The 121,896-nt window shown below is 28.6% G+C and overlaps 15 protein-coding genes and 1 long non-coding RNA gene across 24 annotated transcripts in view; 8 read left to right on the forward strand and 8 right to left on the reverse strand.

Moving 5' to 3' along the window:
- The window catches only part of LOC109797602 (myb family transcription factor MOF1), a 4,162-nt gene extending 1,602 nt beyond the window's left edge, over positions 1 to 2,560 (reverse strand). Inside the window, exons 1-5 of the mRNA XM_020357696.3 lie at positions 1,909 to 2,560; positions 1,738 to 1,814; positions 1,613 to 1,649; positions 1,018 to 1,174; positions 594 to 834 (exon numbers count right to left, since the gene is read on the reverse strand). Of these exons, the coding sequence (XP_020213285.1) occupies positions 594 to 834; positions 1,018 to 1,174; positions 1,613 to 1,649; positions 1,738 to 1,814; positions 1,909 to 2,035 (639 nt within the window). The 5' untranslated portion in view covers positions 2,036 to 2,560. The remainder of the gene's footprint in view (positions 1 to 593; positions 835 to 1,017; positions 1,175 to 1,612; positions 1,650 to 1,737; positions 1,815 to 1,908) is intronic.
- Positions 2,561 to 30,377: 27,817 nt separating this feature from the next.
- On the reverse strand, positions 30,378 to 31,579 carry LOC109797374 (NADH-ubiquinone oxidoreductase B18 subunit). The gene is made up of 2 exons (XM_020357396.3): positions 31,179 to 31,579; positions 30,378 to 30,583 (listed from the first exon to the last, which is right to left on the reverse strand). The coding sequence occupies exon 1, from the start codon at positions 31,515 to 31,517 to the stop codon at positions 31,221 to 31,223; it is 297 nt and encodes a 98-aa protein (XP_020212985.1). The 5' UTR covers positions 31,518 to 31,579; the 3' UTR covers positions 30,378 to 30,583; positions 31,179 to 31,220.
- A 144-nt stretch (positions 31,580 to 31,723) lies between these two features.
- LOC109797639 (B3 domain-containing transcription factor VRN1) lies at positions 31,724 to 34,556 on the forward strand. Of its 2 annotated transcripts, XM_083060317.1 has the most exons (5): positions 31,724 to 32,248; positions 33,233 to 33,381; positions 33,562 to 33,868; positions 34,072 to 34,211; positions 34,308 to 34,556. In XM_083060317.1, the coding sequence occupies exons 2-5, from the start codon at positions 33,298 to 33,300 to the stop codon at positions 34,554 to 34,556; spliced, it is 780 nt and encodes a 259-aa protein (XP_082916443.1). In that variant the 5' UTR covers positions 31,724 to 32,248; positions 33,233 to 33,297. The 2 variants fall into 2 exon arrangements, with proteins under 2 accessions (XP_082916443.1, XP_020213331.3); XM_020357742.3 differs by lacking the exon at positions 33,233 to 33,381.
- LOC145949661 (uncharacterized) lies at positions 33,865 to 34,451 on the reverse strand. The gene is made up of 2 exons (XR_014428034.1): positions 34,315 to 34,451; positions 33,865 to 34,208 (listed from the first exon to the last, which is right to left on the reverse strand). It is a non-coding gene; the product is annotated as an uncharacterized LOC145949661 (long non-coding RNA).
- A 5,592-nt stretch (positions 34,557 to 40,148) lies between the features above and the next one.
- On the forward strand, positions 40,149 to 42,870 carry LOC109795660 (B3 domain-containing transcription factor VRN1). Its single transcript, XM_020355146.3, has 4 exons — positions 40,149 to 40,877; positions 41,187 to 41,571; positions 41,818 to 41,960; positions 42,051 to 42,870. The coding sequence occupies exons 1-4, from the start codon at positions 40,803 to 40,805 to the stop codon at positions 42,276 to 42,278; spliced, it is 831 nt and encodes a 276-aa protein (XP_020210735.1). The 5' UTR covers positions 40,149 to 40,802; the 3' UTR covers positions 42,279 to 42,870.
- Positions 42,871 to 43,446: 576 nt separating this feature from the next.
- LOC109795728 (B3 domain-containing transcription factor VRN1) lies at positions 43,447 to 47,924 on the forward strand. The gene is made up of 6 exons (XM_020355249.3): positions 43,447 to 43,633; positions 43,917 to 44,397; positions 44,462 to 44,616; positions 44,843 to 45,122; positions 47,550 to 47,611; positions 47,724 to 47,924. The coding sequence occupies exons 1-6, from the start codon at positions 43,562 to 43,564 to the stop codon at positions 47,772 to 47,774; spliced, it is 1,101 nt and encodes a 366-aa protein (XP_020210838.2). The 5' UTR covers positions 43,447 to 43,561; the 3' UTR covers positions 47,775 to 47,924.
- Positions 47,925 to 52,966: 5,042 nt separating this feature from the next.
- On the forward strand, positions 52,967 to 54,023 carry LOC109795879 (B3 domain-containing protein REM14). Its single transcript, XM_083059432.1, has 3 exons — positions 52,967 to 53,257; positions 53,547 to 53,623; positions 53,717 to 54,023. Exons 1-3 carry the CDS (start codon positions 52,981 to 52,983, stop codon positions 53,948 to 53,950), a joined length of 588 nt encoding a protein of 195 aa, XP_082915558.1. The 5' UTR covers positions 52,967 to 52,980; the 3' UTR covers positions 53,951 to 54,023.
- Positions 54,024 to 56,813: 2,790 nt separating this feature from the next.
- On the forward strand, positions 56,814 to 60,519 carry HPR (hydroxypyruvate reductase). The gene is made up of 13 exons (XM_020356451.3): positions 56,814 to 57,095; positions 57,216 to 57,299; positions 57,463 to 57,603; positions 58,238 to 58,359; positions 58,511 to 58,592; positions 58,936 to 59,008; positions 59,089 to 59,180; positions 59,266 to 59,340; positions 59,435 to 59,542; positions 59,641 to 59,718; positions 59,800 to 59,844; positions 59,943 to 60,057; positions 60,250 to 60,519. The coding sequence occupies exons 1-13, from the start codon at positions 56,973 to 56,975 to the stop codon at positions 60,270 to 60,272; spliced, it is 1,161 nt and encodes a 386-aa protein (XP_020212040.1). The 5' UTR covers positions 56,814 to 56,972; the 3' UTR covers positions 60,273 to 60,519.
- Positions 60,520 to 61,937: 1,418 nt separating this feature from the next.
- Positions 61,938 to 63,547, forward strand: LOC109795669 (SKP1-like protein 1A). The gene is made up of 2 exons (XM_020355158.3): positions 61,938 to 62,433; positions 63,203 to 63,547. Exons 1-2 carry the CDS (start codon positions 62,089 to 62,091, stop codon positions 63,380 to 63,382), a joined length of 525 nt encoding a protein of 174 aa, XP_020210747.1. The 5' UTR covers positions 61,938 to 62,088; the 3' UTR covers positions 63,383 to 63,547.
- Positions 63,548 to 64,857: 1,310 nt separating this feature from the next.
- Positions 64,858 to 67,440, reverse strand: LOC109796781 (GCIP-interacting family protein). Of its 2 annotated transcripts, none has more exons than XM_020356573.3 (6): positions 67,219 to 67,440; positions 66,883 to 67,027; positions 66,205 to 66,419; positions 65,881 to 66,121; positions 65,331 to 65,467; positions 64,858 to 65,243 (listed from the first exon to the last, which is right to left on the reverse strand). In XM_020356573.3, the coding sequence occupies exons 2-6, from the start codon at positions 67,004 to 67,006 to the stop codon at positions 65,016 to 65,018; spliced, it is 945 nt and encodes a 314-aa protein (XP_020212162.1). In that variant the 5' UTR covers positions 67,007 to 67,027; positions 67,219 to 67,440; the 3' UTR covers positions 64,858 to 65,015. The 2 variants fall into 2 exon arrangements, with proteins under 2 accessions (XP_020212162.1, XP_029126593.1); XM_029270760.2 differs by lacking the exon at positions 67,219 to 67,440 and adding an exon at positions 67,148 to 67,198.
- A 2,093-nt stretch (positions 67,441 to 69,533) lies between these two features.
- On the reverse strand, positions 69,534 to 73,395 carry LOC109797620 (uncharacterized). 3 transcript variants are annotated; one of them, XM_020357720.3, is made up of 5 exons: positions 73,145 to 73,395; positions 72,513 to 72,701; positions 71,646 to 71,789; positions 70,817 to 71,028; positions 69,534 to 70,540 (listed from the first exon to the last, which is right to left on the reverse strand). In XM_020357720.3, the coding sequence occupies exons 2-5, from the start codon at positions 72,643 to 72,645 to the stop codon at positions 69,740 to 69,742; spliced, it is 1,290 nt and encodes a 429-aa protein (XP_020213309.2). In that variant the 5' UTR covers positions 72,646 to 72,701; positions 73,145 to 73,395; the 3' UTR covers positions 69,534 to 69,739. The 3 variants fall into 3 exon arrangements, with proteins under 3 accessions (XP_020213309.2, XP_020213308.2, XP_020213310.2); XM_020357719.3 differs by having other exon boundaries at positions 73,043 to 73,145; XM_020357721.3 differs by lacking the exon at positions 71,646 to 71,789 and having other exon boundaries at positions 73,043 to 73,145.
- Positions 73,396 to 87,658: 14,263 nt separating this feature from the next.
- Positions 87,659 to 91,273, forward strand: AMS (basic helix-loop-helix (bHLH) DNA-binding superfamily protein). Of its 5 annotated transcripts, none has more exons than XM_083060319.1 (9): positions 87,659 to 88,013; positions 88,102 to 88,126; positions 88,457 to 88,562; positions 88,647 to 88,829; positions 88,929 to 89,007; positions 89,112 to 89,180; positions 89,412 to 90,296; positions 90,653 to 90,829; positions 90,965 to 91,273. In XM_083060319.1, the coding sequence occupies exons 3-9, from the start codon at positions 88,462 to 88,464 to the stop codon at positions 91,145 to 91,147; spliced, it is 1,677 nt and encodes a 558-aa protein (XP_082916445.1). In that variant the 5' UTR covers positions 87,659 to 88,013; positions 88,102 to 88,126; positions 88,457 to 88,461; the 3' UTR covers positions 91,148 to 91,273. The 5 variants fall into 5 exon arrangements, with proteins under 5 accessions (XP_082916445.1, XP_082916446.1, XP_029126670.1 ...); XM_083060320.1 differs by having other exon boundaries at positions 87,659 to 87,979; XM_029270837.2 differs by having other exon boundaries at positions 87,659 to 88,126.
- A 3,431-nt stretch (positions 91,274 to 94,704) lies between these two features.
- On the forward strand, positions 94,705 to 96,954 carry LOC109795796 (SKP1-like protein 1B). The gene is made up of 2 exons (XM_020355336.3): positions 94,705 to 95,330; positions 96,088 to 96,954. Exons 1-2 carry the CDS (start codon positions 94,983 to 94,985, stop codon positions 96,172 to 96,174), a joined length of 435 nt encoding a protein of 144 aa, XP_020210925.1. The 5' UTR covers positions 94,705 to 94,982; the 3' UTR covers positions 96,175 to 96,954.
- Positions 96,955 to 97,011: 57 nt separating this feature from the next.
- On the reverse strand, positions 97,012 to 99,068 carry LOC109795882 (mavicyanin). Its single transcript, XM_020355442.3, has 2 exons — positions 97,487 to 99,068; positions 97,012 to 97,403 (listed from the first exon to the last, which is right to left on the reverse strand). The coding sequence occupies exons 1-2, from the start codon at positions 97,695 to 97,697 to the stop codon at positions 97,051 to 97,053; spliced, it is 564 nt and encodes a 187-aa protein (XP_020211031.2). The 5' UTR covers positions 97,698 to 99,068; the 3' UTR covers positions 97,012 to 97,050.
- Positions 99,069 to 101,336: 2,268 nt separating this feature from the next.
- UBC23 (ubiquitin-conjugating enzyme 23) lies at positions 101,337 to 110,077 on the reverse strand. Its single transcript, XM_020355657.3, has 9 exons — positions 109,928 to 110,077; positions 107,103 to 109,151; positions 105,041 to 105,178; positions 104,141 to 104,593; positions 103,136 to 103,202; positions 102,902 to 103,041; positions 102,419 to 102,730; positions 101,833 to 102,155; positions 101,337 to 101,739 (listed from the first exon to the last, which is right to left on the reverse strand). Exons 2-8 carry the CDS (start codon positions 109,149 to 109,151, stop codon positions 101,904 to 101,906), a joined length of 3,411 nt encoding a protein of 1,136 aa, XP_020211246.1. The 5' UTR covers positions 109,928 to 110,077; the 3' UTR covers positions 101,337 to 101,739; positions 101,833 to 101,903.
- A 4,459-nt stretch (positions 110,078 to 114,536) lies between these two features.
- LOC109797699 (monooxygenase 2) lies at positions 114,537 to 120,571 on the reverse strand. The gene is made up of 6 exons (XM_020357814.3): positions 120,409 to 120,571; positions 120,182 to 120,328; positions 116,659 to 116,727; positions 115,928 to 116,093; positions 115,591 to 115,819; positions 114,537 to 115,296 (listed from the first exon to the last, which is right to left on the reverse strand). The coding sequence occupies exons 1-6, from the start codon at positions 120,483 to 120,485 to the stop codon at positions 114,716 to 114,718; spliced, it is 1,269 nt and encodes a 422-aa protein (XP_020213403.2). The 5' UTR covers positions 120,486 to 120,571; the 3' UTR covers positions 114,537 to 114,715.
- Positions 120,572 to 121,896: the final 1,325 nt, after the last annotated feature.

Genomic DNA, 121,896 nt, shown 5'->3' on the forward strand with positions numbered 1-121,896 from the left:
TTAACCAACGGTTTCCCATTCAACACACAACGTGATCCCAAAAGCTGTGCATAATTGACAGGCAAACGTAAGATCTTCCTGAACAAAAGTGGAGCGTTTCCAACTCATGGATTGGTTATCTTGGCATATGTATGACATAATTAAATAAAATTAAAATCCACAACCAACATCACACTCCACCCCAGCCAAAAAATAACTAGCACTAAAATAAATAGATATGCCTTCTCAATACCTTGAAAATAACAAAGTAAAATAAATCATTTTTAATGCCATCGTTACAAAATAAATACACCAACAAGTCTCTCACAATGTGAATATTTCACAACGAATACCTAAATTTGAGTCTTGACCAACTTCATCAAAAGACACGAATGGCTACTACTTAACGACGGCAATAATTCTATAAATTAAATTTTGGTTTACAAGTTAAAAATACCTTATCCACGATATATAAGAAACTATAAGGACATGAGCTTCTACAGTATAACATACATGAATATCTTATTTTATTTAACCTTTTATCTTAACTTGTCCATATACAAATTAATAAAGTGGAACAAAAGAAAAGAGAGAAGGGAGGTTAGTTTTAGTACCTGGAGGAAATCAGATTGTGGGTTAGGAAATTTGAATGAGGTGAGGTTTGGAAAATTAGGTAGCAGAGAGGAATGGGGTTGTGTCTGGCATGCTGAAGCTTCACATAACTCTTTTATTCCCTTGTGCTCAGCCATGGGCTGCAGATAATCATAAAGACAGTACGGATTTGGAACTGCATCACATAATCTTTGGCTGCATTGCAGGCTCTCTGAGATCGAACTCCTCGTCTCGAATCTTGCTCTGAGGAGAGAATCCAAACCAAAAGGAATTTCAAAAGAAGCAAAAAAGTTAAAGTTGGCTCAGTAAAGCGAAAAAATCAAACCAAATAACACTTCTCTCCCACACACACCACCACTTTTTTTGACGTTTGAAAAGTCTGAAATTATTTCAAGGGGAGGAAAAATAAAGCTATATTATGCTGACCTTTTTGGAGGGAGATTACTGTGCCCGAAGAAGGAATCAGATTCTCTTCCCATGGATTTCGAACATGAGTACTCAACACCAACATCATTCACTTCATCAACACACCCATCATCATGCTCCTCAAAAGATTGGTTTCTATGTTGGGAGGGCGTCCTACCTGACAAACACATTATAAAAAAAATGAGATTTCTTTTTTTCTTAATGCAACAATTAATGATATTTTGTATTTTGAAGCCACTAACGAACTTAGTTGTGTATGGAGAGAAAACATATAAGAAAAAAAATTGTGGATTTCATCAAAATGCCATTAGAGGAAGATTTAAAAGGACATTGCTTTTTCTTTCTTGCTACACTATTTTGGCATAGAAAAGGCTAATAAATGTGCTACTCAGTGGCGGATTTCCCAAACTTGTGTATAAGTGTGAGTTCATAGGCTTTGTTTTTGAAGTTCAAATAAGTACCAAGAGAAGAAACAACAATCAGCATTGAATGCACAAAGCATGGTCTAAAGCTCCCACGTATGACATGAATATATGACAGACATATAGGATTACTATAAGCGTTGAGAAGCCATGATCTCTAGAACGTTCAGTACCTTGTCTGCCCAAGTCACCCCTCATGCTTCTGTACATCTGTTTGGATAAAGAGAGAAACCCCATAAGCATGCATCACCAAAATCTTGACTCAAAAAATAAAAAAACATTATTCTACGTTCCTAACCTGAAGATGGCTCTTCACGTGTGAAATTGTGAGCCCCTTAACATCCATCAGCTGAAGAACAAGCTTCGGCGTAGCCTCTATAAAGTTAACAAAAAAAAAAATGATGACAAAATTCATCATAGTAAAAACGGATCTAAATATAATAAAATAAAATAAAAAGACAAAACTTACTATGATGACCTCCAAGGCTATCAATAGCATGAACAAAGCAACGGTGCAGCTCAGGAGTCCACCTTAAACGAGGAACCTTCGATCTTATATATTGTCTCACTGCTCCTTCTCTTCCACAACTACCCATTTAGTCTAATATATCCAAACCCTTGGTAGAGCCAAAAAGTCCCTCGCTTTTCTTAAGCTTCTTCCAGAAACACCAAAAGGGTCTTTGGCTTGGCTTGTTACCACCACCTCTGGTATATCAGAGAAAGAGAAAAGAAAAGAAAGAAAGCAAAGGCTTTTTTTTTTTTTTGCTCCCCACGAAAGAAAAACGAGAGAGAAGAAGAAAAGAAGGGAGAGGAATATCACGAAGAAGATATGGGTAGTAGGGGCTGTGAAAATTCCTTAGGAGTCACACAGAAACACACTGATAATACCTGATATATGGTGGTTGCTGTACTTTGAGTTGGCAAGATAAATAAAAAAAGAAAAAAGGGAACATGGGGAGGGTTCTGATCTCGTATGCACTGAGGTTCTACGAAATGATTACACCTATGCAAATGCAATGCAATTGGCAATATAATTATAATGGGTGTTAGAATTACTCAACTGCCTCGGTTTGACCTTTGTTTCTCTCACTCAACTTTTTCACTCTCTCTCTCTACAAAGACTTATGACCACTGCAACATACGCCAACGTCGTCATGATCACTGTGTAAGACCCCATGAAAATACTTTTCTTAGTGTGAATGCGGGCAGTGACAGATCTGCCCTTGTTCCAATGCCGGAAAGACCTTTCTACCCTTTTTTTTCCTGTGTGGGGCCCACATTGTGTTTCCCTCTAAGGTTACCCGTGTGCCAAGTTATACGCTCTCTGTGGTGCCGTGCCATTTGGACGTGCATGGGAAGTTGTACAACACCTTCTTTCTTACATACTGTATTTTCCACCCAAATATTTTCTCATGCTTTCATTCTTTTTTTACTCAAATAGTCCACTTCACTTTTTACATCTGGAATGGAATAATAATATCATATATCAACAAATTCGATTCTAATTAAATTTTATAATTATTATAAGACTTAAATATATTTTTAGTCTCTTAAATTTAAGATAAATTTATTTTTTTTTTTAAATTTAAAATTATTGTTTTTAATTTTTATGATTTTTAAAAAATTTATTTTAGTTTCTTAGATCACTAATAACATATTTAAAAGTGACTAATTAAAACAGTTATCCAATATTAACTGGATTTAATGTGATATTTTCACTAATAGAAATATCAATAGATAGATTTTAAGCAATAATGTTTGATAAATTTTTTAACAAAATTTAAATATAAAGATTAAAATAAGATTTTTTAAAATTACAGAGACTAAAAATAATAATTTTAAATTTGAGAGATAAAGATATATTTACCGTAAATTTGAGAGAGCAACAACATATTTAAACCTTGTTATAATTATCCTTTTATTTTATTGATAAAGAAAAACTCAAAAGTAACGTTTGAGTAAATAAAATAATAAGAATAAATTGTAAGTACGACTACCGTAATAAAAGAAATTTTATTTTTAATTATTTTTTTTAATAACAGAGAGTACTATGATGCATCATAAATTTGGAGACTAGCATATAAATTTACTTAAAATTATTTTGTAAGATATTATTAATAATTTTTATTGATAGTTAAAATTTATTAAAAAATTTAAATGATAAATGACATATTTCAAAATTTATAATTTTAACCTATAATAAAAATATTAACAAATACATTACTAATCTTTATCATCTTATTTCGAAGTTCAAACAATACTACTAATACAAAATATTTACCAGTTTCAGCAATAATTGATTTTAATAAAAAAAAATTGATTAATCAGTCGAATGGACTATAATATATACACTGATCATATTTGTCATATGTTTCTCGAACGTATTTGTTTGCATATACCTGATGGGCTCTAACTTATTTAATTTTGACTTTATTTTCTCGATTCAGTAACGTGCTGAAAATATAAAATAAAATAACCCAAATTATATTGATAAGCAGATGCATGACTTATATTAATAGAAAAAGAATTGGATAATAAATTTGTGTACTTATTATATAAAAAAAATCTAGTTTGACCGATAGTGAAAAAAGACTACTCTTGGTTACAAATGGCTGAAAAAAAAAAAGATATTAATTTTCTAATGAGATAAGAGTTAAATAAATATTGTACGTGAACAAGGACTAATATTAAGTATCAATTGAATTCATCAATTAATTAGATATTGTAATAATAATTATAAACTATTTTTAGTATATTAATTATTAAATGATATTTTTAATAAATAAATAATGTTAACCTACAAAGTAGATAAATAAAATAATCGATCTAACGTTAACATGTTAATGTTGTATCATCTTTTAACATTATAACATGATTCGCATCCAATCCATTTGGTTGGCAAGGAGAAAAATGAGGGAATAGAAAGGGAAAAAAAGGTAACACTTTAATTAAATAATATATATTAATTTTAAATTTTTTATTTTTATTTTATTTTCAATGAGATAAAAAAATACATTGTTAATAAAAAAATTTGATTGGAAAGGAAAAAAAATTGAATTTAAGATTAAAAAAATACATTATTTTCTTCTCTCTTTAACTAAACAAAAATTTATTTTCATGTGTATTTACTTTTTTCTCATCCAATCACATCGTTAGTAAAAAGTTATAGTATTATTTGTAGCCAATTTATTAAACTTCTTACTGTATTAAATACATCGTTAGTAAGAACTTGTAATTTCACACATTTAAAACAATCAAATATTAAAACTTATTACATATCTATGTTGTCTTGATTAACATATGATAATAGAAGGGAAAGAAATTTACTTTAAATATACTTTTTTTCTTGTTTTACCGTAACATCTATAGTTTTTCTTTTCTTTATACAGTCATATAATGTTAATACATAATATCACTTAATAATCAAAATACATATTATTATTCAATTATATAGTTATTCCCATCGCATATCTTTAAACTATCATACTTATAATTCTATTTTTTTTCTTTTGGTGTCATATAATGTTAAATCTATTTTTTTCTAATTTCTTTATCTTTATTCACCTCAATCTATCTCATTTTTAAGATACAAATTTGGTATTTATTTTGTAATTTTTTTATAGTTCTTTGTATTTCTTCCCTCTTTTCTTTCATTCCCCTTTACCAAATACAGTATTAAATATATATATATATATATATATATATATATATATATATATATACTTTTACATATAAAAAAATGTAACACTATACTTTTTTATAATTATTGTGATTTCTTTCGATAATTATATATATGTTGTGGTACTTTTGGGTGTTTTGTCGATAAATAATTGAGAATTAAAGAATTTTCATGAGATTATGTGGTTTAGAGAGTTTTTTTAGGCAAAGGTTCAATTTGATTCAAAGGATATAACATACAAGGTTCCCTTTAAAATTTGAGTCTCAAATTCATTTTTCAAATAACTTAGAGAGATAAGTTAAAGAGAATGACTCTGGAACTATAACTCTTCATTTTTTTTCTTTTTAGACTCCTCAATGGTGTAAAAGATATTTGTTTAGTAGCTAGTTGGTAATTCAAGGTTGTTAAAGTTGCAAATCAATGTTGGTGCAATGTCTCAAAGCTCGCTCTTCTTCGTCTTCATCGATTCTCTTCTAATTCAAGGTAAGGGAAACTATATTTTATGTATGTTGATTTTTTATGCACGTGTTGTTTGAAAAAAAAAAACATTTGATTCATGGTTGTGTGAATGATTGAGGTGAGATGAGATTGCATGTTGTGGGTTTTGGTGGTTTTTGGTCATGTTGGGAGTTGATTGCATGTTGATTCTGGGGTGGAATTTGAGTTCTTGATGAAGTTTATGCATGGATGATTTCCCATTATGTTGCTTAACTTGCATGTTGTGGATTGTTTGAATGTTGAGATTGGTGTTCTTGGGTTCAAGGAGTAAATTTTGGTTAAGTTGGATGATTTTGGTTACATTTTGATATTTTGCGAAAAATTGAATTGAATATGATGTCTAAATGTATATTATTATATTGCAAGCGTGGATTGTCTGTTGGTCAGGTTAAAGGATAGAAAATTCATGATATACTAAATGTAAATCTCATCATTATATTGGATGTGCTTTCAAGATATTAAGTATGACTCAAATAAATAGTTATTTATCTTATGTCGAGTACAGGATTGGTGAAGTCAACGTGAAAAAAAAGAATAGTCCCTAATTTGATAACTTGAGTGGAAAGAAATTATGATGAGTAATAAAATTACAATATTACTCTTCTATCTAATTTTTATACATTTCATTTAAATAAACATACATTTTATTTGAATGAAACGTATATTATGTTTTATTTGAATAAAACATATTATAAATACATGTTTTGTTTGAATTATAAACATAATATATGTTTTATTCGAATAAAAATATATTTATTTAAATAAATAAATTTGGGACATTATTTTATTTGAATAAATATAAGTTGAATAAAGATATTTTTGATATTTAATAAAAAAAATTATAATATCATTTTTCTGTTATTTACTATAAAACTATTGTTTATTTGATTAAATAACATTTATTTGAATAAAATTATTTTAAATAATTATTTTATTCAAATAAACAACACACTTTGAATTGAAGAATAAAAATATTTAGAAATAGGTGTAGAGAAAATGAAAAGAAGAGAGAAATAAATAAATAAAGTAAAAAATATAAAATAATTTTAAAAAAAATTAATTTTTATTGATTATTTTTTATTTTAATAAATTAAATAAAAATTATATAACTAAATAAATAATATTTTTGAAATAAGATAAACAATTAATTAAAATAAAAGTAATTATATAATTATAAAAAGTTTCATTCGAATATGATTTTTTTTATTCAAAAAAAGTTTTCATATTGGAATAAAGGTTTTACTATGTGAATAAAAAATTTTGCTATTTAAATAAAAAAAAATTTGATTGTTCGAATAAATTATAGGATGACACACGTTTCTCTTAGGTATTTTTTCTCACTTTTGCGAAAATATTTTACAAATGTGGGACCCATGTCTGTTAATTTCTCATATGACAAAATTCTTACTTACCACCCAAGCAAATTTATTTCATATTAATTTATTTTTTTTTACTATTTCTTCACTATTTTATCGGTACTAAACACAATTGTTAGAAGAATTATGAGGAATTAGAAGTAAGTTTTGTAATATTTCTTTATTAAAGAGATTTTTGTGAAATTTGAAAAATATATAAAATTATATAATTTAAAATATTAATTGAAACAATATTATAAAATAAGAGTAAAATAATAATTATGAATATAAATTTTATTCTTTTTTTTATAATTAATTTCATTATATTAAATAATTATAAATTTTATTATATTTCACCTTATTTCTTATCTATTTTTTTGTATATAATAAATTTCATATATTATCTTTTATTCTCTTCTATTTTTTCTTCCTCTCCAAACAAAACATGTATTTTGGAAGAGGATTGTTATATTTTCTAAATACGAAATGAAATATTATTTGAAATTTTAAAATATTAATATTTTTAAATAAATTTATTATTAATAATTATTTAATTTAATATTTTATAATTTAAATTATTTTTTTAAACATTTGAAATAAGTTTAATATTTTATAATTTAACATGGTTTTTCACTTCAACTTGAAACAATGAATAGCTACTTTTACGTAAATTCGTATGTAAATATGAAAAGACGAAAAAATTGCGTTTCAAAATGAAAAGCAAACACCCACGATGTAAAAGTTTTCATTTGGGAATATCTCGGAGATATAGAAGTTCCCTTCCACATTTTCGGTCAATGAGAAAGCAAAATTAATCATGTGACATATATTAAGGTTTTCAAGGTAGTGTGTATGATTACTACTACTAACTAGTTCTCTCACAAAACAACTTAGTGAACCAAGACACTTTGGTCAATAAAAAAAATAATAAAAAAAATAAAATAGATATAGATAAATATGAGGAATATTGTATCACATCTACCATCTACGTGTCCCAAAAGAGGTGAAAAACTAAAAATGCCTTAGGAATTGATGACTAGACATTTCGGTTACGGTCCTAGGGTAAGGATACACCTTTATTGTCGAGGAAAAAAAGATAGAAAAACCAAGTCAACAACAGAGATACAAAAAGGATTAGGATTTAAAGAAAGTGAATAATAAAAACATGAGCCAAAAAAGAAAATGAAAAAAAAAAAAAATAGAAGAAGAAAAGGGAAAGCAGCACACTAGTGTGTACGAAATTTGGCGTCCCATCTCCCAAGTTGACACCAAAATAAAATCAGATCCATGGCACCTCGAAATTAGCCCCTCAGAGATCAACGGCTGGGATCGTTGGAAGGATCTTTACGTCAACGTGTATGTGGAATTTCAACTCTGAACTATTGTCAATCAACACAGCTGGGATGTGCCATCAAAATCAATCAATCAACTCTATATTCCTCATTTCTTTTATATATTATCATTTCCAATAATATTTTAATAATCAATTCTAACTATTGTTCAATATTATTTTTTATATAACGGTTATAACGAAATTTAAAAATAAAATAATTTAAAATGTATATGATTATTATAAAATATTAAATATATATAATGAAATATATATTTTTAATATTTTGACCTTTAAAATTTAACTTGTTTATTAAAAAGTCATGCTAATATTTAAAAAATAAAACTTAATAGATATAATAAGTTAATCTATTTAATATATAATATTATATGTTATATTATATATTTATACTATATGTATATTTATTGTATATTTAATATTTATATTTAATATATATACAACTATTAGTAACAAAGTTTTTAATAGTTAGGCCCGTTAGATTCCTTAAGATTATAGGTCTATTGACTTGTCTAAAGACGTAATATATAAAAATACCTATCAATAGTTTTTCTAGTCAAACAAAACTTTTTAATAGGACAACTTAGACTTTAAAAAAAATGCAAGATAAATAAATCAGACTCATGCTTAATTTCATTGTATGTTAAGTTTAACTCCCCTAAATCATGGTTTGACTTAACTTTGATTCCACCTACGTTTGATTAAGAAAAAAGAATTGTAAGAAATAAAGTAAGAATAAAAATTATTTAATTAAAAATGTAATATATATTTTTTTAAACTTTTCATTTAATTAAAAAAATTATTATTATTATTATTATTATTATTATTATTATTATTATTATTATTATATATAACCGATGCAACAAGATAACTACATTTCCGTGCACCTCTCCTTATTTAAGAGGGAAGACTTTTTTGTCCTAATGGAGTAATGGTGTATTTTTATTTTTATTTTTTTTGAAAATTCTCAGAATGTGTAAGTTAAAAAAAAATTCAAAAAGTTGTGATCGGAAGAGACGTCATGTAAAAGACAGATGGTGTTTAAAAAACGACTTTGTAATTAATATATTTTGTAGTCGAAATATTATAAGTTCCAATTGATAGGATCTTTGAATTTTTTTATTTCTTTTAAAAAAACAAATATGAAGTTGTGTTTAAATTCACAACATTTTGATACCAAAAAAAAAAAATTCACAACATTTAATTTATCTTTTTATACAAAATTAGAAGTCATGAATTGGATTACCATATTATTATTCTTTTAATTTCAAATTTTTAATTCATGAATGCACTCCTGACTTTTGTTTTATATGTTGCCTCTCCTAAACCTGACTTGCCCCATTTTTGAAATTTTTTGAAAACTTATACATTTTGAGAATTTTAAAAAAATACACCATTTTAGAAAGCTAAGAAGTGAAGTTTTACAGCATGGGTTCCACAAAAAAATGCTTCCACTTTCTCTTACTTTCCTCTTACATAACATTGTGCCACACTTCCACTCTCTTATCTTCACTTCTCCTTTAGTGTGTTTGGTGTAATAAAAGTTAGAAGGAGGGAGAGAGAAGAGTATAGAAGATGGTACAAGTTGATTTATTTATTTTTAGTGTGTTTGATGTAATAGATTTAAGGGGAATTGAAGTGAGAGAAAGAAGTGATGATATCCACAATTTTTTTAATATATATATCTCCCAGAAGTTTTGCTTGGTAGAAAAAAAAAACATAAAACAGAAAGTAAAAGAAGAAAAGATAAAAGTGAAAATTGAAGTTATTTGATAAAAGAAAAATATAAAAGAAATGGGACGAAAATAATTTTTTTAATTGATTTATATTTGATTAAATAAAAAATCTTAATTTATATCATAAATTAAATTACATAATTATCCTTTACTTTTACAAACAATTTTAATTGATGGTAGGAGTAATTTTGTAATTTTAAACAACTTGCACACAAATTCTTCTAAATTCTCCAATTTTATAGGAGATTAAAATTCATGCGAGGCTCCAAAATTTACCACACTTTCTACAGGGGAAGTTGAATTTTTAATTATTTAATTATTAAAATTAGTTGCATAGTATATAAAGAATAATTGTGTAATTTAATCTATAATAATACCAATATTATTTTTTATTTAATCTAATACAAACCAAGTAAAAAAATTATTTTCACTCATTTTCCATTTCTATCTTATCAAAAAACTTTAATCTTAATTTTATTTTTTATATCTTTTCTCTTTCTATTTCTTCCTTCTTTATTATCAAATATAACATTAGTATTTTACCAAGTAAAATAGTGACTATTAAGCCAACCTTAATGTTTCAAAATTCCTTTTTATATTAATATAAAAAAATATTTATCTTGATTTTTATACATAACATACTAGTGTTGTGTATGCTTAGTTATGTCTTTAATTTTCTTTGCATATAAAGATATTCGAATTTTTGTTATCCGGTGCTTTATATAGGAACAAAAATTCAGGAGTTGAAAGAATAAAGAAAATAAATGAATTTTTATCCTATTTAAACTAAAAAGATAAAAATGAAATCAAATATTTGAGTTCTGTTTGGTTACCGATCGAAGAGCTATGTTTTCTTTGATTAAAAAAAAATAGAAAGAAAAAATAAAGTAAAACAGAAATCTCTTATTATTTAATAAAAATGAAAAAAAAATGATGAACATTCATTAATTTTTTTTCTCGAAGAAAGAAAAATAATTTTTTATCTTTTAAAGTATTTTTTCTTTTATTTTGAACGTATTATTGTTGATAAGAATATAGTTAAATATTTAATTAATAATTTTTCTCACACTTTCGTACCTATTTAAAATTTTCCTTCTGTTTCTTATTGACGAGTCAAATTAAGATTAAAATTTTAGCGACAAAGTCTACGCATACATCTAGCTTAGTTAACTTAAAAAAAATTGAACTACAAGCAAATCTAAACTAGCCAATTAAGATACGTGAGTGCATACAATAAAATCTTAGAAGTTAGAACAGTCTCATCTGAACTTTTTGTAAAAAAAATATATATATATATATAAAAAAGAATGACCAGTTAGAGCTTAATTAAAAATTAAAATCCATCAACAACATTGAATATGTTGTCTGAAGAAAAAACCTAAAAGACACATTACATAGAGCTGAGATCACCTAGCTAGTATAATAAGATTTGTTAATATAAATGATAAACAAGTCATAAAGAGACCAATTAATCATTTTGAGCAGTGGAAATAACTTCTCACAAGTCATGATTGTTGGTTCACTCGATTAAAGTTAAATATACAAGTATGTATTTGAAAAGGTTTTCTCTCTTCCAGAAAAACAAAAGGGAATAGACAAATATTCCGTGCATCAAGGTAAAGTGAGTGTCCCTTGAGAATCATAGATTCTAAGGTTGTTTAGGAATACTTGGTGTGATTTATAGGCCCATATACAAGAGATAATCCAAAAAGAATTAGGGTGTTAATGGATTAGTTTTCTGAAAAAATGATCTAAACTGAACTGAACCATTTTATAAAAATAGATCAATTAATTAATTTATTTTTTATAAAATGAATTGGTTTAGTTTTTTTTAAATATGGATCAGTTTTTTTGAAATTGGATCAGTTCGGTGCGGTGCAGTTATCTACTTTTTACTCGTATATAAATTATTTTTTTAAAAAATCAAACCAAATTGAACCGATCCACTTTATAAAAATGGATCGGATAACTGAACCGATTTTATAAAGTGGTTTGGTTCAGATTTTTTTTAAAATAGATCAGATTTTTCAATACGGATCGGATCGGTTATGGATCGGCTTGGATGAATTTAGATTTTTTGCACACCTCTAAAAAATACTAATAATTTACTGATATTTCAAATAATTAATGTTATTGAACATAACTAGCTTTTAAATATTAATTGTATCGTTACTTAATAAGGTTATTAATCCATCCGATCATATTAAATAAAGATAATAATATTGTATATGATCATTTGTAGGAGTTTTTTTTTTCTTTAATAAAAGTGTTTATATATATTTTTATCAATACGTTATTATTATTTTTAATTTAAAATAAAAATATTTAATTTTTTAATCTTAAAAACATGAAATTTTGATTCTTCCATCAAAATAATATTTATTAATCATTAAATTTTAACGTTTATTTATACTCAATGATATAACATTTAGAGATAAAAAAAATTAAATAATTGTACAAATAAATATCAATAACTCGTTGTAATATATAAAAACCAAATTTCTAATATTATTTTTTAATTTATATTTACATATATCACATCATTTAAGTGATGATAGATTATTAAATAATATTAAAATTTAATAATGAATAAATATTAAATTAATAGTAAGATTATATTTTCTTATTTTTAAAATAGGAGAAATAAATATTTTTATTTATTATAAATTGAAAAAAAAATTATAAAGTAATAAGTGATAATTCACTATGGTGGAGAAAGAAAATAGTGGTCATTGAGTAAATTACACCAATCAATCTGACTATGCCTTCTTCAAACCTAAAAGTAAATAATCTAACTTAATTCGGCCTAATCCATTAAGTTATCTAAAGAGAGAAATTTTAAAATTTTTAATTTTTTTAAAAGATCATGGTTTTTTTAAATGTGTAATTATTTATGAAAATATTATTTTTTCATTTCAGAATAAAATAACATTTTCATTTTTTTTGTTTTAAATTAAGTTTTTAATTTTTTCTAATTTTTGTAATTAGAGTTATTAGACATAAGTTAACAACTAATTTGTAAATACTTTTAATCCAAAGACCTTATTAAAAAACTTTAAAAAAACCAAATTATAATTACAAAGTTTTATAGTTGATATGCTTATTTAAATAAAAAAATTAACCAGCAGATACGATAAAAAAAATATTTCTTTTAATCAACTTTTGATTTTGATTTAATGGTTATATTTCTTAGAACTTAATACTCTTAAGTAATAGGAGTAACTACACCTCACTAGTGCAAAATTAGTTATTGAAAAAAGAAAGAGAAGTACTTGTCCAACCTGTGTAGCGACTATATTTGGACTCTTGAGAAACGCAACGAATACTCCATTGTCCAAACATAGAATATACAATGAGTTGGATTAAAGAGAAAAAATAAAGAATGTTGTGTAATGGGATGGTAAAATTATAGCATATTATAAAAAGGGTGTAGAAGTATAATAGGGATTGGATTGGACACGTATCCCTATGTATATAGTACTGTATATATGTATTTGATGTGTACGGATTAGAATAATAAATGGGTATTTATGAGGCAGCTGAGGAGAGGAAGGAAACAAAATGGCATTCTCAGCTAATCAGAAGGAATTGTTCTAAAAGATGGCAGAAAGGTGCAGAGAGAGTATTATAAGGCAAAAGGAATGGAGGGAATTAAGAAATAAGAAGGCAGTGGTAAGTAGTAACACTCATCTCTCTCTCTCTCTCTGAACATGTCAGTGTGATAATGATGGAAATGGCAGGCAGGGGGAAGAGAATGCTGGAAATTCCTGCCCAAATGGAATGATGGGTTATGAAACAGTCCAAACAACATTAAATTTAATGCGACCACGACCACTGTTGACTGTTCTCATCTGCATGCAATTGCAACTTTGTATTTTGCAGATACATTATTGTTATTTCTTTTATTTCTTGGAACAACTTAGAAGGTTAATAATAATATAATACTGTTGTGTTGAGTGAAAATGAAAAACAACAGAGCCCAGACTGGGGTCGCTTCGAGGCCGCCGGTGCCCTTCGCGTGACCACCCAAACGGTAATGTGTATCGGTATATGTGCCATCGCTTTCTCTCTTTCAAAACACCATGCCATAATCTAACACATTTTGCTCGTCCAATCAAATCAAAATAAATTTATTACCGTACAAATCAAGAAACTGTGTTCAAGATTTAATCTTCAATACAAAATTAACTTAAAAAAAATCAATCAATTGATAAACATAAATCTTTATTTATTTAAAATCAACCACATTATACAATGAAAGTGTAATTTATTGTGATAAAAATTACTATCTTAATAAAATAGTATGATCGATGATAATAGTAAAAATTGTAATAACGTTAATATTGTTATTATTTTTATTATTATTATTGTCATTATTTATATAAGATAATGTCACAATTATTACAATAATAATGATAATTATAATAATAATTATAATGGTGAGGATGATGTTAATTAATTATCATCAAAGTCATTATAATGATAATAGTTAGAAATTTTCTTATTTAAATTTTTATTAGTTTTTAGTTATTTAAAAGTTTCTCTGTTTTAAAGATCAAGTTTGATTTACATGAAAATATATACAAGGTTTATTTTAAAATTTGAACTTCATAAGTTCATTTATCAAGGAATTTATAGAGATAGTCTAGAGAGAGAAACTCTAGAACTTGTGGGATATGTTTTTCTTTCAACTTCTCGAAATCTCTTCCTTCCTCCCCTTTAGATTAGACTGAGTGTTTGGATGGTGATTTGAAATTTCGTAACTAAAAATCAAAGTTGTGGTTGTGATGTATGGAGTTTTCGATGGTAGCTCGAAGTTGCTCTTCTTCCTTCCTCCCTTCTCATCAATTCAAAGGTAAGGGAAGTTAGACTTGATCTTTGTTAATTGTTGATCTGTGAGGTTTTGTGTTGCTAGTGTAATGTTGTACGTCTCATGTCTCATAAGATATGAGCTGTTGAGTTCTTGCATGTTTTATGCCTCTGTAGAATATGATGATCTTTGCTTATGATTGTGGTTGCATGTTGAAATTTTGGTTGGAATTGAAATACTTATGATGTATTTGTATGAATTGGTGCATTGCATGTTGGTTTTTACTTTTTACAAGTTTTAGATATGAATGAGTAAAAAATGTGAATCTTTCAAGTGTAGAATTCATCATTGCACTAGGGCTTAATTACTTCCAGGGATAGGACGTCACATAGGCTATAGGTTCTCTATCACACTAATGTTGAGTGCGAGATTGGTAGTGCAAAGTGTGGGTTCAAGGAGAACTCTATAACTTGGTTACGCTGCATGTGGATTGAATGATGTTGAACATGAATGCCTTTAGAGCTCTTTGACTTAGTGATGTCGGAACCCAGTTGAGTGACCCCAAACATGATCAAGACAAAAGCTTTTTTCCCAATTGACTTAGGCGACAATTTAGTGACGTCGAAGACAAGTTTAGTAGAAGCTCTATACTTAAAATGTGGTTAGGTGTGAGGAGAATGACGTTGAACGTAGATTGCCTTATGTTAATTGTTAAGGCAAAGATCAACAATTAACAAAGATCAAGTCTAACTTCCCTTACCTTTAAATGATGTTCAAAGGTAAGGGAAGTTAGACTTGATCTTTGTTAATTGTTGATCTGTGAGGTTTTGTGTTGCTAGTGTAATGTTGTACGTCTCATGTCTCATAAGATATGAGCTGTTGAGTTCTTGCATGTTTTATGCCTCTGTAGAATATGATGATCTTTGCTTATGATTGTGGTTGCATGTTGAAATTTTGGTTGGAATTGAAATACTTATGATGTATTTGTATGAATTGGTGCATTGCATGTTGGTTTTTACTTTTTACAAGTTTTAGATATGAATGAGTAAAAAATGTGAATCTTTCAAGTGTAGAATTCATCATTGCACTAGGGCTTAATTACTTCCAGGGATAGGACGTCACATAGGCTATAGGTTCTCTATCACACTAATGTTGAGTGCGAGATTGGTAGTGCAAAGTGTGGGTTCAAGGAGAACTCTATAACTTGGTTACGCTGCATGTGGATTGAATGATGTTGAACATGAATGCCTTTAGAGCTCTTTGACTTAGTGATGTCGGAACCCAGTTGAGTGACCCCAAACATGATCAAGACAAAAGCTTTTTTCCCAATTGACTTAGGCGACAATTTAGTGACGTCGAAGACAAGTTTAGTAGAAGCTCTATACTTAAAATGTGGTTAGGTGTGAGGAGAATGACGTTGAACGTGGATTGCCTTATGAACATAAGTTGCTTTTATGGTTAAGTATTGAACATGTATAAGTTAGTTAAATCTATTACATGTTGTGTAATGTTGTTTCTTTAAATATGGATATAGGATAATGAATATTAATGATTAAGTTATTGAAATGTTGAGACGATAGTGTTGAGAATCCTTAATGCTTTGAGTTGTGTTGTGTTGATTGACTTGGAATTAGGGAAGATGTTGTTTTAAAAAGTTGAATATATCATTGTGATAATATTGTTGTGGTGCTCAATGAATCCAATTTTTAAAAACCCTTATTAGAAAGTTGACCCTTGAAGCGCACAGTTGAGTCTCCTTTAAGACCTTAATTGATGTAGTATAGAGGCAAGATTGAGTCATACAGTCTATAAAATGACCAATATATAAAAGTCAAGTCGAGCTATATTGATTATAAAGTGACCAATGTTTGATTCGTATGAGAGTCAAGTTGAGCCACGTGTGTATAAAGCAGTCAAACCGAGTAAAGTACAAGGTTAGGGGTCAAAAATCCCTAACTAAGTACTGAAAGGGACATAGTATTTGAAAGGTAATCGACAGGTTAATTTCATATAAGACTTAATTATGCATGTTAATGTTGTAATCGGCGAGTTATTCCTGTAAGAGGTTTAGTTATGATTGTGTTGTATTGTGCATACGCTATGTTGAATTGTGACGAATTACATTTGTTGCGTTGCAAGTTGAGGTGTTGTTGTGTTGCGAAAGTTGAAAACTATAAGGAGTTATGTTATGTGGTTTATATGTAGTTTGTTAGTAGTATAGTTGCATGTCACTTTTATACTCAATATGTTGTTTAATTTTGAATACTAATTTCCTTGCATATTTTTATTGTGATTAGACAGTAATAGTTATAATTTGTATAAAAGTAAGACAAATATTAGTTAAAGGAGGTGTATGAGTTGAAAGTCAAATGAATGGTAACATTATTTTCTTGTATCATTATGTAGTAGTTCTTTTGTAATAATTATTTGATCAACTCAGTATGCGAATGCGTATAAGTAGTTCTTTTATGCACGTGTGCGTATGTGTTCAAAATATGTTATAATTTCATCGAGTAACATTTACACTTTTAATTGACTTTAAACTCATATACATATAATTATTACGTGTATATTTAAAAATTATTTTTATGTTAATTTTAGATAGTAGTATTTTATAATTTTTATTATGAGTAACTTAGTTGTAAAGTATAGTCATAACAGATTATTATAATTAATTTAAAATTACATTTATTTATTTAATTTATTAGAATATCACACTTTTTTTGTTTATTATAAAAATTATTTGGTTACAATATAGTGTATATTAATTTATTTCTCTGTCTTGAAGTGAATACTCTATGCTATTTAAAATTATTATGTATAATTGTTGAAATAATTTATATAAAACACATTAAATCGAAATTATAAGGTGAAGAATAAAATATGAAAGAGTAAAATGGGTTTTCAGGGTTGTTGAATTTGAAAAAAAAAACTAAATAATAAAAGATAATGTGTCATTTTTTTTTTATAAAAATTATTCAATTAAGAGATGTGTCACAGTTTTCACCTATTGTTTAATCAAACATTCTTAATGATTAATAAATAATATTTTATTACGAGAAAATATTAAATATATCAATTCTTGTGAATTATTTTATTGGAAATGTCCTAAATATTAATTCCATATGACACGAAAGAATCGATTACAAACTATTTTACAAATACTTGTTTTTGTAATAAGTTCAATCATAAATAGAAAATAAGTTAAAATATTTTATATTAATAATATAATTATTTAAAAAAATTATAACAAAAAAATAATGTTAGTAGTTGATGAATTTTTTTTTAAAATAATAATAATTACAAAAAAAAATAAAATTTGAAATTAAAATTCTGAACATTATATTTCAATCTCTCACTGTTAGAATAAAAATCAATATAAATTTTAATATTTAACTTTTTTTTAGTAACGATTAACAATTTGTTAAGATAGATATTTTTTTAAAAAAGTTCCTATTCAAATTTTTCTTCGTACACTAAAATTCACGACAAGGAAATTGACATATAGTGACACATATCTTATAGTAACACAATAAATAATGTCACTAAAAATTATTTTTACCTATACAATAAATATAATATATGTTGATATATTGTTAAAAAATGTGAATATAAGCTATAGTGACACACAAAATATATCGTTAAATCTCATTCAAAATCAACACTAAAATTATGTGTAGCTATATGCCAAATAGATATATACCTATATATATTATACTTATAGTGACACTTTTTGTATGCCACTGTATGTAACATTTATTGTAGTGATTTTTAAAATATGTTTAATTTTAATGAAATATATGTTTGTTTATTTATATTATTATGTTATTCTATTCATATTATTTATTTTCTATAATGATAATATTAAAATAAAAAAATAAAAAAGACAATCAATAATTTTTAAAAGTAATATTTAATATTAAATTGTCACAGCTAAAATAGTGAAAGATATAATAATTAGAAGAAAAAATGACCAATTTTATAAAATATTTTTGTGGGACACAGATTTGACTTAGTGCTCACAAGTTTAATTCTTATCTATATTAAAATAATATTTAATCAATTGAAGTCATACTTTTTAAATATATTTTATTTTTTGATTGTTAATTTTAAAACATTTTCAATAGTAATTTTTATAAGTAATTTATTAAAAATTTATTTTACTTTAAATGAGATTCACCATGTCATATCTTTCTTAAACAACTCACGTTACATTTTTTTTACAAATTTTATTATAATGGTGTGTGATCTTATAAACAACTCTCAATTGTATAATATTTTATTATTTTTACTTCACTTTTTGATAATTTAAAAAATTAATATAATTATTATAATTAAATATTAATTTATTTAAATATAATAAATAATATTTATTGATTTGTGAGAATGATTTGTATTCTACTAAATGTTTATTTAAGAGTTATTGTTTATTTTTAAGTAATTTTCACATTTTAATAAAAATTGCTAATAAACACAATTATTTATTAATTAAATACACCACAAATACTTCTTATTGGAGATGTTCTTAGAACATTATGTAGATCATATCTATTAATAATTTTTTTTACTTTATAAAATGATTATAATTAATTGATCAAAAGTGTGATAAAAGTTCAATTTAAAATAAAAATATTTTCTCTAATTAAGGATTGATGTTTGATTTTTGACTTGAATATAAAATTACAATTAGAGGTATCACTTTATCTTTATAAAAAATAACATTATGAGACTTATTAAAAAAATGTTATTCATATATTCTTGTGTTATTAAAGTAAGAGTTGTTATTGAGTATTCAAGTTAAGATAAAACATCTTTTCCTACCTTGCATAATGAAAAATGTAGAATACTTGACAATAGCTATTAAAGCGACAATTATATATTCCATTTGGATTTTGATGTCACTTTAATTTCTGTGAGTGTATATTTTTTCAAACTCTGACCTGTTGTGTCCCTCAAATTTTCTACCTAATAACCTTCTTTTTAACCCACTCACGCACCCTCTTATTTGATCTATGCATGCTATAAGTCAAACTTTTTTAGAATCCAAAAGGTAAGCCACGCACGTGTTCTTCTTGCAACCATTGTATAACCTGCTACGCCCAAAATCCGGTTTGACATTCTTTGGCATAAAAACAATTTTGTCAAAAAAGGATGGTGAATCCATGCATACAAAACAAACCCCATGTTCTTTCGTATTCTTTCCACACACATCTTCCTTGATTCAAGGACACCTAACTAGTAACAAAACATTCATTTTCCATCACTAAAATCCCTGAAAGGAGCACTTAAATCAAGGCATCATATGAATCCAAAACTTTGTTTAACAAATAATTATGGCTAATCAATCAAAGGGTGCGTTTGGTTTAGGAATTAGGCAAAGGACAAAATATTTTGACCCCATACTTTGCCCACTTGTTTTGACAAAGTGTGAGATAAGGAAAAAAGGGACCATTAGACACAATTACATGCGACAAAAGACTTGAAATTTTGAAGTGCATTATTGAGGAGTAAAAAAGACGTTTGTCTGCTTCTCCATATGCTGTGTACAGTTATATATTAATAGTTATCCTAGCTATAGATAGTAGAATGAATTTATCATAAAATAATATTTTCAAAATGATTGCATGGTATTTCATATATTTTAGGAGTTATATATCATGTTGTAAGTTGTATAGCAAAATCACAAATTAACAAGGTCTTCACTCTATCTTATACTGTTTTTTTTACTACACATTTTCTAGTTGCAGCCAGTAAAAAATTTTAAACTACAAACATTCAGAATTCACGTAGCTCCTATGATCATGCTTCCCTGGAAAGTACCAGTAAATGATGAAAATCGTTTTATCCCAGGAAAAATCTCATCATTGAACATTTGACCTAAATTGCAAGGTATATTTTTTCTAATGTAATCAAATGTCGACAATGTAAAAACAAACCGCATAAGAATGATGGAAATAATATTCAATGTCATAAAAATTATATATAAATCAACAAATGTGTCATGTTCAATTCATTATCGGAGAATACGAAGCACCATGATCAGTTTCACATGGAATCATGCTGTAAAAAAAAAAAAAAAACTAACATGGAATCAACCAATTCCACATATCATCATTAGCAGATCAACAATGTTTATTATTTGTGATAAAATATAATCAGTCAGCTATTTGAATATGAAATTAATTTTAATCAGTTTATATATAGAAAGATTGTCTAGCTATTTACAAGATAATTTTTTAAATGTTGGATTGAAAATATTATTAAAATCAATATTTTTTTATTCGATAAGTTCAAAATTATTTATGACTTAAGAATGGTGAATAATGTTTTTAAAATCCATCACATTATTTATTGAATATATAATAATAAAATATATTTACTAATATAGTGTGACATAGTTGTCAAACAACCTTGTCCCTTAGATAGTTAGGGGTTCAATCTCTATGTCTGAAAAAAAATCAATTGGAAGAGATATATAAACTCTTTAAACGAATCTAATATATTTATAGGGAGAGATTATAGTACGTTGTTTTTGGCTCTTGGTCGAGAAATATCACGAGTTTGCAAATAAAATAAAATAAAATAATATGTTTTTGAATGTGTTATCTTTTGATATTTTTTTTTGCAGTTAACTATAGTTTATAAAACGTTTGAGTCCTCAAATATATATTAAATATAACTGGTATATAAAATTAAAAATTAGTTTTTATGAAGTTCTAATTGTTGTGAAATTAAAAATTTGTATTATGGAATGACCCCACGATATATGAAAAGAAATGAAAATAAATAAAGGAAAAATTGAAAGAGACACAAAATCAAATCATAATACCTAATGAGGATCCTATGAGGAAAGGTGATTAAAGTTTTTTTCCCTTCTAGAAAGCTCTTACATGGAATGGAAGTACGAGTTTTTATTAAAAGTTTGAGAATTAAAAAAAAATGAAAAAAAGGGTATTCAATTCTTTACTTCATATATTGGTAAACATATAGGCAGTACATCAATGGTTTATTGGTCATTAAGACACAAAATACGCCTCACCATGAATTCAAAAGAAGGTTAAAAGGGGAGTCATATTCCTAAAATATAATTTAATTTCATAGATATTAATGGCATACAAAAGGAGAGGTTTATTTTTCTGATATGAAATTGATCATTTTTCTAATGATATTAGTTTGAATGAAAATAAAAAGAATAAAGGATTTGTGCAAGATTTGCCAGAAATTTACTAGAAAAATTGAAATTTCCCTTTTTAATTTCATATTTGAAGAAAGAACCAGAATTCTCATAAAAAATGTATATCACGAAGGGCTTATGATTAGGTGATGATGAATTGTATATTTGGGTTACGTGCATATGTATATAAGATGAAGGAGGAGGAACCTAGATAGAAACAAAAGAAAAGGTTTCCCTCACAATGTTTAATTAGTCCACCTAACTCCCTATCTTGAAGGATTAAATAAAACGAAAGATGAAGATAGGAACAAAGAAAATGGGGCCAATATCTCCATTAGTCATCATATATTCCCTAGATAGAATTGGACTTGGTAGCCATAAAAAGGAGAATGTGTTGTGTGTATTGTCCAATACTTTACTTTACCCGATAAAGAGCTTTCGATTGACTTCCTACTTCATGCATTATTTCTATACATACACTATAGCGTGTGTCATTCTCTCATTATCTTATTAATTAACAATTGCCATTATATTGGTCCTAAACTACATGCTAATGCTATAGCTATTATTTTTGACTTATGCTAATTATAATTATTGCATGCAATTAAGTCACCTGTCACTCTGATATATATATACGTGCATTCACATTATAAAGAATAAATTTAAAATGATATCTCATTATCTCTCCCTTGGCGTCAAATCACACTTAAAATGTACCCATCGCAGCATGATAAATAATAGTCAAGGAATGGTGTTACATATATAATTATATATGCCATGCATGCATCAGATCATGTTCATCATTCTCATTTCTCTTTCTTACCAAACTGCTCTCTCTAAGACAATAATTAATTAAGTTTCGTATTAATAAGTTACAAATAAATAAATAAAATAATATGTCTAAATAAGAGAATCACATGTTCAAATAAGTAAATAAGAGAATCGTATGGTAAAATTGGTTGTAATTAAATTTTATATTTTAACATCAAATAATATTTTTTAAAAGATAAAATGAAACTAGAAGTCATGAGAAATCAAGAAATAAAAAATGTAAAAAAAAAATAGTGAAATTTCTTGATGTGTAAGTTCTGATCCGTACACAAAAAACATAACAATTTGAACACTGCTTTAAAGAGAGAATCAGTAAAATAAATATGTACGAAAATGCGAACTATTTACACCTGACTAAAAAAACCATTATACATGCATATACACACATATATATATATAATAAAGTTTGGATATTGATAAAATTTAATTTAATTCTTATTTTTAAGTATAATATTCTGGTAAATTTCGCTTATTTTATAATATTTTTCCTTTAGTTTAGTTTTACTTTTGATTTATAATATTGAATTTTCCATTAAAAAAAGTTTAACTAAATTTTCTAATTTTTTAGAATATATAATAATGTAATAATTAGATTATACATTAAATTAAAATATGTATAATTTATAGATTTATACATTAGAATTATGAGATATTTGAATTCACTTAAATGATTAAATTATATATTTTTTAAAAATAAGTTAATAATAATTGGAAAAAAAATTACGCCTAAGAGTTATGTTCAAATAAGTATTTTTATTTATTTTAAAATATTTTAGAACAAATTAAATAAAATAATTCATTTACTAGTTTCTTTAGTTAATAGATAAATCTTTTTATTTTTATTTTTTCAGTTAAGTAGTTAACAGATGAGTTACGACCAATTCTCAAATAAATCAGGTAAATCGACCGATTCAGTATTTTTCTTAAAACAATGTAAAATATTAGTAATGTATTTAGTTTAAAATACTCTTCTTTAATGCAAGATATAGATGTGATTTATTGTTTGTTTTGAAGTGCTTTTCATATAGATCGCAAGCGCACTTTTTTCTTGTAAATATCAAATCTAATTATTTTAAATAGGAATATATGTGAAAAATAATTATAAATTTTCAAATTTGAAAAATATCAATTATTTCGTAATATATTTTTAAAACATCAATGATTTTAAAAAGGAAAGCAATATTTAGATAGTTCTTGGTTGAATTGGTCAGGTTCAATTTTAAAAATTATTTTATTCATCAATTAATCCAATAACTTTTATTTAAGTTTTTTTAAATAAAAAAATAAACATTTAACTATATTTTGAAATTCTAAAACATAATTGTGGTGATCATTATTACTGCAAGGTAATCAATAGCTCCAACCATAACTGGTTGAGTTGACACGTTTCTTGAGCTCAAATTAATGGATATTGGCCAAATCACAGTGTTTCTTTAATTGCAGAGATTTTCCCTCCACCTAAGTTTTTTATTGTTACCTGACTCTTCACTGTTATTTTTTTTTGAAAAAAAATATATTCTTAATAGGTATTTGATACAGAAATTTTCTTTTAGTTTTCGAAGAATCTGATTTGAGAACGGGGTTTTTCATGTTTAGTTTATTATTTAATAATAATATATTCTAAAATTATTTTTATTTATGATTTTTATGAAATTTTTTTTAATTATAGATTGATAAATATTTAACTTTTACGAGTTGACAATTTTTTTTATTGCAATATAAATATCATGTTACTTTTATTAAATAATTTAATATGGTAAATAATTAAACTTTTTAGGTGAAGATCTATTATAAATATTTGTTTCCTTAAAAAAACATATATAAATATTTTTAAAAATATTTATCACCAATCAAACCTATTTTAATTATTATCAGAAATTATACATTTAAAAATCAGTATTATATATGATTCTCAATATTAATGATTTTTATTCTTAAAAAATAAATAATTTCTTTTATCAAATACACTTTAAATACTAACATTGATTTATATAAGTGATAATATGGATTATTAGGACTGGTCTAATTGTGGGAGGTTGATCATATTACATTGGTAAGGAAGTTGCCACGGTCTGTACTAGGGACGAAGGTCTCGTCTCCATCTTTCATAGTACAGACCGTGGCACTAGTCATTAGCAAAGGAGCAGTCTGGGCAGATGATGCAGTGGCCTTGGTAGAAGAAAGGGTAGAGGCAGTTGTTGATGTTGATGCAGCAGAAGAGGCCATGATAGTATTAAGAGTCAAAGAAAGGCGTGAATCCAAGAAGAGAAAGAATGGCGAGCCAAGAATCAGAGAACACGAGAAGACGATGAGAGAAAACTTGTGCGTAAAGAAACTGATGAAAGTGGTTTTACCCTAGGGTGAAAAGAGGTCTTAAACGAGGTAAATGGGCCTTGGGTTAAACGGGTCAGTATTAATTCAAATACAAAATATTAAGTCAAATCAGTTCAAATCAACCGCCAAAAATGTTTTTTCAGACAAATGTATGGGGAAACGTACGCATGCGCCGTCAGAGCAATCAATATCAAATCATAACGGTAAAGTGCATTAAATAGGTGGTCAGAAATAGGTTTTCATCAAAGCAGTACCCGTTACCAAGGAATGAGCAAAATTCAAGGAAGAATCGAACATAATTCTCGATAGGATGGAAAGTCTTGATAGGAATTCAGTTCTCTTTCATCAGGATTCATCAAGACTGAATTCCTAGGGGGGCATTTGTTAGGGCTACTCGAAAACCATATGAGTCGAAAGCTACATTCACGAAGGTGCTCGAAAGAAAGATAAAAATCAACACCTATTGAGAACTTATAATGAGTCTTGATTGTTTGTACTTAGGATATAGTCGAATAGAGATTGGTCGAATAGAGCTCGAAAAAGTGGGAAAAGAAGTTATTGGAGATTCCTGACAGTTAAGGCGCACTAAGGTGGTTATTAAGGACCGAATCGAGAAAGATAAAACAAGGCATGAACGATTATGAGAAGTTACGATTTAAAGCCATGTAATAAGCATAGTGGATAGCGATTATCCTCTAATGGCATACATGCACGAAACTAACCGCTCTTGATTGGCTCTATAAATACAAGAGTTATGCATCTTCACAGGGGTCAGAAAATTCATACTTGAACTCTGAAGCACTCACCGCCTGCGCATATGGCTTTCGTGCAAAGAATTATTTTTGAGTATGATCACTTCTCGGCCACATTTCTTTTCTTTTTTTAGGATTAGGATTAGTGTAGTTTTGCTTTTGTTAATCACATAGTGTAGTTGTGTAATTGTAGTAACATGCTTCAACATTTTAATTGTAATTTGATCATTATACGAAGTGAACCATGATTTGTATTACTAGTATATCTATTGTTCATTCGGTTTATCTGAGTGCTTATGTGCATGAACATTATTGCCTGTTAATCATTGACGAATATTTGGAAACAAGTAATCATTGAAACTTTCTACTCCATCTCTCGTTTTGCATTTCATTTCATAAAAGGGTCAAATACCTAAATTGAAACACTTCTTGTGCTAGTTCGAATAAAAAGAATCTGTAAAATTACTTCCACCGTAAACATTAACATCATGATTTCGTGTGACGTTGGATGAATCTATTATTTGCCAAACATAGCTAACTGTTACATAATTATGTTTTTTTAACCATGAATTAAATATAAAACATCTATTGTTGAAAGTAATAACTAATTTTTGTATCATAAGCACACACAAAGGAAGTAAATATTATCCATAAAGGAAGTGAATATAATCCTTCAAATATTATTTTTTTCCACACTTTTGTTAACATAAAAGTTTAATAGTATCTGTTCCGATATGCCTAAAAGTCTCACATCGCTTAGGAGTCGAGGCTAAGTTTAGTTTATAAACACTTTCTCTCCTTAATCCATCGAGACGCCTTTTAAAGACAAAATCGTGACAGCCCAACGAGCGCCAAAACAGACAATACCTCAAATACGGTGACCCTAACGATAATAACGGAATGGTAGGAATATTTGGCGCTAGAGGAAGCAAACCGGACTTACGATAGGAACATTTGGCACCTGTCTAGGAGTCGAGGCTAACTTACAAGAATAATATCTAGCCTCTATATCTGTTTGTGAAAAGGAACATAACATTTAATCTTAGTTTTTTTTTTAATATAAATAATTTTGATATTAATTAATTTTTTTTCTTCTTTTTATAACAAAACAATCATATACAAACATTAAACATGTAAAAATAATATTTCAATAATAAAGTTAGACTCTCTTAGATTTACTACCTTGCAATCAGCTACGTAAGGTTTGTCTTGAACCCCACCACACAAAATATGTCAAAGTTGGATATTTGATAAAAATCTCTCGATCACACCAGAAGTTTTTGGTTAAAAGTCGCACTGGAAATCACTGCTTCATCGAAAGAGCACGGACATACCACAACAAATTCAAACTTTAGTTTTTAATTTAATTCAAATTCAATGCCTTGAGAATGTAAAGTCAAGGTGGTAGGTGCCTCTTCTTCAATCATTGTTCATTCCCTCGACACAATAAGAAACGTTTTAAAAGTCCTAATATTCTATTAACTTTTATTCACGCTTACGTTCCATATATATATTCCACTTATTCTGGCTACTTTTAAGGGACAAGTTAAATATATAATAAGGTTACTTTATTTTAATTCATCAAATCGTAAACACTTCTAAATTATTTTTCTTATAATTTAAATTGAATAAATGAATGACACCATCTTTTATACCTTCATACTTTTAAACCCCTTAAAGCACAAGTTAAAGTGAAAAACGTTATTATTACGGATTAAAATCATGCTTAAATCTAAAATCCTACCAAGTCAGGTAAAGGTCAAAGGGGATTAGTGGTAAGAAAAGAAATGGGAGTTGCTTGTCCCATAAAGCAACTCAAGCCCCCGGTTTTTTGTCATTGGAGAACTCTGACGTGACAACATGAGTTGCTTGAAGAAGAGAGAGTTGCATCCTTAAGTAATCGTTCATTACCAAATTTCAAGCAGATCTTATTGAACATATTTGGAAACGTTTCGAAAATAATAATGATGAAAATTAATTTCATATAATGTTTATGTATTTACTATTGTTTTATTTTATTTTTAATATCTACTTATTATGTATTTTTTCTTGTAATTTATTTTCTTTCATTGTAGTGCAATTATCCTTTTTAATAAAAATTTAAAGTTGGTTCATAAATGATTAGAAAAAAATTCTAAAAGTTAAATTTCTTAAAATTTCTTACCATTGGAGTAAATTTGTGTTTTAGTTACTTAATACTGACATGGCACACTAGAGACCATTTTTTTCATTTTTCAATACATGAAACAACTCAAATGAGTTGCTTCCATTGAAGATGCCTTAAATTTATAACATCTCAAGATTTTGTGTACTTCAACCACTAGATGATATTAAAGCAAACATCCAAAGTATTTAAATATTTTAGCTCTTTACTTCTACATAATTTATGAAATCCAATCATTGTTTGGAAATCGTTAGTGGGCCTAGAAATTTAACTTATAGTATTTCTTTTATCCCTAGTTTCAGTATGCCACAGTATAAAACTCTGAGACACGGAAATGTTATAGTATAATCACATGCCATAGCCAATAACAGAATGCTACTGATGCGAAATGCTTCCTAGAACTTAGGGAGTGACTATCTAATTGTTTAATTGGGCCTAGGCCTAATATCTAAATGGGAACATAAAGAAATATTGGGCTGAAACTGGAGTGGTTTCTAAGTTCGTTGATCACTTCCGTTAACGAACATTTCACTGATGGCTCGCATGATATATACACCTCCTTTATTTTTTAAGTACACCTCCTTTATTTTTTTTTAAATTATAAAATATTGTAATTTTTTTTTTCTAACTTTACACCTTTAATTTTCAATTTGCTACTTTCTTCTTCTTTTTCACACACTTTTTTTTTTTCTTTTAATTTTCATATGCTACCAAAATAGGTGAGATAAGAAAAGGCAAGGGGATACATGTAAAAATTGAAGAAAAAAAAAAGGAAGATGTGTGAAAAAAAAGTACTAAATTAAATGTTGTAGATGTAAAATTAAAAATTAAAAAATAAAAATATTTTAAAAATTTAATTATATTTTTTAAAAGGAGATATACTTATAGAAAAAAGGAAGTGTATATATCATGAACCTTCACTGATATGTATAACGCTTTTACTAAACACGATGGAATAAAACTATAGGCTACTAACTTGAACAATTACTTTGCAATATATCGTTGGAAGCTATTCGTGATTGCCCAGAAAATACTTTGCCAATGGGTTCAGCTCTCGCTGAAAATTTAGGAATTCTTATTTCTCATTGGAATCATAATCAGGACCACCGTCGACCCTTGTACAATTGTACCAGACAGGGAGTTGGGCCTATAACTATTTCCCATCTTGAAAATTGTGCTCCCATTATTCCAATTTGGAACTTCCATATCAATTTCCATTTGACCATTTCCAATCTACGTGTATATAAAAAAATGATCTTCTAAAATTAGAAGAAAAAAAGAACTTCGCATATCTAAAAGCATCCCCAATAGGTGTATCTTATACATGTATCTTAAATCACTTTATTAAATTCCATATTGCCTTGTCATATTTAAACAACTCATAAACAACTCACTACACTTTCACTTCAACACTAAAATTTTAAACAACTCATAAGATACTCTCATTTTTATGCATTATTTTTTTAATTTGTAACCAATTTTGTTTTATAGTTGGACCCAAAAAAAACAACTTTTTAAGTTAAGCAATTATAACTTTTATAAGGTAAAGGTGGTTAAAAATAAGCAATTCATATTGTCCCCTAAATTGTTTCCTATGGAGAAAAGATGTAAGATACAGTAACTTAAGTTTAAGATACACTTAAGATACCCTATTGTGAATACTCTAAAACCCTCTAAACATTTAATAAAGGTCTATTAAGGGTAAAATAAACCAAATTTACAAATGACAATAACATGCACAAAATTGAAATAATGTTGCCTGTGTAAGACATTAACTGCAAAACCATTGATACTCTGATGCCTGACCTAAACTAAAAATAACATTTTAGCTAAATTATGATTACAAAAGGGGAGAGAAGCACATTTCGGGCATCCAGAAACCATTTTTGATTTCTTTTTTTTTTTTTTTACAAAGATTCGGGACACTCAATCCAACTATTCAAGGAAGAAAAGTAACATCGAAATAGCATCCTCGTATATAAAACTAAACTCCAAGCCCAGAGGATGAAAAATCCAAAAATCATAAAACTCACGGCATCCCAGAATCCTCCCATTTTTAATATGATCAAACATATTTATCGAAATACAGCACAGAAATGAACTGGTTGCGGATATAGCATATATTCACAGGAAAAAAAGACCAACAAATGGCAGTGCCAGGAATGCAATTAAGAACATGGACAAGATGCAAATAAGCCCTTAAATATCTCAATTCGTCAGCTATTATAAGTGATCAAGAGCATGGACAAGATGCATATGAAACCAATCAGTTAATATTTTCCCTTTATGAAATGTTAACAAGAAAATTTATTTCATCCAAGGGGCAACATGGGTCCATGACAGCGGAAATAGCCATAAATAAAGCATAAAAGTCTGAAGAAGTCTTTGAACAAACATTCCAAGGTAACTTTGACCCCATACAATAGCAAAACATGAAATAGCATCTGTCCCAAGCAAAGGTTCCTGTCAAAAGAACGTGAACCAAATAACATTTAGGAAGTGCAACAACTCAATAGAAAATTAGGAGGAGTGGGAGCGGGTAAGAAGATCAACAGAGCATGTAAAAACTATCAAAGTGGAAACAAAACCTACAAATACAGACATCTCAAAGCTAACAACAATTCTAGCACTTCTAGGGTGAAATAGCTCCTTTGTTATCACTTACAATGCATAAAAACGATATATCACCCCAGCTTGGGAAAAACAAGAGACCAATGGAATCAGAGATTCTGCAGTATGCTAAATTCACCTATTCATAACCCTCACTTGTGACAAATTATTTAATCAGAAAAAAAGAGAGAGAGGAAATATTGTTTGTTTAATTGTCGACTACCATTCACAGCTTTTGCAATTAAAACTTAAAGGTTGATTTAAAGCCTCAGAAGCCTGAGACAAGTCACAAACCAATTGCACCACAAAGGTAATAGTCAAGATCCTAAGCAAAAGGCAGAAGAACATCCCAAGTTCAAGATCTACCATCTAACTGAAGAATTTGCGAGTATTAATTGGGGGAAACCCTTGGTATATATAACCCTAATCGGAGAGGAGAGGAGCTTACAGTGTTGGAAGGAATGAGGGATGAGGAATGAGGAATGAGGAATCAGGCATTGGCGGGTTTGGGAATGAGAATAAGGGGCTGTTTGGAGTTGGAATTGCGGTGCTGTTCGCGAATCTTCTGCATCTGAAGCATCCTCTCCATGACAAGCTCGTACTGGCACTTCTCGTAGGAGTGGCGCTCGTCCTCGCACTTCCAGGGAAGGTAGAGCTCAGCCTGGCGGCACTTGTTGAGAGGGATGAGGAGGTGTGCGCACTGGTCTCTGTAAGCCAGGGGAACCCTAGCCTCCACCATCTCCTCCTGCGTCGCTATCATCTTCTTCGATGATCCTTCAAATTCCATCTTCTCTGATCAGATCGCTTCTACCCTTTCTTCCACGCCTCAGCCTCAGGGTTACGGAATTACTTTTTATCTTATAATATATATATTTAAAAAATTAAAAGTTTTATTTAAATTTAACTTAGTCTTCTCAAAAATTATTATTTTCAATTATTTGTATTATTATTATTATTTATTTGAACTAATTTTATATTTCATTGTTTTTTTTTGACAGATTATATTTATATGTTAAAATAATAAAAATAGGTTATTGATATGATTTGATTTTGTTGATAAATAATTTCTGTTTAAAAATTTGATTGAATATTTTAAAAAAGTTTCTTTTAAGATAATAAATAAGAGCACTTTTTTATAATAAATATAATTAAAATATTTTAATAAATGTAATATATATTTTATATAAGATTATGAAAATTAAATTTATCTGACCATTTTTTTAATAAGGATAAAATTAGTTATTTTTACATGGAGAGAGAATACTAATTTATTTTTGTTTGGCGTACACATTTACTTTTTGCCTTATTGGAGACCATTTTATCCTTAACTACTACCTCCATCACTCGTAAACCATTCACTACTCTGTTGTGAATTGTGATACCACTTTCCAGCCATGTAATGGGCCTAACTCAATACACAGCATATTGACCCAAGTAAACGAACCGAACCCGAATTGGCCCAATTGAATACAGAACAGATTGACCCGAGTAAAATATTCGATGATGAAGATTGAAGAGGTATTCTTGTTACAGCTAACTTTTGTTTTTAATGCTATTGAAGAATTTTAGTATATCTTGAAAGTAGAAGAAGACTCATATTTGAAGGGAAATAACTGAAAAATTGACAAACGACGATTGATCATTTCAATTTACAATGTAAACTAAGAACGATAGATTAAATGCCAGAAAGACTCGAGGAAGAGTAACTCACAGTCAAACTGATCTCCCCGTAAATGAATCCCTGGTTCATTGTATGTAATTATTATTATTTCTAATATATATATATATATTAAAGCAGATAAAAAAAATAATATGAGAATTATATGTTGGATTATTTTTTTTTTGTCAACATGACTATTTTGCTTTATAAAAACTATAGCAAATAATTTATGTTGTGGACCTAACGGGTTCTGTGAATATTTTTCTAATGAAACATTAGAGAGTCAGAAGATACTATTATATTAATAAAAAAAATCTAGAGAGGGTTATTTATATTTATTTTTAATTTTTATTTCATCTCTCTATCTTGTACTACTTTGTTGTATTTTTTTTATTTGTAAAAAATAATAATTCTAATGACAAAAATAAAATTTCAACTTAGGATTCCGACCAACTCTAATGGTTCACTTTTGTTATATGCGGAAAACAAAAGTAAATTTATAGGTTATTTGAATTTAAGATGGAAAATCTTAATAAACATTTTTAGGTTATTGATTAGAGAATAAAAGCTAACATCTCCTATGAAAAAAAATTCATAATCTGACAGTGATTTTTAATATATTTTCATTACTGCTATATACTAATATTTATTTATTGATTTTTAAATAACACCCTTAATAAACTTTTAAAAATACTCCGAATAAAAAGTGTGATGTTTAATTGTTTAAACATAATCTGGCCCACAAAAAAAATAATCACGAATCAAGACAATTGAGTAAGATGGCTTATTTAGGATCATATATAAGTGAATAGCTTCACTTAAGTACTCACCAAATTTGACAGATGCAATTGTTAGCTTCAATGGTCTTGGTATAGGAGTGACATCATCTCCACTTCAAACTTCATCCATGGCTACTCATCATCACAAAGCGAATGCTATCCTACCTATCCGTTTCTTCAAGATTATTCTTAAAACTAATCTTAAAAGGATTGTAAGCATTCCTACTTAATTAGTCTTCTAGCACGTTGCCAACCATGTCTGTGATATTTGATATTGATAATATTAGATTGAAATTTCATATATATATAAGATATAGAGATTTGATTAGGAAACACATAGTTCAGGTAAGTGCACGAGCATTGTTACACGCTAACCAATTGGTTCTTTGTAGAAAATACCTAACAAGTTTACAAGGAAATATGGAGGTGCCTTGCCAAATCCTGTGTTTATTAAGCCCCCTGATGGCACTGAATGGGAAGTGTATTGGGTAACAAAAAATGGTGAGGTTTGGTTGGAAAAAGGTTGGAAACAATTTGTTGAACATTATTCCCTAGATCAAGGCCATCTCATTTTCTTTGAATATCAAGGAACTTCCCATATTGACGTTCTCATACATGACCAGAGTGCACTAGAAATACGATATCCTTCTTCTGATGAAAAGGACAACCTTGATCACACTGATGAAGAACAAATGAGAGGTAAACATCATCATATTTATAGATGAGAAGTAATAGCATTCGTTTTTACATGTTCAATATCATGTCAGATCAAATATTTTGTTTATGATATCTAATAAAAGCAAGCGTGCAATTCACCAATCATGGAATTTCTAAATTTTCAAAAGTTGCTACATAAGATGTGTCTTTAACTAGGTGAGGTTTCTTTCTTTTGCATTCCACAGATGAGAAGCCTAGTCAAAGAGCTTCATCATTGAATCGGCCAATTCAAACTAGAGCAAGGGAAGTAGCAAGCAGTTTCATCTCAATCAATCCTTTTTTCACGGTTTTCTTGAAGCCTGCTCATGTGTTAGAAAGCTACCTGGTAGGATTAAACATGAAACATGTACATTAATTTGGTCCTGTATCCTACCTAGGTTATGTTCTAATAACTAGTGATATACACTATTATATTATGCAGGCTGTACCAGATATGAAAGGCATTTTTGAGAAGAAGGAGAAGTATGTGCATGTGAAGTTGCAGCTTGGAGAAAGATCATGGAATGTAAAGTTGCTCCTTAGTCAAAGATTTTCATTTGGAAGACTCTCTGCTGGCTGGTCTTTGTTTGCAAGTGAAAATGAATTGCAACCAGGAGACGTTTGTGTATTTGAACTCATTAGCAGGGATGATCCAGTATTCAAAGTTCATGTTTTCAAAAGGCAAGATTAATGGAGCTGTTGCTTTGTAGAGAATGTGAAGAAATATCACATTCCATCAAGAGATCTTTGCTTATTGTTATTTTTGAAATATTCAGGAAATAATATGAGATTGCCCTTGCCAATTTGGAACTACAATATCACCTTGAGCTAGAAAAATTTATTCATGAAAAGTTTAAAACAAGCCACCTGTAACAAAAGATAAGCGTGATGTCATCCAAAATTTTAAACACAAAGTTGAAAAATACAATCTGAAACTATAGTACGCCGAAAAATATTCTTCAACTTCAAAAAAAAAAAAAAATGGTTGATGCGTATAGTATGCAAACTATAGTATGGAAAAATTGTCCATTATCCCACCAGATTTATTGTTGCAAATCCTGTTGAATAGAATATATATACGATGAGTTGTGGAACTGCACAAAAAGTCATTTACCATATATAAAACCAAAGGAAACAACTTACTGTGTAATTTAAACTTAGAGGTATAATTATCTATGTATCTTAGAGCACCTCCAGCGGGAGGTGCTTGTGCTGTATCTAAAAACTAAGCAACGGAGCTTAGAAGCATTTGTCATTGGAGTAATCTTACGTGGCATGAGAAGTTCTTATTTTTTTAGAACCGGAGCTTCAGCAAGCAACGGTGCTTAGCACTGTGAAATTTGAAATGGAGAGCTTTCATTGGTTCGTGCGGATCTTTGCTAGAAAGTGCACAATGGTTTTGCAAACAAAAGAAACCATCACCGCCACCTTCTCCACGGTCTCCGGATCCGAACCGTCGCCCGCACTGCACCGCCATGTTGTCCACCGTCTCCAGATCCGGACGCGCCCAGGCTCGCGCCGCTTCAGCCCCGTCCTAGCCAGCAACAGCCGCCGCCTGCTCCGAGAGGGTGGGATTCGAGTGGGAGTGAGAGTGGGTGTGAAGGAGAAGATGGAGGAAGCTGTGGAACGAGAGAGAGACCCCTGTATTTATTATTGTAATTTTTTGTATTTTTTTATTATGTAATTTCTTTTTATTATTAAAATTTTTGTTATATTTTTTATTATATAATTTTTATTATTATTGAAATATGAGTTGTAAAAAAATTGAGGTGTCAAAAAGTGTAATATGAGTTGTAAAAAAGTTGAGGTGCTTATAAGCAATTGCCATTGGAGCAAAAGTTGTAAAAATGTAGTATGAGTTGCTTATAAATGACGTGGCACAGTGGGACCCATTTAAAGTGGATGGGAGTTGCTTATAAGCAACTCCCACCGGAGATGCTCTTATAGTTTTAGAGATTTTACATTTTAATTTCTATAATTAAAACGCTTCATTTTAGTCTTTATATATGTATAATATTTTTTCACTACAACACAAGTGATATTTAGCAACATTTGAAAAATGTTACTAAATTATATATAAATGTTACTAAATTGTTTTACCAACATATTATCAAATGTTGTATATAGTCCATGTTGCTAAAGACTTTTAATAACACTTTTGCATAATTAGGTAATATTTTTTAAATGTTATCAAAATAGTATTTTTGTAACATTTTAATGATGTTGTCAAGATTTTGATAACTTTATAAAATAATAATTAATTTTAATTTAAATATTAAAATTAATTATTATATCTCCTAAACTTCTAGGAGTTCTTTAAGTTTTTAGGGAAAGACATTTTTAGTTAATCACCACTAATTATATATAGAATATCAAATTTCATTTATTTTAAATATAACTATATGAGTATATATACTCTTTATGAGTAATTAATTTATTCGATGTGAAACTTTAATTATGAGTTACAATTAGATATAAGAAAAATATACTTTTTTGACTTGACGTAGGACTTTGATTTTAGAAGCAATTATAGTAACACTTTTCAAAAAAATGTTACAAAATAACTTATGTAAAATTTTTTTACTCGATATGAGACTTTAATTTTAAAAATAATTAGAAAGAATAATATTGAAATAAAAAATGTTACTCTACTTATAATGACATTTTTCAAAAATGTTACAAAATAACATATTTATTTAATATATAGTAACATTTTAATAAATGTAAACAAAAAAAATGTTGCTAAAGGATTAAAATCTAGTAGTATTTCTTTAGTTTCTATGATCACCAAAAAAAATTTAGCCTCTATAATTTTATGAACTTTTCTTTTTAGTTTTTATAATCATATAAACCTTTTATTTTGGTTTCTAAAAATGGATGACATAGAATAAAATTGAACAAAAATAATATGTATAAAAATTAAAATAAAATATTTGTTATTGTAGAAATTAAACGATAAAGTTTGTGAAATTATAAAAATATGAAAAAATAAATTAAACCTTGAATTTATTACTAGCCAAGGAGGCTGAATAAGTCATAAACCTTGTCGCAAAATGCGGAAGAGATTTAAAAATACAAATGCCATATTCTCCAAAGTTTGTAATTGGGTTTCTACAACTTTGTGTAAGTGAGTTCTCAAATTAATTTATAGTAATTGTCACAAAAATAGTAATCTATGAAGATTTTACTAATTTCAGACATTTAATTCAAAATTATAGAAAATTATTAAGTTTCTATAATATTATTGTAAGTGAATCTTGAAGTTAATTTATGGTGATTTGAAATTGTCACAAAAATAATAATTTGTTAGTATTTTATCAACGTCAGATATTTTATTAAAAAAATAAAAAAAATAAAAGACTAAATTATATTTTTTTAATTTAAGATACTAATTAAAAATTCTAAAAGAAATTCAGAAAATTAAACTTCTCTTTTCTTTCCCCGTAGTTATGAAATATGGGATCTTTCTTTTTGGTTGGTTCATATTATGTTTCACCTGGGATAATTATGAATTTAGAAGTTGTAACACGCCAAGTCTGCAACATTATTGTATCATGAAAGAAAAATAGACACACAACTTATGATTTATGCTTGCGTGCTTGTAAAATGACTATGAGAGACTGCCATCATATTCTGAAGTTTGCAGGCCTATATTGTCATTACAGGGGTGCCATAATCACATTTTCTTATGGTCTTTTCACAGACATTGATAATTAATATTCATATCAAAGAAGCTTTTTCTTTCTCCCATATCGTCAGTGATATAGAAGGGTTATAATGACAATTGGGTAGGAGGAAGGTAACTTATTATTTATGATAACAATAATGGCTAGGAACACTCACTTTTTACTACAAACTTTTGTATTTTCTATAAATTTTTAATAGAAATGTTTTAACAGAGTCTGATTATATATAAATCTTGCTGTGTGAAGAAATTACTTAAGAGGGGTACGTGAGATCCAACAGAGAATGGTGTTGGTAAATATTCATGATCACAGAGGGAATGCTATGCTGCCTATCCGTTTCTTCAAGATCATTCTTAAAACTAATCTTCAAAGGATTGTAAGCATTTCTACTTCAGGTAAGTAGTGTTGCATGTATATCAGCATTGTTGCATGCTAACCAATAGATTCTTTGCAGAAAATACCCAACAAGTTTGCAATGAGATATGGTAGTGGCTTGCCAAATCCAGTGTTTATCAAGCCTCCAGATGGTACTGAATGGAAAGTGTATTGGACAACACAAAATGGTGAGGTTTGGTTGGAAAAAGGTTGGAAACAATTTGTTGAACATTATTCCCTAGATCAAGGACATCTCATTTTCTTTGAATATCAAGGAACTTCCCACATTGATGTACTCATACATGACCAAAGTTCTTTGGAAATAGAATATCCTTATTGTGATGAAAAGGACAACATTGATGATAATAATGATGATGTAATATTGGATGAATGGCCCGATCAGAAATCAAAACATATCACAGGTAATGGTTCATCGTTTATTTCATTCTTAATCTCATAATATTACGACTTATTTTTATTTTTTTTCTAAATAAAGTTGAGTATCTCATTATATAACACAGAAGTATCATGTTTGTAGATGGTAATAAACATGGAAGTAGTACCATTAATTTTTTAAGCATCATGTTGGATCAAAATTTCCAAGATGCACCACAACGTGTCTTTAACTAGGTGAAGGTTCGTTTCTTTTGCATCCCACAGATGAGAAGCCTGGTCAGAGAACTTCATCATTGAATTGGCCAAAACAGAAAAGAGCACAGGAAGTAGCAAGCAATTTCATCTCATGCAATCCTTTTTTCACGCTTTTCATAAAGCCAGTTCATGTGGTACAAGTCCAGATGGTAGGATATGATTAAACAAACATGAAAACATTTACATACATTTATTTGGTCCTATCGTAGGTTTTGTTCTAATAACTCTAGTGAATCGTGATGTATACTATACTGTTATATTATGCAGGCTATACCAGATTTGAAAGGCATTATTGAGAAGAAGGAGAAGTATGTGACGCTGCAGTTTGGGGAAAGATCATGGAATGTAAAGTTCTCCTCTAGTCACAATAACTCCACTTCACGTAGCAGACTCTGTGCTGGTTGGTCCTTGTTTGCAAGAGAAAGTGAATTGCTACCAGGAGATGTTTGTGTATTTGAACTCATTAGCAGGGAGGATTTAGTTTTCAAAGTTCATGTTTTCCAAAGCCACACTTAAATTTCTGCACATGGAGTTGGAGTTGCTTTTTTTTTTTTTTTTTTTTTTTTGTGAGAAATGGAAAGAAATGTCACATTTATTGTTAATTTTGAGATTTTGAAGAAAGAATCCTTTGGCCAATGAAATGGTTACCTTTACTAAATTTAGGAACTACGTATTATCTTGAGCTAAAGCAATTTATTCATGAAAAGCCGTTGTTCTTGATCAAAATTATAGTCGTAATAATAATTATAGTCATAATAATAGTGTGAAGTTTATCTATATAAATATTCAAATTTAATTTTGATAGTGTAAATTTGTAAAAAAAAATTTACGATCTATAATTATTTAATAACTTGATGCTTCATTAAGCACGAGGCACAAAGTTTGTTTGAGTTATCACGAAGATATTTATATGCATGCTTTATTAAAAATGAGAATGTGTTTTGTTGTTTATCGGTGTTCTTAAGAAAGTACCATCGTGCACATTGGTAAACACGAGTGTGTTTCATAATATGATTGCACCATTTCATTTTTTTTAATATTTCTCCTGTTTGTTCTACACTTAATAAAAAAAATGAAATATTATCAAAGATCTAAGATTAAAAGGCAAAACAACATTAAATATTTAACAAAATTCATTATAGTTTGTTTCATTATAGTTAAATATTTCTTTTGCATCCCACAGGTGAGTAGCCTGCTCAAAGAACTTGCCCATTAAATTGGCCAAGACAAAGTAGAACACAGGAAGAAGACAGGAAGTAGCAAAAAATTTTATATCATGCAATACTTTTCTCAGAGTTTTCATAAAATCTGTTAGCCTAAGAAAATGTCGGCTGGTAGGGTTTAACACGAAACAAATACAATAATGCAGACTGTCCCAAGTTTAAAAGGTTTTGTAGGGAACAAAAAGAAATATGTATGCAACGTATATCACCTTAAGCTAGAAAAATCTATTCATGAAAAGTTCAGTAGCTGGAATAGAACAATGAAGACAAACCACCTATATACGTACAAGTGATATCTTAGTAAATAAGTAAAAAATTCTAATGAGGTTAGCTGAGTATCATCTTAGTAGATAAATAAAAAAAAATTATTCTATCAGTGATATCTTATTAGTTGAGTATATTCTAAACTAACAATTTCGTATATTGCTTTTTAAAGAAAGAAGCAATAGTATGTGTCTCTTGAAAAAGTTTTATATTTTCATTCAATTATAAAGTCACTTATATAAAATAGATTTGTTAACTTAATTTTATAATAAATATTTTAAAAATTAATGCACATCATAATTTATATTCGACATTCTAATGTAATTAAATTATTTTTAATATTTCAAGATTAATAAAGTAATTTTTTATTTAAAATCTATAGCACTTTAGAAAAAATACTTTTGTGGAGGGCTTGAAAGCCCAAAATAAACACAACTACAAAGTACAAACCATTGAATCTGGGATGGGGGCCATTGCATCATGCAACCTTTTCATAAATTTATGTACTTGAACTTTTATTAAAATTCTCTAGAAAGGAAGTTTATACTAGAAAAGGCCCAGAAAAGACACAAGTGTATTAATGATGAGAATTGAGTAGCTAGGAAGCAGTTGCTTTAATTTACTACGATTATAAATGCATAGAGCTGTACATTCTCCTATCACACACTATTTACCTTCCTTGTTCAGTTGTTCTTGCCTTGCACTTGCTAGAAAGCAGAAGTTACTACAAAACACTTCATGGCTGCTCTCCAGAACGCAATCCTGCCTATACGTTTCTTCAAGATTATCCTTAAATCAAATCTTCACACCATCGTAAGCATTCTTTCTTCCTACTTCACCCTTTACCATATGTCAGATTTTCATTTCACATATTTCTTGAGTTTATATAATATATATATTTTTATGTTTATATTATATTTTAAACTTTTTTCCTTTCTCTTTTTCTCTCTTATTCTTAAAATATGTTGAATAACTATCATTTCTCTTTGACAAAGACATTAGATTCAAACCATATATACGTAAATATAAGCATCGGAGATTTGAATAGGCAAACACGTGAAGTTTTAGATGACTTTCTAATTATGAGCATTTTTTACATACTAACCATAGGGTTATTCACAGAAAATTCCCAACAAGTTTACTCAGAAATGTGGAAGGGGCTTGTCAAATCCAGTGTTTATCAAGCCTCCCGATGGAACTGAATGGAAAGTGCATTGGACAAATCAGAACGGTGAAGTTTGGTTCAAAAAGGGTTGGAAGGAATTTGTTGAAAATTATTCCCTAGATCATGGCCATTTGGTTTTGTTTAAATATGAAGGAACTTCTCACATGGATGTACTCATACTTGACCAGACTGAACTAGAAATACACTACCCTCTTTGTGACACTCCTCAAGAAAATGACAACCTTAACCAGAGTGACGATGATGAATCATCAGTTGTGGTTTTGGATGAATGGCCTCACCAAAATGCTGTTACACAATCGAGACCTCGAAAGAAAATGAGATGTATGGATCCCATTGTTTGTTTATTCTTTTAAGCAAAAGAGTTGGAATTTTTATAGTAGCTAGGCTTCGTTTGATTGTGTTTACATTTCGAATTTAATCATATTACTAGTGTGACATCTTCAATAAATAATGATTATTTTTGTTAATTTAATTTAGCAACACACCAAGATATTTCAAAATTCTCAGTTTGTGTTATCTTATGATCTGGATGACACTACTTTGTGTTTTGGATACATTAATTCACAGGTGAGGAGGCTACTCGTGAAAGCACTAAAGCATGCCTGAATTGTCCGAAGGAAGCTAGAGCTCGTGGATTGGCTGAAAGATTCATCTCATGCAATCCATTTTTCACGGTTTTCATAAAACATTGTTATCTACAATCCAAGCTGGTGGGGTTAGACGTTAGACATTTGCATATTCATGATGAAGTCCTCCTAAGTTCTAAATTCTAACCATAGTGATAATATTATATTGTGCAGCTAATACGAAATTTGGAAGGCTATATTGGTAACACGAAGGATCATGTGACGTTGCTGTTTGGGGAAAGATCATGGATTGTCAAGTTGCTCCATTGTAATTGCCTCGGTTCTGGTTGGCTCAAGTTTACAAGGGAGGTCGATATACAACACGAAGACGTTTGTATCTTTGAACTGATTTGCGCAAAAAATTCAGTTTTCAAAGTTCATCTTTTCAGAAGCAAAAGTTAAAATCCATCTGCTTCGACTATTTTTCTTCTTGGTTTGTTTTTTGGAAGGAAATGTTACTTTCCGTTTGAATGTGGAGTGTAACTTTTGGATGTTGTAGTTAATTTTTAGATTTAAAGAACATGTGCGCTCCATCGTTAAGTTGGTGAGGACAAAATTCAGATAATAGTGTTCTTATTTTGTGGTCAAAATCTATATTTTATCTCGGCAATTTACGTTTATAGATCATGAGTGATAAAAAAAAAGGATTTTGATCTTGAAGAAAAAATTAGGATTAAATATTTCTGTAATTTCTTTTTATTTTAATTTTTTTAAAATTGAAATTATATTTTTTAATCTTCGATAATTTGTGATCTTTGTTAACTATTATAAGAACTTTAATATATAGAGTTTAAATATTTTTTTTTATAAATTATATTTTATAATTGACTTTTCAGTAAAAATGAAGCAAATAATATTAATCAATGATTCTCTAATAACTATATTATAAGACCATAAAAATTAGTTAGAGAATTAGATGCATCATAATTACTAGTAGTGGAAAAACACTTCATGTTTCCGTTAAAAGAAGAAAAAATGACAAATAGTTTTAATAGATTCAACAGTTACTTGAAGAGTAGTTAAAAAAATAGTTTATAAAAATAAAAATGTCCCAAAAAAAAAATTGTGTAATCAAGAACTTTATATATTATTAAAGATAAACATTTTATATGTTATATTATGTAAAGTATTATACAATATTAATGAAGTAATAGGTTTATAGGATAATGGATAATGGCAATTTCATATATATATATATATATATATATATATATATATATATATATAATGGTCAAGCATAACAGTAAACATAAACTGTCTTCTAATTATAATTCATTATCAATAATAAATTTACTAATTTTTACTCTAATTATTTTGAAAATTATATACATGGTAATTTTTATTTTTCTATTGACAGTAAAATCTTTTATACTTACCGCATGAACGTTAAACATTAAATAATAAATATATAAATAAATAAGTGACGGCCAGATAATGATAACATGTATCTGGAAACCGCAGAAGATTGAATTATTACCACTAGTGACCCCTAGCTAGGTCCTTTACAAGTAACAGAGACACCAGCGACAGTAATTAACGTGGGGCCGCAGATTTGATAATTTCGTGCACAAGTAGCAGACATTTCCCATTTTCGTATGATTACCACGTTCGTTTAGGACTAGAAGTAGACTAGAAGTAGATCGCTCCTTTGAGGCATCAAACTTCTGGTTCAACGTTAAACAACAATGTCTTCTCATTACGGTGTTATTCACTTTTTCAAGAAGATTGAAGAAGACACCCTTCGAAATGGGAAGCTGGTAACCATGCATTCTTCTCTCCTCACTAGTATTCATTTACACTGCATGCATGTGTACCATCAATAAAATTAAATTTTCATATTTAGCACCAGCATGGCTGCTTTAATCTATATTCATCTTCATGATCATGCAAGTTATCCATACATTTTATTTTGTTCAAATCTTTCATTTTTCAATCACTTAGATTTTGGAAGCGTTGGCCCTTGAGGGCTATTTTCCTTTTCACTTTTTATTATGTTAACATCGATATATTTGAAGGCTATTGATAATATGTTTCTGACAGAGGATTCCTCGAAGTTTTGTGAACGAATGTTGGGAAGGAATAATATCTAATCCTGTACTCCTTCTACTTCCTAACGGTGCTAAATGGAATTTGAGATGCAAAAAACATGATGCTGATGTTTGGTTAACTAATAAATGGAAGAAATTTGCAGAATTCTATTCTTTGGATCAGGACCATCTTTTGGTGTTCAAATATGTGGGGAAGTCACAGTTTCATGTTATAATACTTGATCAAACTGGCTTGGAAATAAGGTACCCTTTGATGGAAGTAACTTCTGATGGAGAAGAGAATGGTAGTAATTCTTTACGCCAGAGTAAGAGGGCAAAACCCCCCTTACCATTTTCTCGTTCAACTAAGAAGTTGAAAACCAATCCAAGAAAGGAACCGAAATCTTTTCCAAGGCAAGATGTTGAAACCAGAGGTACTCAATCTCGAAGGACTCATGTACACCAATTTGATAATGGAATGCCTAAAATTAGAGGTGAGAGTGCACTTTATGGTATTGCATGTCACTTTATGTTTTTGTAACATTGATTCTTTAACAGGTGAAGAAGAAATCATGCATGCCGATAGGAGACCTTCAAAATCTAAGGTCATTCCAATTGATAAGGAGCAATCTGCTATAGAAAGAGCCAAGGCTTTCTGTTCTAACACTTCCATCATTATACAAATGAGAAAAACATACATTCAAAGTAATCTGGTATGGATCCCCCTTCTTCCAAAGCAGACCAATTATGTATGTGTAACGCATTTGAAACGATTACAAATTTTGCTTTTATATTAATTAATTTACATATCGTATTATTAATTAACAATACAATTTGTCAATGAAAATATTGATTCATGGCTAAGTTACCTCAAAACTTTGTCACTAACTTAATTTTGATCTAATTGGTATTTTGGTGTTAAATAAATGATTGAAACAGATCGTGCCAAGCAGATTTATAAGAAAGCACCAACGAAAGGAATGTGACAAAGTTATTCTTCGGACTTCTGATAATAGAACATGGGATGCCAAGTTATGTGTGAATCGATGCAATGGGCAACTTTATCTTTCTACTGGTTGGAAGGATTTTGTTAAGGATAATAACTTGGAAATAGGGGATGTATGTATTTTTGAGCAAATGAAGTCAGGAGGAACAATTTCATACACAGTTCTTCTTTTTCATGTTGAAGAAGAATCAAGTTCTCCAATCATAATTCCAGGTGATATGCAATTTGCAATTTTATGGATACATTATTTTATTTTTATTATTATTATTATTATTATTATTATTATTATTATTATTATTATTATTATTATTTTTATGTTGATAAGCTTATGAGGCTTTTTACCATAGTGGGACTCTTTTAAAAACATTTTACCCAAATGGGGCTGTTTTGTAATTAATTACATTTGGGACTGTTTACAACGGTGTCGCTATGACCTATAGTGACACCCGTGACACGTGACATTTTTTTTTTGGTTTAGGTTGGGCTGGAATGAGTCACATCAATATTGTTATAAGCTGGGTCAGCACACTTGATGGACTAACAAAGACAATGTAGCTCGTAATGACACTGTATAAGAAAAAAATAAAAAAAAAATAAAAATAATAGAAATGTAAAATAAAAATAATAAACTGAATTATTTATTATATATTTATAAAAATAAAATTAAGTTTTTTAAAAATATAATTTTAAATTAAATTATATGAATTTTTTAAAAGAGGTGCTATGGGCCATAGTGACTTAGTGTCGCTATGAGTCATGGTGTCACGCATTTTGTATAATTTTTTTTTACAAATAATCGTGTTTTATTTTTAAATTTTCATTTTTATATTTTTAATTAAAAATACACAAATTAAATAATTTAAATCAAATTTTTTATATTTATATGTTAATTTTAAAAAAATTGGGCAAAAAATAAGTAATTAAAAAAAAAAGAAATAAAAAACAAAAAAGGGTGTTGCTATGGGTAGCGACACCTTTTGCATATTTTTTTTTTTTTTTGCAAATATTTATGTTTTATTTTAAAATTTTTGTTTTTATATTTTTAATTAAAACTACACAAATTAAAAAATTAAATTAAATTTATATATTTATATATTAATTTTATAAAAACTAGGGAAAAATAAGTAATTAAAATAAAAAGAAAAAAAATGTCAAACCTGTTTTTAATAAACTAGTATAAAAAAAACATACAAAAAAATAAAATTGAGGAAAGAAATATAAATAAAAATCGCACACACAAAAAAGTGAAGAAAAAAAATATAGAAAAATACCAAAAAAAGAATTATAAAATAAATTTAAAAAAAAATTAGTAAAATAAATCTGGAAAAAAAATGATCCAATTACCAAAAAATAAAATTTTGAAAAAAAAAACTAAGTTAGAATTACCAAAAAAATAAAATTTTGAAAAAAATAACTAAGACAGAAAAACATAAAAAACTATAAAAAAAAAATAGGTTGGTGGCGCTATGGATCATAGCGACATTGTGTTATTACTTATTATAACCCATAGCGACTTTAGGTAAAAAAAAAAAAAAAAGCTGGTGTTGTTATGGGTTATAACGATATCAGTTTTTTTTCTTTCAAAATTTTTATTTTTTTTTGAATTATTGGGTTTTTTTTTCTCTAGATTTATTGTACTAATTTTTTTAAAGAAAATTATTTTATAATTCATTTCTGTGTTTTTTTTTTTTTTTTTTTATTTATATAAATAAATTCTATTTTTATTTTTTTCATTTTTTATTATACACTATACATAATTTTTAAATAAAATATATTTGTTAAAAATTATTATATACTTAACATTCTAGTAAATTATTTTACAAAAATTTATTTAATTCTAGTAAATTATTTTTTTTAAATTATTAACTTAATTTATTTTTTTCAAATTTTAATTTATATTATCAATTTCATATAAATTCATATTTATAAATTTATTATTTCTATAATTTTTTTTATTTTATACATTTTTTTCTTTTTTATCTATTTAAATATTTATAAAAGTAGCGTTATGACTTATAGTCACTATTTTTTTACGCTTTTTATTTATTTAAATTATTAACTTAATTTCTTTTTTTCAAATTTTAATTTCTATTATGAATTTCATTTAAATTTGTATTTATAAACTTCCTTTTTCATTTTTTTTAAAACTATTTACTTATATTTTTTAAAAAAATTTATTTTATATTAAAAATGTGACATTGTAGGCTATAACGACTTTCATTGAAGTCGTTTTGTGTCGTCATAAACTATAACGACATTGTAAATATGACTTTCATGACTTTTTTGGAGTTATAAAAATTCACATGTCACTGGTGTCGTTATGACCCATAGCGACACCGTTAAAAAATGCCCTAAAGTGTAAATAGTTTAAAAACAGCACCATTTACGTAAATTGTTTTGCGAAAGTAACCCAAATTAGTCAATCAGCCAGCTTATGAGGATGGAGCCAACAGAAGTAAAGAAAACGGGCTTCAAAATAGTTTTGCTAAGAGGAGCAGTGATGGAATTCTTAAAAAGTCTTTGATGTTCTGCTTACTAGTTACTGGTTACTACCAACGCTTACTTATAATGTTGTTGTTTGTGGGCATGTTTCTCCTATCTTATTTAAACTTTTTGCTCTCTCTCTTTATGTTCTCTTAGATGCTGAAATTCCTAGATTCAACAACCAAAAGTTAGAGAATGACCCGAAGCCTAATGATGAGGTAGGAATGAATTAATTAGTGTAATATTGTTTTTTCACATGCAAACACATATATCTTAACCCTTAATTATAACTAATGAAATTGACTTTATTTGATTTGATGCGGTGAGCAGAGCATACCAATGGACTTGATCTGCGCATTGGGGAGAGATCGTGGCCTGTGACTGGGACGATTAATTGGAAAAGAAATGAAGTTTGTGTTTAATTGAGTAATTATAGTGTTATATCTTCCCGTGTGTCCCTTAACGTAGCTTGGCATGTGGATATGAATTTTGGTATGGACGATCTTGGATCTTAAACGTTAACTTTGAATTCACATCTTTGAATTCACATCCAAACGTATTTATATTCAAATCCGTGGTTAAAACGTTTTTTTTTTCTTTCCTAATAAAAAATGCCATTATCTATTAACTGTATACATTTTTCTCTGAAAAGAATACAAATAATAGTGGTTGTACGCTGGTAATGCCAAATAAGTAATATCGACGACAACTGTAACAAAATGCACGATATAGACTACTTTAAACTCTTACGAAATTAAATGGAAACAAAATGGCCTAAGTATTTTTTTTTTGTTACAAAAAGGCTTTAGTATAACAAACAAGTATAAATTGTCGTGTCATAAAAAATATATAGCATATTTACGTAGATTCTAAACGATTAATTTATCTACGAAGTTAATAATTAAAGATATATATTGAGACTAAATTATTCTTTTAGTTGGGATTAGGAATTCTCTTCATTTTATTTGTTTAAAAATAAAACTCATTTTAATATTTAAAAGAAAGTGCATTACTGTTGTACAGATTTGTTTTATAAGAAACAAATTTTATATTTTAAAATAAAAATAATATAAAACATTACTGTTAAAATAACATTTCAAAGTATAAGATAAATGGTTAATGGTTCAAGAATATAAAATATTGAACAAAAATTAGTTTTTTTAAGATTCTGATATAAATGTAAGTTTTATTATATATATATATATATATAATATAGAAAAAGGATAATAGGAAAATAAAATACAAGAAATTAAAAAATAACGTTTAAAAAAATATAATTTGAAGCAGTGTATCACATAATGATATAAGTTACTAAAAAAGTAAACTTTATTGATACTTAAATTATTTGTACACCAAAAAGCTTAAATAAGCTCATACAAGCTTAAATAACTCGTTTAAAACGATGACTGCTTTCTAATGTCATTATCGTAGTAGGAGATTAGTTGTGACGAATGTAAAAAATTATTTTAACCTATGGAGTTAATTATATATATATATTTGTGATGTTAATAATTAATAATATAATTCGATAACATATTTAGTTAGATTTTAAATAATTATGTTCGCTATATAAATTATTAATAAAAATATATTATATTATAATAAATAAATTTATAGTTTGTCAATGTTTTTAATTTTCGCGACAAGATAACAATGACATGTATAATTGAAGGGTCTAGATTAATTATTTAAGTAGAGTATCCGAGTATTTTAATAAATTTTCTCACTTATAAATTAAAAAAATATAACATGCATAAAAAATCACGAATAATTCAATTATATCATTGTATCGTTCTTTTTTTAATAAGATTAAAATTAATGATTAATTTTAATCTTATATGAGTTTGCGTCTTTTCCTAATTTAATTTTTTTGTAACAAAAAAAATATAACTAAAAAATATTTCAATAAAAAAAATCTCATAACATGAAATTTTACCTTATTCTAATCTGCACTTTCTATATATATATATATATATATAAATATAACTCATGAAGTATTTCAATAAAAAAAATCTTATAATGTAAATTATTTTTTCCCCAAGATTATATTAATTTCATTTAATAAACTAATTCCTTTTAAATTTGAACATAAACAACTTCTTATATGTATTTAATTGGCAACGGAAATAAGTAAAAGTCAATAATAATCTTTTTGAATACGTTATAATTTATCTTTCTCTCACTCTTTTTTTATGATGCAGTTTTGGTTATTACTTCAAATTATTACAGGATTAAAAATATAGTAAGATTAAAATATTCATTTTCTAGGCACTCCTAGGTCTTACTTTGGTTACCAAGTAACAAGAGATATGGTAAGGTTTAGGTAGACAATTGGTTTTGGACTAATATAAGATCCCACGTTTGAGCTAAATCACTATACCTTTAGGCACCAAACTGTGGCTCATGGTTAAACAATGTCTTCTCATGGCAGTGACATTCACTTTTTCAAGAAGATTGAAGAAGACACCCTTCGAATTGGGAAGCTGGTAACCATTCTTCTTTCGCTCTCTTGTATTCATGTACTGCATGCATGTGTACCATGAATAAAGGTAATCTATTCACATTTAGATTTGCATGGCTGGTTTTAATCTTATTCTTCTTCATGCATGTTCATTCATATATCTTTCAAGGACTTAGATTCTAGAAGCCTTGAGGGCTATTTTCCTTTTCACTTACAGTTATGTTTAACATCAATATTTTTAAAGGCCATATACTAGCTATATTGACATCAAGATTCTGACAAAGGATTCCTCGAGGTTTTGTGAACAAATATGTTGGGAAGGAATATCTAACCCTGTATTCCTTCATCTTCCTAACGGTGCTAAATGGGATGTGAAATGGAAAAAATATGAAAGATTACGGCAACAAGAATTTCATTTAGATTACTCCTCTCTCCAATAAGTAATTAATTTGCCATTATATGAATATTATGTTGTAATACTTTAAGAGCCCACATTTGTTGAAAATCTTTCTTAAAGAATTGGTCTTTAAAGTGAATAGTTATATTGAATATTCTTTAAAATTTAATTAATACTTTGTGTGAACAAAATTGAGATATATGTGTATAAAACGATTACAATATTATTGTACTTATATTATATATATTTATATAATTTTATTTTTATATGTAGACGATATAATACATATTATCGTATATGTAGATATATAACTTTATGATATGTTAGTGGATATGTTATTTAATGTAAGGATTATAACGAATTATTATAGTTAATTAAGACTTGAAAGACATAGAAAATAAAAAATGTATATATGTATAATTTTATGGGACCACAATGTTTTTTTAGGGTTATTTTTTTTACATAATAGCAACAAATGTTTAATTTATGTGTTATAATAATAATATAATTCAATAATTATAGTTATATTAGTCAAACTATATACTATATAATTTTATTAAAAAAGCACCAATGTTTATAATAATCGACAGCAAGATAATGATAACATATTGGAATCACAAATGATTTAATTAACTTTGCATCGTTCAATAAAATGTAAGCTTTGAGAATTGAATATGTTTAGTTCTTTACTTTTTCTTACTGTGTGTTTGACCGAAAGAAAAAAAAAGGTGATTAAAAATAAGAATAACAAAAATAAAGAGTTAAAATAAATGAAAAATAAAATAGAAATTCAAATCTTTAGATGAGAATAAAGAAATAAAATTAATGCTTAACTGATTGTTTTTAACTTTTTATTAAATTTTAATCAACTATATAAAACCAACAACCTATTAAACATATAAAACTTAGTTACTTTCTCTATATGTGAATATAAGCAAAAAAATCATAAATAGTTTATCTAAATGAGGATAAAATTTAACTAATTTTAATACATTTTATATTATTATATCTTTATTTATTTAATAATGAGTTTTTTAGTATCAAATTTCAATGAAAGCAGGTATAAGAAAAATTATTTCAATTGAAATTAACAAAATTTTAAAATATTTTTAACTATTTTTTCTTAATTAGTGCGCAAGTTAATTAGTTTTATATATAACATTTTATTGATGAGTTCATAACACATACATTTTGTTTAACCAACTGAGCATACTCTGATTAATTTTATATATGTAATTGAGTTCGAAAGTAATTTTATACGGTAACCCATTTCTTTATTATTTATTCTTAATTTAGAGATAAAAGAAAAGGTGGCAAGTCATGATTCTTCTCTCTCTCTCTTTTTTTTTCTTATCAAACACACTTATTTTTCTATTTATCATATATTACAATAACTAATTTTACTTAAAAATTAATAAATGAAATATAAAATAAAATATAAAAATTTTCATATTAAAATTTGACAACACATATAACTAAAATAAAATATATAATCGAGAGATATGCATGTGCATGTTTATATGAATTCTAGATAATTTGATTAAAAAATTATTATTATTTGTATCAAATGATGTTTGAATTTACTTGAGAGGATACACCATACTTAATTTCTAATTCAGAAGTGTTATTTATAACAAAATTGAATCATTTTTTTTTTTGGCATATGGATGTTTGAAACATTTGAAAGGTTGAAATAAATAAATTATTAAAAAAATCACTGGTTCAGTTCAACTTAATAATAAGGATTAAGATAGATATATGAATATTTATATTCAATTTTTATTGTATATAAAAAAAGTATAGTTATAAAAAATTAAATAAATACGTGTATCTTGTACTATTAAAAACAATAAATATAAAACACTAATTCTAAGTGAATTACTGCTACTAAACTAAATAAAAACATCGTGATAAAAAGTAACTTAATTGTCTTCATTTCAAAGAGTAACAAGAGATCGATTTGGGAAGCTAGAAACCAGTGATTTAAAACCCGGATCGAACAAGCCGGTCTAAATCTTAAGTTAAATTAGTTATGCAGTCGATCCGTTTTAAATCGGATTGAACCGGTCAATTTTTTGGTTCAACCGGTGAACTAGTGGGTCAAACCAGTTCAACTACTTTTTTTCTTTTTTTTAATTTTTTTAAGGAACCATAAACCACAAAAAATAATAATGAAAATTGAATCTCTTAATGAAAGAGCAAAAAGTCTTATTAAATATAACAATGACTACTTGTTCTAATGTATTTGTTTGTAATATATACAACTTAAACAATTTTTATAGTATATTATTAATTTTAAATTATATATTTAATAATATAATATCTATGTAGATATTATATATATTATTTTGTGATATTAATTGCAAATATATTATATATGTACATATTATTTATATTTTTAATTTGTATTAATATACAGTTTAACATGTAATTTTTTATGTATTTTTTACAAAATAAAAATAATTTTAAATAAGATAGAAAAATTGAAATTTAAAATAAGATATGAATTTATTAAAATTTATAAGTATAAAATATATTTACTATGAATATTTTTTAATATAAATAAATAAAAATCGAGTTATGCAATTCAATTAGTGACCTACCGATTCAATCTTTGACTCACTGATCCGGTACCTTAACTGATTCGATGACCTGTCCGATTTTTAAAACTATGGTATTAACATTATATTTTGTCATCTTTGTTTAAATGGTACGTGCCTTATTAGGCCATGCCAAGGAATTTCATAACAGCAGAAGAACTAGAGGAGTATGACAGCATTATTCTGTGGAACTCTGAGGGGAAATCTTGGCATGTCAAGTTCAGTCTCAATCGTTCCTCTGGACAAATTTTTCTTAAAGGCCGATGGAAGAATTTTGTAGAGGATAATGGCCTGAAAGTTGGGAATGTTTGTGTTTTTGAGCAAATGCAGAAACTAGGAATTTCATTTAGAGTTTTTATTTTTCGAAATCCAGAAGAATCAAATCCGGGTCCTTCAATGTTGTCAGGTAAGTTATAAAAATTTATATTCACCTAGGTATTTCAATATGCAAATTGAATTTTTTTTTATCGTCAATTTTTTTTCTTAATAAGATCACTTTTATGGAGCAAACCAAAGTAAAAAAAAAAGGGCATCAAAATATTTTTGCTAAACAAGACAGTGATGGAATTCCAAAAAAGTATTCAGAGAATAATGCTTTTGAATTTGATGGTATGTTTGCTATTATTATACTCTTTTCTTTTATTGTGGACGTTATTCTTCATTTTCTTTAACTTTTTTCCAAATTTTTTTCTTAGATTCTGAATTTGTTGGAGGCCACAATAGCTCAGGGAATCAATTCACCATTCCTATCAAGTCGAATCAGCTTTATAAGGTAGGAATGATTATATTCACGTGTTTACACATTAGTTAGAGTGAGTTTGGTGATTTTTTTTGCCTTAACTAATTAGTTTTGTGTGTTGAGCAGAAAATACCAGCGAGTTTCCTCCGACATCATGATATTAATAATATGAATGATGTGACGCTGCGAGTTGGGAAGAGATCGTGGCATGTGAAGGTGGATGATTACTGTAGATTCACCACGGGTTGGTCTGATTTTATTAGTCAATGCAATTTGGAACCTGGAGATTTATGTCACTTCGAGTTGATTGATGAGGACGATTTTGTGTTTCAAGTTAGAGTTACCAAGTGCATCGATTGAGTTGGTGTAATTGTTATTAGTATCTTTTGCATTTCAATAATACTAATGCTAATGGTTTATCTATTTTCTTTTACTTTTACATCTCACTTTCATTTCATTTTTTTTCTTCCTTCCCCACCATCACATCAATTATATATCTATTATTTTTATTATTACTTTTTTCCTCAATCTCATTTTCATTCCAATTCGGTCTAAAATCTGGTGGATAAATATCATCACTCTTTGAATCTACTTTCAAACATATTTATTTTTTAATCTCTGGTGAAACATGGTAGTACGTACATCTTACATAAAATTATGTACTTAATTGTTTTAGTTTAGTTGCATTTTTATTTACTATTTTTTAATTTGAAATAGTATAAGAAAATATAACAAGAAAAAAGCTTGTTAATATGAAATATGAATGTGTGATATCATGCGTGCCCGTCAGTTTACGTAGCTTGCATGTATAACAGGATATCTATGGAGGAATGGGAGGGCTTTACTTCTGATTTTTTTTCACGATGTAAGGTTACATAGATTATTGATGGATTTTTTTTCTTACATATATGCATAGACTGAAGTAGAAAATTATAAACATGTATATGCAATGCCACCTATTTTATTTTTTTTAAAGAGCTTAATGGTAATAAACTATTATATATATAAAAAAAAGTTATATAAAATCATTTAACTAGAAATCATTATTTAGATTATTTCTTAAATAGCTATTGTAGTTAACATAATTATCATTTATGATGAATTATGACTTGAATCACTATATAAAACTATTTTACCTTATGAGTGTATTATTATTAAACTATTATTAGATTTATATCCGGATGATGTATGATTTATTTTAGTAAATTAGATGAGGTGATATTTAATTAATTTTTAAACAAAAATTAATAATAATAATAATAATAATAATAATAGATATAAAGTATAATAATATTAAGAATAAATAAAAAATAATATTAAAAAATAAATATATAGTAACTTGTTATAAATTATTGAATTTTTTTTATAAATAACATTATAATACATATTTGAATGAAATGTTAGCATATGAAAGGGTTAATGACAACTTAGGTATATACATATTTATTTTATATATATATATATATATATATATATATAAATTTTATATTTTATATGTAATTTTTTATTTAAATTTATTTTAAAACTGAAATAATTAATAATTAATGTAATTAATGTTTTAAGATGTTAAAGTTTACAATATTAATGTATTATTATTTTTAATTTATAAGAATATTATTTTATATGAAAATCTTGAGTTAGAAATTTTGAATATTTTACTTTAAATATATTTACATAAAAATATTAATATTTAATATAAAGTTATGTTTAATCACATTTCTTATATTAATATAATAATTAATAATTTTTATTATTACTATTTATGATATTTTAGAGAGAGAAAATTGTTGCAGAAGTTGTTCACTTTGATAATGTGCTATTTTTTCTCATTGAGTTAGAAATTTGAATATTTTACTTTAAAAATATTTACAAAAAAATATTAATATTTTTATGTAAAAGTATGTTTAATTACATTTCTTACATTAATATAATAAATAATAATTTTTATAATTATTATTTATGATATTTTAAGAGAGAAAAAATTGTTGCAAAGTTGTTTACTTTACTAATGTGCTATTTTTTCCGCTAATATTTATTAATTTTTAGCATATAATTATAATTATGTTTATGTAAATTTTATTTTAAAACTGCAATAATTTAAACTTAATGTGATTAATGTTTTATGATACTTTTTATATTAGTTTATTTTATTTTTATTATTAACATTCATATAAAAAAAAGTTTTTTAAGGGAAGAGGGTTGAGAATTTTGGAGGAAAGAAAGTTATTGCAAAACTTCTTTCTTTTATATTATTAATTTTTATAATTAATATTATATAATAAAAAAATTTTGAGATTTTTTTTGGGAATGAAGTTGAGAGTTTTGGAAGGAAAGAAGTTGTTGCAAGACTTTTTTCCTTTATATTATTAATAGATTTTATATATGAACTCACTAATTTCAATTTGTTGATATGTTATCAAATTATGTTTTTTCATTTACTAGCATTTTTTTTACTTTTAATTTCATTTTCAACTATATTGATACTTTTCACACTATTTAATTAGATTTTTTCATTTTACTTCATATTTTGTTTCTTTCTCCAACAATTTTTCTTATTATTTTTTTTTTCTAAAAATAATTTGGTGACTCAGAATTCTAGATTCGCTATTATTACATTATTGAGCTGTGTATTAGTCTCTATTTTTTTTTTTATTGGCTTTTATATGATTGCTAATTTGTTTTAGCCTAAAAATCTTATGAAACACTTAACTTGACTTAGCAGTGAGGTTGTAATAGATATGGGGAGATATAGTTATGATCACATTATTATCATCGTAATCTTTCGTACATTATGTAAACAAACATTGTTAGTATGGTAATATCTATAATCTTCTTTAATTAAAATGAATAATGAAAATATGAAAAATATATTGTTGGGAGTTTAAATTTTCAAATGTTTGTTATGATAGTTAAATTATTAATAGTAATTAAGTGGTACTTATAGAACATTAAAAAAATAAAAGTATTTCATGAACAAGGTGATAGGAAATTTATTCTCTATCAGCCACATGCTGAATGGCTATGTTTGTCTTTTGCAAAATAGAATGGACATTATCTAATGTAGTGGCCAACGAGAGGCCCAAAGACACTCATTTTTTGAACTCATCTCTTCCCCACATACCATATGCTTGCGTTATCTGAAAGGGTCCAAATCCTGTAGCCAACTTCAACAATTACACCACACTCCACTCATCAACATTATATGGTCAAGGAATGACAAAGCAAAGTCTTGCACATGCACCAATTTTATTGGTCGCAAATAAATTACTATGGTCTAGTATTTCACACCGGATAATCAATCTCTAATATTATAAGCATAGACCAACATAAATTATACCTCAACTTCAATTATCCTTAGCCACTTCACACTCTTGTTGCCTTCATGGCCAAGCCAGTGTCCATTGAGGTATGGAACCCAAATGGGAAATACAGGGTTGTCAGCACCAAATCAATGCCTGGAACTCGTTGGATCAATCTTCTCATTCAGAATGATTGTCGCCTTGAAGTAATCAAACTTTCTGTGTTTCATTTTTATACTATGCTAACACCTTTTCCTCCTAGCATGTGATACTTTAGTAAATGATGGAAATTTTGATTCATTATTTGTATCATACTTCCTACTCAGATATGTACCGAGAAGAAAACGATTCTGTCAATTGAAGACATTATTGCTTTGATTGGTGATAAGTGCGATGGAGTTATTGGACAGGTAATGATGACAAGAGTTGCCAGATAGTGATCAAGAAATTAGAGCATCATATTGGAAATTGACTTCAACTCAAACTCTTATTATTGGTTTATCAATTTAGTTTGAGTGTGGATTTTTTTTTTGGTTTTGGACTTTTGGGTATGTGATGGAGTTCTTTTTACAGCTTACTGAAGAGTGGGGGGAAGAGTTGTTCTCTGCCTTGAGCAGAGCAGGAGGCAAAGCTTTCAGTAACATGGCTGTTGGTTATAACAATGTGGATGTTGATGCTGCAAACAAGTATGGTGTTGCTGTTGGAAATACTCCTGTAAGCTCTCTTTTTTCATCTGTTTGATATTACTGTTATATTACATCTATTTTTTTTTGTAGAATTAACATTTATGAATTGTTGTAGATTTTGCACTAGTGATAATGTCATAATAGAGTACATAAGTAAGGAATAATTATCATCTTACAAGTCAATTTTATTGGATTGAATTAAATTCATAATCCACTTTTTAAAAATGATATCAAAGTTTATATCTTAGTAATTATTAATTGTTGTTAGACTTATTAGCTTACCAGCTATCGAACCACTCATTGATATTCAGTCCTGTAAATTTTACCTCAAGATTTCTAAACCTTAGTATGAGAGAGATGCGTCAGATTTCATATCAACTAGTGATAAAGGCCATAATCGAGTACATAGGTGGAGAATAATCCTCACTTTACAAAATGATTTTGTAAGATTGAGATAAACTCATAATTCACTTTTTTAGGATGAATGAAAGTTTTTTGTTTTTAATGGAATACAGACGGTGCTGCGGAGATTGATTACTAGTACATGGGTTTAAGTGTGATGCAAAAGTGATTTTTCATGCGTTGTGTGTTTTATGAGAGAAAGTAATATCCTTGAGGAGGTTGTTTTTATTTTAACATTAGTTTCATTCCTTATCTTGTAGGGAGTGCTGACTGAGACAACAGCAGAGCTGGCAGCTTCACTGTCATTGGCAGCTGCTAGAAGGATAGTTGAGGCTGATGAGTTCATGAGGGCAGGATTGTATGATGGATGGCTACCTCATCTGTATGAAATTTTTTTGTTACACATTCTTTTCTTGTTACTTGATGTGAAGTGTGATGTTAAATACCACGGAACAACTTCTTTGACACTGAATTACAAGTAACATACTCTTCAGAAGGCTGGAATAAACTCTCTTGCATTGTTTTTGTGGCAGATTTGTTGGAAATTTGCTCAAGGGACAAACTGTTGGTGTAATTGGAGCTGGTCGTATTGGATCTGCGTATGCAAGAATGATGGTAATTTTCCAAATGTTGCAATCTCACTTTGATTGTTATATGCTAAATTGTCACTCATAAAAATTGCTTGGTTTCTAACTACAGACGTATTGATTTCTTTACTTGATTTTTCTTTAATTTTGTGTCAAATTTTGGATGAGCATTTCTGCTGTCATGTATTAAGCTGGTGATAATTGATGATATTTCATTATTCACATGGTCATTATATATCAAAGCTGGCATGGGTAATGGACTTGCCTTGCAAAATCCTTTAACATGGAATCTTGCAAGAAAGTGCATTATATAGTTTGCTGATTTGAATGACTTCAAGTTGATTGTGATGCTCAATAATATTTATAATCAGGTTGAAGGGTTCAAGATGAACCTAATTTACTTCGATCTCTACCAGGCCACACGACTAGAAAAGTTTGTTACAGGCATGTTCTTACCAAGTCCTGTTAATAAACCAAATTACACTCTGCAGTGTGAACTAATGGTTATTTTTTCCCTGTTGCAGCTTATGGTGCATTCTTGAAAGCAAGTGGTGAAACCCCAGTGACATGGAAAAGGGCATCATCCATGGATGAGGTCCTCCAGGAGGCAGATATAGTAAGAATTTGATTCTCAAAATTTAATGTAACATATTACATTTGATTATTCCAAATAATATGGTTTATCTTGTGTGCTTCTATAGATTAGTCTTCACCCTGTCTTGGATAAAACCACTTATCATCTAGTCAACAAGGAAAGACTAGCTAAGATGAAGAAGGCAAGAGTTTAAGGAACATGTTTTTGCTCTAATTTATTTACAAAATTCAAGTGACGCAAATTGTTTTCTGTTAATGATAATGTCCCTATTACAGGAAGCAATTCTTATAAACTGTAGCAGAGGGCCTGTTATTGATGAAGCTGCACTTGTGGAGCATTTAAAACATAACCCAATGTTTCGAGTAGGCCTTGATGTGTTTGAGGTAACTGACCCTTTCTTGTCACTGAATAATTGGATTCAATATTACAAAATACAAGCCCACTATTCAAGTCCCTAAGTTAAGTTGAATTTTTTTATTAGGACGAGCCCTTCATGAAACCCGGGCTTGCAGAGCAGAAGAATGCCATTGTGGTACCCCACATTGCATCTGCCTCCAAGGTAATTAATTGTAAATCCTAACATATACATTATGCTAAAGAATTTTCAGTATTAATGTATATGTATGTACTGTACATGCAGTGGACCCGAGAGGGAATGGCTACACTAGCAGCTCTAAATGTTCTGGTATATATGTCTTTACATGTTGGACCTATTTCCATGGTATATGTAAATTCTAATTGTCTTGTAAAACTGATTATAGTCCTTAATCATAAAATATACAGGGGAAGATTAAAGGGTACCCAGTTTGGTTTGATGCCAATAGGGTGGAACCATTCCTCAATGAGAATGCTCGACCACCAGCTGCATGTCCAAGCATTGTTAATGCAAAAGCCTTGGGTAATACTAACATTTTATACATTTTTCTAATAAGAATGTACAACTTTTTTTTTTTATTGGACTAGCCTTGATTATATTATGAAATACAAATCTCGAACTAGTTATGCTATCGACGTTGATGACATTTTGAACACGGTTCAATATTATTGTAACCCTTTTAATTGGACTTACATGTTCTCTTTCTAATTGCAGGTTTGCCAAGTTCAAAGCTATAAACACACCTGGTTCAATCCTACACAAGGGCCTTCAATTGCAAAAATGACCAATTTCTGTGTGTTGAGTTGGTCTCTGTGGCAGGGAAATATGGCTATTCTGTTCTCTTTTCTTTTCTTTTTTTGTGCATGTAGAGTGCTGATGGCAGTGTGAATATAAAGACTGTCTCGTTAATAACAGCATCATGTATCTGTAGTATTTGAAACATTAATTAAACATAAATGAACTTATACCTGAGGATTCAGCTTATTTTCTTCATGAGAGAAGAGGAGAAATATATCACAAAACTTGTTATGAAAATTTGCTTGATTGATTTGTATATCAAGGTTTTGACATAACTCTAAAGTGAAACGTAACGTGGCATCTCCTCCTTCCATTTGTGTTAGAATTTCAGTCTCTTTGAAAACCATAATACGCCCAAGTCCTCCATTACGTGTAGCACCAATTAATTAGAGAAGAGTACCGGCACTACCATGCTTTCTTAAACACATTTTCTTTGAAAATTATATAATTAGGAAAGAAAATTATATGTATATTTTTTTTTTGCATGAAAGAGAATTATATACAAGACGTAAGACGTGATTATCAATAAAAAAAAATGTATTGTTGGTATTTTTTTTATTCAAAAGTATCATCATTTTTCTCGTACTTCTTCCCTTGTTATTTTCTTTATAATAATAAATTATAAGTGTTTAATTCAAATTTAATTTTTTAAAAGATATAAAGTTAAAAATAAATTAATAGATTAAAAAGCAAGATTAATATTAAAAATAAAATGAAAAATACCATTCATACTATGTTAAAAATTAAAAATAATGCATAAAATAAAATTATATGTAATTAACTTATTTACATAAAATAATAAATAGATTGCTTAATTAAATTATGCATGCAAAAATAATTTAATTACCTTAATTTAAAAGTACTATTTATTAATTTAATCAATATTTTATATTTTGTTGACCATTTTATAGTATTATACTAACTAGAGTTAGTGATAAAGACTAAAAGAAAATCCTTATAAAATTTCAAAGACAAAGTAATATTTTAGAGATTGAACTCATATTTAAGTCTATTTAAATATATTTCGGGATTAGATTTTGCACAATGGATTTGTATCTCTAAATACTCATTCAATGTTTTACTAAAATATCTTTGAAGGTAAATTAACTTAAGGTACTCTTTGTTCTCTTTCAAGATATGAAGGTGTATCTAATTGAATTAACCTTTATAATCGTGATAATTATATTCAATTAAATATGTTACATTTTTTTGTTAATCTAATTGACCTTTGAAGGATTAAATTTACTTTTATGATTTAAAACTGAAGTCTAATTCTTAGGATTCCAATATATATAAAATAATAAGAATTGATATAAAAAAAAACTATAATCAAACATTTCTTATATTTAAAATTGAAGTCTAAAGAGATTATATTTAACGTCTCTTAATCAATAGTCATGATATATATGATAGAAAAATATTTAATAGTGAGTCCTAAGATAATAAAGTCATTGATGACTTCTTTTTCAAGTAATTAAAAGTATTAAAGAGATTGTATTTAACGTCTCTTAATATGCGCTCCTGACATATACGACAAAAAAATACATTTATATTTTTAAGGTCTCTAATAAATATCTTAAAAACATTGTTTAATATACCTATTAAATACCTTGAATTACTTTATCTTTTTATTAAAAACTTTATACTTTTACCTTCTTAACCTTAAAAATACAAACCATTGAGTGAATATAAATAATTGTATTCAACAAAGACATTTACATTTTCAATTTAGTGGCCCATCTTCTATAATCAAGGATGGCTTCATCATCATCAAAGAAAATTAGTGTGAAGTGCTCTGAAGGCATGGTGTTGGAGGTGGATGAAACTTTGGTGAATGTTTCTCCTACCATGAAACGCTTGATAGAAGAAAAGTGTAATGAAAGTAGCATTGTCATCACCTTGCCAAACATCTCGAGCGAAACCTTGTCTAAGATCATTGAATTCATCAAGCTTGACTTGGAAAGTGATGTGACTCTCAATAATGTCGGAGTTGAATCTGCTGATGCTGATTGTAAGGCCTCTGAGAGTCTTACAAGTTTCAATAACTTAAAACTAGAGTTCACAAAAATTGATGTAGACACACTTCTCCACCTTATTACGGTTAGTTTCATGTCATTTTTGTTTTCTTCCTTTTTTGTATCTCATTTTTCATTTCTTATCTATAGGAGTTTAGATTTCTCTTGTTTTCACTATGTCTAGATCTAAATATGAATCCAATTTATTTTTTTAGTACTAATAGATAAAGGCCCTTTTCAAGTGGGAATATGGTTGGATTTCAAATGATTTATATTTTCCATCTTAGCAATTCTACCACCACCCTATCTTTTCATTCCCTTCCTCCTCTATCATCATTATTTTGCAATTTTTTTAAATTGTTATGACTTCCTTCTTTGATACTTAAGAAAACAGAATGATTGAATTGAAATTTGAAATGGGTGATGAATAATTGTTTGTCAACAATTTCAAATAAAAGAGAAGTAAAGAATGTCACAAGAGGCAATGGCAACATGAAGTTTTAATTTTTTGTTATCTAATTCTTATTTCCCATATTAATTTTAAATTTAATATACTCTTTACTATATTTGTATAAAATCTATCTTTATTTTTGAATAAAAAAATTCTATAGTTCATATGAAAATTATATAAATCGAGGGGAAACTTTGTGTGGAATTGTCAAAATTTTTAAATAAAATAGAGACAAAATCTATCTTAGTTTAAAATTTGTTAAAGTGTTTATGAAAATTTTAACAAAAGTTGTGTTAATGGTCACAATCATGGAGACCTCCAAAATCTCAATACTACACAAAAATCATTTTCACTTGACATTTTTGTCACCTTGCTTTGTTGTTTGTTTAATGTGGATTTTCAGGCAGCACACTATCTCAAAATTGAGAAAATTTATGATTTGGGATGTGAAGAAACTGCGAGAAGAATCCGAGGAAATACCCCAGAGCAAATTCGCCAGATTTTCAAGATCAAGAATGATTTCACTCCTGAGGAAGAAGAAGAGAACAAGAGACTGTTGTTGACACCATGGTTTTTAAAATAAACAACAAGTTATGTTTAACTATCCATCTTTCTATAGCAATGTGGATAGTTATGATGTATTTAGAGGACATCGTGCTATAGATCAAACTTTTTAGTTTGTAATAAGATCCTCTAAAACTTTTATTGATATCATAATAAAAGAATGCATCCTATGGCATTTGATTTATTCTGTTGGTTGAGCACCACCATTTGATTAATTTCTTATGTTTCCCACCTCCACATTCATCATGTATTTGCGCATCAAACCAGTGAGTTAATAACACCCAGAGCAAGTCATCAAATGCAACCCAGATACTTCGAGGAAGAGAGGACTCGAACCAAGTAAGTTTCAATACTTAGAACCCAAGTGACCACAACTTCACAAGTTGTAATGTGTCTAACCTCAATAATTTTTTATTTTTTAATTAAATATCATATATTTTTCTCAATTAAATATCATAAGTGATACAATATCTTTCCGAGATGATCACCCATCCAAATTTTAAAATCATCTAAAAACACAAGTTAAAGAAAAATAACTAAAAACACTCGTTGAAAAATAGTTCTTAAAATATTGAATATTTAACAATTTAGTTTATGGGTTAAGATATTTTATTAACATTAAAGAACTAATTTGAAAAAAAAATTCAATACTTAAAAGACCATAACTAATTCTTAAAAGAAAGTTTTAAAACTAATTCTTAAAGAAAAAAGAGCATTTTTAAAGTACTTTTTTAAAAACTAATTCTTGAAAAGTTGTTTCACAAAAAACCAGAAAACTACTTATTTAAAAAAAGTTTGAACAAACATTTAAAAAGCAAAAAAAAAAATGCTTACTTTATTAAAAAAATGCTTTTTTAGAAGAAAAAAAATGTTTAAACATACAGGCTCCATATAGCATGATTTGAGAGAAAAAGTGATATTTGAGGGATCAAATTAATTGATGGTTTATTCTATGATAAATATAATGAAAATTAATATCTCATTCCATCCTATACCAACCCCAAAATTAGACGGTAGGAAAGCTATGCGTTTTAGATGGAATTGAATGAAATCTGTTTCATCTCTTATCATCGCATTCCAATTTATAAATCAAGTAATCCAAACAATAGAACTTATTAAAATTTCATTTCATTCCTCTACTTCATCTCATACCTTTTCATCAATACAAACAGCCTAAATTCCATTCCGTTCTACTTATTTCCATCAATTCCAATTAGTTAACTACAATTTTTAAAGACCCTACGAAAAATGATAACAAATTAAAACCCAGATGCATAAGATCGCAACCATCCCAATAGAAAGGAAAGGGAAAAAAGGACTTAACCCTGACTAACTTAGGCTTAAATATGTGGGCTAAACTCAGGCTTAAACATATGTGGGGAAGTATAAATTACCATAAAAACTCCACCAGTTAAAAGTCCATATATATATAATGATAGGCAATAGCGCCACTACGAAGAACCCATATCCCAAGCAAGCATGAAGTATTTGAAGTTCAAAATAACTCCACAATGCTCCATATGTGCATTGCAAAATATTATAGACTATAATATTACATGATCAAAAAGCACTTATAAGTGCAATCCAACGTTGAAACTTATCAGTAACTGAACAATGTGAAATAATGACACACCATTACATAAGCAGATACCTTAGTCAGGCAATGCAGTTCCTCGCTCAAGATTATTTTTAATCTCCAGCGTGTACTTACCAAAGGCTCGTTCAATCTTTTTGTTGAAATGCTCATTACGGTCATTGATCGAGTCAATATCTTTCTCTTCGTGAAATCTTCTTCTCCTGCTAAATGACCTGCGCTTCTCTTCCCTATCCTTTAGCTCCTGCACCATCCTGTCAATCTTCTCCTCTGAGATTTTTGGTGCCTATAATGAAATGAAAGACAAATCATCACAAAAATACTTAATGGAGGGCAAATGTTGAGAAGAGATATTGATGTTTTGGTAGTATACCTTTCCATACTGGAGACTTGAAGCTTCTCTGTAGAACTCCGGATCAGTTTCTTTCATTTTATTATATTCTTCTACATCTACTTCAACGTTCTTGGTCCGCTTTTTGTATGCATTGTATAATGTCTTCTGATTAAACACTGATAAAATAAGAAAAAAATTAGCTTCTGTCACTACTCTACGACATGAAAGTTCGTTAGGGTAATTTTGCAGTCAATTACACACTCAGCAACAGGAAAGCATCTATTTCTCTTAAGATAACAATCTCCTTAGATTTCAAAGCAGAAAAATGTGAAACAAATTTATATATAGGAGCATTATACATCATACTCTTCATTTAAGAGATTAACCAAGACATAAGCTTTAAAACTCAGGAGTTTGCAAATATGGATTTTTTGGAACAGCAATGAAGCTTACACATCAAGAGAAGAGTACAACTATATTTTACATCTGTGTGTATACACGTGCAAGAAAACAAATAACCATGCCAGCCACAAAAGCAACACACTGACAGGACAAATAACAACATTTCTTGGATAAGTACAAAACTTACCATCCCACCCGAATGGAGCAGGATCCTTTTCCCATTTCTTGTATTTTTCCTCTGCTGCCTCCTGTGTGTCAAGCATATATGCCTTCGTCATATCCAATCCATTTGCATCAAGAAGTTTTCCAATCTTTCTCTTCCTATCCTCAAGCCATTTCTGTTTAGAAACACCCCTAGACTCAGTTGGAGGTTCCATCCTCTTTTTTTCAGCAGCTATTTCAATTTGATTACGCTTTTTTGCTTCTTGCTACATGGGAAACAAAACAACAGTATTAGGTTTTCTTCAAATAAATAAATAAAGTTATAATCAAGGGATTTTCACCCATTTACCATCTTGGCTCTCAACTCCATCCACTTCTTCTGCCTTGAAGAGAGTTTTGAGTAGTCACCCTCCATTTGCTCCGCTTCCTGCACAGCAGGCTGGTCAGAATCACTATCAGAGTTTCCTTCCAGATTGGGTCTGTCATCATACATTTCCTCAGCTACATATGATTCATCTGGGATGGCTTGCTTACAGTTGCTTCCACCACTAGCTTGTCCAACTTCTGATAGATATAGAAAACGGTATGTAAATATGAACAGATAAATACAATTTTTTTTTTTCAAAAAACACAATCACAACAACAAAGCCTTATCCCCCTAAGTGAGGTCGTCTACACGGATCACACAAAGCCATTTGACACAGTTGAAAACCAAAGCTTCATGAATATTATCCGTAATTGCATTTTTTTTTTTTGAATATGAAATAGTCTTGATTGAGGAATCAAGGGAAGCAGTTAACATTAATTTCAATATAATTAAATAAAAGTTCTGTAACCTTATGACATAGTAGGAAAGAGTTATCAACTTACAAAGCACAGTGAGCATTTACAGAAGAATAATGGGCCATGAAAGTAGCTAGTCGTAAACATAATCAAATCAATAGATAACTATCCAATTAACGGAGAAAACAAAAGAACCTGCTATCATTCTCAAAACAAAAGAGGGAATTGCAACTGAAAAACTAACCTGATTCCTGTTGCTGAGACCTAATTTTGGTTTCAGCTATTACCCTAAAACAGTAATCGCTACATTCGTGATAAGGGTTACTAGCATTCCGGCAATCGGGATGCACTGCTCGCTCCTCAGACATCTCGGGCAGAGAACTTGTCACCTGTTGCGTTGCCGCATATGAAACAAACATGTTCGTGTCAAAACCCTAATTAGTCAAGCAATTATTTGAAAAATTGAAAGCAAGTAGCGCATACAGAAATTGGAATTGAAAGAAGATTACAGGTGAATTAAAAATAGAGGATTGTGTTGTTATTGGTGAAAAATTGAAGGAATGAGAAGACAGATACGAACCTTTAACAACGCAGAAGCGATTCCTGAACAAGAAGTGGAACGGGGAATTGGATTCGGATTTGAGTATTTTATCGATGGGAATCCAATCGAAGTGATTGTTTTGGTATCTCGTTATTTATTTTCTTTTTAATTTTGGGGATTAGGGTTTGTGTTATTCTGATATTGATATACCACTTGATCGTCTCTGCTCTGCCACTGGGAGAAGTGGAAATGTGGATAACTTTGCTATTTGCTTAAAGAATACAAAAATTCTTGATTCAACTCTCTTATCATATTATCAAAAGATAAAAATATAATGTTATAATTTGTATTCATATAATTTCATACAATATAGATAATTTTCATTCTTAAATAATAAAAATTATTTTTTTTCATATTTACTTATATATTTAATTAATATTTTAATTTATGTGATAGACAAATTAAATATTTATTATATATATTTAAAAAATCTCTAAAAATAATTTCATTTAAACAAATATCTACAAACGTTCGTATTGATATTTTAATTATTTATTTTTAAATGAATATATTTTATTTTTATCTTTAAATTAAATTTTAATTATTTTTAAAAAATTTATTGAATTAAAAAAATATATCACGATTTAAATTAAGAGTAATATATCCCTTGGTGTATGAACTTTGCGAGTATTTTAAATAGGTTTTCAAAATATAAAAATTTATAATTCAGCTCCTAATTTATTTTTAATTCTTGTAATCAAATTTGTAGGATTAATAGTTTGTTTACAATGGAGACCTACTTATAAAGATTGGAAACAAATTTGGGATCTACTTAACAAAAATTATATATATATATATATATATATATATATATATATATATATATATTTGTGTGTGTGTTTAACCGTTTTTTTTATTAAAGAAAATAATATTTTCTAAAACACTTACACATAAAATAAATGAAGTTATAATCTCTTATAAAATCGTTAAAATTGGTCCAACATTTTGTTTAGCTTGATAAGTTAAATTGGATTAGACTATTTATTTTAAGGTCGAAAAGAATAGAATTAATTTGGTGGACTGTTGAGTTTTAAAAATGTTGGTTTGAAAGTTATTGAATCTATTTGACTTAAAAAAAAATTCTTATAAAATGCAAAAAAAAAAAAAAAAAAGAAGGTTAATTTAGTCTAATATGTTAGTCAATCAAGAAAAAAAAAATCACTACTTATATAAAAATTATCTAGTTATGACTTGTTTTTTCAAACTTTTGTTTATTAAGTCGGTTCAAGTTGAATGATTCATTTTATGAATTCCACTAAAAACACGACTATATCGATTTTCAATAAAATCTTTCTTATATAATTCATTATATATGTGTTATGTATAAGTGAGCTAATAATTTTTTTTAAGTTTTATGACAGACATGAGCCCTCAAAAAAAATTATAGGTTACACGAATTATAAAATACATTTTAATTTATTTAAAAAAAAAATTAAGGACCTATAAATGTATTTTCCCTTTTAATTATTCATAAAGAACCTAAACTATAATTTATAAATTTAAATACATTAATTTATTATGCATTTTAATTTTAACATAATATACACTTTATAAAGTTATTATAAATCTTAACTATGTAAAAATAATTCTTTATTTTGTAAATACACATTCTAAAACAACATGGTACTATTAGTAAAATTGAATATTATATAAATTTAACTTACATACATTGTTAGTGTAAATTTTACGGTGACATTTAATAAGAATGGATAATTTTTGCTGATAATACGTACATGCATTAGGTTCATACTAATCTACAATCCAAGAAGCTAGAGGCCCAACATGATTTGTAATGGATCGGAGAATAATGCTGAGTTCAATTATCGCCACCAGCCTTTTTTTTTTTTCTTTTCTTTTTCCTGAATCCAATCGAACCCAACCACTGAGCAACCCAATAAATGAGGCAAGTTATCCTTTATTTGCAAAGTTATTATTTTCTCTATTCTTTTTGGAGCCAACTTATTTCAGACTTTTTTTTTTCAAACTGCAAACATACCTTTTATACTCTGTAATTCATTTGTAAATAGACACGCATAACTTTCCAATTTCATTTTTTTAAAAGATTTTTAAAAAGATTTTGAAACATTCAGTCAAAAAGAAAAAGAATAAAATCAAAACCCCTCTTCTCGTTCTCACCATCCAAACAAATATTTACAAACCCGCAAGATATACCGATAACATGGACCACTAATATTTTATAATTGGGGCAAAATGTATAAAATTTACATGAAAATAATATCCAGACAAACTAAATTCTAGTAATGACCGAAATTTCAAGTTTCAACCCAATGCTGTTGGGATATTAAGGTATAAATAAATAAAAATTATATAAATTGAAGTACAGCTTAAAAAGGTGCATGTGTGTGGGTGCAATATGTATTCATACCATTCTCTAGCTTAAAAATGTATGACGTGTTTATTCAGGATCATATTTCTACAATTTAAACATTACCTTAATTCTGATAACGAAATTGAAAGACTAATTGACAAAACAGTAACATCACACTAGTTCATCTAGCAAGGATTTGGTATCTAATTTAAGCACTGCCCGGGACTTGAGTGCCAGCATGTTCTTGTCCAAATCAGAAGACTTCACCTCAAGCTCCTTCAAACGCACTCTGATCTGTTCAATTCTTGTTTTAACATCTTTTACCTCTTGTTCTTTCTGAGCCAAGATTTCCATTTCTGATTCCAGATCTTTGTTCAATGCTTCCATTTCGCGATCAGAGTTAACCTTTGCCATCTCCACCACACGGTGCTCATGGACTAGTTCTATGTTCTCAGCAACTTCATCAACTATGCTGCGCAACCACGCCACACGAAGTTGAGCAGATTCTACATCCTTGAGAATAGCCAAAAGTTCTTTGACTTTGGACTTTGTTAGTTCCATTATTGGAGTACACTGCAACTCTTGTATCACAAAGCACACACACTCAATATAGTATGACCTCATGACCACTGATTCCAAGTGGCAGCTTGCTCCTATATCTCCATACTTTTCAAAGATGGACCGCAGAATGGGAGCAAAGCTTTCTTTCACATGGTATTTTCCAACCGGGACACGAGCCTCCGAGACCACAGACTCGGTCTCCTCTCCATCACTCTCATCATTGTCATTGAGGCCACCAGAAAAGCAATAATTCATGGACCCGCCATCTGGTTTAGTAAGACCTCTCGTGTCGTCAACAGAGCTGATTGGAACAACTTTATGTGAAGCATTTTTGTCCCCATTGTGCTTTGTTCTTATCGCATTGGCCGGTTGCTCAGCACCATCCTTTGACTGGACCTTGTCATTCATAGCCTTTCAAAGAAACAAGGACAAGTCAACTCATGCTTATTGGCTTGTATTAGGCCATAATTTTAAGGGTAAAACATTTTTATACTATCATCCAATCATAATTATCCTGTATGGTAAACATTTTCAGTTTTACAGACACTAGTAGAGGTTTTTAATTAGTTGACAATGTAAAAACTGACCATGCATGATCATTAAACTCTAATTTTAAGAATAATTCAAGTTAATTTGAGGTTTGACCAAAAAGAAAAGAAGAGAATGCTAGAAAAAAGGGATGTCTACCATGACATCTAGGACTTGTATTTCTCCAGAAACTGGTATTAGCTCATTGCTTTTTGGCTCCTCCTTTGTCTTTTCAGAATAATTTGATAACGGTGATGAAGCATCGGAGAGATAAATAGCTCCAATTTTTGAGGGTGGAACACTGTCAAGAACGGGGGGTTCTGGCTTAGAACCAAGCTTCTTTTTCCTGTCAAAGTTCAATGACATGGCACCTGCAATTTAAAAGAATAGTAGTATAAGAAAATATTTATACTGAAAGATCTGAGGTATACCAATGATCTGTTTATCACCTCCAAGTAACATATTTTGACTAGTCAAGCAAATTGGCCGGCAAGCCTTAATAGGCTGTGCTAGCTGTGAATGGACATCGACTTTGTGAACTTGGTAAACCAATTACATAGATAGCGACGATTTATGTGATGGACAGTATAGTGTTTTTTCAAAGAAGATTAATCTGCTATCGAGAAATGGTCAGACAAATGAGACCTTTTATTTTTCTGAGTCTCCAAAGTCCAAACTAATCTGTTTCTGGAGTCAGGACTAAACTCTAGATAAAACCCATACTACTTTCATTTGAATCAAAAAGTATTTCTGAGGTTTCCCTAGATAAACTCTAGATACTGGAACCAGAAATATTTCTTGGGTTTCCCTTTGAGATGAATCACATTCTTCTAAATTAAACCACTAGTATTTTATATGGAGTGAATATGATGGAGAAATCTTGCTTTGAAATTCACTATAAGATACGCTTCATAAGCTTTTAAGAAATTTGTGGCTGAATTGTATATCACGGACAACCTTAAATAGCAGATGAAAAATGGAGGGAAACCTGAATCAGCTGCAGACATTCTTTTTTGGCAACTTTCAGCGCACACATGGTAAGGATTAGATGCTTTGGGGCAACCTGAGGTCCTGCGTTTTTCATCATTCATCTTTTTCCCAAGTTCACCATCTGTGACAGTTCTGCGATAATCTTTGGGGGAAAAAAAAGAAGGAAAAAGACAGATCTTACAAGTGTTCAGACATTGGCAACTAGGCACTCCCAAATATATTCGTTAAATTTAAAATATTAGATTTATAGTTTAATTTCATACACTATTAGTGAAAAGAACTAAAGATTTTTACACTCGCTCAATCAGAAATCATCATGACTTATGACTATGACTTTACAAGTAGTTAGTACAAAAGTCATGGCAATTTATCATCATCATCAACAACAACAATTTCAAACAAATCCCAATGTATACAAGGTTTGGTTAGGTAAATTTCTCCAAAAAAACAAAATATTTATGGGAGAAGAAAATAAAAAGAAAAGATGAAATAATTTTTTTAAAAGCTAAAATTAGCTTATGTCTGTGAAAGTTCTCTCATAATGAATTCTTCAAAAACGTATTTCTAACTTATCCATAAACTAATTATAACTTATACAAAATTAATTTCAATTTTTCTTCCTATTTTCTTTTATCTACACATAACCGTAAACAAGTCAAAACAGAAAAGTAACATATACAATAGGCAGTTACATTCTTTATGGAATCAGATATTCACAATCAGACAGTCATCGCATTTGTAACAGTAGGATGAAGATTGGAGACCTCAAATTTTGAATGCATATTTTTCAATGAGATACATTAATAGAATTCAAAAAAAAAAAAAAAAAAAAAAAAAAAAAGAGTAAAGCGGAAGAAGAACTGACCAAAACTCTTTCTCTGTTTAGTTGGCTTGCCAGGCTTGGTTTCCTTGATCTTTTGCAAGCAAGCATCGGTGCATTCATGGTAGGGATTAGGAGCATATACACAGTTTGGCAGAACTCTTTCCCTGTGAGCCATCACCTCTTTCAGACTCTCCCCTCCCGCACCCTTCCTACCTGACAACCCAACGCTCACTGTTGCATCCAGTCAACAAACTCAAATTAACCAACAAAAAATGCATGTATTTCATATCAAAATTTTCAGCCACACATAAACAATAATTAAAAATATATATATATATATACAGTAATTATAGGTAAAACATAAAATAAAATGATAATAATATGAAGAAGAAGAAACAACACAATCAAGATCAAGATGTGATATCTATCAAGATGTTTCTTATGTATATAATAAATAAATAAAAATAACAAGATCTAACACCAAAAAAAAAAAAAACTTGAGCACTGAAATAAAATAAAAATTGCAGATTATGTCCGGAAATTAGAGAGAAGCGAAAGGAAAAAAAACGCACAGCAGAAAGAGACAGGCATGGGCATGGGCATGGCATGGAATGGAAGAGAAGAAGAAGAAATAAGGAAAATCAACGTTAGATAAGGATTCAAAAAGTAGGTACCTAGAAAGACAGGGACAGCGTCGAAGGGAGTAGGTGCAACCCGAAACCGAAATCAAACAGTGCCCGATTTGTTGAGAAGCGCTTATTATTTTTTGTGGCAATCAATCAATGAGTGAATGGAAAATGTGGATGAAGCGTTGGTTTTTTGACTATGTGGTCGTGATCTTGGAATTTAACCAAATTTTACAACTTTTTGAAAGTCTTTGACCAATGGAGCACCAAAATATTATAAAAATTAAGGACGAGAATTAATGAAGCCAGAAAGAGGACGGAAGCAATGAAGTGTGAGAATCCACTTTTGATTCTTGAACGCTGGCAGAGAGAGAGAGAGAGAGAAACACCTTTCAAACTTTAACAACGCTAATTTTGTCAAACATCTAGAAACTCACGCGCGCCATATAACTCCATGCCGCGTTCCTACGTGTGAAACCATGCATCTCATCTATATCATTTTCAACTTTCAACTCACATTTCAATATTATAAACCACGTACCCATGTTTTACTATTTAACCAAATTTCATATTATTAAGACTCGCCATAGCTTGGTATATATACTTTATCAAATTTTTATTTTTTTTAAAATCTATTCAGACATTTTTTTCTTAGTAAAGTTATTACTGTCTAATAAATGCTAGATTTTAACACTTTCTATACATAAAGATTTTATCCCTTTCACTAAACCTTTTTTAATCCTCGAGAAGTAAGATTTCTTATATATATATATATATATAAATATAAAAAAAGTTAATTACATGACTCTTTATTAAAATGTGCAAGAACTTAATTATCTCTCATCGTTAACAGCTTTTGTTGTTACGTGTGAAGCTAACAACAACCCTCGAATCCGATCACATGCAGTTCCAGTCCCAGTTATTGACAGATTCGGTTAATTGTTGAACTAAGTAATATTTTAAAATTCGATACATCTAGAGAATTGAACTCAGACTAATACTTGTTTATTTATATAGAAACATCATGAATGAGAGAATCGTGCTTGACTGGAAAAAATATAATTAATAATTCAAATGTGAGGGACATAAATGAAGTTATTCTTTTTGATATTTAATGAACATGTATATTAAAATTTTAACTTTACATTGATAATTAAGTTAAAATAACATCGTGAAAGTTAATTTATGTGCTCAATAGTAATATAATGTAATTTAAATCCATCTCATTGAATAGTATGCTACATGATTATTAAATTTATCATTTATAATTAATTTTTTTTATTTACATCATTTAAATTATATAACATATTACATAATTTATGATATTATAATATTCTTTCCACTGTTTTTATTTTTTATTGGTTTTAACTAAGTGGGTGATTTATTGAACAAAACTTTTTATCTTTTAGTAAATTAATTAAATTTAAATGTGCAAATATTTAAATATTATTTTTAGACAAGACTTGCATATGAGCAATATTGTCTGGCACAACTCACCCAACCAATTATCACAAGAATTATTGAATTAAACATTCGTTGCCACTTGACCAATCTCCAACCATTGGAACATGTTGAGAAGTAATCAAGCCTTAATTAGTCAAATACTTATAGGCACTCAACATTCATTTGCAAGTAAATTAGCGAAATACTCGATCTCTGAAATCACTTATTTAAATCTTAACACTAATATATGGTATGAGTATTGTTTTTAAGAAACATCTAAGTTGAGCCTTTTCTCCACTGATGATACGCGACAGAATGACACCATTAACCCATCAAATACAACACCATTTCACACCTAGCTAGAAATACAACACTAATTTGTTTATTCATGTACATTCTGTTTCACTCAAGTAGTCATTATGTTGTTATTATTGATTATACCTATGTATGTTTTGCTTTTACGGATGTAACCATTGTAGATAAAATTGAAATTTACTGTTACTTATAAATATTTAATGTTATATTTATAAATAACTATTACTATAAGTAGAACTTAAAATATCATTATTATATAACTTATATAATAAACAGATAAATCATATGTGAGTTAATATAATCTAAAAACTTACTAACAAATTTTTAACTTTAGGTGATATTTTTTATTTATCACTACAAGTTGATTTTATCGTAGTGTCTCTGGACGTAACACCACCCTCTTTGACAACGTTAACAAAAATTTCGATATCATCCTTCTTCCATTTTGGTTGAGTTATGACCTCTAGCAATTAGAGAAAATTCTGATAAAGATGCATCTTCATAAATTTCTTAATAATTTTAAAATATTAAATATATATTAAGATTTTAAGTCATTTACTAACATTTTAGTTTTATTTCTTGAAGGTTTATATATACTTATTCACCTTAGCGGTTTATTTTCAAGAAAAAAATAATAATTTATTAACAATAATAAGTTTTCTAATGATAGATAATATTAAATAAAATATGGAAAGTTTTAATACTTAAAATTAAAAAATGTTTAATGAGAATCATTAATGGTATTATTAATATAATTATAAAACTATTTTCTTCGACCATGATGCGCGATAAATTGATGCCACTAACCTACTAATTAGAGACAAGACCACTCACACCTATAAATACATTCACTGCACCTTAATTTATTCATGCATTCAACTAGTCATTATTTATTCTATACTGATTTAGGTGTCAGAATTTTTAGATGTGTCACCACTCCTTCTTCATCAATTTATAGTGGAAATGCATCTTCATATATAAATTTAAAACTTTCATTATTTTAATAATTAAAAATATTAAATTTGTTAGGATTTTAAGACATTTAACATTTTAGTCTTATTTCTTAAATGTGTCTATAATTATTCATCAACAAATTCTTTTTAAGAAAACATTTTTTTCTTAACAAACAAGTTTTCCAATTATAGACAATATTAAATAAAATATGGAAAAGATTTATTAATTTTTTAAATATGGAAAAGTTATATTTCATTAATAATATCAATATATAGAACTATTTTTCTTTCTTTAGTTGAGATATGTGAATTTTGATAATAATTATTATGATTGTTTATAAAATTGTTGTAAAACTTTATAGATTAAGGAATTATTGTATGGATTTTTATTGTGTAACAGTTATTTTGAGTTGATGTCAAGTTGAAATACATAACAACATATTTAATTGTGCATTTGTTAAGTTGATATGTTAATAAATTTTATTAAAAAATTAAATGCACCCTTCTTTCAAATAAAATTTTGCATAAAAATATTTAACTATATAAAATATGACTAAAATAAGTAAAAAAAAATTTATAATTTTTTAATTGAGTTTTTGATAGATTATATATTTCCGATGTTGTATAAAATTTACATCCATTATTATAGTTTTTAATATTTGATATTTTGAAAATAAAAAATAGTAAGTATAAAAACAAATACACACCTTAAAAATGAGGTGGCTCTGAGTCTGAACAATGCCTTGCTTCCAAATCTCTTGTGGCGGTATATTCGAAACCAAGCCACCAGCATAGTCTGCATAGAATAATATTCTTCTTTTTTAATTATTTTTTCCAAATCATCATCTCTTAGCTTGGTTGTCCAGCTTAGAATTTTCTTAAACTATCTTTATTCTTTACTCAATGCTTGGTTTGACTTTTTTTTTTTTTCCTTTGCATTTACCACATATATTATATTTATTGAAAAAATAATCTTATTTAAAACATGATTAGTTACTACAAATAAATATATTTCTCAACAACTCACTTTAAAAATATCAGTGACATTCTTAATTTCATCTTCTACTTCATGTTGATGAACTAAACAGATTCAAAAAATAAAAATTAAAAAATAATATATATATATATATATATGTATATATATATATATATATATATATATATAATTTAGTATTCTGGTTTGTAGTTATAAATGATAAATTTTTAGTTTTATATAATTAAAATTTAAATAGTAAATAACTTTTAATATTTATATTATTATAATTATAAATAAATGAATATATAACTATTGATAAATATATAAATTACATTTTAGATTTAAAATAAAAATTTTGAATTTTGATATCAAATTATATTTTTAACTATTGATAAAATTTTAAAATTATTGAATTCAGTTTAAAAATAAAAAATAAAATTGGTAGGGTTAGACAATTAAAAAATTAAAGTATACATTTTATATCTATACTACATAGCTCAGACTCATTTTTTTCTTATATTTTTTAGTCTTTTAAAATTCAAACATTTTCTACTAATTATAAAATAAACTTATTATCATTTAATAAATTAAATTACATTAATTAAACACAAATGATTTATCATAAAAAACTTAAAATTTGATAAGAAAATACATATAATAGTGAAATGATAATTATTTTATTTTTCAATATTATTATAAATTTAAATTTAAATTTTGAATCGATTTATAAGACAATTTATTATGATTAATTTTTCAAATATATGTAATGGTGAAGTAATTTTTATTTTCATTTCGTGTGAGTGATAGTATAAGTAATAAAAAGAATAAAAAATAATATATATATATATATATATATGAGGAGGGTTCAAACGACACTGGTATAACTTTTACTAAGTGTTACACCGCTCAATAATTTTATATTAAATGTGAATTTTGAAAATCTAATCGTTAGATTGAAAGTTCATATCTCTTAGATCATATATGTCAAATTTTATATTAATCTAAGATGATTTGATACTTTATTCTCATAAAACAAAATTGACGTAATATATACATTTCAAAATATACTAAATATATAAACAATTTGATTACTTTCAAGTTGTTGTTCAATTTTAATAAAATTTGACATATATGATCTAAGAGATATGAACTTTCAATCTAACGGTTGAATTTTCAAAATTCACATTTAATATAAAGTTATTAAGCGGTGTAACACTTAGTAAAAGTTACACCGGTGTCGTGTGAACCCTCCTCTATATATATAAGTGTGTGTGAGAGAGAAAAAAAATATTAAAGTATACGTATCTATACCTATATATACTTAAACACATTAAACTAATAAGTATATAATTATTATTTATATTTATATTTAATAATTATTATGATATAAATCATATTTTAAATTAAATATATGTGCATTACGCGAATAATTATATTTTGTATAAAGATAAAATAAAGATAGTTTAAACTTTAAAGAGGTTGTAAGAGAAAATATTTAGATTCTAAAGATAGCGAGTAAAAATTTGGAGTAAATTTGCGGGGTAGTAAAAGTTATGTTTACTGTATTTTAAATTATATAATTAAATCTTTTTATTATAAACGTATATTATATTTACAAAGTGTTAAAATGTTGGTAGGAATACAAAAATGGTTGAACTCAACCCACGTAACAACTCAAATAAATATTACACATGAATAAAAAATCCAAGAACTTTTATTTACTATTTTTCTTAACTGTTATTATCTTCCCATCGTTTAGGTCTCATATCTTCACATCGTTTGAATCTTTATTCTAGTTTCAGAAAAAAAAAAAAAAAAAAAAAATAGAGACAACATATTGAGAACGTGTTTGGTCACACATCTGCAGTCATATATGACGTGATATTTTTCGTCCCACGGCAGAAGTTGTAGCTTTTGTATCTCTAAATTATAACTACTATAATAACAATATAAATATTTATATATATATATATATATATATATATATATATATATATATAAAATAAAAAATAAAAAACAGCAACACAGACAAACAAGTTATTGATAAGCATAACTGAATAATTGTTTTTCTTGAATAAGAATTTAGGTTCAACCATTAATGTTTTGGGGATAAAAAAAAACACACCAGAGTAGAGATGACATTAAGAGTGATTAATTAAAATTTTCAACATAAATTAATTATCAATAAAATTGTTGAATATTTCATATAAACAATATGATTATTATTATTATTTTTAATTCACTTGACTCCTTTGTCTGTTGAACTTGCTATGAAATTAATCTTTAGTTTGAAGATTTTCTAAATCTTCTCATCCCTTCTTAAGGAAAAAAAAACAAGAGTTATATGTGAAATCCTCTTTCACAATATTACAAAACTGAGATATAAGTTGTTGAGATCATGTTTAATGGAGGAAAATAATATAATAATTAATATTATGTTTTATTGTTTAAATTGGTGATCAAGATGGAAAAAAAAAAGATTTGTTCTAAAAAAAGATGAAAAATTTTATTCATTTTATTATCATGGTATATATGAACAAAGGTTTTATTTTTATTGTATTTTATTTCCTCTCAATCATGTGTTTTTTTTGCATAAGGGTTAGTGAGTAAGGGTGGGCTGAGGGAAGCATGAATGGGGTAGTTAAGGATGCCTGTCTTGAGTCTTGACTTGTATGAGCAGATGGAGAAAGGCAATAAATAGGTAATTAAATACACATTCAATAAAGATATATAACCAATTGACAAGGAATGAAAACTCTTTTATTTATTTGATTACTATTTTGTTATAAAATACTAACTTAATGAACAACATAAATCGGATCAAACTTCAAAGTTTCCATAATGGGATGAGTTATTCTCTTAAACTATTATTCTCCTTTTAATTTATATATAAATAAAAATAATTAATTCACATATATTAAGAATATTTATTAAATATATTTAATTTTACAATTTAATATAAAATATACACTATATTTTAAAAAAAACCCTTAATCACATTCATAATAAATAATTTCTCATTTATTACTATAAGAATATCTTTGAATTAAAAATATTATAAAATTGACATGGTTAAAATTTACTTATATTTTAATTTTAAAATTAAAAATATTCTTTAAATTCTCGACACCACATATTTTGAATCACCAACACAACACTTTAAGATCATCATGAAAAGGATTTAAAAATTTTCTACAAAAATTAGAAGAAAGAAAAGTCACCTCTTACTTTTAAAGTATCTCACTCTACTCTTTCTCTCTAAAGTTATTGACAAAATAAGTTTATGAAATTCAATTCTTAAAAAAAATCTCATATTTCTTTTATCCTTAAGGTTAATTGAACCTCTCTTAAAAAAAAAAAAAAAAAAAAAAGACTTCTCAAAGTAACTTAAATTTATAAAATCTCTTTAATTCTTAGAATTTTTCAACATAAACACAAAACACTATAACTCATAATTATCAAAAGAAAACAATAATTTAATAAAACTGTAATATTATATAATTTAATTTAAACCAAATTTAACATAACATATAAGGTGATATAAAATTAAAATTTAATATTTACATTAATAAAATTTATATTTAATATAAAATTATTGAATGAATATAATAATTAATAAAAATCACATGAACTCTGATTTATATATATATATATATATATATATATATATAAATAGATAAATAAATAAATAAATAAATAAAGAGAGTATATATTTACAACATATAGTCAAAAACTTATTAATTGTACGTGCATTTTTTTCAACTCACATTAATTCTATCTAGACATACACGTCATTACAGCTCAAGTCATGAGCATCAATATTACCCATACCATTTACACAACTATCAAATTTCTGTAACCACTCACTGGAATCTTGCCATATCTCACATTTTTTACAAAATCATCGTCAAAATTCATATGCTCTCCATCCCTTTCATGAACTTCGTGTGTCTATTTTGTGGTCTTTGAGGTAAGTCGTTTTTTTTATTTATTAATTTGATCTCCAAAATTTTAATTGGGTAATTTTAGTCCCTAAAAGATTGCAATTGTACGATTTTAGTCCTTTAATTTTTAATTGAACAATTTTAGTCTCTCAAATATCATAATTGTGTAATTTTAGTCTTTTTCATTAAAAATTTAACAATTTTAATATATATATATATATATAATATTTTAAAATTATACAATTATTGTCTATTCAAGTTAACGCATATTATAATTTTTTTCAATGTATCAAATGATATATATTTATTTTTAATAAATAAATAAAATTTATATATTATTATTTTTATAATATTACTGATAAATTAATATCAATAATATTATTAGTATATTTATAGATAAACTATTAATATATACTAAGTCATATTACTGATAAATATTTATAGATAAATATTACTGATATATATATATATATATTCTAAAATTACTAAATTTTTAATGGAAAAAGACTTAAATCACACAATTATAATAGTTGAAGGACTAAAATTGTTCGATTAAAAATTAAGAGACTAAAATCACACAATTATAATTTTTTAAAGATTAAAATTACTCAATTAAAATTTTGAAGATTAAAATTGCATAATTACAATATTTAAGGGATAAAAACACAATTAAACTTATAATAATTAAGAGCAGTCAATTTTAAAGAAGATTGCAACCAAAAGATTTAATTTGCACGACGAAGTTTTCCTTCATTTTCAATCTACGCACCCGGGTATCACTTTTGGAATGTTGAAGTTATTGGTTTATTTATGTTTTATGAGTTTATTTTTTCTCCAAAACCTCTTCTTAAATTTTGTTTAGATAAACTTCTCCAAAACTTGAACAACACTTTTAAGAAGAAAAAAAATAATAAATTTTTTGAAGAAGTATCCAAAATTAAAATTAAAACTAACTTATACATAAAAGTAAAAATAAAATTTTGAAAAATTAATAAAGAAACTTTTACAAATTACTTTATATATAAACTAGTTTTTCAAAAGTGTTTCAGCATAAATTTAACTCAGATATCACTTACACATGAGAGAGCATTAAAAGACTCCTTCGAAGAAGAAGAGCCAATGTGCCATATATACCATGCATGCCAACACTCTCACTCTTCTTCCTTCATAATAGAAAAGAATCTCAGTCTCTCTCTCTCTCTAATTCATTTTGGGTTATTGCTATTCGGATTAAGCATGTATTAACTGTTTCTACTTTCTACATTTTAAATCCTCCAGGACATAAAAAATATATATATAAATTAACAACGACATTTTAATTCCATCATGAGATAGTCCCTTAGATAATTATTTCGAATGTATTTATGATTTGATTATCGCAGAGCCTTCTAAATTGAAAATAAAAATAAACATTTTAAATTCTCCAATACATAAAACTATTTTTTATCAAAAAAATTACATAATTACGATTTTTTATTGCATCCGAAGATATGTAAGAGCTGGAAATACTTCTGCCTGAAAGATAAAAATAATATGTAGTAATATAATAATAATTTTATTTTTTCTTTTTCTTCTCTTAAATAATAATAGTAGTATTTTTTAATAATGGAAATATATTTTGAATAATAAAATTTCTCTTGTTTTAAAAAAATAATAATACATGAATGAAAAAAATAAAATCTTACTTTCTTTTGAGGATTTAGGGTTCAGGGGAGTATAGAAGTCGTATCTCCCCCTTTTGTTTGCCTTAGCCGACTTCTTGAATTGGCTGTCGTTGGTGACTTTCATCTTGTCTTTGTGGTCACTGTTAGGTTTTACTTGTGATTTTCCGCGAACCTGGTCACGTTAAGCGGAATGCTCCTCCATCTGGATGTAGCCCGCAGCACGAGCGCGGAGCTCGTCCATATTGTGAGGGACCTCACGGCATAGGCTGTCGACGAAGGGCCCGGGCTTGAGTGCCATGAGCATGGCATGCAGGGCGACCTCGGGGTTCAGATTCCTGATCTTAACCGAGGTGGCTGCAAATCGCTCCATGAACGCCCGAAGTGGCTCGTCGTTGTTCTGTCTGAGGCTGGCCAGGACGGCCGAAGTGATGTGGTGAAGTCGGCTCGTTGCATATTGCGTTGTGAACCGTCTGACCAAAGTGCTGAAGCTGTCGATTAACTCAACGGGAAACTGGGTGTACCAGTTGAGTGCGGCCCCCTTGAGTGAGGTCGGAAAAACCCTACACAATATAACATCATTGTTAATGTAGAAGTTTACCTGTGTCGTATATAGGTCGATATGCTCATCGGGGTCCGTTGTGCCATCATAGCGATCGAGGTGGAGAGGCTTCCACCCCTAAGGGAGTGGTGTCTCCATGATGCCGTCTACAAAGGGATGACGGCGGAAGGTTGCTTGACCCCCTGTGACATGAGTTGGGGCTTTGCTGACTTCATGGACCGACTTGTTCGTCGGAACATGAGACCGATGCGTGACAGGTCGTGGAGTCGGTGCCCTAGTCGCAGTTCGGGACTGAGAGATCGAGTGCCCTTCTTCCTCGTTGTGGTTGCTGGTATGAGGAGGATGATCAGAGTGGTACCGAGGGAGTTGAGCGCGAATTCGCTTGTTCTCGGCGCTACGCGCCGCCAGGTCGGCTTCATTAGCGGTACGCATTGCCGCTAGGTCAGTGTCGTGCTTGGCACGCATGCTTTGTAGGTCGGCGGCGTTTTGCTGCCGCATCTGTTCGACCTGGTCGATTAGTCTCCTCAATGCTGCTTCGTTATCCATGGTAGTTGAGTGATTTGCGTCGTCTGTTGCGCGTCTACTATGGCTTCTAGTGAATACCATAAGTTGGCCGATAAGAGCTGTCTTGATCGGCCCCACGGTGGGCGCCAAATGTTCTTACCGGGAATCCAAGGTAGGGATGATCCTTCGAGTAAGATTGGCGAGCCTCCTTCGCTGGTACGCTTGATGTTCCAAGATGGGGGTGGTACCTGCAAAAGAGACTCTGATGCTAAAATTAGGGTTTGTATGAGTGTATGTCTCGTATAAGTAATGCACGTACCTTAGTATGAATTAGGGTTGCGTTGAGCCTTGGGCCTGAGATCAGTTGTGATCTAATTAGATAGCGGATCTCGTCTGGACCGAGATCTCCTCAGATCAGTTATGATCTGGTTAAGTAACGAGCTGACATCACGTAGCGCGTATCCGAGGTCGTCATGCGCTGCGATGCCGAGCTGGGAACTCGACTTTGTAGTACGGATAGTACAGATGGTGACTGCTTTTATTTTTTTAATTAATTGTGACTACTAGAGATGTCAAATCCATTTTACAAATTAATTTACACATAATTTTTATTTATTTATTCACTTATAAAAATTCATACATTTCTTTTATCTAAAGAGATGTTGCATAGTAAGTGCCTGAAAGCAACGGTGATGTGAATGCAATAAGTTATTGTTTTGGCATGCATGCTTAATTTGGACATTGGTCCATGCAACGAACCGATTGGAAACATGTGGAGACTTGTTCAACCTTTATTATTAATTTAGCCATGTTAAAATAGTGGATTAAGCCTAACTCAACCCTACAAAACCGGCTTGTAAGGTGAGGGTTGCTTTCCACTTATATACTATTCAATTGCCTAATCTCTAGTCGATGTGGGACTTGGGTTTTTCCCAATACACCCCCTCACGTCCAGCACTATTGGGTTTGGTACGTGGATAAATGGTAAGTGGCCCTTTTTAATGATCTAGGATAGGCGGGACTTGGGTTTTTCCCAATACACCCCCTCATGCCTGTGAGGCATGCATCAATGGTGGGTGGCCCATTTTTAAAGTGGATCTAAATGGCTCTGATACCATGTTAGAATAGTGGATTAAGCCTAACTCAACCCTACAAAACCGGCTTGTAAGGTGAGGGTTGCTTTCCACTTATATACTATTCAATTGCCTAATCTCTAGTCGATGTGGGACTTGGATTTTTTCCAATAAGCCACAGAAAGAGAGACAAGTATGCGTCTCTAACCCTAACTACATTTTATTTGTGATGCCATATATCGTCCAAGCAAATTCCTTAATTAAGCAAAATTTAGTCAAAATACAAAATGTGCAAAGAAAGGGATATTGACATTGCAAACGTAAAGTCATCAAAACTCTACACCCAAATCTTCATTGTGTGGCCAAAATAAATTGGAATTGGCTAATTATATATCACTTTCCTTGAAATTTCCAAATTGCTGTGTTCAACTTTTCTTGTTCCATACATTACTTCGACATTAATTTATTACTTGCTCCGTATCATATGCATGCGTAAAATATGCAATTTCTTAAATAATAAAAAAAAAAAAAAAGCGGGATATAAGATGAGAATCAACAAGAAAAAAAACACACATATGGTTGATTGATAATATTGTCTTTATAGTATATGATGTCATGTTCTATTATATAATATGCATATATAAATTGATATAATATTATTAAGAATATATATATATATATATATATATATATATATATAAAGATTTATATAAATGATATTATATATAATAACATAATATATATATATATATATATATATATATATATATATATATTAAAATTAACATATAGTAATTTATATAATATAAATTATATAAAGCTTGTATTTGACATATTATTATTTTTTATATATTTGTAATAGCTTTAACATGTAAATTTAATATATTATTAATTAATTTTAATAATTATTATTTTAATATTTTATTTAAAAATACTTTATTAATAATTATAATTTTAAATATATATATATATATATATATATATAATTTTAAGTGATTTCTCAAATTATGATATATTATATATTAATATTTATATTACATTAAAATAAATAATTATATAATGTTACTATCATTGTACTATTATTTTTTTTTACTACAAATAATAGTAATGATAGTAGGTGATAATAGTAATCATATTAACAATTCTAATGACACAAATAATATTAATAATGATAAACGATAACAGTGATAATAATAATAAAAATAAAATAATAATAATAATTGCATAAAAAATATTATAACCAAGTACTTCCAATCTTATTCTTTTAACTATAATCTAATAACTATCATTAAAAGTTCTTATTTTAAAAGTTTTTTTTATTTGAAATGCTCTTATATATGATTATATTAGAATAAAATTAGAAGATAAAACCAAAAGGGTAATCATGGTCTTCTATAAATCCTTACATAACCAAATCATAAGTCCTTAAACAAAGGGTATATTAATCTTAAAAATAAAATAAGATAAATGAAGCAATATCATAAAGCAATAAATCTTGGAAAACACTCCTCTCATTTTTTTCCCTATACTATTTCCTCTTTGACATGTTAAAATAAAATAGGGAGACATATGCCCCCAATGAGCACCCGAAGGACAGGCAAATGCATATATAAAATAACAATTGCATTTATAAAAGGTACACAACTTTCAATTAAGCAAGAATATGAAACATAAAACAATATTACATTTATTTAACATTCTTAAATTCTTTAAGCCTTTTGTCTTTTCCATCCTTTTGACAAGTTTGAGCTTAAAATCTTCAAGAGACATCTTGCTTTTTCCACTTAGCATACTTTTGTCAAAGGGTACATTCTTTGAGAACAGATCGACACCACTCTTAAAGATCGATAGAGTCGAATATATTTTCCTTATCAAAAAAATATTGTCTTAATTTGTACTTTAAATATTTATCATTCAGTCATTCTTTGTGATCAAAAGATTTACAACTTTCCTTCAAAACACAAGGAGACATTTCCCCCATTTATTCTTGGGAAAAAATATAGCATTTTATCCATATAATTCATATATATATATATATATATATAGATACAGGCTTTTTACAGTTCACTCATATATACTATACTTCATTTATATATGGAGATAAATACCTTGTTTCATTTTATATATATGACTTATTCATAAATAACACAACACATTCACAAACTCCATAGTCATAATAGAGCAATAATTTATGATGATGAAAGAAGAGTTATAAAAATTGAAAAAAAAAAAAAAAAATTTAATAGTCAGACATCGTTAGTGCATATTTTTTTTTTTAAAAGGAAAAATAGTTTCAACGATCTTAGGGTAAGGTTAGGAATTGCAATCCAAAAAATAACTATTAGAAATTAGGAAAAATTAAACTAGTTTCAGTTGTGTCATAATTCATCAAAGTGAACCTTGAATCGTGTTTCTAATTCTGAAAAAAAAAATGCATCATAATTCAATTGATAAGGTTCAATTCCAAATCTCAATAATATGCTTCTTTCTCAATTTTCATGTCAAATCCGTGCGTCAAATTGATACCAAGGGGAAAATGAAGATGCATGTCAAATAGCTGATCTGGCTCCGATTCATTAAATTTATATACTAAAGATCTGTAAAAGTAAATTAAATTGCATGTTCACTTTTCTGGTTTTTTTTTATTTGTTCAACCAAGTATTGTACAATTTTTATCATCTAATTAAAATTATGTACCAATATGATAAGCAAACTGAGACGAGTGACTCTCCTTCAAATTAACAAAGGTTATTAGAAATGGACTTCCCTCACAAGGTAACTGAAGGGGAGAAAATTGTCCAAAAGCTTATAACTACAGAAGAATGTGAATGTGTCAATTAGACTTACATGAATCATGCATAGCCAAGTGAATAATTTGCTAAGTTTATTTCTAGCATTTGAATATATACATGTAATATGAGTTTCCTATTTTGGTTGATAAAGTATATTAGTGGAGTAGTTGAAGTTTGAGAGAATATAGTATCCAAAACGAATGAAAAAGGTAGTTAAGGTTTTGTACGCCATCTTGGATCATGCAATATGCTCCTGCCATCATCACCAACTCATCTATATCTTTCTATTCACCTTTCTTTCCTCATTTCTCGTTTCTCTTCCTTAACTGAACACAACACAAGGCAAAAGAATTATTTCATTGCAAAAATCTCTCTCTCTCTCTCTCATTCACCCTCTGCAGTTCACCTACTATAGTAACAGCCACGCCTCAATATATTTATATAATGATATTGTTATGAAATAAAGAAGGAAGGAACCGGGTTTGTGTGTGTGCGCTTTGGACATTGTGTGCATATTTCTTTCTTCTTCCTAAACATTGATGTAATTAAGGAACTTTGCTTCTGGTCTCAGTTTGCTGAGATGGGACTTTCGGCATAAGGTGGATATGATTCAAATTTTTGGGGTGACGGTGCTGTTAACTGTTGCTATCAACTAAGTTTGTATGGATACCAGTTTTTGTTTCTTCTGCTTCTGGTCTGTTTATTCTTCAATTTTGCTGTTGCTTTTTTTGCTTTTAGTCAAAGGAAGTAACATTTGCCACTTTGCCTTTGGAATCTCAAAGTGGAAGTTCCACTACCATCATCCAGGTCTATATATCTCATTAGCTTTCTATTTATAGGGGTATTTGCGTGGATGCATGTGGGTGTTTCAAAAGTGCAAGGATATATATATATAAGCATATCAAGTGAAACTTTTCTCAACTCATGCTTTTACAAGATATACATTATATTACACAATCATATAATACAATATATATATCTTCTTCTATTTTTATATCGAAAAGAAAGAAAAATATGAGACATAAGACATATATAACAATTTGATACCTGACAAACTCTTGATTGGTTTGGTACCTAGTTTGTTTCGGGTAGCTAGTGGTTCTCAGCATCAATTGGCACTTTTGTCAATTATTGCAGGTGACATGAACATCATGATGCAAAACTTGGTAGAGAGACTAAGACCCCTCGTGGGTTTGAACGGATGGGACTACTGTATCTACTGGAAACTGAGTGAAGACCAAAGGTTATTCATAATTAACTAATATTCTTCTTTTTCTCTCCCTCTTTATCTCTCTCTCATTCTGTTCAACTGTGATGTTTTCTCTAGGTTTCTTGAGTGGTTGGGATGCTGTTGTGCTGGCACTGAAAGCAATCAAAATGGTGGCGAAGAACATCTTTTCCCTGTCTCTTCTGTGGCTTCATGCAGGGACACCACTTTTCCCCACCCCAGAACAAAGCCTTGTGATCTTCTCTCTCAACTTTCCATTTCCATACCCATAGATAATCCTGGGTTTGTATATTTTCATATTATATAATCTTCCACTATTTCCCTTCCCTTGATCTACAATTGAAATATTTAGAGTCTCACCTAGTATGCCACAATGAACAGGATTCATTCACAGACCCTATTAACAAACCAACCCAATTGGGTGAACTATTCCAACAGTTTGGATCCTAACATTTTGGAAGTAAGTATATTACCGTCACTTTAAATACCATTAAACTAGCTAATTAATTTCACTTTTTTTTCCAAGATAATTGCATATATATTGAATGCTAATTTATTTTGCAGGAAACAATTGGGACCCAGGTTTTGATTTCAGTGCCAGGTGGACTAGTTGAGCTGTTTGTAACTAAACAAGTACTGTCACATCATATATATGTTCTAGTAGGAGAAATAATTTATTAGGCAGTACTAAAATACATAATATCTAATTAATCTCTGAATAATATATAATAACTTTTTTTAAAACTTAAATGCTTATCATATATAGTTGAAATCATAGATACTTGGTGGTATATACCTAATAATTTCTGGTTTTAGGAAGCAGCATTCATAGTACTAAATATAACAAACCTTGTTGATTGACAGGTGTCTGAAGATCATCAAGTAATAGATTTCGTGACAAGCCAATGCATTGCTCTTGTGGAGCAGGAAGCAGTGAACCACTCAATGGGCTTCAACATTGACGTGAACTCAATGAGCAACATGCAATCAAATCCACTTTTAGGCGAAGAAAACGAAGGGAACAACAGGATCAATCACTTCCACCCTTCAGAACACGTCATCACTATGGACCACCGCACTGGTTTATGCAATGCACCACTTAACTTCATGCAGCAGTTCAACTACAACAACAGAATGAAGAGCGACGCGTTTTCTGAAGTAGAATACCAAGGTTCCTTCCTGCATGACAAGCAAACAAACCCAGAAGAGGAGCACGACACGTATCAGAGAAGCCTCATGACAGATTCACAATACGTGGTGGAGCCTTTGGACTCGAAAGATAAGCAAGAGGAGGACAAGGACATGCTGAAACACGTTGTTGGAAGATCAGATTCAATGTCAGATTGCAGTGACCAGAACGAAGAAGAGGAAGATGGAAAGTATAGGAGGAGGAATGGGAAGGGAAACCAGTCCAAAAACCTTGTGGCTGAGAGGAAGAGAAGGAAGAAACTCAATGACAGGTTATACAATCTTCGTTCTTTGGTTCCAAGAATCTCTAAGCTTGATAGGGCCTCCATTCTCGGAGATGCCATTGAGTATGTGAAGGATTTGCAGAAGCAAGTGAAAGAGCTCCAAGATGAGCTTGAGGATAATGCAGACACTGAAAGCAACTGCATCAATAACCATTATGTGGGTGCAGCTGAACTTGGCCCAAACGCTGAACATGGTAAGGCCCAAACTGGGTTTCATGTGTCCAAACAAAAGCAGGATGATGCTACTGTCATTGACAAGCAGACCCAGCAGATGGAGGTAACTATATAACCTACCTTAAATTATTATATAGTTGAAGAGCATCATATTTTAATGTATATAACATACAGTTTGAATACAGTTTAGAATTGTTTTCAAGAATTCCTCTACTAAAAATAATGAACTGTTTTTATCAGAACTCTCAAAACCTCTTATATTCCAACAGACTCTATGTCATATGGAAACTAGTCAGAACTATAGACATATGAACATGTAGTGATTTCAAACTATACCATATATAATTTTGTCTTGCTTTTTGTTTTAGTTTAGATATGCATGAGTGGTGCTGTATTGTTTGGGAATTGTACTTTGGTGACTCGAATTTGAGTACTGTAACATTTGCATGTATATTGCAGCCTCAAGTGGAAGTGGCTCTGATAGATGGGAACGAGTATTTTGTGAAGGTGTTCTGTGAGCACAGGCCTGGTGGGTTTGTGAGATTGATGGAGGCTTTGAACACTCTTGGCATGGATGTAGTGCATGCCACGGTAACCAGCCACAAGGGCCTCGTGTCAAATGTTTTTAAAGTGGAGGTAAGATATATAGCTAGCTTCTTGTATTTTGTGAGTGATATCATGATGTTCATTCATATATATGCATACTTTGAATTGGTTAATGAGACTCCAAAGGATGAGCATGGATATTCTCTTTTTTGGGGTGTTGAACAGAAAAAGGACAGTGAAACAGTTGAGGCTGAAGATGTAAGAGACTCACTGCTAGAGCTTACGCGGAACCGTTATAAAGGGCGGAGTCATGAGATGACAGCAACTTCGGAAAATGGTGTTGGAAGGGATCAACATCAACTCCACAACCACCAGATTGGTGCCTACTCGCACCAATTTCATAGTTAACCTTAGACCATGATATCATGCATTCTCTCACAAACTTTGTTATTAAACATTATTAATAAATGTTGATCAATTAATTATACTTTGACATCGATCAATGATAAGTATGGAGCCGCTAATTTGCTGTGATATTTATCTGCCTTATAATTTTGGAGTGGATTGAGGTGAAAATAAGAGAGATATAAGGAACTCTAAGTGTGTGCTTCAGTGGTAGAAATTGATCCACGCTTAAATAAGGTCAGGAGTTCAAATTCTGCTTTGTATATGCGGCCTCATTAAATCTTAGGACCAGCTATCCTATCTTTTGAGGTGTCTCCAATCAATAACGATGAAATATAAGGTGACAAGACTTAGTAAAAGTGTAATGAATATTTTTCATTTATCATACAACTGCATATAAACTAAAGGAAACATTGGAAACCTTTTGAAATAACAATTTTTTAAATCAAATATAAGTTTCAGTCACATGTAAAGAAGGTTTTACACCCTAGCTAAAGTATTTGTTAAAAATAGTATTTCTATTGTACAAAATTTAAGAATTTTGTAAATATTTATTTTGTCTTAACAATAAAAAAAAAAGAAATAAATATTTTTGAATTTTTAATTTTTTTTTTTTTTAAATTAAAGAGTTACAAGATTCGTTCAAGTTATAAATTTTTGCTGCACTATATGACGTACTTTTGACTTGTAAATGGCTTTGATAGTAATCCCAATATTAGTTTATATATATATATATATATATATATATATATATATATATAATTATAATTATAGGATAAAACGTATAATAGTATTCATCATTTTTGTTTTACTCCACTGACACGTGGTAATGATCGAGGTCACCGGTTGAAAAGACGATGACATTTTTTTTTGGTAATTGAGGAAAAACAGACGATCATATTTACTTATAGATAATGTGATATTTAACTCAGTAAACTTAAAAATAAATAAAATTAGAGTGTAATTAATAATTGGTCCAACTCATGATATAATTGATCATCAAATCTTAAGACCATGAATTCAAATTTTAAATTTGATAAAAAGGATCTAACAATAATAATTTTAATACAATCAAATATATTAAACAAGATTAATTTCTGACAAAGTTAAAAAATACTTTTATTAATATTATGGTAAAAAGAACTAATATTATAAAATTATTTTATTTAAATTTTACTAATTAATTTTAATATATAATTATATTAAATATTTAAAATAAGAGTACGCTAATAGTTCCATCCAAGATGTAAACAATATTAGATTGGATAATTTAAGCTTATTAAGTGTGCATTAATTAAGGACTATGTCGTTAATATATTTCTTAAAAGAAGTGATAGAGATGTTATAGTTGATTAAGTGATAATAATATTATGTCTATTTATTTGAAAGGAGCTCAAATTAAATGTTTTATACATGCAAAATTCATGTCTTTTATATAAATATTTAGTTTTAAAAATTAAATAGGCGACAGTTTGACTGAAAATCAATCTGTTTCTTAAAAAAAAAAATTAATTCAACTCAAAATAAGTGAGAACCGGTAAAAGAAAATGTAGAATTAATTTTTTTTATAAAAAATATCACTTTCATTCCTATTTATAATATTCAATTTAAAATAATTGTTTGTTTCTTTATGTAACACTAACATACTCTTAATTAAAGTATTTTTTTTTATTTGTTAAAATATATTAATTATAAACTTTTTAATGAGCATGCACTCTAATTGGTTAATAAAATATATGAATGTTAATTAGAAGAAAGAAATAATATAAGACATGTATTGTAATTATTTAAAAGGTATATGTATAATAATTAAAAAAAGAGAAACAATATAAAGATAATTTAAAAAATATATATACATAAGTAGAAAAAATGTATTGTTATCGACTAAACAGATTTTTTTTTTTAATTTTAATAAATTAAGTAATTGAGTCTGATATATATATATATATATATATATATATATATATATATATATATATATAATTATTACTAGATTAATCATAGTCTAATATCTCACTTAGAGCCCAAATAATAAAATTACCTTTTTTATGCGTCAAAATTACGCGTTTATAGACTCGTGGACTATGGTGGTCATATCTGTATTGCGTCTAATTGACAATAATTTCTTAGAAAAAAATGTGACAATAATGTGTTAATCAAAGATGTTTCTCAATCGGTAGTGGTGGAAGAATTTTGACTAAAAATTATGATTAGTTACCAAAAAAATTTCTATCAAGTCACGTCATATAAAATAACAAAAAAAAGAAGAAAAAAAAAACTAGTGATGGGATATTCCTATTGCACCTCATATAAAATGAGAACAACATATTGTTTCATAAATAATTAAAAAAATACAAAAAAAAAAAAGTTATGGAGAAAATTGTTTTGCAAAGTTCTTTATATTTATTCCAAATATTATTTATATGATCTCTCACTCAAATCTGTTCGCCTTATAATTAATCTCAATTTATTAATGGTGGATATCATATTAATCCAATTGTTTATTTGTTAAATAATGTTTCTTTCATCATGAATCACACGAGTGTGCAAAATGGGTGTATGCTCATGCCACTTGCTATCATATGCATTTTTTGGCATGAGTTAATTTGCACATATGTGCATCTGATTTGTGTAGCTATGTCATTTGGTAAATGACTAAAACATCTCAATTTTACTCATCTATTTGTTGTGATGACTAATCATTACCTAATGATTTATGTAATTTCATAATTCCTCTTTTTCATCTAGATCCAAATACTTTTGACACATGTATTCATAAAGGAAAATGTTGTAAACGGAAGCTGAAAATTGTCCGAATAATTAAAAAATTATTATTTTTAATAAATTTATTATAAAATAATTATTTTATAATAAATTTATTAAAAAATAATAATTTTTTAATCATTCAGAGCGTTTTTGACTTCCATTTTCAGAAGCTTTAATAATGCTTATTTATAAAATCACTCAACGTAATAGGTTTGATGGAAAAAGAAAAATATGGTACAAAGAGAACAAAAATAAAAAATGAGACAAAAATTTATGTAATAAAATCATAATAAAAATGAATTCTAAATGTTTACTAAATATAATACATCACTTACTAAGTCAATTATTGATATGAGTTTTAAAACATTGTTTGATTGTAAATAGGATGCAAGTTTAGAGACCAATTAACTCAATTTAAACTTATTAAAACAAAATCACATAGTAATGATTCTTGAAATATTGAAAGTCATTGAAGATTACTTCTTCAAGTAATTAAAAGTATTAAAGAGATTATATTCTAACGTTATCATGTTATATACGACAAAAAAATAATTAACCGCGAGTCCCGAGATATTAAATGCATTGATGATTTCTTTCTCAAGTAATTAAAAGTATATATTAAAGAGATTGTATTTAACGTCTCTTAACTTTCGGTACAACATTTACAATAAAAAAATATTTATATTTTCAAGGTCTTGGTAATAAATATCTTTAAAAGTTTAATGTACCTATTAAATACTTTGAATTACTTTTTTTTATTAAAATTTTATGAGTTAATCACCTATACACTGCTAGTGCAAAGTTTTTTTACATTGGCAATCAATCAGATCTTTTAATAGTGTCATGTCATTTATTTATTTAATCAAATTAAAATAATAAAAAAAGACACTATTAAAATATCTTATTAGTTGTCGGTGTAAAAAAAATTTACACTAGCAGTGTATAAGTGATTAACTCAAACTTTATACTTTTACCTTTTAAACCTTAAAAATACAAACCATTGAGAATATAAATAGTAGTATTCAACAAGGACATTTACATTTTTTATTTAGTGGTTCATCTTCTATAATCAATGATGGCTTCATCCTCATCAAAGAAAATCAGTGTGAAGTGCTCTGATGGCATGGTGTTGGAGGTGGACGAAACTTTGGTGAATGCTTCTCCTACCATGAAGTGCTTGGTGGAAGAAAAGTGTGGTGAAAGTAACATTGTCATCACCTTGCCAAACATCTCCAGCAAAATCTTGTCTAAGATCATTGAGTTTCTCAAGGTTGACTTGGAAAGTGATGCGACTTTCAATGATGTTGGTGTTCAATCTGTTGATGTTGATAGTAAGGCCCCTGAGAGTCTTACAAGTTTCAATAACTTGAAACTAGAGTTCATAAAATTTGATGCAAACACACTTCTATACCTTGTCACGGTTAGTTTCATGTCATGCATGCTTTCTTCCTTTTTTTCTATCTCATTTTTTTCATTCCTTATTATTTATGTGAGTTGTGATTTCTCAAGTTTTCACTATCTCTATATATATGTGTGGGTGTGAATCCAATTTAATGTTTTAGCATTATTAGATAATGGTTATATTTTCCATCTCAGTAATTCTAGCACCACCCTATCTTTTCATTCTCTTCTTCCTCTATCATCATTATTTGCAACAACAAAAAAATTGATTATTAAAATTTTCTTCTTTGATAACAGGGAAAAAGAATAATTGAATTGAAACTTGAAATGGGTGAGTGAATAATTGTTTTTTAAGAATTTGGAATAAAAGAGAAGTAAAAAATCTCATGATAGGGAAATTTTGAACAAAATACATCTTTATTTTTAAATTTGAAATTTGAAAATTTAATAATTTTTTTTATCTAATTCTATTTCCTTTTCATATTAATTTTAAATTTAATTTAGTTTTCACACTATCTATATAAAATCCATCTTTATTTTGTACAAAAAAATCCTAGTTCATTTGAAATTCATATAAATTGGGGAAAATTTTGCGTAAATAGAGTCAAAATCTATCTTAATTTAAAATTTGTTCAAAGTATTTATGAAATTTCTAACAAAAGTTGTGTTAATGGTCACACTCATGGAGACCTCCAAAATCTTAATACTACACAAAAATCATTTTTCTGAATATTTTTCTCGCCTTGCTTTATTGTTTGTTTAATGTGAATTTTCAGGCAACTCATTATCTCAAAATTGAGAAAATTTATCATTTGGGATGCGTAGAAGCTGTGAGAAGAATTAGGGAAAATGCTGCGAAATAGATCTGCCAAATTTTCAAGATCAATAATGATTTCACTCCTAAGAAAGAAGAGAAGAATAAGAGATTATTGTTACCATGTTTTTTTTAAGTTATGTTTAACTATCCATCTTTCTGTAGCAATGTGGATAGTTATGATGTATTTAGAGGACAATCTTGCTATAGATCAAACTAATAAAATCCTCTAAACTCCTATTGATATATCATAATAAAAGAATGCATCATATGGCATTTGATTTATCTTTTGGTTGAGCACTATCCATTTGATTGATTTCTTGTGTTTTCCACCTTCACATTCATCATGTATTTGCACATTGAACATGCGAGTTAACACAGAAAGTTATCAAATGCAACCCAAGTACTTTGAGTTAGACAGGACTCGAACCAAATGAGTTTCAGTACTTATAATCTAAGTATCAAATGATTTTCAAATTTTCTAAAAATTTGCAGATTTGATTTATGCATTAAGAATTTTAAATTGAACGGTTGGATCGTTGAATTTGATGTAAGACATGAATTATTGAACGGAGAAAGTCTAGGTAAACTTACTCCTAAAATAAAAAGATCCCTCCTCTTCATTAATATCTATTTATATATTATTGAAGTAAAACTCTAACTTTACTTGAAGACTACACTTAAAGAATTTTACTCAAATTTTATTCTTCGTAAATTCCTTCCTTGATCAGTTGATCATCACACCACATGAACCATTGGAGTTTAGGAGATTACCCATTCGAAGGGGGTAGATTACTCAAGAATTTTTTACATTTCGTTTCTTTTCTGAAAAAGAAAACTTTTTTGGTACGTAAAGAATTGCAAAAGTACACACATGAAAACCATATGCAGAAATAAATAATGAAATATCCACATATTTTATTAATCAAAAAGAGTAGTTGAACAATAACAATCCGAAAAGAAGAAAATTGTGAATCACCCTCCATCTTTGAGAGATATAACTGGAACAAGAATTACTTGAGGGAGTTGGTGCAATTGGTGAGTGAAATACACCATCCGTAACATTGCTGTCACCTTTTACTTGAATTCCAAATCTCATGCCCCCAAGGCAGTGCCCTACTACGTTGCAGATGAACCAATATTTCTTAACCTCATTCAGTGCCACTTCATCTTCTCCACTCTCGTATTTAGCCAATACTCCACTACTTGCATCACACGATCGGAATGTCTCCTCACTCACTTCATACACATTATGTTGCCCTTTCACGTACTTGAAAACTATACCAAAATACAAAAGATATTAGAACTATAGGAATGACAATAATAAATAATCAAGTAAAGATTGAATGAAATATACGTACCAAGAACATCGCCACGGTTAAAACTGTGTCTCTCTGCCCATCTCGCATAATTTGTTTGGCTACTCCATTCGTCTTGGTCACCAACGGTGTAAACACTAGCCATCACGTGGTTCAAGGGAAAACTACTTAGCAAAGTAAGAATTGCCAGCAAGAAGGTACCATTTTTGAGAAAACTAGTAACCCCCATGTCCTTGGAAATATGAGATATCATGAAGCAGTGACTGAAATAAGGGTGGATAGCCACTTGCCACACAATTGCTTATTCATCCTTTAACATTGGCAAGTTTGTTATGTCATGATTTGGGTTTATATATATAGTGGACCAGGAGAGTTGAAGAATGATATTTACACATTTTAACCAATAAGGTCTAATACAATAATAAAAAATTATTGAAAAAATCATAAATCATTTTGATGCTCTCTAAGTTTCAAAAAGAAATCAGTCTTCAATTATTTTATGACACACAATAAAATAAAATAAATATATTGGCAACTAAATGGAAGATGCCATTATAAACTGTGCATAATAAAAAACAAAAGGGCCTAATGGACCCAAAACAGACTTGGAAGTTTTACACCTTGAAAGTTGGAAGGGCATAGCTGGCTGAAATGATTGTTAACTTCGCACCGAAGATACGTTATCGTTGTGTTTTATGTTTGGCCACACATAGCTATTGCTATGCAAATATTAGATTTTATATGAAACTTCAATAAGAGTTCATAATTATTATTGCGCTTTGTTTGCCCATATTTATTTTATGTCTAAATATCAGCCGGTGATTCATCATCGTCATAGTCGAAATGAATCAAACAATGTTTATTATTTTAAGGAATCGTTATTGTTTAATAATGCACAGCTCATTCGTCAATATTTTGGGCTTCGTCCATGGGCCACCCAAATGTCGTATTTGTCTAACTTTAGTATTGAAATGATGTTCTGGTCTCAGAATTGTGCCTCAAATTAATAGTATTGCACGAATGGTTCTTGAAGATCAAAGCTAGTAAAGACGAGTGTCATGCTCAATTTATTTTTCTCCCATTAATTTTACTAACATGCAATTATAAATTTCTCAATGTTAAATTGGTCTACGAAGGCGATTTGAATCAATGTTTGGGAAGCTTGAGATTTGTTCTATTATTTCTCTAGGCTGCCAACCTATGTATGTAGAGTGGGTGTGATTGTAATCACCGTCATCTATACTTAGACTTCAAACAAAACCTTTGTGATGTGTATATATAGCTAGGTAGTTAAGTGGTGTATCAAATACTCTATTCAGGGTAGGAGTTTAGACATTATTGTTCACCGTGATCTTCCCTTGAGTTGGTCAGTAATTGAATATTGTAAATTCGGGGGAAGGTGTTCGTTTAGTAAGGATTAAGCCTGTGTTGGAAATTTATTTAATACCGGGTAAATTGATATTTTCTTAAGAATGTCAAATAAGATAGTTCAACTTATTCTCAATTTGCTAAAAATAGATTGGATGGATTGAATTCCAACCTAACCCAAACTGTGGTAGTTTAGTAGTTGGATTAAGTTAACCCGACAATTCATTAAAGAAATTATAAATTTATTTTATTTTATTTTATTTATTTTTAAATTTTATGATTAAATATAATTAAAAAATGTTATAAAACTAATAATGAGCGAAATGATTAAAATGATAAATAACTATATATTTAAGAAGTTCACCAACGAAATGATCAATAACATTAAAATAAATTCACCATACAATTGCAAATAAATTCATCAATAACAATAAAATAAGTATTTACTACAATCTCAAATAAGTTTTAATAAACAAATAAATTATAAATAAAACACTATAAGTCAACATCAATAACTAATAGTTAAGGGAGAAAATAAATCAACACAATGAATTAATCTCTAGACATCCCTAATTTTTCACTTGATGCAATAAGTCTTAGAATAGTGAATTTAAGCCTAATTCAACACTACAAAACTGGCTTATAAGGTGAGGATTATTTTTCACTTATATACTATTTAATTGGCTAATTTCTAGTCGATGTGGGACTTAAATTTTTCCCAATAATAAGTAGAAGAGTTGAGTTAAATTTGTGTCATGTTAAATGTACCAAAAGTACAAACATAGTAAGTAGGGTGTCCTTATTGTATTATTTGTTAGATATTTCAAAAAAAAATTAAAGTCTCATTAATTATTATTTAATTATTTCAAACTTATATACATTTATAAAATAAAAAATAAAGAAAAAAGGACATGCTATATTTAGTTTCAACTAAATCATTTTTTCTCTCATATTCATCACTTTCTCTTTTCTTGTCCTCGTCGAGTTCCCAAGTTTGTAGAAAAAAAATTGTTTTGCTAATTTTGTTGTCTCGAGAAAAGCTGAGCAGGGACGGATGAATTTTTCTAATTTAAATACGATTTTCACTTATCAATTTAGTAATGTTTGATTAACTTGTTAGAATGGAACACAATAAAGCAAGAATTTTACTTGATGTCTGGTGTGCTCTAAAAACATAATAGAATAGCACCACACATGAAACTAAAAGATATACATTTTAGTTTCATTAAAAAAGGAGTAAAACAAAAGAGAACAGAATAAACAAATTATTCCATCCACTCAACACGCTACCTTGGTATCTAAATATTAAAACTATTTTGTTCTCATTTTAGGAAAAATGCATATATTTGACTGACTAAACAATGGAAAACTTTGAAAATGGAGGAAAAATTACTTCTAGGAAAAAAAAGCATTCAAACATTTTAATTTTGAAGCAAAGGAGGGTCAAGCCCAGAAACAAAGGTGTTAAAAGTGATTTAAGAGCAGCTGTGAATTTTGAAAATTATCATCATTTCCAATTGTTAGTAATTAGTATACATACATGATTAAACAAAGGTTGACAAGTTAAAATTACTCATATTTTTAGAGAAATCAATCTGATTGTTGACTATTTAACAAATACTGCTTATAATAGTCAATTTGGGTTACATTTGTTAGATAGACTACCAGTTGAGTGTTTTTATTTTCTTAGACAAAATATAATGGGACTATCTTTATCTTATAGGAGTTGTGTTTAAGTTATTTAGGTTTTAGCCCTCCTTTTTTAAAAAAAAAAAAAAAGTATATAAAAAAGGGTCAAACCCATAAACAAAAAAAAATATGGAAAAACACCTCCAATGAAATCAACAACTTAAAAACTAAAAAGAGTAGTAAATCCAAGATTTCCATTTCTTTCTTCAAAAGCAAAGTCAAGTGAAACGACGGGAATTTCATTACCTACAATATAATAAGGGTGGCGTCAAGAAATAATGTTGCACAATTGGTCTAAATGAAAAATATAGTTGATAAGTGTAACCATTTTTAATTATCCTCACGACGAAATATTTACGAAATCCAACATAATCTAAAATTAACATGTTTTAATAGTTTTTTTTTTTATTCATGAACATAATGTTCTAAAACTAACAACTATAAACTAATTTAATATAATCGAGAATCAAACATGAGACCATCAAGTTGACATAGGCATTTGAAATAAATATTTGAGAAATATTTAATATAGGATATACAAAAATTATAATAATCAAAATACAAATAAGTGTCTTACAAAATCACACGAATTAGAAACTTCTATTCCAACTCCATCATGTATGGTTAAGACCTAAGCGTATCCTATCTGGTCATATAAATAAGAATTCATTTGTGCCAAATAGCGGTTCTAATAAATAGTAATGGAAAATTGGAATTAATAGTAAAAGATAAAATCCCATGAGACATGGTAAGGCGTCACAGAAAGAAAAAGGTTGCAACTTAAACAACACTAGATTCAGCAACACTAAAAGCAAAAATGTAATAGAAGAGAAGGTGAAGGGGGGGACCGCAGGGAGTGATTCTCCAATTATATTCAATTCATCGTTTCTTTAGAAAAAGAAGGTAAATCAATCAATGCAAGACAACCAAACTCTTTCAAATGCCTGTGAAATCCAACTCCGACTCCCACCCTATCCCCAGATATAGAACAACAACAATGAAAGCCTTATCTCACTATGAGAGCATGGCTGTTGGATCACACGACACCATTGGGCTCGGATAATCCCCACATATTGAACAAATAAAAAATAAGAAATAGGAAACAGCGTACAAGTTAGTAACCCACATTGCCTCTCCACTTTAGGTGACCAAAAATCAAATGGACATTCAACCTGCTCTGTCAGTGGCTGCTTTTCTCAGTGTAACATAAGTCCCATTGATTCTGTTCCTTCAAGCTCCTAGAAGTGAATTGGTCTTTTAGGCAAGAGAAGAGAAAGGGTCTAAACAGTAGAAATCAAAACATTGACAACATATGAGAACATGTTTGGTACCTTCAAATTTTAAATTTGGGCAGGAGCAGACCCAGTTGGCTTTAAGGAAGTAATGTATCACCATAACTTCGCTACAAATCTTTCAGATGCTTAAATTCCTCGCAATCAGCTCCAACCTCACTTAGTGATAAAAAAAGCTTTGGCACTATCTTGGCTAACATCAACTTGAAACCCACAGAGGTTGAATTCTCACTGCTCTTCTCACTTACAGAGGCATCTCTAGTCAGTGAGCCAATCAAGTAACCTTTCATATATGCATCACAAGCCTTAAGGATGTTATGACCCCGCCTCCTAAAATGTTCTTTGATGAGCACATCAAAATCCTACAGTATTCATCAGTAAGATAACAGTCAAATAATGTGCGACTCATAGAAATTAGAAACAACAGCAGTCTCAACAAAAACACTTCAAAATATTAACATGGTTAAGATGCTATGGACTTCCTTACAAACATGAACTATTGCCAAAGAACCTATGCACCCTCAGTCTAGTGAAACCAAGTACTCACGGAACAGTAGAGTTTTAACAATTGATAAAATAGGGATAGGATGAACAAAAACATCCTACAATCCTCATTCATAATCACCTTGGGGGGTCTCCTCATAAGATACATCATGGTCTTGCAGTTAAGTAAAAAGGTATTCTCATTGTACGACAATGAGTTCTTCTCTCCTTCTGCTGTTCCAACCTGCTTATCATACCCAGCTTCGTTGAAGTAAGGCTTAGAATTGAGCACTAAACCTTGCAGTGAAACTAGGACTTGAAGGATGCTAGAAGATTTTGGATCCCATACTTCATTTCCTCTGCCTGTCCATGTATTTAGAAGGCTAAGGCAAACCTTCCCTTCCTCATACAGATTAGGGTTAATTCGCCAACCACCAGAATGATAGTATGCTGACTGCATCATTTGAGACCCAGACAATGAACACAGAAAAGGCATTAGATATGTCCATTCAGACTAAACTTATACAAATAGAACATGTGATTACATTTAACTATCTTCTCTTCTTTTTTTTCCAGTGGGGGCATCATAAATTGAACAGCAAAGCTTCAAGATAAAATTCCTTACCGGTGGAACATCGGGGTATTCTGGCGGAAGGTGAAAATCAAAGAAAAAGAGCCCATCTTGGTAAGGGGTTCCATATGGCCCTACAATAACTGCTCTCAAGAGATCCATTCTATCTTCATAAACTCGTACAAAGATTTCCTCTGTCAAAATGTGTCAAACGTTTACACTTGCTGAAATGGGTGTATAATTCATTACTACAAAAGTTAGATGGCATCAAATATATGTATCACTGACCAGGAAGGTTATTCTGCAGTATGTTCCAATCTTGTTGCACTTTCTTAAACCATTTCCGGTTGTTACTCTGAAAGTGGATTGGAAATAATCTAGTGATTGTAGTATAATATAATAAAGGAAATCAAATTCAAAAGAAAGAAGCAAACATTTGAACAGATATGTGTGCACACTCACATGTCTGATGCATCAAACTGGTTTAGCTAAATATAAGAACCTAATCTCATTAATACTAATCTATAATGATCATTGTGTTAATATTCGGGCAAGTATATGCACATGTTTTGGTCAAAAAAATTTATCAAAGATATACCCACTTGATCCAAATTGATTTTGATAAGGAATATATTAGCAACCTACACACTTCTATTTGGACAAAAACCCAACTCTGTTTCTTTTAACATCTTTACTTTAAAAACATGAATATAATTTAAATTTTATTTATTTAAAAAAGTGTTTATCTTCAACTTCTCTCTCCTCTTCCATGCTGTTTCTCTGTATTTCCCAACCTTTGCTCCCCTCTATTGGTCTGTTAATGCTCCCATAATTAGGCCAAAACAACTTGTGACGATGATGATTGCAATTTTTTTAAAGTGTTGTGAAAAAGAAGTTGGCAGCCACATAAAGTATTATCATACAGTACGAAATGATTTCCATCTACTGTGAAGTCTCTCAGGGCATATTCATATTGGCACTCAAATTTTGATTTTGAACAAATGTGCCATGTTTGACTATCATGTATTGTGTGTTGCTTTTTTTTCAATCCAATTCTTCTTTCTGGATTGGTTATCTCTATGTTCTTGTTGGCCAAATTGTGTTCTCTATTACAAGAGAACATACAATAACAGGGAGAGGAAAGGGTAGGAGAGAGACAGAGGAGGTGTAGAGAGCAATTTAGACAATTAGTATTTTTTAAATAGGTAAATTTTAAACTACATTAATACCCTTGAATGTTTGTTTTAAAAGGCGTTTTTAACAGAAAAAGGAAAGGTTGAGAGAGGTGAGTACCTGTCCATTTGCACCAATAAAATAGTGGTCTGTTGGATCTTTAGTTATGTCAAAATGTTTCAAACTGCAAGTGTCATTATCGCAACTTGCTGGAGCATCTTCATTTCTCAAGCTACAGAGTGCCACACATGCTTCCAGAGTTTCAGTTGCTTCTGAAACAACCTCCTCATATCTTTCGTTTGTATTGTCTGAATTATCATCATCAATAGCAATGTGTTTCTGTGAACTAGACTCGTCATTAACTGCTGGAGATGGATGCTCAGTTTCACCTTTTGACTCTGAGTTAATAGGATCTACATTCCTTTGGCCCCTTGAGAATATTTCACTGGCAAGTCTAGTGACAAATCGAAATGCTGCCAGGGGAACTGAAAGTGCTGCAGCCCTACCAAAATCATTCTCTCCAACTTCTTCTACCTCAGAAGTAACACTGCTTGAATTTTCCCTCTCAATATCCTGCATGTCATAATATTGAACAATTAAAGAAATGGTCTAATAACTACTTTTTTAGTGGCTGATAGGAATAAAGGATGTCTATCACAAAACTTTGAAGACCTTTTGAAATGAGATTATGATAATTTTCACAAACACTTAAATTGAAATGAGATTACAATTAATTGAAACATTAAACAGCCATTTATAATCAAATGAATTGCTTAGTGCACATGTACATATTACACAAAGGCAAGGAGAAGAAAAGCAAGACAATGAAAACAGCCAAATTTTACAAGAATGGGAAATTACAATTTCCATATCTCAGCTCTCTTATTAATGAGTGGAAGCAACTTTAGATAAGGATCTCAATATAAGTACCAAATAACATTTTTTTTCATTAGGCTTCCTCCCTGACAAACAAATTGAAAGTTACTAAAAATCACAGCACATGTGCAAAAAGAAACAAACCTCTCTGGAATCCTCAAGGACTTCCATTTCATCATCATTAACAGTTTCCCAGCTTGCAGCATCACTTATTTCACTCCCAGCAGCAATTGATTCATCATCATCGTCTCGACCAACCACATAGATTGCTTGGGGTCCAACCTGGAAGTAAAGTAAATTATTGACAATTAAAATGGAAAAGCTGTATCATTAGACATAAAGTGCTTAAAAACAGAGTCCACATATATGAATACCTACCTCAATCTTTCATTTTGCATCTTAGAGAATTCAGACCAAAAGGATAGATTTTAAAGAATCTAATTCAAACATTATTTAAAAATGTGAATGGAAAAGATCCAAAACCCCAAAATTCTTGAGCTATTACAGCACAAAAAGATCATTCAACACATTCAAGCATTTTAATAACCTCTAGCAAAAAGACCACGTTTTTACTTATTTCTAACAGTATCTAGATTTTCTTGACATTTCACATCGACTGGAGATATGGCCAATGTAATCTTTATAAGGCTTGGGACCTTATAAGCCATTTTTGTCGAGTTTAGTCTTATTCCTATATCCAAAATAATAAAATGGTATTAGAGTTTATCCTAGATTCAATATTGGGTCCTCGATGTTTGTCTACACTCTATATGTTAATTCCTAGATGAAAGGAGTGTTGTTATCTGGTCACTCCAATCCTAGATGTGAAGGAGCATGTTGAGATCCCACGTTGACTAGAAATATGGTTAATGTAGTCCTTATAAGGTTCAGAAAGTCCTCACATTACAAACAGATTTTGCGGGTTCAAATTAGGCCCTAAGCCCAAATTCTACGATGTTACATGATTGAAACCTAATAACCTATAGATAATAGACGTTATTGTTAAATTAGTAATTAGTAAGTAGGTGATCTAAACATTTTAAATTAAAAAGGAAAAAAATACTCCTTGCCCCATTTCCAGTCAAGACTAATACTCCTTGCCCCATTTCCAGTCAAGACTATCAAGCAAATGATAGAATCCCAAATCTATAAATCCATCTTGATTTTGCCTTGTTGACATAGACAAAAAAGTGAACCTAGACTCAACAAGCTTAAGGTACAAATAATTTGGTATAAACTTTTTATAATATTCAACAAAAAAATTCTGAAACTTTTTATATAGCTAGTTGTTAGAATCTCTTAAATCTTAATACATTTAGGATGTGTTTGGAAGAGCTTATTTATACTTGTAGCTTATTTGGGCTTATCATATGACATAAGCACTTATGTAAGTGTTTGAAATAACTTCAGAAAATAGCTTATAACAACAGCTTAGAGCTTATATGAAAACATTTTAACCATATTTGTTCTTTCATTATAGAAACAACTTATACAAAAGTGCTTCTAAGATAAGCATTTATTCAATAAGCACTTAATTAAGTTGTTTACTAAACACATCCTTATTAGGTGTTTGTTTCAGAGATTTTGGATACTTTTTGTACTTTCTCCTCGTATGTTGTATTTGATAATGGATATCTTAGGGATTCCTTAAGCTATATTTCATTGGGATTAGAAAACAGAGGCCCTAAACTTTTACATTACTTGATCCTCAAGTTTATATGTTCCCTGAATTCCCGCTATTTCAGTGAAGTAAATACCTACAAACTACAAACTAAGGTATGTAAATTCCTCTTTTACTCATTTTCCCTAATAATACTTGTTCAATTATCTGCAATATGTTTTGGTAAATTTAAGATTTAACTCATTGATTTAAACACTAAAATATGAGCCTGATTTTACAAGCCCAATAAACATTCCAAAGCAAAATCCTAATCTAATTGCCAAAATTTCACAAAAAGGAACCCTCCCTGATTGTAAGTATACTGCACAAAGTTCTTGTAACAGTAAGGCACATGGAAGAATATTTTAGTCACCAAGATATTCAAGAGGCCATTATGTCTCAGTCTTAAATTTTAGAACATTTAATTTTCCACCAGGTATTAAAGTAATTGAAGCAGTTCTTCAGTATTCATTAACTGAAATAAGATGCAATACACACACACTCTGAAGGGAAAGAAATAACATACAAATGACAAAATGAACATACCGTTGACACCATTCCATCAGCCCATGTAACTTCAATATCACCATTCTTAAGGCCAGTTATATTTCCAACCCAAGAGAGGTCAGAAAATTGCACAGAAATATCATCGGATACATTTTCTATTTTACTAGCACCAGTTTGGATTTTTAGTTCCTTTTTAATCCCACTCTCTTCACTTTTCTGCTTTGATTTCTCAGTGGACTCTCCAACAGAAGCTGTTTCTAAACAGACAGACACAGGTGACAGGCGGACAACCACATCCCCATAGCAGTAATCATAATCTGGATGGCCCTCTAGCTCATACACACTTACAACTTCTTCGTTGTCAAACTCTCGAGGATCTTCTGCTCTGTCAACCTTTTTTAACCACCTCACACTAGCTGTGCGCTCCTTGGCATTAACACTTCTCACTACCCCAACTCGCCTAGCTTCAGACATATCCTCGCCATCATCAGAAGTCTTCTCTACCACATATTGTTCTGAAACGAATTCATGATCACCAGGATTATCTATAGGAATTAAACTTGTAGAATTTAGTTCACGCTCTATTTTTCCATCCTGCCATGCAACATCAACTCTTGTCCTTGTGTTGGTAATCAAAAGAGCTTTCTCAAAACTTTCCTCTTTCTTTCGAGCCCTTTTCTCTTTCCTGATTACAACTTTCCTAATTTTCTTGCGGTGAAGAGGCCAAGCTTCATGAACAGGTTCCTTTGATACAGAGATAGAACTACCACATGAGCTAGAATCACGTGAAGGATTATTCTTATCATTTCCATCATTCCCTTCCAAAGCATCAACTGGATCAAGGTCCATAGTATCCTTATTTCCATTTGTTTCCTCAACTGCAGTTTCTTCTGAATCACATCCACTTCCTGTCTGATTAGAATCCAATTCAGTGTTAGTAGAATCCTTAAGTTCCAATTTTGATACGCCTTTGTCCATGGAAACTGAGGATGACAGTACTGATGAGGGTAAGAGACACCAATCACCCAATTGCCAATTTGCATGAGCAAAACAAGACAACAATTTTAAGTTTTTTGGGCTCTGCTCCTCAGCTGGGGCAGTAGAAGAATATGGCCCATAACCTGCAGATGCTATCCAATAAACAAACACTGATCCAACAGTAACCTTAGTGACTGTACCTTCTAACCTATTAGCTTTCCACAAGCCAGACAGCCATCTTGAATTCTTGAAAACTGATGAGGAGCTGGCCCTTACACGTTGCCCTGGGTAATAAGGAAAATGCCCATCTTCAAGAATATTCTTAGAAATTGGTTTAAGATTCAATGGATCTGCTTTCGAGACTTTACAAACTGAACCATCATCAAATAAGACGGTTACATTATCCAAAACGTCATCAATTCTGCCAAGCCAGGGCCCAAGCACCACATAATCACCAACAGTGAAATCCCTAATACGCTTCAAGTTTTTTGATGAGACATCTTTTATTATAGACCCATCATAGGCCAACAGATCCACACACATATTGACATCAACCACTACACCAACTTGCCCAGTAGGATCTGAAGCAGCGGCAACAAAATCCCCATGTAAAAACCCACGATCAACAACTTCAACATCACTAAAATTTTGAGTAGATTCAGATTCATCCATCCACAGTACACGCAGCTGGTCAGCCAGAAGAGCATCAGTTTTACAATGCCCAGCAGCACCATTACTTTCAGAATTTCTGCTAGCGTTATTACTGTCATTGCCTTCCTCACCGTCACCATCCTCATCCTCACTATCATTCTCATTGTCAGTGATGCTACTATCTGAATCCGAATCTGAATCACCCGCAACTTCTGTAACAATCCCAATCATGCCACTGATATTATTTTTCACAACATCTTGTCTATAGATATGTGGTGTATTACTTTTCTTACAAGAAACATCATCCGGCTCATTAACATCACTACTTTCGGTATTTACAATCAGATTGCTGTTCGCAGACTCACTGGCAAGAGCACCTTGGTTCAAAGAACTGCTAGCACAAGCACTTTCAGCAGGCTCGCTGTCTTCAGAAGGTTCTTCATGCCGTTGAACTCCCATCTAAAATCATAACATATGAATGTCAATAGATTGCCATTCTAATCTTGTTATTCACCTTATATTCAGCAATTGAAACAATAGACAAACTTATCAAAGGCAAGTTCTATCCAAAAACAATAGTTCCGCCTCTTCCATTGCTTTTCAATTTACTCGGTAGACACGGAGCAACATCTACCCTTTAACTAAATGATATGTAAATATTGAAAACACGTTGGAACAAAATGGTTACAAAAAATTCGGTGCTAAGAAACAAAATGTGACATGACGCCAGAATAAAAAGAAAACCACCGACTTTCATCGATTTCAACAAACAAAAGGGAACCCCATTCTGGATCTGAAATCAATCCGCGGAATCAAACAAAAATACGGTTCTGCGGCCAATCGCAATCTAGTTTGCGAATTCAAATTCGCACGCACACGCATCATCAATAAACCATTTCAGCTCAATCAGGCAACATTGAGGATAGGATTGTCCAAAATTAAATCCAAATTCACGGCACAACGCAGATTAATATACCCTAAGGTAGCTCAAACATTTAAAATGAATGAAAACAAAACGCAAGCAGACAAATTAATCGAACGTGAAAAAGAAAACGGGAGAAGGAACAAACGAATGAGCTAAATTTCAAGGTTGTATCGGCGCCTAGGGAGGTTAATGGTTTCAGAAAATAAATTTGAACATAGCGAAACAAGGAGCGATATTAGCAATAAATTGAAAAGTGAAGAAAAAGAAAAGCCCTAGTTATTGGAAGATGAGAACGAGATTGAAAGCATACCTTGCGAGAAAGAACAACAGGTTTGTGTATCAGATGAAAAAGAAGAAGAAGAAGAAGAAGAAGAGGAGGAGGAAGAAGAAGAAGAATATGCGAAAGACTCTGCACAGAGGAACGAGTATTTGTTGCACATGTAGGGGTAACATCGTCATTTCAAAAAGATAGCTTCTTCTTCTATATCCAGCTATCTGATAACCCCATCAGGACCGTTCGTTTTGAGGACTAGATCAAAAGAAACTATACAAAAGGCAAAAGCAAGAAGAAAAAAAAAATTAAATAAATACACCTGACTTAAATTAACTATAAACAGTTTTTTTTATGAGAGCCTTTTTTTAAAAAATAACTTTTTAATCAATTTAATTTTTTTATTTATCATATTTTATTTGTGAATTAAAATTTTAATATTTTAAAATAAACTATCAATAATTAAAAATAAAATCATGTATCATAATATAATTTTTTATCTTAAATCAAAATAGAATTTACATATTTAAAAATACCTATTTATATAAATTTTAAATATAATTTATATATTCAGATATAATATTTATTTGTACATATAATTTAATTATTTCAAAAAAATAAACTTAACCATCCATTTTTTTCTATGATATAGTTAGGTAGTGTTTCAAAATTAACAACCAATAAACAAATTCAGTTAAATTATTTTTTCATTTTTTGTGATAAATACTAGCAAATAAATTTTCATCATATTAATTTTAATTATAATAACACGTTAACATGGTTTTTATTTATTAATAAGGTTTTAGACGATTGAGAAATAACTAAATTTTTTAAGGATGTTGGGGCATGTTTCTTTTTTTAAGGATGTTGAAAGTGATATTACTCGTTTTAGTAAAAAAAAATTATTAAAAAAAACATGACTTAAATTATAATATTAACATATATTTAAAGACTAAAATGACAATAAGTAATTATTTGTAAACTAAACTGAAAGAATTAGAATTTACAAGATTTTTTAAAAATCTTCTTATTTTAGGAACTAAATTATCAACAAAATGATTTTTTTTTTATTGTTTCTCTTTTATAATTGGGTTCTGATGGCTTTATTTTAAGATGGGGTTTTGATTTCGGCCCGAAATTAGGAGAATGAGAAGGGGCCTAGGGGTGAAAAACTAATATTGGTCGATTTCTTTCTTCCAAGTAAAGACATTAAAAAAGAAGAAAAATAAAATAAAACATAACACGTTTGATTCCAAAGCAAAGTGATGAAAATGCTAATTTAGGTCATGCAAGTTTCAGATTGTCAAGAATTCTTTCCAAAGTAGTCTTTCAATCCAAGATACTATAATGCCTAATTTTAATAGCTAACGTAAGGTATGAATTTATGGGAAGAGAAAAATGAGAGAAAATTTTGGAATTCAATAAATAATATAATAGACATATATAGATTAAAAAATTATATAAATTATTATACATGTCACTTTAAATTTATTTAGGTCAAGTCATGCCTGGAATCTATTTGGTGGATGAGATTTTCTTTTTACTTTTTTGCTTCAAATGCAATTCTCTCGAATATTTATTTTTTCGTGTTGCCACCTTTTATGGATTAACTAGCTTTTCAGATTTCTCATATATGGGATTTATGTATAAATTTATAGGTTTTTTTATATGTTTTCTTGTTATAAAATTTAAAATTGTCTTGAATTTTAAATCATCATGAATGTTATATTAAACTTTAAAAACGTGATGATATGATATCACATTAATAAATTAGATTTAATTTTAAATTTAATAAAATTTTATAATTTGTTTTCACACTTTTATCTCATTGTTAAATTATTACAAAATAATATTTCAAACAAGAATGTTATTCAGGTCAAACATTTATGTTGGTAAAATCATATCTTTATAATTTTATAATTTATAGGTCTTTCAAACCCTGAATTCATTAAATGGTTGATTCTAAGGTGGGGTTTCTTGTTTTGTTGAACTTTGGTGTTTTGAGTTTATGAAAGTGAATTTTGGTGATTGATCAAAATTGTTGTCGCGTGTTGAATTTTTGGTACAAATTGAGATGTGGATGATGTATATGTATGATATGTTGCTTTGCATGTTTGGGATTTTCTATATTTCACGTGGCTTAAGCCAAATTGAGGTTTGCTAGGTGCATAACTCATTATTGCATTGAGCGTGGTTTTCAATCAAAGGTGTTTTGTCTCGCTCATGCCAAGCACATAATGGGTGGTGTCAAGCGTGAGGTAAGAGAATTGACTATGTCTGGATTGATGTTGAATGCAAAAAGAGTGACATCAAGCATGAGGAGAGAGACTTGTTTTTACTTTATTCGGGGTCGAGCATGGGACTTTGTCATGCCAAGCGTGAGGTCCCAAGGGTCTTTACCTAATCCACGTCGACCGTGGGTGAGGCAAAAGACTCCTTGCCCAATGGCGTCAAGCATAGGGTTGATAACATCAAGCGCATGTTACCTTTTAACAATTTGTTGTTTATATGATTACATGGTAAACTTGAATAGGTTAGGTGAATCTATTGCATGTTGTACGTTGATTAGTGATATTTGTTCCATGTATAATAATTTGGAATAATATATATAGATGATTGTATGATGAATTTCGTTGAAATGCATTGGTATGTTGTAAGTTGATTAATGTTATTAAATCTATATTCTTGAACCTAGGATAATGTACATAGATGAATATTGTTAAGACATTGATGTTGACAATGCTTTAGGCATTTTGACATGTTGTATTGATACATTATTGAGGTGTGATGTAGAAAATGTTATAGGCATTCAGGGATGTTGATTGACTTTTGACTAAAAGAGATAATATTTTGAAAGTTAGATATCTCATTATGTTAATATTAGTGGAATAATTCTCTTAAAGTGAATTATTGGGCCTCTTCTAAATCCTTAGTTGATGTTAAAGTAACGGTATGAAGTTGAGGACTACAATCGTTAACTAATTACTGGAGAGGTATGTGATATTATGAGAATAGTTAGTTGGCTATAATCCATAAGGGATTTGATTAATGCATGTCAATGTCATGGTAAACTCACACCCAAGTTATGTTATACCTAACAGTGGTATTAAACTTTTTTAGTTTAAGTAACAACATCTGAGAAATCATGTGTAAGGATTAATATCCTAATTAGTTGTTAATCCAGTAAGTGTGTAAGGTGTGAAAAAGATTGATTAGTTTAGTAAGGTCAAGTCTCTTATACCATTCATCTTGGTGTAGGAAATCTCTATTGGTGAATGCATGACGACACATTAGTTAAGGTATATGCATATATGGTGTGTTTTAGTATTGTTCACATGCTTTGGTGATTATATTATTGAATACCATGTTGAGGTGTATTATAGTTGATTTACATGTTGGTGTTGGTGAGTGGTGAGTAGTATAGTTGTTCTTACTTCTACACTTGATAGATGTATATTTTTTAAAATTTAACTTATTCTTACATGTTTTTCTAGTGATTGGACTGTGATGATCATATTTACATGAAAGTAGAGCAATGTTAGCTAGGAACAGATTCTTGTTGGTATAGCCATACTGTTAGATGGCTTATTACAAATTCTTTTGGATTATTATGATGTAACCAGTTATATAAGTGTTGCTTAACTAACTTAGATTGACAATAGTTTTTGGATTAATAAATACAAACTTGTATATTCAATTGTTTACATGTATGCATATAGTACATCTTGCATTTTTAGGAATTGTTATTTATTAATCGTAAGATGTGCATGTTTTTCTGCTATTAGATGGTTGTAAATTTTGTTATTCGTAGAAATTATGGTGAGTTGTTACATTACGAGATTAAAGGTCATTATTTTTTTTTAGAAGAACAACTTAATTCAAAATTAAAAAAATAAATAACTAAAATAGATTTTTAAAACGAAAAAATACTAAAATATATATTAAAAATAAGAATAAAGAACTAAACTTATAATTTAACAATTTATAATTTGTAATCTAATCTATAATGTATAATTATAGTAACGAAGATAACTTCATTTGATTTTTACATTCTTTTTTGTTATTCTTTTCCTCCTAACAACTGAACATAATAATAATATTAAAAAAAACTATCTATATATGGACACAAAATGAATGCAAACATGTATTGAAATTAAAACTCTTTTTGTATTCCTTTCACACAAAAAAAAAAAAACTATTTTTGTATTTTTCCTATTTTTTATTCTCCCTTATTTCAGTAAAATACAAACAGCATACATGATAGGGCTGTCTTTTTTTTCCATCAACAAGAATATAAAAATGTTTTAAAATTTATCAAAAAAAGTATGACATGTAATCCTTTGATGTAATTGTTAATAAATAACCACAATAAATTAGTTTTAACTAATCATATGGATATGTGACATCAATTTATTTTAATAGTTTTATTAATCATAATTTCATTACGATAATTTTAAATTACTGTTATTTATTTTGAAAATATAATTTTTTAATTAATTTTCTTGTACTACTCTAATGTTATTTAAAAACAATGTTAGTGTTTAATAGTTTTAAAATTTTAAAAGAAAAGAGTTTATAAGACACGAGAAGTTATCGTAAGATTTAAAAAAAAAAAAAAAATTGATGAACACCCCTTGCATATTTGACATCTAGTGGCATTCCTGCGAAACAAGATCTTCATTCACGAAAGTGAATTATACAGTACAGTACATTAAAATTCATAGAAATACATATTTTTCATATATGTTACTCATGGGCAATGGGTAGATGAAATTAAATTATAATATATGGCCACCAAGTTACAAGGGGGCATGATTAATAATAATATTATTCCACCACATCATAGGTGTCACATATAAGTTTTCCACAATCAAAATCTGACTTCTTCAATAGCAACTCAGCTAGGAAATTAGGCAAAACTTTGTCCCTGAAATGTGCTACCAATTTCAAATCACCCTGCAGAACAAGCCCCATGACATAAGATGTAACACTAATATCAAAGCTTCTCCATTTTCTCTCTTTTGCATATTTCTTCAAGCTAGCCACAATCTTCTTGTGTTGCACCTCAGCCTTAGCCTCTTCATCCATCTCTTTAATGTGTTTGCAAGGTTTTTTGTTGAAGGCCTCAGCTAGAAACCTGGCTAAGACAATCCCATCCTCCAAAGCACAACAACCACCTTGGCCTAGGTCAGGGGCCATGGGGTGAAATGCATCTCCAACAACACAAACGTTGTCTTTACTAATGTTCCCCAACATTAGTTCCCACTGATGTCTATATCTCAATGGTGAAGTTAAAATATCTTTCACTTCTGTTTTCTCTATAAAGGATTTGACTTCACTTGGCATCTTCTCAAGCATGCTCAACGCTAATTGCTTCATTTTAGCTGGGTTTTCTGTTAGCCCCTTTTCTGCAAATCAATTTTTAGAATGTTAATATTTATGAAGATTAAATTATAAAAAAAAAAAACATATATATAAAAGTCTAGGTGAGTTGAATTTCATAAACTCATCCAAGTAAGCTTCTAAACTCAAAATACACTTAAATAAGTATTTAAAAATTATTTGTTAACAAAATTTTCACATCTTTTCGAGATATGAGTCTCCTCCTTATCAATAGAATCAACTTTTACTGGTAAATTAATAAAATTTAAAAATTAAACTATAATTTTAAGGAAAAAAAATATATTTAAGAAAGAATTCACCTTGAGTGGTGGGAGTCCAAGTTAAAAACCAATAAACAGTGTTGTCATCACAGGGCAATACACCAGCTCGAAAGCCTTTCCCAAAGTAGTGATTGAATTTGGGCTCAAGCCCATCATGGCCCATCAACTTTGTATAACCCCTGATTACGTATCTCCCCGTAAAAGATGCCTCCTTGAAGCCCAGCCACTTTGCGACCATAGAGTTTATTCCATCACACCCAATCAACACCTTTTTCAATAGGAAACATGGACGTATCAATTAAGTTAAAATTGAAGTTGTTGGTTACTTCCTATACATGAACTTCATTCACGATTCACCTTGTTTTGAATTAATTACCTTGGTTTTTATGGTTGTTCCATCAGCAAGATGGAGTATCTTAGAAAAGCCAGATTCGTGTATAGCAACAACCTTTGACATGAACCTCATCGTGCCACTTGGAAGCTCCTTAGCAAGTGCTTCCAACATTAGTTGTCTTCTAACACAACGAACTTCCCTCTCTCCACTTCATCACATAACACCCATTATCATTACTTTAGAGTTTTAAAGTCAAAATTAAGAACTTGATCGGTTGCTTTTATCCATAACCGATACGATCAGCTACCGACACCTTTTCTTTTTAGGTAAACAGTTTGAATTTCAAAGCTTTTGACACGCATGTCAATGGTTGTCCTTAATTCATTAATCTAATCAAAAACAAATCACATTCACATTGAATGAAAAGGATATTATATATATATATATATATATATATATATATATATATGAGACATCTGTTTATTTTAAGAGTAAATATAGATAAATTTACTTTCTTCATCAATTCAAATCAACATATAAAATAATTTTATAATTATTTATTAATTTGAATTAATGAAATGAAATATAAAATATTTTAAAAAATTTTAAAAAATTTATAAATTTAATTTATGTATTAAAAAAATTTAATTCAATAATTAAAATAAAAGTTATTAAATAGAATTTATTTATATAGACTTATTTTTAAAGTAAATAAATTTTTTCATATATATATATATATATATATATATATATATATATGTGTGTGTACTTACTGTTTTCCTGTGCCCTTGAGAGACAAACTTGATGTTTGCTGCTCCATAACCAAAGACGTAGTCACATTCCTGCACCGTATACTTTAGTTTCAGGTTCTTACTTGAAAGACTAATTTCAAACTAATTGGCTTCAGTTCAATCTTGCGGTCCATACAAAAATAAGACTTTTGTGTCAGTTTTTATTATTGAGAGGCTGAATTAATATTAAAAGTCATCATCTTCTTTTCATCATTTTACTTTCAAAAGAAAAGTTCATTTATATTTTTCTTATTCATTCACAAGTTTTAGATAACATCTCACTGTATTTAATTATAATTATGTCCCTATTTCTAGTTAATTTTAAAATATTTTACAAATATATTTTAAATAAAGTAATAATAATATAATAGATGTGTATTAAGAAGCTTTATACTCTATTCGTCCGATGAATCAACCTACGTGGATGTAATAATTTATTGATTATATAAGTATTAACCAGCAAATTGTTTCTACGAGTAAAATTAGACTTCATCATTTTTAGAATTTAAGCTTTGTATATATAAAAAAAAAACGTAATTAACTGAAAAGAAAGATTTCGTTAAAAATATTTGGTTAAAGTTTTTGATAAAAATTAGTTATCAAAAAATTAATATCGAGAAAATTAACAATTAATATTTCCAAATGAATGAAGCAAAACGAAAAGCCAATAGGTACATTCTCAGAGGTGGAAGAAGTGGAACACTCATGGTATTTGGTTTTAGAAAATATTTTTTATTTTTAATTTTAGAAAATAAATTTTATTTTAAATTTTAAATTTTAGAAAATATATTTAGTTTGACTATTTTTAATAAAGTTTTATAAAATATTTTTGATATAAAATTTATGATCAAAATTGTTCTTTATATATGAATTAGAATAATATTTAATTCTTTCTATTTTATCTTATATTTATTCGTTTGAATAATCTTTTTTATAATAGGTGAATTTCACTATGAAAATCTATAAATATTCTTTATATTTTTTTCTTTATCAAATGAATAATTTATTATCTAACAAACAATAATTACATATCAAAATAAAATATATATTTTATTTTTATAAATAATATATATATATATATAATTGATATACTTATCTTAAAATATAACAATCATAACTTAATCACACTAAATATTAATCATATTAATTAAAATAATTATGTAATATAAACAACATGTGTAATTAAAATTTTATAGAATAATTATATCTAATAAATCTTATAATATTAATATATATAATGCATATGTAAGCACTAAATAAAAATTTTCTATACACAAATAAAAAATATATAATACAGATGGATTAAATTACATGTATAAAAAAATTAAGTATATTGAATTATGTGTATAAGGTTGTAAGCTTAGAAACAAATTCATTAAAAAAAATTAATAATTACCATTACATGTCATTGCATTTTCAAAAGTATAGAAAATGATAAAAATATCATTTTTTTTCATTTTCAATTTGGATTTCTTTTGAAAACACTTTCTAAAATTAAAAGTAAACACATATTATTTGTGTTTATTTTTAAAAAATAAAAATAGAAAACAATAAAATCAAATAAACCCTTATACATAGATGCAATTTTGAATATTTACTATAAAAGGTGATCTTGTGATGAGAGGTATAAACACTCAAAGAGAAAAGGTCACTATCGTATGTTAGATGAAGAGTTTTATAATGGAAAAAGTTTCTCAAATTTGTAAAAAAATAATAATATATATATATATATATAATATTTTAAGATAATAAATATTTATCGAGATATTTTCATAAATATAATTAAAAGATTGAACTTCTACGTGAAGAATATTTTTTTTTCAACCGTTGATTATAATTCACACTAATAAAATATTAATTATCAAATCATAAACTGTGGAGTAATAACTCTAACACTTTATTAATGTTAAATCTCCTGATTCGTTAGTTTTGTTCTTAATTCACTTGTTTCTTTATGTTGTTCATATTTTACCTGAATCAGAACCCGTACGAGAATGCAAACGAAGGAGTGGTACCCGACACAAAAAGTGGAGGCCAGTGTAAGATAACATTATTAAAGATCTAAACACAAAAAAGTACGGCAAGGAAATAATTCATGTCTCTTAATTTTTAAAAATAAAAATAATAAAATAAATGATTGTGAATAATTATTTAAAGAAAATATTTGAAGGATATATTAGTCTACTAAAAATAAATATAAAAAATAATCACACGTTTTAATATTTTCTTTAGGTTAAAATCCTTATTTGATCTTTTATAATATTTTTTATTTCAATTTAGTCCCACTTTAATTTTTTATTTTAATTTGGTCTCCAATAATTTAAATTATTGCAATTTGGGACTTCTGTTAAAATGATTTAAACAGAGTTAACTAGTAGTCACGTGGATGTCAGGTGGATGCCACGTAGATGAATAGGTAGATCCCAAATTTCTTGAATACACCTAGAACTAGAACGGACCGTTCTGGTTTCAGAATTTACAGAAAATAACCCAAGGTACAAAGCTTTTTAAATACTAGATTTGATAATATTTTCAATGGAGATTGATAACTTCAATTGCTAAACATTTAGGCTATACATTGTATCATTAAGGACGATGCAGTGTATCACTAAGGACAATAGTAGCAGTTTTTTATTTCATTGTTAGTCAAACTGGAGGGAACCACTTACTACCAAATTGATACTATACAGTCAATGATGAATTTTTGAACTTTTTCAGTATATGTTATTTCATGTGCATTCTCAGTAATTTCTTTGAACTTTTTTAGTATATGTTATGTTCTGAATTTTTGTTTTCAGTTTCTGAACCATGTTTCTGTCTTTGAATTTATGATATGTTATGAATTTTCATTTTCAATTTTTGAATCACATTGCGGCATTTTGGTTAAGATTTTGAACTGGATAAGTTCAAATCAAATGAAGGATTTTGAAAAGTCTTATCTTATTTGATTTTTTTTTAGTTTTATTCATAAATTAATATTAATTTATTATATTTTTATTAATATATATATAATAAAAAAAATACAATAAAAAGCATGAAGTTGGTGTTCTGGAACCAGAACGGCCCGTTCTAACAGCATAACGGCTCGTTCTGACGCACTCATGTTGTGTTAAATTTGCATTTGGAACGGCCTGTTTCAGTTGCAAAATTAACACATAACATGTGCAAGCAGAAGAGGTCATTCTGGTTCCAGGTGTATTCATGCAATTTGGCTTCCACCTGTGCATCTACGTGGCATTCACTTAGCATTCACGTGGCCAACAGTTAACTTCGTTTAAATTATTTGAACGAAAGTCCCAAATTGCAATAATTTAAATTATTGAGGACCAAATTGAAACTAAAAATTAAAATGAGACTAAATTGAAACAAAAAAAATATTATAAAGGACCAAATAAGGATTTTAAGCTTTTCTTTATAATAAATATAAATTTAAAGAAAAAGAAAAAGAAAATGATATAGTGTTAGATAGGGTAATATAATTGAAAGAAATGAATGATAAATTTACTCATTTAGCTGGAGATGTTGCTGACGAAGAATGGCTCCGACGCCAACAGCATCCAAGGCTTTCCAAGCGTTTGTCCATGTTGTCAAAGCAAACCCAGTGACCCTTAAAGCATCCGAACATTCTAATACCAAACTTCGGACACCCAACCTGCATCAATATTTTAGAATGCGTACGTGTATTAATATTTTGTAGCACAAAATCGTGTTTGTGAGTATGTTTGTACGTACCTGTGAAGTGCCAAGGATGTTGTGAGTCCAGCAATCCCAGCTCCCACAATGACAACGTCTTCAACTAATGATTCCATTACTAAGTACTAATTAAAGAGGAGCAATATTAATATATATATGTTTCTATGCAGTAGGTATTCTTCTCTTTGGAGGTGGTGGTTTAATTTTGTGAGATGAGGAACCTTTATATAGAGTTAAGTAGTGGAAGATGACGATCACAAGATCATTGGAAAGAGCACATGCAAGAATTCAGCCTCACACGTGCTACAACCTAATTATTAATAACAAAGTTGCGTTTTCTTCCTCGAGTCACTGTGCATGTAATATTAAATTAAAGGTATGTAAAGGTGATTGATTGATATGATGTACATATTTTTTTACATAATTTTAATTTTAAATTTTAAATAATAAAAATAATATTAAACATTAATTATTTTTATAAATATAAGATACGAATTTAAAATTTTAAAGTTTAAAAACTACGAACGAGAATAAGTTAGTTTAAGCCAAACTTTAAAAATATAGGCTAAACTTGTTTTATAAAATTAAAGTCTAAATATGACATTATTTATTATAAACTTTTTTTTATAAGTTTAACATTAATTATTAGCCTATTTAAATTAATGTTAATTATGCTAATAAATTAAATTTTTAAAAATAAAAAAATATTGAAATATTTCATATTCTTATTTACATTATAAAACTAATATTAAAATTTTTTAATTCTTAATTCTTATTTATATTATAAAATATTTATCAAAAACATTAATTTTTTTTTTTTATAATTTTGTTACTCCTTTGTTTTTATAAAATATTATTTCATTATTAATATATTAGTTTTTCAATAGTTAATGAGAATATAATTTAATTAATGTAAAAATTTAAGTAATTTTTTAAAAGAAAAAATTGCTCCTTTTATATTATTTATTATATTTACTTTATATATAACTGAGATTATAAATCAATTTCATTCAAAAATTTTGGTAAAAAATAAGTGTTCGTAGTTGCTTCTTCATTTTCATTTAATATCATATTTCTGCATACAGGTTATTCTGTTTTATTTATTTATTTATTTATTTTATACAAAATGTATTTGCATTACTTCTCATCTTTTCAGAGTATTTACTAAAGTATCGTAATATATCTCTTTTTATGTTGATGTCATTTGTGTATCAACACAAGTTTAGATATGTATGTTTTTATTTGATGTTTAATTTTATTTGGAAGATCTTCAATAATATATTGAGATATTTTGTTAAAATTTTACATCTTATGTCTTCCGAAGGAAGATAGGATTATGGTTATTATAAAATATTTATTTTTAGTACTTAAAAGATTTTAGAAGGACTAAAAGTTCACCATTTTTATAAATGTAATATGATATATGGAATAAAATAAAATTAATATTTTAACATGTGTAATATACATATTCAATCTTTTAAAATATGAAATTAATATTTTATATGTAATAATGACACACATGCAAAT

Source organism: Cajanus cajan, chromosome 7, assembly GCF_000230855.2.
Source record: "Cajanus cajan strain Asha chromosome 7, NIPB_CcT2T_4, whole genome shotgun sequence".
NCBI classification, from domain to species: Eukaryota; Viridiplantae; Streptophyta; class Magnoliopsida; order Fabales; family Fabaceae; genus Cajanus; species Cajanus cajan.

Bases quoted from the DNA above. Each gene is read 5' to 3' on its own strand.
- LOC109797639 (XM_083060317.1), top strand. From the start codon at position 33,298: ATGGCTACTCATCATCACAAAGCGAATGCTATCCTACCTATCCGTTTC. The intron at 33,382-33,561 runs GTAAGCATTCCT...GGTTCTTTGTAG, and splicing joins AAACTAATCTTAAAAGGATT to AAAATACCTAACAAGTTTAC. The intron at 33,869-34,071 runs GTAAACATCATC...TGCATTCCACAG, and splicing joins TGATGAAGAACAAATGAGAG to ATGAGAAGCCTAGTCAAAGA.
- LOC109797620 (XM_020357719.3), bottom strand. From the start codon at position 73,073: ATGCCCATGCCCATGCCTGTCTCTTTCTGCT. The intron at 71,790-72,512 runs GTCAGTTCTTCT...TTTCCCCCAAAG, and splicing joins TAAACAGAGAAAGAGTTTTG to ATTATCGCAGAACTGTCACA. The intron at 71,029-71,645 runs GTTTCCCTCCAT...TTTAAATTGCAG, and splicing joins AATGTCTGCAGCTGATTCAG to GTGCCATGTCATTGAACTTT.
- LOC109795882 (XM_020355442.3), bottom strand. From the start codon at position 97,697: ATGATATCTCATATTTCCAAGGACATGGGGGTTACTAGTTTTCTCAAA. The intron at 97,404-97,486 runs GTACGTATATTT...ATTTTGGTATAG, and splicing joins TAACCGTGGCGATGTTCTTG to TTTTCAAGTACGTGAAAGGG.
- LOC109797374 (XM_020357396.3), bottom strand. From the start codon at position 31,517: ATGGAATTTGAAGGATCATCGAAGAAGATGATAGCGACGCAGGAGGAG.
- LOC109797699 (XM_020357814.3), bottom strand. From the start codon at position 120,485: ATGGAATCATTAGTTGAAGACGTTGTCATTGTGGGAGCTGGGATTGCT. The intron at 120,329-120,408 runs GTACGTACAAAC...ATATTGATGCAG, and splicing joins ACATCCTTGGCACTTCACAG to GTTGGGTGTCCGAAGTTTGG. The intron at 115,820-115,927 runs GTAATTAATTCA...CTATTGAAAAAG, and splicing joins GAACAACCATAAAAACCAAG to GTGTTGATTGGGTGTGATGG.
- LOC109795728 (XM_020355249.3), top strand. From the start codon at position 43,562: ATGTCTTCTCATTACGGTGTTATTCACTTTTTCAAGAAGATTGAAGAA. The intron at 44,398-44,461 runs GTGAGAGTGCAC...ATTCTTTAACAG, and splicing joins TGGAATGCCTAAAATTAGAG to GTGAAGAAGAAATCATGCAT. The intron at 44,617-44,842 runs GTATGGATCCCC...TGATTGAAACAG, and splicing joins CATACATTCAAAGTAATCTG to ATCGTGCCAAGCAGATTTAT.
- HPR (XM_020356451.3), top strand. From the start codon at position 56,973: ATGGCCAAGCCAGTGTCCATTGAGGTATGGAACCCAAATGGGAAATAC. The intron at 59,341-59,434 runs GCAAGAGTTTAA...TCCCTATTACAG, and splicing joins GACTAGCTAAGATGAAGAAG to GAAGCAATTCTTATAAACTG. The intron at 59,845-59,942 runs GTATATATGTCT...TAAAATATACAG, and splicing joins TAGCAGCTCTAAATGTTCTG to GGGAAGATTAAAGGGTACCC.
- AMS (XM_029270837.2), top strand. From the start codon at position 87,982: ATGGATACCAGTTTTTGTTTCTTCTGCTTCTGGTCTGTTTATTCTTCA. The intron at 88,830-88,928 runs GTTTGTATATTT...CACAATGAACAG, and splicing joins ATACCCATAGATAATCCTGG to GATTCATTCACAGACCCTAT. The intron at 90,830-90,964 runs GTAAGATATATA...GGTGTTGAACAG, and splicing joins CAAATGTTTTTAAAGTGGAG to AAAAAGGACAGTGAAACAGT.
- LOC109795669 (XM_020355158.3), top strand. From the start codon at position 62,089: ATGGCTTCATCATCATCAAAGAAAATTAGTGTGAAGTGCTCTGAAGGC. The intron at 62,434-63,202 runs GTTAGTTTCATG...GTGGATTTTCAG, and splicing joins CACTTCTCCACCTTATTACG to GCAGCACACTATCTCAAAAT.
- LOC109795796 (XM_020355336.3), top strand. From the start codon at position 94,983: ATGATGGCTTCATCCTCATCAAAGAAAATCAGTGTGAAGTGCTCTGAT. The intron at 95,331-96,087 runs GTTAGTTTCATG...GTGAATTTTCAG, and splicing joins CACTTCTATACCTTGTCACG to GCAACTCATTATCTCAAAAT.
- LOC109795660 (XM_020355146.3), top strand. From the start codon at position 40,803: ATGGCTGCTCTCCAGAACGCAATCCTGCCTATACGTTTCTTCAAGATT. The intron at 40,878-41,186 runs GTAAGCATTCTT...GGTTATTCACAG, and splicing joins AATCAAATCTTCACACCATC to AAAATTCCCAACAAGTTTAC. The intron at 41,572-41,817 runs GTATGGATCCCA...ATTAATTCACAG, and splicing joins ACCTCGAAAGAAAATGAGAT to GTGAGGAGGCTACTCGTGAA.
- LOC109795879 (XM_083059432.1), top strand. From the start codon at position 52,981: ATGCCAAGGAATTTCATAACAGCAGAAGAACTAGAGGAGTATGACAGC. The intron at 53,258-53,546 runs GTAAGTTATAAA...TTTTTTTCTTAG, and splicing joins GGGTCCTTCAATGTTGTCAG to ATTCTGAATTTGTTGGAGGC. The intron at 53,624-53,716 runs GTAGGAATGATT...TGTGTTGAGCAG, and splicing joins AGTCGAATCAGCTTTATAAG to AAAATACCAGCGAGTTTCCT.
- UBC23 (XM_020355657.3), bottom strand. From the start codon at position 109,151: ATGGGAGTTCAACGGCATGAAGAACCTTCTGAAGACAGCGAGCCTGCT. The intron at 105,179-107,102 runs GTATGTTCATTT...CTTTACTTCCAG, and splicing joins CTGATGGAATGGTGTCAACG to GTTGGACCCCAAGCAATCTA. The intron at 103,203-104,140 runs GTACTCACCTCT...ATCCACTTTCAG, and splicing joins TTATTGGTGCAAATGGACAG to AGTAACAACCGGAAATGGTT.
- LOC109796781 (XM_020356573.3), bottom strand. From the start codon at position 67,006: ATGTCTGAGGAGCGAGCAGTGCATCCCGATTGCCGGAATGCTAGTAAC. The intron at 66,420-66,882 runs GTTAGTTTTTCA...TATATCTATCAG, and splicing joins GTCTCAGCAACAGGAATCAG to AAGTTGGACAAGCTAGTGGT. The intron at 65,468-65,880 runs GTAAGTTTTGTA...TTATTTTATCAG, and splicing joins TGCTCCATTCGGGTGGGATG to TGTTTAATCAGAAGACATTA.